This window comes from Hyperoodon ampullatus (genome assembly GCF_949752795.1).
Source record: "Hyperoodon ampullatus genome assembly, chromosome: 11".
In the NCBI taxonomy this organism is placed as follows: domain Eukaryota; kingdom Metazoa; phylum Chordata; class Mammalia; order Artiodactyla; family Ziphiidae; genus Hyperoodon; species Hyperoodon ampullatus.
Window position 1 is genome coordinate 35,110,384 of NC_136924.1, and position 122,177 is coordinate 35,232,560.

Below are 122,177 nucleotides of genomic sequence, written 5' to 3' on the forward strand. Positions count from 1 at the left end.
GGGCAGGGTGGGGGAGGTAACGAAAGAGTTCAAAGGAGCCAGGCTTCTCCCAGCATTAGAATCCCAGCTCTGACACCAGCTGTGCACCCCTCAACAATGATGATGACATCTCCCTGAGCCTCCGTTTCCTCCTCTGTAAAATGGGTATAATAATAGTTCCTTCCCATTGGGACGGAATGAACTACCCCCACAGGTAGAATTCCCAACCTGGCTAGGGAAGGCTTCCTAGAGGGAATTGTGCCATACAGCTCTGAACAGTGGGTCAGAATCAGCCAGCAAAGACAAGGGGGGTGGGTGCTCCACAGGGAGGGCAGGGCTTGAGCAGAGGCTGGAGATGGAAACCGGGAGCTTTAAGCCCAAGGCTGGAAGAGGTGGAGGTGAGACTCGGAGCTCTGGCCTAGGAGGGGCTGGGGCTACCCAGGATCCCACCCCAGCCTCCCCAGCCCACCTCGCCAGCCAGGGCGCTACCCTCATCTTTCCTGCTCTCCCAGCTGGTTCCCTGCTCCGTGCCTTTATTATGCTGGTCCTTCCACCTACAAGCCCTCCGGTGCCTCCTGGCCTATGCAAACCCTACCCATCCCCCATGATACGTACAACTACAACTTGCTTCCTCCAGGAAGCCTCTGGACCCCCTGCCATGGCCATGCCCCCTCCCTCCCCCACTTCCTCTCTCTCCTGCTCCTGTTTTCTCTCACTCCTCTGCAGCCCTGCCTGTTGCACAAATCCACCGTGTTAGACCATCTTGTAAGTGGTGCACAGGCCTGGAAGCCAGCAGGACCCCGTGACCATTAACCACCGTCAATAGTGCCTCCCTGCCAGCTTTACACCCACCCCAGTGCGTGCACAGCTCTCACCTCATCTGATCCTCACCACCACCCTCTGGGGCCAGAAAGGATGAGGTCCATTTGAGAAATGAGGATGCAGAGGCTTGAGAGGCCTGGGCTGCCTACAGCAAGTCAGTGGGGGCAGACAGGATCACAGGGGTCTCTCTCTCACCTGTCCCACGGTGTCTACCACAGCTGGGGTGCTTTCTGTTCAGTTGGAACCCCCAAATCTGTCCTGTTTTTTCCCTCTGGGCCTCACAGCCTCCTTCTCCTACCCACTGGCCCCTCTGCTGTCTGAAGCCCCCTCATACTGTCACTACTTCCTGTAGCAACTGCCCCGCCCCACCTCACAGCTCCAGGCACTTGACAGGGCTGAGCTGGGGCCACAGGTGCATCGGAACAGGCAGAGGTGCAGGGAAGGACCTAGCATTCGGGGTCGGGAGGCACTGCCCCTTCAGCTGGTGACCATGTGCCATCTCTCACGTCTTAGAGCCTATTTCCACCCCCTGAGGATTGATCTGTACCCACCAGACCTGCGAGGCGCAGGTGGTGTTACAGATGAGGAATCTGAGGCTCTGGGAGGCCAGGGACCTGCCTGAGGTGGAAGGCAGGGTGCTGAGCCCCTACTTTTCTGGGCTGTTTGCTGATGTCACAACACAGTGGGGCTGGGGGGAGGGGGCTCCCGAGAGCCCTTTGTGAAGCTCGAAAAACTGCCTGAAGAAGAGGCTTCGTTCTTCGACCAGGGGTCCACAGGCAAGGATCACGCTCCAGTGGGTCCCCTTCAGACGCCTGGGGCCCCAACATCTGTGAACCGCTCCCCACCCCCGGCGGGGGGAGCCTTGCTCTCTTTAGGGCCCTGCCTGGCCCAAGGACCTTGTGCCCCATTCTTAGCACCTGGAGAGTGCTGGGCCAACACTTAATCAGAGAATGGTTGCACCTATGATGACAGGGTGGGAAGCTGGGGAGGAGGAGTGCGAGAGGGGAGCACGCGGGGTTAGGGGCTGCGGCAAAAGTCCTGCTGGGTCTCCAGCTCGTGCCCTTGACCTCTGCCGTTTATCTCGCACACGGCAGCCAGAGAGTCCTTGTTGAAATGGAACTCAGAAGACACGAGCCCTGCTCCAAGCTCCTGTGGGCCCTTCACACCTGGGCCCCTCCAGCCTTCCCGGTCATCTGACCCCCGGCTCACTCTACTCCAGCCACTGTGGTCTCCTAGCTCTTCTGAGACTCACCAGCACAGTCCCTCTCAGGGCCTTTGCATGCACTGTACCAACTGACTGGAATATTCTCCGCCCAGATGTTCCTCCTCTCTCCATTCAGATTTTGTTGAATGGCACACCCTTGCAGGGGCCTTCCCTGACCACCATTTCTTTTTTTTTTTTTTTTGCAGTACGCGGGCCTCTCACTGTTGTGGCTTCTCCCGTTGCGGAGCACAGGCTCCGGACGCGCAGGCTCAGCGGCCATGGCTCACAGGCCCAGCCGCTCCGCGGCATGTGGGATCCTCCCAGACCGGGGCACGAACCCGTGTCCCCTGCATTGGCAGGCGGACTCCCAACCACTGTGCCACCAGGGAAGCCCCCGACCACCATTTCTAATGTAACCCCTCCTGTCACTCTCTCCCTTTGCCCTGCTTTGTCATCATCGAGCTTGTAGCCACCTGCCATTAGCCTGTTTACTTGTTCATCACCTGCTCCCTGAGGGCAGGGTGGTCTGTTTGGTCCACTGCTGAGCCCCAGAGCTGGGTCAGTGCTGGGCACAGGGCTCCATGTGTATTTGTGGAGGAAGGAAGGACCTCTTTCTTCTGCTTATTCATGGGGTGCCTCCCACACGTGGCCCAGTGTCAGGTGCTTTTAGAACGACGGGCATCAGCAGAAGGGACCACAGCTCACCTCAGCCAGACTGGCCCCAAGGTACACGTGAAGAGCCCAGAGCACGGTAATGTCTACCGGTATCCTTTGCCTTCATAACGGATGTGGTCTCTAGAAGCCTGAGAACCAGGGCTCGTGGGTAGAAGTGGGAAGGGGAGAAAGCTGGGTGGGGCTGAAAGAGATTTAATTAAATTTTAGAAAAAACTTACAGCAAAACTATGCAAAGATGGAAGGGACTTCCTCAGGAGGAAATATACCGCCTGTCAGCAGAGGGAGGATGGTGGAGGCTCCGCAGCCCTGGAGCAGGGACCAGCCCTAGGACCTGCGGCCCTACTGCCAGGACTCAGAGTGGAGGGGTGCCCTCGGGGTGGGGTGGGCCAGCCCTGAGGCTGGAAGCAGGCAGGGGGTCACACGTCTGGCCAGGCCCAGGCAGCAGAAGCCATGGCTCCAGTCCCCCGTCTAAAGGTAGCTGGGCCTCGGCCAAGTGGCCATCTTGGGGCTCTGGGCCCTCCGACCGCAGACCAGGCCTGGGAGACAGGAAATTGCGGGCTCAGGGCCGGAAAGGCCCCCCAGTGGGCCCTCGCTCCCTCCCACCTCCCAAAGTGGCCTCGGGCTCCTGCGCCCCGCGCCCATGGGGTTAACTCTCTCCCTGTCTCTCTCTGCTCCAAGTTGTTTTCCAAGCGAGGCAGAGAATGGCTCTCTTGTTACCAACATGGCTTCTGGGCATTGGGTAATGTGCTCCTCTTCTCCCGGCTGCTCCACAAAGGGACCTTTTGTTCCCCTCCCTGCCCCTCTCTCTGGCTCTTCCCCGGCCCCCCACACACCCACCCACTCCGACTCCCTCCTGCCCGCGCCTCCCGCCCTGCACGGCACCCCCGGGCCTCCAGGAGTGACCGTGGCCTGGCCGTGGCGCCCTCCGTCCCCTGACGCCCCGCGAGCGGGCGCAGGGCCTGGTGGCCGAGGCGACCGCGTTGCGGGCGGCCAGGTGGCTTCTGGGAGGCCACGGGGGGCAGGGTACGGGGTGCCTGGGGCGCCATGTGAGTTCTTGTGGTGCACCTCCTGTCCCAGGGACGGGGACCCTCCGCCCTCCGCCCCAGGCCTCTTCCCTGCTCCTAGACAAGCTGCCCCTCCCATCCACCATCCCGCTCCAACGGCACAGCAGACTTGGGGTGGGAGTGACGACCCATCTTCCCCCCAAGGTGGAGGCTGAGGCTCAGAGGGTGAGTGTCCTAACCAGGTGCTACAGCTGGACCCAGCCGTGTGCCCCTCCCCCCAAAACCTCCCTGAGAAAGAGCCCTCAGGATGCACCCCATCCCACGGGAAACACCGAGATGGGTCTGAGCCTCCAGCGAAAACCTAAAACCAAGTTTTCTGGAATTTTTTTGAAAATGAAACAGAATGTGTCCAAGATGGGAGTGTCAGGAAGCCAGTCGGTATTGAAGTGCCTGCTCTCAGGGAAGACAGTCTCTGTCTACTGTCCCCTCCCTTTCCCCTCCTGACAGCCCTGCAAGGCAAGTGAGGATGGGCTGATGACACATTTTTCAGATGAGGAAACTGAGGCACAGAGAGGCTGCCCAGCCAGGACTTGGGGCTCACCCAGGTGACTCCTGCCCTGGTCATCTCTCTCCAGCGCTGCTGCCCACCCACCCCTTGAGAGGTCCGGGGCCTTGGGGAAGGGACTTAGGCAGATCCCAGCAACCCTGGTTCCCTTGTCTGGAATCGCAGAAGCCAGAGGCCTGAGGAGGTTGTTACTCAGATGCTCCAAATACTCACCAATTCCTCCATCTCATGCTGTCCCCAAATTTACAGTGACGTGAAACAAAGCAAAGTGACCGCTCGTGGAGCACCCGCACGGTGCTAGCAGTGTGCAGTCACCTGTAACCTCCGTGCTGGGCTGGGGCCTTCGGTCCATGGCAAGAAGAGGTAAACTCGGTTGACATGGTGACGGATGGGATGGGTGGGGCAAGGGGGCCAGAGGGAGAGGGAAGCCCCCAGTCCTGCCCTCAAGGAGCCACAGTCCAGGAGGAGTGACATATCAGCGGAGAGCCAGCATGGTGCAAGACAGGCAGCCTGGGAGCTCGTCACCAGGCTGGGAGGTGGGGTGGGGGAAGCAGGGCTTCCTGGAGGAGGTGACCGTGCATGGAGCCTCAAAAGATGAGTGAAAGTTCACCAGGCAAAGAAATCGAGAGAGAAGGTGGGGACGGAGCTGGTGTCGGGGCTGAGGCTGGGAAGACAGCGAGCGGTATGTGTTGGTGTGGGGAGGCCCCACTAGGCCCATGTGCTGGAGCAGAGCGGGGGCAGGGAAGGTGGGAGAGCTGGGCAGAGGGAAAGAGCCATGAGGGATGCAGAGGGCAGGGAAGAAGGGCTCCTGAAGACTGCACTGGATCCTGAGGGCAGTGGGGTGGTCACTGAAGGATTTTAAAGGGGTCGGATTTGTGTTCTAGAAAGATCTTATGGTCTGGATCTATGCCAGTCTGGTTTATGACTGTTTTCCCAGCACCCAGCTCAGTAAAGGGCACACAGTAGGGGCTCGATAAACGTTTTCAATCAATACATGAATGCCAACAGTGTACCCTGAGGCTGTGGTTGACTCCAGCACTGGGACCTTGGGCCCTCAGTTTCCTTACTTGTAAAACGAGGGTAACAACACCTGCCTCTTGGGAGGTGAAAGGAAGTAGCACGTGCAAGGCCTCCCTCGGTGTCCTGCACGTGGTCAGCCCGCCATGGCCCGAGCAGCATGTGCTGTGTGCAAGACAGAGGCAGGGACCTGGGTCAGGAGCGGCGGAGTCACCCAGGTGAGAGAATAACATTAACAACAACAATAATGTTTATTAAGGGCTTAAATTCTGGGACTCCCTTAGTGGTCCAGTGGTTAAGATTCTGTGCTTCCATTGCAGGGGCGTGGGTTCGATATCTGGTCGATGAACTAAGATCCTACATGCCGCATTGTGTGGCCAAAAAAAAAAAAAAAAAAAAAAAGAGCTTAAGTTCTTCACGTATTTTATTCATATAATCTTCAAGACAAGTGAATGGAGAAGGCAGTATTTTATAGGTCATCCCAATTTTATCGTCCAGGAAACTGAGGATCAGACAGGTGAGGTGACTGGCCTGAGGCCCCAAAGCCAGTGAGTGGTGGACAGAACTGCACTGGACACCAGAGCCCAGCTTGTGACCACTAAGCTGGTGATGGAGACAGGTCAGGGCAGCCGCCAGGGGCGGGAGAGGTTGGGGGACAGAGTCAGACTGATGGACCAGATGGTGGGGGCAGGCCTGGGAGAGGGAGGCATCAAGGATGCCCCTAGGTTCTGGCCTGGATGACCAGGTGGAAGGTCATTCCATTTCCTGAGTGAGGGACACAGCAGGATAGGCAGGCTTGGGGAGGAAGGACACGCTGAATCTGAGGGGCTGTTAGGGTGTCTGGGTGGGGATGCCCGGGAGGTCTGGAGTCTAGGCGGGGTGGTCTAGATGAGGGCGAAATGAGCTCATAGGGCAAGTGGAAGGCATGTGGGTGGATGGAGAAGCCCCAGCCCTGGAGATGATGTCGACAGCAGACGTTACACAGCGTTGACTCTGGGCCAGACATGATCCTAAGCCCTGGTATTATTTAAATTCTCCCAGCAAACCCTGTGAGGGAACACCATTACCATCCCCATTTTATAGATGGGGAAACTGAGGCAAGAGAAGTTCCATTTGGAATGTCCTGAATAGGTACACCTGTAGAGACAGAGAGTAGAGTGGTGGTTACCTAGGGCTGGGGAGTTAAGGGAGTTGAGGGATGATGTCTAAAGGGTACAGGGTTTATTTTGGGGGGGGCGATGAAAATGTCCTAAAATGATTGTGGTGATGGCTGTACAACTCTATAAATATACTAAAAAACATTGAATTGTGTACTTTAAATGCGTGAATTGTATGGTATGTGAATTACATGTCAATAAAGCTGGGGGAGAGAGAGAGGTGCCCAGCCAGTAGAGAGAAGCAGGGCTTGGGGGGGCAGGGGAACCTCAGGAGCGGAAAGCAGGGCGGAGGTACAGAGGCAGTTTGGGTGAGAAGCTGGGGGAGGATGCTGTCTGCAGCATCAGCTGCTCCCGACTGGTCCAGGGTGTGAGACCTGGACGTTCCTTGGGGTTTGTCCGTCCAGGTTCCCTGGTGACCTGGTCCACACTGGTTGGGGACCCGGCCCTGTGGGTGGACGGGCCCTTCTGGCAGTGGAGATCACAAGAGGAGTGCGTCATCCTTTGGGACCTGGACATCCTTGCCCCTGGATGGAGATTTCTCCACCTCAGGAAGCAGTAAACCCCCAACCAGCAATTTTTGGAGGCTTGTTGAACCCGACTTTGGGTGGAGGCTGGGCAGGAATGAGGGTAGGAAAATGCCTCAGTTGCTCTTCCTGAAAGAGCGAGACCCCCAGTCAACAGCTCACCCAGAAGTTTCGCACCTCAGTTCTCCCACAAGAGGGCCCTGGGGTCTGCTGGGAGTCCAGGAGGATGGGAGGGTGTGAAGTGAAGGTTGGGGTATGGTGGTCCCCCTCCCTCCCGGCACTGATGGTGGTCACCGCCAGGATCACATCCAGGCCTCCTGACTGAGAATGGGAGTCCAAACTGCGCCGGTGCCCAGGGCTGCGACTGACCCATGGTCCCAGACAAGGATGGGGATGCGTGGAGAGGCTCGAGGGGCCCCCTGGGCGTGAGCCAGCCATGGGGCATCTGAAGAGCAGGAGATAAGGCAGCTCTGGGCAGCTCCCCAGGCCTTCTGTGGCCACAGCCGCCATGCCCCTTCTGTTCAGGGTTCATTCAGCACCCCTGCACCCCCGCCCCATGCCTCAGGACTTGTCTCCGTGATGCAGGAGGCTGGCAGGGAGACTGGGCTAGTCCTGCGCTCAGGACCTCCATGGGGCCAGGAGGGGGGCGGAGCACGCGTAATTCTCTCAGGAGGCTGAGGCTCAGAGGAGTCTTGCTGGAGTCCCCACACCCCCATCAGGCACTTCTCCCTGGGGAGCCCCTCACGGCCCCACTCAGAGCCCATTTCTTCTCCTTTTTTTTTTTTTTTTTTTTTGCAGTAAGCAGGCCCCTCACTGTTGTGGCCTCTCCCGTTGCGGAGCACAGGCTCCGGACGCGCAGGCTCAGCGGCCATGGCTCACAGGCCCAGCCGCTCCACGGCATGTGGGATCCTCCCGAACCGGGGCACGAACCCGTGTCCCCTGCATCGGCAGGCGGACTCTCAACCACTGCGCCACCAGGGAAGCCCCCTCTTCTCCTTTTTGATGCAGTTGTGGTGCTTTGATTTCCTAGATCAGAGCAGAATCGAAGAAGATCATTAGAAACATGCATGGAGGGAGGGTCCAGAAAGAGGGAAATAGTTGCTAAAACTCAAACATTTGCCGAGAGGGTCTGTCTTATATTAAGTATTCTTATCATAAAACAAACACGAACCACAGTTGCTGACTTGGCTTTAACAACATTTGTAGCGCACTCTAAGGGAGGACCCAGAGCCACTGTATAACCACAGGCCACCTGTGGGCACTGCCAGGCGGCTGGTCACAGGACCCATGGATGCTGTCCTGGCTGTCACTGCTGAATGCCTTGATACAAGTGGAGGCTGCATTTGTAGGACATTTTGTTAAAGCAAACTAGGTATAAATAAAGACTTATGCCCACAGATGTCTATTGCAACTCACAGAATAGTGAAAAACTGGCCACTGCCTTAGTGTGCAGCACTGGGGGCTTGGGGCTTGGTGAAACGAATCACAGCACCTTCCTATGACAGAATGTGATGCAGCCACTAAAAATGATGCTTATGAAAAATTGTAATAACATAGGAAACGCTTTTGGTATAAAACCAGGATACAAAATGGTATAGGCATATATATTACATCAATAAAAAGAGAAAAGGAAAAACTAGCTGCTGTGAGCTCAACTTCATTTCACAACATATAAGGAAAAAGCAGACAGAAAACACAAAAACGCTCACCTTATTTATTTCTGGGTAGTGGGATTTAGAGCGATTTTTAAATTTTTAGTACTTTGTCTTTTATTGTATTTCCAAATTTCTACAATAAACACCTTCAAGTTTGAAAGTTATTTGAAATAAAGGCAAAGAGTGTATCCTATATTTAAGAAAGAGTCTTTTTTCTCTGGAAAATCTTTTTATGTGGATGTGAAAGATCTTGGACTGTATTTAATACTCTATATTTTTCAGCTGGAGGTAAGGAGCTTGAATCAGTTTAGGAATGCATTTGACTACAAGTAACAGAGAGCAGGTTGGTTTTTCCCCATAACAGGAGGTCCCTGTTAGGCCAGCCAGGGCTGATGTGCTCAGCGATGCCGCTGTGGAAGCAGATCTCCCGTTTTCCACCCAGAAACCACCTCTTTCAAGCTTCTGTCCCCCATGCCATTTCTCAATATTCTGGGACTGAGGACAGCTTATGCACACGCTGCCCCACCCCAGCCCAGTGACATTAGGATGTTAGAGAACCTCAGGTGGACCAGGCAGCCCAGGTCAGGGTATGCTTGTGGGAGGCTGTTCCTGAGGAAGTGACCTGTCCAAGGTCACACTGCTGCTCAGTGAGCTGAATGACCAAAGGATGGATGGTCACACGGAGGCCGGATTAGAACATGGCTCTTCCCCAAACTGCCAAGTCGAACCATTTGACGTGGCACATGAGGACCTGGAAAACCAGGCCCTGTGGGCCTACTTACTCAGCACTGAACTGCTGTGGCTCACAGACACCTCACTGGTTTTACTCTGAGCCTTTGCTTATACTGTTCCTTCTGCCTGGAATACCTTTCCCTGCTTCCCCCACCCTCTTTGGTCTAACTTCTGCTCACCCTTTGAAAATCAGCCCCAGCATCATTTCCTCCTGGAAGCCTTCCTGACTTCCTGGCTGGGCTAGTGGTCCCTTTTCTGGCACTCATAGTACACTGTGCTTGCTGCTTCTACCACACTTGGTTAGACTTTTCTGTTCATGTGCTGACTCCCCTCCCCACCAGCCTCTAGCCCCTTGAGGGAGGACTGCATCTGATTCATCTCAGCATCGGCCTGGCCCCAGTCTGGGCACATTTGAGCAGGAAGTCATAGGACTGGCTCTCCCTCTGCTCCTGCAGGAGCCTTGACAAGTCATAGCCCCGTTTCCCTGCCCCAAATGCGGGGGAGTTGGGCTTCACCAGGTCCCTTCTGAGACCCAGTCATCCTTAAGAAGGCAGGGCTGTTGGTGGTGCCCGAGATCCAGTGGGGCAAGGGGCCCTCGGTCAGGATGGACGTCCCCTGTGGCCACCTGCCCTGCTTAATGGTAGGGACGGGTTGGGGTAGAGGGCTGCATTCTGGGCCTCAGCAGACCAGACTCCACCAAAGAGGCTGGCCCTGTGTCCCCGCATCAGGGAGGGCGGCCCCCAGCACTTATCAAAGGCCAGCAGGGCCCCCTCCCTCGGAGGATGACTGGGAGGGGGAGGGGATGTCCCTGGGGCTGCTAAGGCTGGGCCACTGCCACTGACAAGCCGGCCATCCGTCAGCCAGCAGCACAATGCGGCCATTAACCCCTGCCCCCTGCCCCTTTTTAGCCACTTCCTCTGGAGGGCTTTCCCCCTCCTCACGGAGAAGGGAGAGGAGGATTTCTGTTAAGCCTCCCTCTTCAATGAGGGGCCCAGGAGCTATGGCCCCTTGGCTGGTTTGGGGAGTCGCAGCTCTGTGTCCCTCCCAAAGCTCGAGGTCCCAGGTTTCCAGCTCCATCTTCTGTGGCCACCTTGGGGGTCAGGTGGTGCCTCCTCCCTCTGCCACCCACGGGAGTACCCTCAAGCCAAAGCAGTGTGTATGAGGAGAGACAGAGAGGGACCCTGAGAGAGAGACAGGGATAGGGATGGAGAGATTCTGCGAGACACACTTTAGACTCAGGGATGGCTCCTTTCCATTTACACAGAACATTCAAAGGGACATTACAGATAAGTCCTGCTTGTGAAATTCAATGCGGGAACCCTAAGTAAGATATTAGCGAAACAAATCTGCAATGAATAAAAAGGATATATACCTCATAACAGAATTTTGTTTATCCCGGAAAGGGAACGGTGGCTTTACATTCGAAAGTCTGTAATGCCATTCATCACGTTAATAAATTAAGGGAGAAAACTCATATGATCATCTAGGCACTGGCAATAAATTTCAACATCTACTTCTGATAAAAATGTTTTAGCAAACTTGGGACAGAAAGGAATTCCTTAAACTGATAAAGATTACCTACAGAAACCAGCACAAACATAGTTCTTAAAGGGCCAACAGATACAGTCCTTAAATCAGGGACAAGTTTGCCCTCATCCATGCATCTATTCAACATTGTACCTGAGGTTCTATCTGGAGCAGTAAGACATGAAAAAAATAAACAACAACAACAAAGTATAAGGATTGGAAAAGAAAAAGTAAAACTGGCATTATTTGCAGGTGATACGATTGACTACATAGAGAATCCAAAATAATCTACAGGCAAATTATTAGAACTATGAAGGAAATTTCACAGAGCTAGAGATAAGATATTCCTATACCAAATCAATATCAAAAACCCATTGCAGGGACTTTCCTGGTGGTCCAGTGGGTAAGACTCCCTGCTCCCAATGCAGGGGGCCAAGTTCAAACCCAGGTCGGGGAACTAGATCCCACATGCCACAACTAAACATGTCGCAACAAAGATCCCACGTGCCACAACTAAGACCTGGCACAGCCAAAATAAATAAATTAATGAATTTTAAAAAAATTGCACCTACAACATGTGGATGGATGAACCCTGAAAACACGACGCTAAGTGAAAGAAGCCAGACGCAAAAGGCCACGTATTATGATTCCATTGATATGAAACACCTAGAATAGGCACATCCATAACAACAGAAAGTAGCTTAATAGTTGCCAGGGGCAGGGGAGAGGCGGGAGATGGGGAGTGACCGCTAATGGATATGTTTCTTTTTTGGGGTGATGAAAATATTCTGAAATTAGATAGAGGTGGCGGTTGTACAACCTTGTGAATATAAACTGAATTGTACACTTGGTGAATTTTCTAGTGTGTAAATCATATCAATAAAAAGTAATTGCATTTATAAACAACAGAGCAAACAAAATATAATTTTAAAAAGTCCTCCACTTACGATAATAACAGAAATTAAATATAACAAAATATTTACAGAGAAAAGCATAAAATATTACTGAGGTATAGCCACGCTGGAAAATAGTTTGGTAGTTTCTTAAAAAAGAAAATGTCTGCTAACAATATGACCCATTTCTGGGCATTTATTATAGAGAAACAAAAATTCATATCCACAATGATATATGCACATGATTGTACATGGCAGCTTTATTGGTAATAGTTAAAAATTGGAAGCAAACTAAATGCCTTTCAGTGAGTGAATGATTAAACAAACTGGTACCTCCAGACCACATAATACTACTTGGCAATAAAAAAGAATTCACACTCAATACATGTGAGGATCTGGATGGAGCTCAAGGGAATTACGCTGAGTGAAAGGAACTATCTCAAAAGGTTGCATGCTGTGGGGTGATGTTCTCAAAATGACAACACTGTAGAGATGGAGCCCAGATTAGCGACTAGAGGAGTTGGGGAGGGGAAGGGGGGAGATGGGAGTTGCTACAAATGAGTAGCACGAGGGGTCTTGTGGGACAGAGTTCTGTATCTTGATTTTGGTGGTGATTATATGAATTCACGCGGTTGATGAAATTGCGTGGACCTACACATACACACACACACACGCACAGAGGAATGCATGGAAAACTAGTGAAATCTGAACAAGGTCTGTGGATGGTACCAATGTCAATTTTCTGGTTTTGGTAAAGTGCCATGGTTATGTAAGATGTCACCATTGGGAGAAACTGTACTATTTTTGCAACTTCCTGTCAATCTATAATTCTTTGAAAACAAAAAGTAAGACAAAAAAAATTACTGGCAGACATTAATGAAGACCCCAAAGATTGGCTGGGAAAAAAATGAATGCTGGGATGGGAGTGGGCAAGATTATGGTTGAAGATACAGTGGCTGAGAGGTTTAATTGGTAAAGCTTGGTGCTGGGTAAAAAGAGCTTTGTTATCCTTTTTCTGTCTAATCTTGTGCATTTGAAATTTTCCTTAATAAGAAGTAAAATAAAGAAACTAAAATAAATGCAGAGAGACAGCCACTGACTTGCATAAGGAGATTCAATATCTTAAGGATGTCAGCTCTTCCCAAATTAATGTCTAGATTCAGTTCAGTCCTGATCAAACCCCAACAGGGTTTTGGTAGTGTTTGTCAAGCTGATTCTAAAAGCAGTAAGAAAGGGCGGAGCACTGAGAATAGCTGAGATACTCCTGAAGAATAAGGTAGGGGCACTTGCCAACTAGCCAGGCTTATTATAAAGCTCTAGTAATTTGGCCAGTGTGGTATTTATTGGAGAAAGATGGACAGCTAGACCGATGGGACAGAACAGAGAGCCTGACACAGACCTGACACGTATGGATCCTGAGGGCGGGGTGGGGGGCAAGTCAGAGGGGAAAGAGGGAGAAGACACAGTCACAGCTGTGTCCCATGCCATCCCCACCTCTTCCTGTGGGGCTGGCTTTGCTCTTAGCATCCCAAGATGCCATTTCACACTTGGTGGAACTCAAAGAGGGCCAGGGATGCCCAAGGTCTTCTGGCTCTGGTCCCAGTCTCTTTCCAAAGTGGGGTCCTACCAAACCTCCCAGCCCTGTGTCTGAATCATGGGCCCCCATGCTGAGCCTGATATAATCTCTGGGGGGTGTTCCTGGAACTACATAGGTATTAACTTCCCACTTGAGACTGAGAATCCCTGACCTGGAGAAAGAGAAAGAGAGAGAATGACAGAGAGACGGGGAGAGAGAGGGAGAGAGCAAAAGTCAGTCCCTCAGCAGCCAGCATGGCTGCGCTGCCAGGGGCGGGGAACAATCAGGCACTGTCCGCCTCCCTCTGCCTCCCGGGCTCCCACTGGCTTTCATCACTGACCTAACCCGGGGGGCAGAGCACTAGGCGGGGGTGAGAGGGGAAGGTCAGGGGTCAGCCCATTACATGCCAAGCAGAACTAGGAATAGAGCTGCCTTGGGGGTGGCTGGGGGAACTCGGGGCCCCACAGGGGCCTCTGGCCAGAGGCAGCCGATTGGAGGAGGCAGGTCGAGAAGAAAGGTGAGAGCTGCCCATGGAATGAGGGCCATGGCTCCCTCAAAGCTAGGAACGGGCCTCTGGAAGGATGCAATCTAACCCCCTGCTCACCCACTGCTGCCCTAGTGGGAGAGGTTTCCTTGTCCCTAGGGGGATCTGGCCCCCACCGGACCAGGGCTCCCTTCTGCCTCCCCAGCCCAGCTTCCCAGTCGGGCCACCCCTGCAGTCTGATTCCCCACCTCACTTCAGACTCCGGGAGGGGGAGGCAATGCCCCCGCCTCCACGACAGGCGTCTCTGGCTCCCTCAAGCTGCCGCTAGTGGCCTGTGCACTCCAGCCAATGCACAGATCTGACTGATCTGTCCCTCCTCTGCTCGCCTCCTGTGGCACCTCAGTGCCAGGCTGATAGGGTCTGGGGTTCTGATTCTGAAATTGGAGACCTCCACTACCTCTGACCACTGCCTGGTCTCTGGGATCCTAGTGACAGAGTTTTTCATTCATTCATTCATTCGTCAGGTATGCATTGAATGTACTACTTGTCAGGCGCCATGCTAAGTGTTGGCGACAGAGGTGTGACCGAAACAGGCCAGGTTCCTGCCCTCAGGGAACTTGCAGTTTGGAGAGAAAGACAAGAAGCCAGTTAACAAGCAAATAAATGCGTAACCCAAACTGTGCTCCATGTCAGGTGGGAGATGAACGGATGTTCTGAAAGAGACTGGCCAAGGGCTGTGCTTTAGCTGGTGCTCACCGAGGGCTTCCTGGAGAAAGCGACGAGGTAACACGGAAGTAGAGATGAGGATGAAGTGAGGGAGTAGCACACCCGGGGGAAGAATGTTCCAGGCAGAGGAAGCTACAAGAGTAAAGGCCCTCAGGTGGAAACATTCCAGCATGTTCCACGAACAGCAAGCCGCCTGAGGCCCTGAACAGGATGTGAACAGGGAGAAGCAGCCAGGCCCAGATCTCTAGCTAAGGACCTGAACTTTATTCTGCCTGTGATGGAAAGACATTAGTGGGGTTTGGGCAGGGGGTGTCATGGTCTGACTTAAATTTAAAATCAGCACTCAGGCTCTTATGATACCCATTTTACCCATGGAGACTAAGGCTCAGAGAGGTCAAGGGACATTTCCGGGGTCACACAGCTGCCACGGAGCCAGTGCTCTGTCCAGCCCATCCACCAGCTCCCACGAGTCTAGTTACACCCTTTCCCATTGGGCTCCCCTTTTATTTTGGGGTCTTGCCCAGTGCTCTGAAGTGGGGAATGTTACCTGGGTCAATGCCTGCCACTCCCACTCATGTGACCTCTGGCAGGGCAGGACCTTGCTTTTCTTGCCCCCTGATGTGGAAATGGCCAATATGTGTTAACTTCTAGTATTACTGCTATTATCTGTTTGCTTTAAAAACCCATGCTCTGGGCTTCCCTGGTGGCGCAGTGGTTAAGAATCCGCCTGCCAATGCAGGGCACAGGGTTCAAGTCCTGGTCCGGGAAGTTCCCACATGCCGTGGAGCAACGAAGCCCGTGTGCCACAACTACTGAGCCTGCGCTCTAGAGCCCACGAGCCACAACTACAGAAGCCCGCGTGCCTAGAGCCCATGCTCCGCAACAAGAGAAGCCACCACAATGAGAAGCCCACGCGCCGCAACGAAGAGTAGCCCCTGCTTGCTGCAACTAGAGAAAGCACGCACGCAGCAAGGAAGACCCAACGCAGCCAAAAATAAATAAAGAAAAGAAATAAAGAAATTAAAAAAATAAAAAAACAACCCATGCTCTAAATCTCTATGCTGATGATGAATTGAACTGAATTCCACCCACCCACTCCTGGTTCCTTGACCTTTACAAGGGCCCATGAGGCCAGGGGTGAGTCAGTAAGGAGTCAGGCCTTGTTCTGGGGCCATGGCAGCACTGAGTGGTGGACACGTCAGGCATAGCTCAGCACCCATTGCCCACAGACTCCAAAGACTCCCCAGCGAGCCCTGAGCTAGGCGAGGTAGTGATAGTTACAGGAATGGTGCTGGCGGGGTCGGGGGCGGGGGGTGGACTCCGGTGCCCCAGGAGGTTTTTCTCCCAATGGCCACTGGGTGGCAGCACTTCCCCAGGAATATGGGATTGTGGGGGGCAAGCTTTTCCTGATTGAATCCGAGGCTCAGAACCCTAAGGTTAGAACCTTGGAGGAGACCTAGGCCCAGAGAGGACTTGCCTGGGGTCACACAGCTTTCAGTGGCCGGGCCAGGCCAGGGGTCACCCTCCTGCCTAGGATGGGCTCTGGAGCAGCAGGAGGGGGAGGGGTAGTTCTCCCTGTGCTCTGGCCAGGACTTAGTGGTAGCCTCATCATGCCTGTCACTGCCCCCGCTGTCTGTCTCCCCTGCCACACTGTGATTCTCTGAGGACAGGGGACTGTGCCTTGTACCCACTATCGCCTGCACCAGCTATGTCCTCTGCCTGGGTCACCCTGCCCCTCTTCTCGACCCGGGTCCCACCAGCACCTCCTTCAGGACTCAGCTAAGATGTCAGTTCCTCCAGGAACCCTTCTCTGGCCCTTGTCCTGGGCAGAAGCCCCTCCTATGGGCCTACAAAACATCCTGGGCTCCTCCTAGATGGTGAGGCCCCCAGGGCACGGATCGTTGATGTAGCTGAACAGGCCCACCCTGAGGGTGCACAGGCACTGTACATTCTGAGCCTGTGACACAGTGGTCCTCAAACTGCAGGAGACATTGAAGCCACCCACGGAGCTTTGTGAAAATGCAGCCTCCAAGATTTCCCCTTTCCCTGGAGAATCTGATCCAATAGGTCTGAGATGGAGCCCAGGAGCCTACATGTGAGATACTTCCCAGGTGAGTCTGAAGCAAGGGCCCGAGCATCCTAAGGCCCTCGAAGTGTGCCATCAGCCCTGCCCTCTGAAGTAGTTGGGCAAAATGATTATAATGAGGAATGACAATAAAAACCTCTGATGTCATTAAAAAGTCTACAAATAACAAATGCTGGAGAGGGTGTGGAGTAAAGAGAACCCTCCTGCACTCTTGGTGGGAATGTAAGTGGGTGCAGCCACTATGGAGAACAGTATGGAGGTTCCTCAGAAAACTAAAAATAGAACTACCATATGATCCAGCAATCCCACTCCTGGGCATATATCCAGACAAAACTATAATCCAAAAAGATACATGTACCCCTATGTTCATAGCAGCACTACTTCTGCCTGCGAGAGGTGGATTAGAGCTGAGCCTGGGAGATGGGGAGAGCAAGGAAGAAAAGAGGAGGTTGGGCATCTTGCCCTCACCTGGGGAGAGGGACTGGAGTGGGCTGGGTGCGGGGTGGTCAGGAGGCTTGAGGGACATATGTGTCATGTGAATTGTTTACAAAGCACTCATACCCGTTTCTCTTTTTTATCTTGATCTTTGGGAGAGTCATTGTCCCCAGTCTACAGATATCTGAAGCTCAGAGTCAGGTAGTGACTTGCCCAAGATCCCCTAGCTACAAGATGGCAGCATCTGGGCTTGACCTAGGGCTACTGTGAGGTGGAAGAACCACAGTCCATGTTAAATTATCTGGGTTTGGAGACTGCTGATTTTTTTTTTTTTTTTTGCAGTACGCGGGCCTCTCACTGCCACGGCCCCTCCCATCGTGGAGCACAGGCTCCGGATGCACAGGTCCAGCGGCCATGGCCCACGGGCCCAGCCGCTCCGCGGCATGCGGGATCCTCCCGGACTGGGGCACGAACCCACGTCCCCTGCATCGGCAGGCGGACTCCCAACCACTGCGCCACCAGGGAAGCCCCAGAGACTGCTGATTTTTTAGAGTCGAAATTCTGGCCTGCAAACAGGGCTTGGAGGTCCCAGCCCTAGCTCTGCTGCTGACCACCTGGGAGACAAGGGCAAGTGCATCTCTGAGCCTCAGTTTCCTTACCTGCACAATGTGGCTGACAATACTTGTTCTTCTCTCACAGGGTCAAGGTGAACTTTGAAATCCTGTGAAAGTGATCTGAACAGCGGAGCAGTGGGTACATGGGAAAGTCGTCGCTGTTGTGGCGTTCTGCACAACTGCTGAAACTCAGATAGTTCCCTAAGGAGGGGGTGGGGTGCAGCTCCCATCAGGCCATGGGATATGTGGATAATCATCCTTCTGCATTTCTCCTTCCTCTGCTGCCCCTGGGAGGAAGCTGGACAGGGCTGGGCCCATGCTGCCTGGATGAGGCAGATGCCAGCGCTGGGTCTCTGGGAGTACCAACCCTCTCCAGGGAACTTACTTTACACAATACCAGTGGCAGCAGAGGTTGTTGGGGAGATGAGATTTGGACCCTTCGGCTGGGAAGCACTGATGGCGTTCCCTGAACCTCAGGTACACAGGGGCTGTTACTCTCAAGGGGATCCCAGGGGAGCTGCTCAAGACTAAGGAAGGAGTGGGGGTGTGAGGAGTCTTTCACTAAATATCACAGAAAGCATCTCCCTCAGTGCTCTTAGTTTGCATTTGGAGAAAGGAGGCTCGTAAAGGAAAGGGAAGGGAATCCAATCTGTCAGTAGCAGAGTCACTGACCACAGGTGTGCAGGTGTTAAGACGGGCACTGAAGTAGGTGGTGAAGTAGTCACAGGGTCGAGATCTGGATCTTATATTAACTGTGGGTGGCTCTGGACAAAATCTCTTCCCCTCTGGCGCTTAGTTTCCTGGCCTGCAAAACTCCTATTAGGCTGGCATCTCGAAGTATCCTTCCAGCTCGGACACTCTCATTCTAGTAGAGGAGTGACGGCACCCTAGGACGGGGTGCTGAAAATGTGAAAGGGAGAGTGTCGGGGTTTGTAGTCCACTGAACTTCTCTGGAGGTCTCCCCGCCTAAGGATGCTTCCGTTGCTACGGCAACCAGCCAGGCGGCTTGGTCCCCCGGCGTCCCGCTGAGGAAGCTGGGAAGAACCCTGACCTTACCAAGATGGCGGCGGCCACAGGGCAAGGGGCGGGGTTGAGCGCCGTAGGCCTGTCCGGACGTTTCCTCTGTTTCCGCTTTTTCATGCTAAAGAGGAGCTTCCGTCAATACTTGTTCTCTTTCCTCGTTCTGGGAACCCCGAGAGGCAGGGAGGGAAGGGTTGCCTGTAGGGACCCAGGCAAATACCCAGTGCGTGCGGGAAGACGGGACTTCCGCGTCCCCCCGGAAGTGACGCGACAGTCGCGGCCGCCAACAGGTGAAACGGCAGGTGCGTTCAGGTGCCAGCCTGGCCCGGACCCGGCTGTGGTACTGGCGCTTCCGGTGAGCGACAGAGGCGAGCTCCCAAGGGCCTGGAGACCCGTGGGGCGGGCTCTGGAATCTGAGGCCCCGCCCTGGCCTGGAGTCCCCCCTGTACCTAGTAAGAATCACTTACCCACCCCCCACCCCGGGGACTACCCCCATCGTCCGGAGGGGAGGGGGAGGCCCCGGCTCTCCCAGATCGCCGGGGTTGGGGTTGGCATTTAGGCACTTGTTCCCTAAGCCCTACGCTCTTTTCTTTCCCGGATCCAGTTCCCCATTCCCCTGCCGAGCTGGGCAGTAAGCCAGCCCACTGAAACTCTCGGAACCATGTTTGCAGACTTGGATTATGACATCGAGGAGGATAAACTGTGAGTATGTTGTTACCCCAAGTCCCACTAGTGCAGGAGCCCCAGGTCTCTCAGGTGCCTGGACTTACCAGTTCCACAGACCCTTGCTTCTCAGCAGATTAGGTCTCGTACTGTAGCAGAAATGAATCCTGCCCTTCCAGGAGCTCACCGTCTGTAGGGGGCTGTGGACACATTGATGGATAAATACAGTTCAGGGCCATAAGGGTGCTAATGGAGAATGACCTGGCTACGAGGAGAACCCAGCAGGCCAAGGAGTGCCTCTGCTGGGGTGTTCAGGGAAGGCTTCATAGAGGAGGTGACAGTTGAGCCACATTTTGAAGGATGAATAGGAATATCATAAACATACTTTCCTCCCCAGCGTAGATGATCAGTGGGGCAGATTTTCAAAAATTAAGTTAGTTTCCTTAATAGAATATATCCTCCTGCAGAGCAAGGACTGCGTCCAATGCCTTTCTGTGTCCTCAGCACTTAGTATGGTGCTCAGCATCAATAGGTTGTTAGCAAATGTTTGTCAAGTGAATAAGAGAATAAATGAGAATATTTACCACAAAACATAAATAAGTGCTAATGTATAGTGAAAACTGAGAGGTAATTGAGTACAGCAATTGACAGATGGGTGATGGATAGTTTAACAGGAGAAGGCTTCCTGGAGGAGGTGGCTGTTATGTTCCATATGTGCCTGAGAAGGTGACAAGGATAGAGTCTGACTCAAATGTTAGAGGGAGAATGAAGGAAAGGGAAGGGGGACCTATTTTTACGGAGTGCCTGCTCTGGGCTGGGTTGGTGTTAAGTGCCTTCCATGTACTTTCTTCCAAGAACTTTGATAAAGTGGCCATTTTTTATCCATACCATTTTATGGATGAGGAAACTGAGATGCAGAGAGGGTGACTTACTTACCCAAGTCCCACAGCTGATAAATGGCTGAATTGGGATTTGATCCCCCATCAGCATGACTCCAAGAGCTCTGTGACGTTCCAGCACAAAATGCTGTCTTTTTGGTCAAGTGAGAAAGAGAAAAAGCTGTGCAGCACTTGGAGGCCCTTGGGAGTTTTAGAAGGCCTGTCTGTCCCCGTCCCCTCCAGTCATCCTTTCTCCAGGGGACTCAGCTGCACGTGCTTCTCTCTCCAGCGGAATCCCTACTGTACCTGGGAAGGTGACCTTGCAGAAGGATGCTCAGAACCTGATTGGGATCAGCATTGGAGGAGGAGCCCAGTACTGTCCCTGCCTGTATATTGTCCAGGTATTAAGTGCTTTGGAGGTGGAAGGGAGGTGCTGGAGGCGGCGAGCCACCTCCCTACTTGGGCGTGACAGAGGTTCATTACTCCACTCTGCACAGCTGACTCCTCATTCTCTTCAGAGGGGCTTCACCGAACACCCACTGTCAGTAGGTCCGCCCTTGTTTTTCTCTATCATTTCAGTCTGTTCTTTTCCTTCTCAGCACTTATCACCATCTGTACTCATGGATTTGCTCATTAGTTCTGTATCTAACTTCTTTTCCAGACTCTTTGCACTATGAGGGCAGGATCCCAGTTTGCTTTTTCACTGCAGTCAGTACCTTGTACAATGCCTGGCAAATAGCGGACCTTCAATAAAAATGTCGTCAGTGAATCAATAAAATCATCAGCCTTTGGTACTAACACAAGTGAAGCATAATGGAAAGACTAAAAGACTATGAAATAATAATGGCCTGAGTCCAAGTGCAAGCTTCCCTGCTTATTAACTAGTTACTTAAGCTCTCTGGGCCTCAGTTTCCTCACCTGGAAAATGGGGATATAAAATATGTAGATCTGGGCATCTTTGGGTTGTTGTGAAGATTAAACAAAATGACATCACACAATGTCCGGCCCTTAAGCAGCACTCCCTCGATAGCAGCTGCTATTATTTTTATGACAGTTCACTTTCCCAGATGATCTGCCAGAGATACTGAACAATTCTGTGGTCCTTATAAGAAGGGATGCCCTGGTGATATTCTGTCAGCTGTGACGCAGGAGTGGGGACAGGCCTCGTTTATTATGTGGCTGGTCAGAGTCAGTGATCTTTCTGTAGCCTTGGAAGGGAGCTTGCCCCCCTCAGACATAAACTTGACCTGGATTCCAGCTATGTTTTAACCTTCTCAGCTATGTAGCCATTGGTGGCGGATGGAAAACTGCAGTTTCTCTGAGGATCTTGCAAAAGAGTCACTTCTAAGGCCTAGAAGGTGGAGATTCCCTGGATCTGGTCTTGCCTGCTTAGCGTGTGGCCTTTACGAGCGCTTTGGCCACCTCTGGCCCAGGAGGTGTTAGGGGGGCCTCCCCCAGGCCTGGCCTCCTTGCCATCTCCCTGCTCAGCCTCCCCTGCCACCTCCCCCTCGCCACCTGTGGGGGGCCAGGTCTGTTCTTAATATGAGCTGTGATTATAAAATAATAGAATTGATTTTTTTCAAAAGTCCATTTTATTTTTAATCAAAGGCTATCTGACTTGCTTTGAACAAGTCAAGAGTACTAAAAGGCTAGTGTCAAATAAGCAATCCCCTCTGCTCGACGCCTTCTCACTGCCCTTCCCCCCACCCCCGCCAATCCCAGAAGCAACACCGCTTCCCACCCTTTTAGCTGTTGATTCAAGTGTGAGGTCCCATTTTTCCCAGTAAGATGCTTATCCTGTTACTTTTTGGTCTATTGCTTGTAAACATCTGTCAGCTTTTCTCAGTCTAGGAGATAAAAATTTAGCTTTCTTCCAAAACCTGCTTCTTCTCACTCTGTCTTCCCAACATACTTATCGTGTCAATTTTGGTTAAATCAGTATCAGTACAACAGATATTATGTTCGTAAAATATTTTCTGAGGGCCTGGCCAGGCTCTTTCGTAGCCACTAGAGACAAGAAAGCAAGAAAACAGAGACCCCGCCCTCAGAGAGCTCAGAGCATAGTAACATGCTGTTTTTTTGTCTTTTTTTAAAAATGCCGTAGTGTTTGCATATGACCTCTGCACATCCTCCCGTATAGTTTATTATTATTATTATTTTTAAAATAAATTTATTTATTTACTTATTTATTTTTGGCTCTGTTGGGTCTTCGCTGCTGCGCATGGGCTTTCTCTAGTTGCGGCAAGCGGGGGCTACTCTTCCTTGCGGTGCACGGGCTTCTCACTGTGGTGGCTTCTCTTGTTGAGGAGCACGGGCTCTAGGCGCGCCGGCTTCAGTAGTTGTGGCACGTGGGCTCAGTAGTTGGGGCGCACGGGCTTAGTTGCTCCGCAGCATGTGGGATCTTCCCGGACCAGGGCTTGAACCTGTGTGCCCTGCATTGGCAGGCAGATTCTTAACCGCTGTGCCACGAGGGAAGCCCTTGTGTGGTTTTCTAGGTGAGCAGACCCAGGTCCTGGCCCAGGTCCCTAGCCAGCTAAGTGGTAGAGGCCAAGTTAGAAAGCAGATCTGACAGGCTCCAAAGCATCCACATGTTCTCCTGCTGTACCAGATAGCACTGCCTGAAGACTCTAGAAATGCTGGTCCCTGCCCGCCCCCGCCCCCCGCCTTAATCCCTGCGGCTGCTTCGGGGGCCCAGAGGCTTCAGTGCGGACTGTCTGCCAAAACCCGTGACAGTCTGGGAAAAGTCCGCTGCTGAAGCTCCAGCAGGATGTGGGCAGGGAGCCAGCGGCCGGTGCTGAGGCATTGGCATTCCCGTGTCCTCCGTGTTCCCCAGAGAAGGGGTCGTGGAGGGTTGTGTGGGTGGGGAGGGAGCCTGGAGTTGAGTCTGTCCCCCTACTTTCTACCTTGCCTTCCACCCACCTAAGGATGTTTCCAGAGGTCTGTTTCCTGGCCTGCTGGCAGTTTCCAGCAAAGACTAGCTCTCTTCCATCAACCCCCTCTGCAGGCCCTTGGATCCCCACTGCTCCATCTTCCAGAAACGGCTATATATCTTTTATTGTTGTGATCTCCTTTACCATTCTTTTTCAAATAATTATGATGTTTTTATTGTGATTCTTGGAAGGTAGCAGAAAGAAACGTTTGTCTTATTTCATTTTTTTCTTATAATATTAACGTATATGAAACATCATGAAATATTCTTTCTACGTGCTCTGCATAGAAAACTTGGAAACTAAAGATAAGGTATAGGGGAGACAGCTAATAATTTTGGCATCTCTCCTAGTGGTTTTTGCCTGATGTGACTTTTGTATTCTTGGGTCCGTCTCTGCACACACCTGTGTAGCCTGCTCACCCCTTGCCCCGAGCGTCCCCCATACATCTGTCCTTTAACAGACACATTCAGCTGCACTCAGCCAGTGAGTGCAGACCCTGTGTTAGGGGTCATCTTGGGAGAAGGGGCTCACATGTGTGGCGGGGCCCTTGCTCCTTGGAGACAGAGATGAAGCGCAGGAACTGATAAGTGGTGCCTTGGGGCTCCGAGTCAGCTCAGTGCAGCGTTGTTGGAAAAAATCTCAAGAAATGGCTTGGGAGGAGCACACACTCCTGTGGTCGTGTAAGGTTTGGTGTATTTGATACCAGAAGAGGAAAGTCTCATCAGTCGCATTTACCTCCAGTTCCCCCTTCCCCTCCCCCAAGAATGTGGGTCACTCGTTGTTGGTTGTTAGGGTGTTTTCTCTGCTTGCCCTCCTCCAGCACCACTTAAGGGATAGAGGGTAGAGACCAGGACGGAGCCGGGTGCCGGTTGGGGTGGAGGGAATGACTGTCCCCCACCAGGTTTCTTCCCAGCTTTCCTTTTCTCCCCCCCCCTTATGCACCCACAGGTGTTTGACAACACCCCAGCCGCGCTGGACGGCACCGTGGCAGCTGGTGATGAGATCACCGGGGTCAATGGCAGGTCAATCAAAGGAAAAACTAAGGTGGAGGTGGCCAAGATGATTCAGGAGGTGAAGGTAAGGGCTGCTGCGGGACTGGGGGCACAGAGGCCCTTCTGAGACCTCCAGCCTGCAGGGGGCCTGGAAGGGGAGACTGGCCCTTTCACAGCTCCCTCCTCGGTGCATCAGGGTCTGGGTCGCATCCCGGCTCCCTGGGTTTCTTCCGTGTTCATTCAGTAGATACTATTTATGATCCAGGACTTGTGCTGGGCCTTGGTGAAAGAGTGGGCACCAGGACTGAAAGGTCCCCATCCTCGAGCTCCCAGGGAAGCTGTCAGACTTGGAACCACTCCTCAGGGCGGGCCAGTGTGTCCCCAGTCAGGGCTGGAGCCGAAGCTGGAAGTCTGAGGTGAAGCTACCTGGGTCAGTAGACATCCAGTAAATGTCCACCGGGCCATGCTGGGCCCAGGAAGTTGTAAGAGGGAAAGAGGGACCCCTCCCCCCAACCCCCGTCCCTGTAGGAACTTTCAGTCCCCTGGGCCCTGGGGCAGCCTGGGGCAGCTCCTGGTCCAGCGGATGGTCTCCTGTTCTGCAGACCACACAGCACTCTGCCTGTTCGCAGCTTCCCCCTCCCTGCCCCCGCTGCTCCAGGCCAAGGCCTCTCCCCACAGGGCCCCTCTCTACCTGAATGGCAGGCAGCATTCCGGCCAATCCCGGAAGCATGCAGCCCTTTTGCCATTTCCTAGAGATTTTTGCTGCTAGTAGCTCTTGGGAAACCAAAACAGTGAAGGAGGTGCAAAGCCACAGGATGATTTAAAAATCTGAGAGTCAAGCGTCCCAGCTGTATGTTGAGCTTGGCCGAGTGTTTGAGCTCCCTCACCCCATCCATCCAAACCTCTCCTCACCTCACCTCCCATCCGTCCTCCGTGTCCTCTGTACCGTGTTTCATTCTGGTACAGAAGTGGGGTGCATGTGCCCCCTCTGGATCCCCTCCCTCATCCCCCCATCTCTACTCACCAGAGCCCTTCTCGTCCTCCCAGTACCGTGTCGCGCCAGCCCCTCGCGTTGCCCACGAGAAAGGAGCTTTTGGTGTGTGAGCACAGCCTTGCCATTGCACAGGGACTCCCCAGCTCCCACGTTTGGGTGCCAGGCAGAGATACGGCCCCTATTTTACTGGTGCCCAGAGTGGGTGGAAGGGTTTGCTTGTGGTCACACAGCTGGACCAGAGCCCAGGTCTGACTGCCGCTGCAGCGCTCCGTCCTCTCCCCACGGCGGCCCTGAGCACACTGCGCTGCAGCCCGAGAGCCTTTGGCATCTACCCCTCATTCACTGCATTGGGTCACTTAGGAGGCAATTTTGAAATCCTGTTTTGCATTTGAATGGATTCTGTCCCAAGTTCAAAGGTCTTAGGATTTCAAGAACAGAGAGAGAGTGACCTGGGTGGCCTCACATGGTCAGGGGAGGCTTCTCAGGAGGAGCACCACCTCTCTTCCAGTCAACTAGACTGCAATTCATGTAATTTCCCTGAATTGCATCGGCCTCCCTTGCTGGCCTCAGGCCCTTGGGGGCTGGGGCTGCCCCTGCACCTGCTTCCTCCATCCCAGCACCAGGCACAGAGAACGTGCTGGGACAGTTTGTGGAGTGAATGGAGGGAGGATGGGGATGGTTTAGAGCGCGGGAGAAGATCCTCTGTGTGGCAGGAAAAATGATGTCGCAGAGGTTTGGAGTGTGGCCGTGGCATGGGGGTGGCAGGGGCACAGGACGTCAGAGATCGCCAGGCTGCGAGCTCAGTGTCAACAAGGACCTTGTCTGCCCTTGTCCCTGCTGATTCTCCAGGGCCTGGTGGGTGGTGAGAGAAGGAGGGACCTTTTTCCAGGGCTCAGGATTTTTTCATGACCACAAACTCCAGGGAAAACAGGCCTCTGCCGGGAAGGGGCTTGGGGTCCGGGGGACTCTGTCACAACTCTGCTTGTCCTGCTTTTCCAGGGGGAGGTGACTATCCACTACAACAAGCTGCAGGCGGACCCCAAGCAGGGCATGTCCCTGGACATTGGTAAGCTGGGCTGGGGCAGTGGCATCCAGTGGCCCCGTAAGCCCCTGTTCTGCATTCTTATGACAATGCATCAGTACTCACATGGATGTGGTCTCTGACTCTTCTGACCAAGCCGATCCAAAGGGCCTGGGAGGACCCAGGGGTGCTCCCCCTGCAGCTGGTCCCAGGAACCTGTCCCTGGTTTCTCCCTGCCCTGTGTTTTACCCCCTTCCCCCAGCCACCTCCTCTGGGACCTTGCTACCCTAGGGTTGTCCTTTGTAGGGCAGCCCTCCCGCTCACCAGGCCCAGTCCCTCACCCTTCTGAAAGGGAGGGCAGCCCAGCCCTGGCCTGGTACCTCATGCCCACCTGCATACCCCTCCTCAGCCCTGGCCCCTTCTACGCACCTGCTCCCAGAAAGACTCAGGGTCTGAACTGGACCTCAGCTTTGGGGCAGAAGCCAGCCCTTCTGCCCATAGCGTGCCCTGGGACATGTTGCCTCCTGCTAGGGGGTCTAGGCCTTGGTTCTGAGGAAGCTTCAAAGCTCAAGAGCTGGACAGTAGCTTCAAGGTCCTCTGGGCCAGCCACTTCATTCCAGATCAAGGCCCGAGATCCAGAGAGATGCTGTGTCCCCTGGGTGAAGGCACACCCAGATCTCTTGGCTCTGGGATCCAGCACCCTTTTCCTACACCCTTGGGCCAGAGCCTCCTCCTGGTTTTTAAGGAAAGAGGCTAAGGGCAGATCAAGTCTGTCCTGGAGGTTCTTCCTCTAAAACCCTCTGGTCCCATCCTAGTCCCCTTCCAAGGACCGAGTATGTGACCACATACGCAGTAACCGAGTCTGGAGCCTGAGGCCAGTTGTCACTGATGGTGCCTCTGCTCCCGGAAGTGGAGGAGAGACGGAGGAGAGGTTCTCCGTGGTCGGCCTGTCAGCTGGAATCAAGCCTGGGCAGCTCTGGACTCTCAGTGGTAGCCAGTAGCCACTTTGAGTGCCAGGCCCTTGGTTAAGCGCTTTACATATTTACACTTCCAGACTCCCAGTGCCTCCCTCAGGTAGAGAATGAACAGGGCGGGGGCCCAGAACCCCTCACTGGGACCCTCCCTACTTCACAGTCACCCACACACTAAACCCCAGTTCAGCCCCTTCTGCCCCTAGTGTCGCTCCCAGTGAGTCACGATGGGGCAGGGATGGCCTGGGGGCCCAGACTATCTCACTGAGTTCCTTTCTCACCTGGTCCCAGTGTTGAAGAAGGTGAAGCATCGGCTGGTCGAGAACATGAGTTCGGGGACCGCAGATGCTCTGGGCCTGAGCCGGGCCATCCTGTGCAATGGTGAGTCCCCTCCTTCCACCCCCTGACCCTCGGTTATGGGGGACTCAGGCCCAGGCCTCAGGGGCGGGGGCACCGTGGCTGCCCACCAGGCTGCACCCTTGGAGGCCTCTCCCGCTTCCAGAGCATTCACAGTAGTCAGCGTAGGCATCTTACAGCCAGTGTCCTCTATCCCCTAGCAAGGGTTCACAGGCCCAGGTCACAGATGAGACAAATTCCTGTTGGGGAGGTGCCTCCCTTCAGCTCCCCAAGCTGGTGCCTTCGCCACTGCCCCCAGCTGCTCTCACGCAGCCAAGGCCTCCCCCCCCGCCCCCCCCCCCCCCGCCGGCCCGGTTCCACCCTGTGCCCTCTTGTCACCCCAGCATGCACTGCACTGCTCCCACACTGCCCGCTCTGCCCCACCTCTCTCCAGGAGGTGGCGCTGCTGCCCGCATCCCAGGGCTGGAGGTGACTGCCTGCCTCGGGCTGGGGGAAAACCGCGTACACGCACATTCACGCCCACGCGTGTGCGTGCGCACACACACACATACACACACACACACACACACACACACACACACACACACACACACACGCTGTCTCCCCAGGGGGCCAGTGAAGCACTCGGTCCTGCTCCTGCTGTCACCAGCCTGAGTTTATAAATAGCAGCAGCTCTGCTGTGTACGTGTGGGGACAGATATAAATACCTACATACATTGTAGGCTCAGCTGGGCACACTGGGCTTTATTGGCTGGGATGCGGGGGAGGAGGGGTCTGAGCTTGTTCCAAATGGGGTACAAAAGTGGCGGCTGCTATTTCCAGCTTCTTGGTGTCTATAAATCCCTGTTACTGTAGTTACCATGCGTTGGGATGAAATTAGAACTGGTTGTTGTGTTTTTCCCCCCAGACCTTGCAATTTCCCCAGCCTTAAATAGGGTTTCTAAAATTGAAGCTGTCATGATGTCCCATGACCCAGCTAAAAACAACAGCATGGCGCTTACGTGGCTCCTTCCCTGCCAGTCTGGCCGGGGGCCAAGGCTCTGGGGAGCCAGGGCCTGGAGGCCAGCCCGGTGGCCGAAGCCTCCTGAAGACCTCCGAGGTGCTCCCTTCCAGCCCCCAGAGCCCAGGCCTTCCTCCCTGACAGCCCAACACACAGCCGCCTTCTCTGCCCAGAGAAAGGCCCAGGCCCGGCTTCTGCTACTCCCCTTCTCTCCCGCCACTCTGAAAACCCTGGCCCAGGTCAGCGCAGGAGACTGGGGGACAGAGGGCACCCCAGCCTGCACAGCCCTCGCTGTGTGCCTTTAGGCAAGTTGCTTTACCTCTCTGTCCCTCGATTTTCTCTATAAGATGAGCAAAGTCGTCTCTGCCTCAAAGGCTCATGTGGAAGAAGGACTGAGCTGCATGGAGGTCACTCAGTAAGGCCAGGCCCTGTCTAGGAGGTGCCGGGCAAGGAAGCCACCAACATGGGCCCTGCCCTGCATTTGCTGCCGGTGCTCCCGGTGGGGAGTTGGGGGTGGACCTCAGCCCTGTTGGAGTGGAGGAGGGTGCCACTCGCTGCTAGTGGGAGAACCACCCACCCCAATCTGGAATGCGGCCCCCTCCCTGGCAATCCACTTGCTCTCGTTTTGAGCCCTTGAGGTGAGGCAACTGCCCCTGCCCCTCAGCTTACAGCCCTTACTGTCCCTACCAGTCATGGCCTGGCCACTGTCACTGCTGGACTATGAGCCTTGAGGGCACAACTCAGATTTCATTCACCACGGTCATTCCTGGGCCTAACGGGATCCGGCACACAGTGGGTGCTCAGTAAACTACCTGTGAAGCCAGCGAAGATGATCACCGGGGCCCGCTCCCATGCAGGCTCTTCCTCGAGGCCCTCGCTGAGTTTCTCTCCCCTCCCCGGATTGCTCTCGTCTCTGAGCCAGCGGTGGTGGTAGGGGCTGCCTTTGAGCCTACCTTAGAGTTATTGTCGGGGCGTCCCGTCTCTCCTGCTTGTCTCTGACTGCCTTGCTCCTTGGCTATCAGCAGGGAGTATGTTAGAAGTCCCAGGGCCTTGACCAGGCATGGGCCTGCCTTCTGCTGGCCGTGGGGAGCCACCCGCGGGCTTGGCCTTGGGGACGGCCTAACTGGTTTTCACTCCTGATTTCTGGAAGTACCCGCATCCTCTTCACCTTTCTGCCCCTTTGCTGTGTCCCAGCCTGCTGGGGTGGCGCTTATCTCAGGAGCATCCTGAGGGCTGCCCTGCCTGCCCCCACTTGTCTGGGTGTGCCGGGCTCTCTGCAAAACACCAGTGAGCCAAGCTAACCCTGAGGTGCCAAGTCCCCCTCCCTGGGACCACATCCTGTGCTGCTCCTCTGGGGGCGACCTTGCCCCTCCCAAGCCTGGCTCAGGTGACCTGTGGGGCTCTCCCCTGACCCTGTGGCTCTCTGATCCCCACAGATGGGCTTGTCAAGAGGCTTGAGGAGCTGGAGCGGACCGCCGAGCTGTATAAAGGTGGGTAGGTGCACCCTCCGGCTGGCAGCCCCGTGGTGGTGGGGTATCCCGGTCTGGAAAGTGCCTGGCACTGGCTCTGCCCTGGGGTGGAGCTCTGGAGCCCTGCTCTAAAGATGATGGCAGTGGGGGCAGAGTGCCAGCCTACGCAATTCTAGGAGCATGGCCATTAAATATTCATAAGGAAAAAAAATCTTAAGACATACTTCTTTTTTAAAAAAAAAAACTTATTTATTTTTGGCTGTGTTGGGTCTTCGTTGCTGCTCGCAGGCTTTCTCTAGTTGCAGCGAGTGGGGGCTACTCTTTGTTGCGGTGCGCAGGCTCATCACTGTGGCTTCTCTTGTTGCGGGGCACGGGCTCTAGGCTTGCAGGCTTCAGTAGTTGTAGCATGTGGGCTCAGTAGTTGTAGCACGCGGGCTCAGTAGTTGTGGCTCGCGGGCTCTAGGGCGCAGGCTCAGTAGTTGTGGCGCATGGGCTTAGTTGCTCCGTGGCATGTGGGATCTTCCCGGACCGGGGTTTGAACCCGTGTCATCTGCATTGGCAGGCGGATTTTTAACCACTGCGCCACCAGGGAAGCCCAAGACATACTTTTTCTGATTGTAGAAGTAATACATGCCCATAAAAATCAAATAATGGCACATGTAAACCTAGTGAGAAGAGTCTGAAACCCAGGAGCAGTGAGGACCTCGGGGTGGGGTGGGCATTTGGAGGCCGTGTCCTGGGCCAGTGTGGTCCCCACCATGTGCCCCCAGCCCCCTCGGTTGGGTCTCTCCCACAGGGATGACAGAACACACCAAGAACCTCCTACGGGCCTTTTATGAGCTGTCGCAGACGCACCGGGGTAAGGATGCCCCAAACCTGCTGCGTGACCCTGGAAAAACCCTTGTTACCCTCTGGGCTCAGCACCTCCCCTACACCCATACAGTGAGGGTGCGGCCAAGCTCCTCCCTGGGGCCTTTCTCATGCCCATGCTCAGGCAGACACCACAGCATCTGACCTCAGGCCAGGTTTGGGCTGGGCACTGTCTAGATGCTGGGGTGTAGCAATAATGGGGCCAGCCGGGAGCATGTAGACCAGCTAGTCTTTTTTTTTTTTGGCTGCACCACACGGCTTGTGGGATCTTAGTTCCCCGGCCAGGGATTGAACCTGGGCCCCCTGCAGTGGAAGCGCAGAGCCCCAGCCACTGGACCGCTAGGGAAGTACCCTAGACCAGCTTGTCTTCTGTGGGGCACAGTTACTCCTCCGGGCCCTGTCCCGTCTATCTGTACTGCCGCTTACAATGTACGAGGCCCTTCCTTATTCGTGATCTCATTTCCTACAAGTTTGTTATTAGTTGGGCAGGGCAGCTACAGTTAACCCCGCTTTGCAGTTGGGAAAACAAAGCCCAGATAGAAAAAGTGGTCACGCAGCTCCTTAGGGGCAGAGTTGACCTAAGGCCCAGATTCCCAGACTAGTATTTTGCCCCCAGACAATTTCACCTCCTTCAACCTTGACCCAGCCTTCTCCATGTTCTGGTCGCTGTGGGGAATGAGGGCCAGCTCCCTTGGATGTAGACCCAGCTTCCTCAAGGTGTAGACTCAGGTGTCTACACCGGAGTCTACATTCCTTGGGGATGTAGGTCCAACTCTCTTAGGGGTATAGATTCACCTTTCTTGAGGTGTAGACCCATCTCCCTTGGGACGTAGACCTCGGGCAGACCTTGGCCTCCAGCCTGCCACACCCCCCGCCTTGCTTCTCCCCAACAAATCCCTGGCTTCTCCGTTAAGGGGTCAAGTAGGGGTAGCCTTCAGGACAAACTTGTCACGCAGCCTTTGGGGACGTGTTCTCCGTGATTGGGGTGCGGGAGCCCCAGCCAGCTGCGAGTGAGGCTTTCGTGAAGTTCGCTGACGCCCACCGCAGCATTGAGAAGTTTGGCATCCGGCTGCTGAAGACCATCAAGCCAGTAGGTCCCGTGGAACGTGTGTATGTCAGCACGTGATGGGGGAGGGGGCAGTGTGGTGAGCAGAAAGGGTCCTGTTCTGGACTCGGAGCACCGGGGGGCCGGTCCTGGCTTGGTGTCCTACACAGCTGACCATGGGTGAGGCACTCCTCCTCCGTGGCCTCAGCATTGACCTCCAGGCTCTTTTCTGGCCCTGGCCCCACCAGAGTTACAGCTTGCCCTTGACCTAGTCTGTCTTCTCGTCCTTGAAATGGACAAGGCTGTCTAGGAGTGCCCTTTGGCTCTGACACCTGAGTCCACTAGAAGGATTGACACATCAATGCCATTCCTTGCCACCGTGGCCAGCCTGACCCCTCTGCCCATGGGGACTTAAGCGTCCGCCCCATCCTCCCCTTCCAGATGCTGACGGACCTGAACACGTACCTCAACAAAGCCATCCCAGACACTCGCCTCACCATCAAGAAGTACCTGGACGTGAAGTTTGAGTACCTGGTAAGTGGTCTCCAGCCTCTGCGTGGGTGTGGGCCTGGCCTGCTGGAGTCAGAGCCCACCTGGAGATTTGCCCCTCCTCAGTCGGCCACACAATGGCTAGCAGGGCAGGTCCAGAACCTCGGTCACATCTGATTGAGGAGGTGGGACCAGGGGCCTAGGGAGGTGCTGGAGAATCAGGCAGCAGCCTAGGCCGTGCTTCAGCTGTTCAGAGGAGCCCCTGGGAGCCTGGGTGGGTAGAGCCCTCACTCTGGAGCACTCTGACCCCATGGGAATTCTTTTGGTCACTTTTAACAATGGATTAGACTAGGTCAGTGGTTATAAAGTGGGTACCAAGGGATGTTAATGAGTTTTACGTTCAAATAATAATTCTGTGGTGAAAGGAGATGAGGAAAAATACTCCATCAAAGAGGTCAAGGTCCTTTGCTTGAGGACTTGTCAGAGCCTTTGATAGACCCATACGTAACATGGGCCTTCAGGGGCCTTCCCAAGTTCTTTGGACCATGGAACCTTTTTTCCCAGAGCATCTGTTGGGACTTGAGTGTGGTAAATGCTGGGCTGTCTCTCAGGCCCTTTCCACCCTCCTAGATGAGTGCCCTGGCTGTCCTGAGTCTCCCGAGCAAAGACCAGTCTGACTGAGGGGCCAGCCTCTCCCTGACACGTCTCGGCTCATCCCAGCAGAGGGTGCGCAGGGCCCATGAGGCCTGGCACACCGGCTCCTCTGGGTGGCCGAGGGGTACAGCGTGGCATGGGAGGAACTGGGGACATCAGGGTGGGCACCCAGGTGGTGCAGCCCCTCTGACAACCTGGCCTCACCTGTCCCACAGTCTTACTGCTTGAAGGTGAAGGAGATGGATGACGAGGAATACAGCTGCATTGTGAGTGCCACGGGGGGAGGGGGCATGGCTGTGGTATTGGAAAGGCTTGGGGTGCACAAATCTTCCCCTGCCTACCTCTCAGAGCCCCAAGAATGGGCTGCGTCTGCCAGGGACACCAGGTGGGCCAGGCCAATCCAGGAGAGGCCTGGGGGTTTGGCCAGGCTCTTGTTTCTGGAGATTTGGGGCGATCCCCCCACCCCTGGCCCCTCCGGGCCTCGGAGTGCTGGCCAGCTTGCTGTGGGACACTCCCAGTGCCTGCTCCCAGACCAGCTGCCCCCCAGACTTTGTGGGGCTCTTGCAGGGAAAAACTGACTTTCCTCACTCCTGAGAAGTGGTTTTTTACTTCTTTTTAATTTTTTTTATAGATTTTTAAAATTAAAAAATTTTTTTTTAAATGTATTAATTTTTGGCCATGTTGGGTCTTCGTTGCTACGCGTGGGCTTTCTCTAGTTGCAGTGAGCGGGGGTACTCTTCATTGCTTCTCATGACAGTAGTTTCTCTTGTTGCAGAGCACAGGCTCTAGGCGCATGGGCTTCAGTAGTTGTGGCGTGTGGGCTCAGTAGTTGTGGCTCGTGGGCTCTAGAGCGCAGGCTCAGTAGTTGTGGCTTGCGGGCTTATTTGCTCCATGGCGTGTGGGATCCTCCTGGACCAGGTCTCAAACCCTGCATTGTGTCCCCTGCATTGGCAGGCAGATTCTTAACCACTGTGCCTTCAGGGAAGCCCGTTTTTAATATTTTTAATATCAGGGTTCATCTGTGACTAAATATTCATTTATTTAATGTGGCAAGGGTTTGGTTTTTTGGTTGTTTTTTTTTACAAAGCTATCACTAAGCGCTTCTAGGAGTCCTGGCGCCTCAGAAATGGGGAGCCATGGTAGCTTTGAAGAGTGCCGTGCTGTGCAGGGGTGTGAGTCGGCTCTGCAGCCTCCCTGCCCCCACCCCCCTCCGCCCCAGAGCAGGCTCCCCACCCTGCCCAGGGTCCCTGACATGCTTCCCCTGCCCCAGGCTCTAGGGGAGCCCCTGTACCGCGTGAGCACAGGCAACTACGAGTACCGCCTGATCCTGCGCTGCCGCCAGGAGGCCCGCGCTCGCTTCTCCCAGATGCGCAAGGACGTGCTGGAGAAGATGGAGCTGCTGGACCAGAAGCATGGTGAGGGGTGTGGGCTGTGGGCGGGCGTCTGGCCCGCGGGCCACACCCTGCCTCGGGCAACCCCTACACCATCCTCTCCCCATTTCACAGCTGGGAAAACTGTGGCCCAGAGAGGTACAGTACTTACCTGAGCTCCCAGGGCCAGCGCATGGCAGAGCTCTGAGTCAGACCCAAGATGGGAGCTTCCTGGAGCCTGGCCTGGGTGGGACTGGCCGTGTCCCGTGGGCTCCTTGGGGTGTAGTCCACCATCCCCCGACCCTGGCAGGGCTCCTCCACTGCCTGACTGGGAGCTGGGAGGCGGCCTGCGTTCTGTGCAGGGCTGGGCAGCCCTGGCCTGGCCCCGTCCCGGGGCACGAGGGGTCAGTGAGGTGCATGATGGGGTGCCCAGGCGGGCAGGGAGGGTCTTCTCCACGCGCAGGCAGCCCCGGCCCACTGGCGCCCATCTGCCCGCCCTCCTGCCCCAGTCCAGGACATCGTGTTCCAGCTGCAGCGCTTCGTGTCCACCATGTCCAAGTACTACAACGACTGCTACTCAGTGCTGCGTGACGCCGACGTCTTCCCCATCGAGGTGGACCTGGCCCACACCACGCTGGCCTACGGCCTCAGCCAGGATGAGTTCACTGACGGCGAGGACGAGGGGGAGGAAGACGAGGAGGACACGGCAGCCGGGGAGCCGTCCAGGGATGCGCGAGGGGCTGCCGGGCCCCTGGACAAGGGCGGAAGCTGGTGTGACTCCTGAGTGCCCCCTTGGGGTGCAGATCTGGGGGGTAGGGCGAGTGGGAGGACGGCAGCACGGGAGTGGGGGCAGGGCTGCCGCACAACAGGGTGGTGCATAAAGGCCTGCTGGCTCGGGGCGCCTGCCTCCCTGCTCCTCTGTCCCAGCACAGCGAACCCGGGCGCCCGCCCAGGAAAGGCACCAGGCTGTGGCCTGGGACCTGGACGCTGGCCCCTCCACCTTCCCTCCCCACCTCCCCAGCCAGCTGGAGAGCTTGGTCTCTGGACCTGCCTTAGGAAGGAGAAAGAGGGCAGAAAGGAAGAGGGGCTGGAGGTGGCAGGGAGTCCAGGAGCCGTTCCTTGCGGGCACCTCCACTGGCCCCCCAGAGACCTGCCGGGAGGGGGCCGCGGGTGGACCGCCGAGCTTGGGACCAGGGTTTCACGCGCACCCTCACCTTGCCCTAGGCCGGCCCCACCCCAGTCCACACTCACCTCGGCGGCCTTTATTTGTTTTATTCCCTCGCTCAGCCACTTCCCTGGGGAGGGGCTGGGCGCTGGGCCTGTACTGAATAAACACAAACCCAGATGGAGCCGGGCTCTTTGCAGTGGCCTCAGACCCTCTCTCCCCTCGACGCCCCCCTCTTCTGCCCCCTGATCACCAAGGCAGGGCAACAAGGTTTACTGACATTCCCTTTATAGCACTGACTCCTCACAGCACTTCTGTGGATTAGCACTGCTGTCCCCATTTACAGATGGGAAACTGAGGCTCAGAAGAGGCTTGCTCAGGGCCACATGGTGTACAGGGACAGAGTGGGATCTGGACTCAGATCCATCAAATTCAGAAGACTCCACTTTTCCCCCTGCCTCCCAGGCTTTCTGCTCTGTGGAGCCTCTTACATCCTCCCTCATCTTTGATCCTTCAGTGCTTCTGGCCATTAACTCAACCTTTATCTGGGGAAGGGCAGGGCAGATACTGGGTCAGGAGGACCCGAGGCCCCAAACTGGGGAGAGTGTTAAGGGTGCCCCGGCCATTCCAGGTCGCCTGTTCTGCCAGGGCCACGGGGAGAAGCCCAGTGGGCAGTACCACGCTAGTACCCCATGTGTCCAGCTTCACCTGGACAGTCCCAGTCCATACCTGTGGTCCTAGTGTAATTATTAATAGTGGCCCTTTTCACTCTCAAAGTGTCCCTGTTTGGACAATGAAATATGTGCTCATCCTGAGAATGGGAGGGGTGCAAGAGGGTGTGAGAGGTGGGCAGGGTTCACAATGGCCGGGGCGGAGGGTAGTTTCCTGCTTATTAGGTTTGCGTGTGTGGGTCCTGGGCAGAGACCTGAATGGGATCCTCAGGCAGGATTGGGAGTGTGGAGAGAGGGATGGGCTGTCACCACGTAGATCCCCTAGAACTGTCAGACTATACCACCTCCCTGAAGGGGCAGCCAGTGTGGAGGCCAAGGGCACAGGCTGGAACCGACAGCCTAGGTTCCAGTCATAGCTTCTGTGACCCTGAGCTACCTCCTCACTTCCTGTGCCTCAGTTTCCCTATCTGAGTGTGGCTAAAGAGGGTACCTACCTTCTTGGGTCCTTATTGAGGATTAGATGAGTTAACATTTGTGAAGGGCTTAGCACGGTGCCTGGCACAGTCAGTGCTCTGTGAGGATTTGCTAAACAAAATAAGATGTAGTCACTGTTGTAGTGGCTTAGGGGAAAGCACAGACACAATGTATGTTGGCCAGGCATCTGCAGGGGCTCCCCACACCTTCCTGGGACGTGGATGGAAAATGAGCCCAGTGGGGAGGGGGTCACCAGTGGAATAGGCTCCCCTGAGGAGTACGGATGAATGGAGTCAGGGTCGGCGGTGGGAAGGCTGCTTCCTCCACTGGGCCTGGGTCACCAAGCTGGTGATTTGGAGGCAGGGAGGCCAGGAAAGGGGTGTCTGGTTTGTGGGAAGAGAATGAATACTTAAATAGATCCCTAAACCTTCCTAGCCAGGGTGAGACCTGGAGCTCCCTGCACTTGACTCAAAGTGCCATTGAGGAGCTATCCCTGGGACTCCACTGGCGTTGGGGGGAGCAGATGCCAGGGTCCGCAGTGGCGTCCCTAGGGACACGTCCAGAGCAAAGGTCCCAGGACACCCAAGTTTATCCCCTAGAGAGGAGACCCAGAGCCGGGCTGGAAGAGGGTCCCTCTTAGGAAGGTGAGGGGGCAGGGCAGGTGCCGTTCCCCCCTCCCCCACCACCCTGCTGTCCACAGGATGGAGTCATAGCGTCAGGTACTCCACCTCCAGGGCCAGGATCCAGCCCCAGCCCTCCACTCGGACCTGCGCTCTCTCTGCTCTGGGCTGCTCCAGTGGCAGGTGCTGCCAGCAGGGGCTTCAGTACAGCTCCGAGCAGCGGGGGCTGGAGCTGGGACACTTTCCCCTGCCGTCCTGCACCTCTGCCACTTCCACCCCAACACCCACGGGGTGGGCGTCGGAGGGCCCCAGGGAGAGCCTCTCAGACTCCCTGCTAACCCATCCCCCAGGTAGCAGCCAGAGGCGCAGGAACAGAACCTCTTTCAGCTCAGCTTTATGGACTTAAGATTCACATAGGCCCAGACCCTGCCGTGCACAGCAGCTTCACTGCGGGGGCCAGGGCCAGTGGGCAGATGAGGGAGGCAGCTCCCGGCATGGACCCTGGGGGTGACCACCAGAGCAGCCTCCCGTGTGCCAGGCCCTGTTGGGGCAGCCGGGGCTCTGAGAGGGGAAGCCCCATTCCTGAAGTCCCTGGCCACCCCACCTAGTGCCCCCGCGCTACACAGACTCGGGGTCTAGCCCCGGCTCTGCCTCCAACTCGGGTTCCGAGGGCCCAGTCCCTGGGCTCGGCACCTCCAGGGCTTCGAGGCCACTGGGCTCCTCGGCGCTGGTAGGCAAGGGCTCAGAGTCCACTTCGGCCTCAGCATCCTCCGTGTCGCTGGCCCCGCCCTTGGTGCCTGGGCTGGGCGTGGCGTCCTGAGAGCGGCGCAGGCAACACTTGGTGGCGACAGCCATGAAGATCCCGGCCAGGGCCACCTCAGAGCCTGCCAGGTAGAAGATGATCTCGTAGTTCTTCAGCGCGTCCACCAGGCGGCCTGCGGGGAGGGCGGATGGGGAGGTGAGGGCCTGCGGGGGAGCCCACTCTTCACACATACACCCACACCCTCAGGTAAGGGCAGTGCTCTTGGTGGGGCCCACGGGTAACACACACACATACCCCAGTCTTTGTTCCCATTTCACAGATGCAAAAATCCATGAGGGTTCTGCCATTTGAGACCTTAACACTGTCACTTCACCTCCCTGGACCTCAATTTCTTAAGTGATATGGGGCCTTTGGTGAGGCAGCACTTCACAGTTTACAAGGGACCTCCTGTCCTCAGGATTCCAACCCCACATGTACCCTGGGACTTGCCCAGCTGGGGATATTTGACCTGTGAGTGGGGAGTGCACTGGTCTTAGCCCTGCTCTCCTGGGGGCCCCCAACTCTTGTTCTTTCCATTCCACTTAACCTCCTTGGTCTTCAGGAGCCTGGCTCAGCTCTCCCCACAACCCCCAGGCCTCCCCCCTCCCAGGAGGCCCCGTGTACCCAGGACTGAACTATCATTAGCATGGGGGCTGGGGACAGGGCTTGTAGAACTCTTGTTGCCTTCTGTGTATTTTCCAAGTTTTCTATCACAGGTACATGTTACTTTCATACTCGGCAAAATCTTTTCATTGCAAATATTTCCCCTAAAGTGTGGTTCCTCAGTGGGCTCCCCCCTCTCTCGGAGGCATCCTTGTGGCTGTCCACACCAGGCTGTGACCCCTCAGTCTGTATCTCTGAGGTCTTGGGGAGGTTCCCTGGAGTCCCCCAAGCCAGCTGCCCGCCTGAGCCCCTCTGAGCAGTACCCCAGACTTGCCTTCCTGACCCCTGCCCAGCCAGCCAGCCCCGCCCCTTCCACACACAGCCCCGTGGTGTCCCTCACCTTCTTCTCACCCCACGTGCCTTCTCTGCCTATTAGATCCACCCCAGGGTCACCCAAGAAAATGGAAGATGTGTCCCTGAGCCTCTGGCTGGTTTTATAGCTTTTGGTGGTTGGGCTTGGGGGCTGCTCACATAGGGGTTCAGGTTCAGTGCAATTCCCACTGCACTGAAGTGGAAATTCAGGGTCAGGTGAGGTGACAAAGCTTGGTGACGGCACTCAGCTAGCCCAGCCCTGGAAGAATGGGCAGCTCACCTCATCTCGGGTGCAGCCTGGGCCCTAGCAAAGGCGGCCCCCGTCATTGCTCCATCCTACACCCTGACCTCAGCTCTCTCCTGCTCACAGGCAGGCTTCCTGCTGTTTCAGGGATGACCTGACAACCCAGCAAGACCCTAATGTCCCCCACCCCCACCTTTCTGATCCTAGCTCCTGCCTTACTTGTATAGGAACAGTGTCCCCCAAACACTCCCTGTGCCCTCTCCTGGGGGGTCCTGCCCCGCCCCGTGAGACTGCCTTCATGCCAGCCCCTGCAGGAAGCCTTCCCCTACCACCTCGTCATGAGGATTTCCTATGATGTGTAGAGCAGCCAGCAGGCAGTGTGCACAGCGGAGACTCCCGTGCCCCGCCTCTCTGTGAGCGGAATGAGCCCTCCCACTCTGCTCCTGGTGCCCCAAGGACTCTCCCTATTCCAGTCACCCTTAGAGGCTGGGGAGACTAGAGCACTCAGATACAGTGTTTCAAAGGTATGGGCACTGAGCACTGGGCAGGGCTCCACTCTGATTCTGGGACTGCAACCTGTACTGGGCCTCTGGGCCTCAGTTCCCCCACCTGCAAAAGGAGAATACGCATCTGCACTTCACAAGGCCTTTGTGCCATCTGCTGGAGATGAGCCAGTGGGCCAGCTACTATCCGTGTTGGGTTCTTCCTGGCTTTTCCATCCCCACCCTGAGCTGGTAGTACCGCCTGGAGGGGAGGCTAACTGGCCATGGTAAGGGGAGTCTACCCCACCGGGCTGTCTCTCCCCCCTCGCCACCCCCCATGGGTCCTTTCCCCTCTCTCATCCCTGGACGTTCCATCTGGGATAGGGAGGGGGCTTCCCTTGGGCTTAGGGGCACTAGGCCGCGTCACCCTCTCCTCCTGCGGCGCGCACCGGCAGAGGGCGGTCCGATGAGCACAGCCACAGCCTCGAGGAGTAGCACCAGGCCCAGCGCACTGGGGAATCGGGCCGCACCCACAGCCGCCATGAGCACCTCGAACTGCAGGGCGCCCACCATGCCGTAGGAGAGGCCGAAGGCGACACAGAAGGCGACAAGGGCGCCGTAGGTGCGCGCGCGCGCGCTGCTCAGGTCCGTGAGCCCGTTGGCCATCAGGGCCAGGCTGAAGAGGTAGGCGACATGCGGCCGCAGGCGCGCCAGGCCGGCCAGGGCGCCGCATGCAGGCCTTGCCACGATGTCTACGAAGCCCACGATGGAGAGCAGGAAGGCAGCCTCGGAGTCAGGCACGCCCGCGTCCTTGGCGTAGTTCACCAAAAGGATGGCGGGCACGAAGAGCCCGAGCGCCATCAGGAACTTGGTGACGGCGTACACCGCGAAGGCGCGGTCGGTGCACACGGTCACGTCCAGCAGGCGCTGGCGGGTCCGGCCACCAGAGGGCGCCTCGCGCAAGCGCAGTCCCGCACTGTCCGCCTCCGCCTCCCCGGGAGCGTCGCCCGCGCTGTTCCTGCGCGGCCGCGGCCCGGGTGGCGGCCGCATGACGGCGCCGCACGCGCAGCAATGCAGCAAGAGGCCGCCGAGCAGCAGGAAGCCGCCGCGCCAGCCGAAGTGCTCGAGCAGCTGCTGGCCGAGCGGCGACAGCGCCGACAGGAACACGGGGCTGCCGGCCGCCGCCAGCCCGTTGGCCAGAGGCCGCCGCCGCTCGAAATACAACCCCAGCATGATGAGCGACGGCTGGAAGTTGAGGGCCAGGCCCAGGCCTGTGGGCAAGGCGGTGCTGTGACGGGCTCCCCGAGGGCGCCCCCACCCCAGGCCCCGGCGGGAGGGAGAGGCGAGGTCCCGACAGGGTGGGCAGACCCCGGGGTGGGGGGTGGGAACGGGGCCGAAGGATGAGGACCGCCCCTCGTGGGGAAACTGAGGACAGGAGGTCTTGCAGCAAGGGCTGCTGACCCCCACTGCACCCCGACCCCCACGGGGAGGAGAGCAGTGGGCGCCCTCACCTGTGAGCACCCCAGCTGTCAGGTATAGCTCCAGGAGGCGCGTGGCGAAGGATGCTAGGACCATGCCAGCCGAGGCCAACAGTCCACCCACCAGCATCACCGGGCGACAGCCAAAGCGGGTCACGAGGATGCTGGACACCGGGCCTGTGGGCAGGGCAGGATCACCAATCAGGCTGGACCCCTCTCTGGTAGACACTCCAGGCTTTGTACCTCCCAGCCCTGAAAGACGGCTTGAAGGAATGAGGGCACCCCCGGTTCAGAGAGGGCAGTGTTGTGGCCAAGGTCACTATCTTGGCTGGGACAGACCAAAGAGAGCCATATGGGGGGATGCAGGGGAAGAGCCTCTATACTGGTCCCCAGCCCTCCTGAGAACACGGAACATAAAGCAGAAGGGGTGGACCCCATTCTCTTTATTATCTTCACAGCTGGAATCACAGCTTGAGCTGCCTTCCTCCCCAGGCTTCGCCCATCCCTCACCTCCACCCCTCCACGCTTCCTGGCCAGGATAACTCCAGCATCTCCCCCACCCCACAGGTGGTTAGAGCTTTGGGACTGGGAATCTTATTTAGATCTTAGTTTTCCCACCTGTAACACAGGCGGGTGTGGGTCTTTTGACAGAAACGGAGGGGCCCTTCCAGCTGGCCAAGCTTGACAGGTCAGCCACCTGGGTGTGGGCTCCACCTCTGGCCGCTGCCACCCTCCTGCCCTCTGCTCCCCTCTCTGGTGCTAATGTTTCCACAGGAAGGAAGGGGTTTCCATGCCCGCCCCGAGGGGCCTGGGGGAAGATGCTCAAGGGGTCGGGTGTCTCCTGGTCCCTGATCCCGATCCTCAATCCTGGGCCGGGGGGAGGGGGGAGGGATCCGCGAGGGGCGCTGACCTGTCCCGTAGAGCATGGCGAGCATGATGGAGGATACCCAGGCCGTGTCGCTGTAGCCCGCGCCGAAGTCACGCATAAGCGCGCGGAAGAAGACGCTCACGGCCTTGGGGAAGCCATAGGCGAAACCGGTGACCACGAAGCAGGCGCCCAGCACGGCCCAGCCCCAGCCGCCGTCTGGGGGGCCAGGGCCCCGCCGGGGGCCTCTAGTGCCCATTGTCACCGCCTCTGCTGGAGGAGAGGGGACAAGAGGGAGCAGCGAGGGTCTGTAGCCCAGACAAGAAAGGGGGATGGAGACCCCGGTGTGGGGAAACTGAGGCACAGGGCTACCCGCGGGAGCCCTGCTCAGGGAATGGAGCCAGGAGGGGAAACCGAGGTAGGACCTCACCCCGAATCTCCCCTCCTCCAAGGGGCGTGAAGGATGAGGGGTGGGTAATAGAGTCGTTCCCACCTGAGTCTTAACTTCAGGAAGACTCCCTCTGGAGGATACTCCTTGCCCCTCAGGACCTAGTAGTGTCAGGAGAAGGGGTTCGGATGAGTGGGAAAGCCGACAGCCAGTGTGTGACTGGAGGCATGCGTGGGGACCGGCAATGTCCCCAGGGTGTACATGTGGGGGTCTCAGGGCAACGGAACAAACAAGGTGTGGGGTGGAGGGGGAGACAAGTGCCAGCGGCAAAATGGGTGGAGTTCATTTTCCTCCTTGGCCTTGGGGTATGTACCTAATTTTTCTCAGTGATCAGGAATGTCTGTTGTCATTTAGAAAATTATGAAAGAAAAACAAAAACATGTTGTACCAATATTAGCCTTGTCTCAGAAGCCAAGGGAGCTGAGTTCCAATTCATCCCAGCTTAGCCATGGATTTGCTCCGTGACTTGGGCAGCTCCCCTCCCCTTGCTGAGCCTCAGTTTTCCCACCTGTAAGGTGGGTGACTGAACACCCCAGACCAGCTGGGGATCTTGGTGTGGGGAGGGTCAGATCTCTGGCTCCACTGGACAGATGCAGACCTTTGAGGGGGCACTGGGAGAGAGACCCTCTGCCCTCCAAACCCTTAGCAGCCCCCAACCCCTCCACATTTCCAGAGCTCCACCCAGGGGTTCACACAGCACCCCCATTGCCCCCATAACAGACCAGGAGGGGGGCCTCACAGGCAGGATGGACCAGCCCACAGCTGGAGCCTCCCTCCCTCCTGCAACCCCTCTGCGCTGGGGTCTCCCGCCTGGCCTTGGGCGATGCCAAGGGCCCCGTGGGACTCTGCCCCTGCCCCACCAGGACCAAGTTCTGGCTTGGTCACCACAGCTGCAGCCACCTGAGGACCAGGACAAGAGGTGGTCCCTGACAGCCGTCGCTGCACACTTACCTGAGCCGTCCCGTGGGTTTGGGTGTCCAGCCTCGCATCTCCTGAGGCCTGCAGGGAGGGGCCGCCCCACTGGCTCCCCTGTGAAAGCCTAGCCCGATGGGGGCTGCAGCTGAAGACTCCCAGGCTTCCTGCAGATCAGCCACTCAACAGCTCGTTCCCCCAAGCCTGGGGCTTAGTGTTCCCCACCCCCATCTCCTCTAAGAGGCTTTCCACGGGGAGGGGAGAAGGGCCAGGCAGCCACCGCAGCACAGGGCCAGGCTGGGCGGCATGGTGGGGCTCCCTGTCCCAGGCCCATCCAGGGAGAGCTAGAGATAGGGGGGCCCCTTCACCTCCTGGAGCTTCGGGCAGAGAACACAGAGAGCCCTGCCCTGGGGGGTCCGAGTGGTACCAAGGGCACAGCCCTGCCCTGGAGAGACCCCACCAGCCCTAATCACCTCAACTCCTCGCCTGCCCTCCGCCCCCAGGCCACATTCCAGGAGGGGCCTCCATGGCTTTCCCCTGGATAAGGCTAATCCAAGCCAGAGCCTGGGACTGAGGGGGTGGGGATGGGCCAGAACAAAGGGTGCTGTGTCCCAGGGCACCGGAGGGTGACTTGCTGATGGTCCCAGGCCTCAGCCACTGCCATCCCTCTGGCTCTAGGGAACCCACAGCAGAAATGAGCCTGGGCCAGAGATGCGGGGGTACAGCTTGCAGGAGTTAGGCCAGACCTAAAGACTTAACTTAAAATGAGGGATGTGAGGGGCTGGGAGTGAGTGAGGCCTCCCAGGGAACTGCCAGTGACATTTAGGACCTTCCGGACTCCCTTCTCCAGTGGGAGGTCTCCATCCCCACCCTGTCCCACCCTGTCCCCCAAGTCAGACTCCACCAGTCCCGCTGCCGTGTCTCACTTGCTTTATTTCTCACCGTTTACAAAAGTTAAACAGGGGAGGTGTGTGGGGCAGGGGAGGGGGTGTGCAAGGGGCTCCTCCTCACTGGGACAGAGAAGGGGGAAAGAGGTTGGGGGGCATGAGGCAGGCCCCCAGGGAGAGTCTGGGGCCCCTGGAGGGGAAGAACTGGTTCTGTCCCCCACTTCCGGCTGCTTTATTTTGAAGTCCCCAGACCCCAGGCCAGTGCCTTTGGAACGGCTCAGGCTGGGGCGTGGTCTGGGGAAGGGCAGCTGCCCCCGGTACCAGGGCCCCGGCTCCTTGGATCCACTGCTGCTGCTTCTGCTGCCGCCAGCTCTGGGCAGCCTCCAGGCAGGTGTTGGGGGGACGACCTCAGACCCCTGGTGGTGGAAGGCACCTCAGTGGATGAGGGGCGCTGAGCGGTCATTGGTGACGGTGGGACGCAGCTTTACGGTGGCAAAGGGGTTTGTGCCCCTGTTGGGGGAGAGGAGGGGGTGAGAGGGGCCCAGGTCCCCAGCTGGCTCTGGATCCAGGGAAGGCAGCTGGGCATCTGCGACAGGTGTCCCCCTACCTCCTGTCCCCGTCGGTTCACCTCCACCCACACCCACCTCTGTCTCCCCTCCACAGCCCTCTGCTGAGCCCGGCCCCCGCTGACCCTCACTCAAGGACTCACCGAGGGAAGAGCTCTGGGGGTTGCTGCTCCCAGGACATGAGTTTCTGCAGGGAGCGGGGAGGGAGGGCCAGGTTTGGGAGGGAAGGAGCAAGTGAGCCCCTGCCCCCCGCAACTCCCCAATCCAGCAGGGCAGAGGACTGGACCAGAGGCCCCTGCAGTGCCAGGCTTCTGGGAAATGAGGTCCAGCCTTCCGAAACCCAAAATGCTGTGGGTTTCAGACTTGAGGAGCCTCTGGGCCAAAGTGCCATCTCCTAGGGCTAACACCACCCCCAGGGGGGGCCTTTTCCAGTGCTCCCAGCAGGAGCCCGGGGCTCCCATCCACTAGAGGAATGCATTCCCCCCACCCTCCACCCCAGACTCAGAAGCCCATCCCACCCCTCCCGGCACAGATGGGCAGACTGAGGCTGGAGTGAGAGGATCCCCTGCCAGACAGCCAATGGCAGGGCAGGGAGGGTTACCTGGTCTCCAGGCTTCCTGCCCACTGGACCACCCCAGGGCTGAGGGCAGACTGGGGGAGGGGGCTCACCTTGATGTCACTGGCCACCCCCATGCTGCCCATGCTACTTCGGCGGCTGCCAGGCAAGGGTGTAGGTGTGGGGCTGGGGGTGCGGCTCGGGACCCGGCTCGGGGTTCGGGAGCGGGACTGGCCATCCCAGTAGTCTGAGGATGCTGTGGAGTTGCCTGGCCGGTCCAGGAGGTCATCAAGGCTGTGGCTGCCCCGGAGTGGGTAGGACCTGAGCCCAGAGAAAGGAGGGACGGGAAGGGGGTCAGGGGTCAGGCCCTGCTGCAACCCCCACCACCCACCCCATCTGCTGGGCTCCTGAGCATCCTACATCCTCCTCCCTTGCCCCTGGGTGAGAGGAGACTGTTGGCTTGAAGGCAGTCCTGAGGGGAGGCAGAGGGATGGACACATGACCTTCACATGTAGAGAGATGGGGGTGCCCTTTCTCCAGGAACTGAAGGAGGTTGGGCTAACTCCGGACTGCAGCTCAGAGATGCCCTTCCTGGTGGGTGGGGCCACCCCCCACTGGAGTCCCCGCCCCTGCCCCGTCTCTGACCACAGCGGTACCTGGAAGGCAGCTCATTCATAGGGCTCATGGGGTTCATGGACGTCACTGGGTTCAAGGGGTTCGTGGGATTCATGGAGGTCACGGGGTTCAAGGCGTTCATGGGATTCATGGGCAGCTCCTCCAGAGGCTTCACATAGGCCTCGGGGAACCAGCCGCTCCTGTGGGGTGGAAGCAAAAGGCCCGACAATGGTGGTCAAAATACCATTTCTAAGAGGAGTAGATGTGTGCCAGGCCTGGCTCTAAGAGTAACTCGTTTCATCCTTTGAAGGAGGTCTTTCCCGACATTCAAAGCCATTCATCCAGCCTCATGTCCCACCAGGGGCTGGGGCGCCTTAGAGAGGAGGGACTGGAGATCCGAGAAGGAAAGCATTGTATCCAAGGACATGTGGTGACCAGCTTCATTCCCTACTTGCTGAGTACCCACCCCACGAGGGCCCACCGAGAGCCAGATGCAGTCCCTGCTCCCCAGGGGCTCCCAGCCAGCCTGCGAGGGAGACAGACCCACAAACAAATGATTACAAGGGTGAGGCACAGGGGACCGGTGGGGGGGACCAAAGGCAGCTGTAGGAGCCCAGAGGAAGGGGAACCTGGCTACCAACCCTCCACCATAGGCCCTCTGGTCCCGGTGACCCCAGCCACCCTGCTCTTGGAGTCTTTGTCTGGCTGGAGGCTCATTACTGCATCTCCAGGGCAGCCAGGGTTGAGGGAGAGGCACTATGATCGATGTTCCTTAGCCTTTTCAGACTCCACGGAACCCATCAGATTCTTGCAGAACATCTGGGAAAGTGTTCTCCAAACAGCCACCTTAGATCCCCAAACCCGATCACTAACATTCTCACCTATAGGTAACTAGAAGCTATTTCAAGTCAAACTGACAGAATAAAACCATTTCAGAACGTTTTACTTCTGTTTTCACCATAAAGTGCCTACTGATGAAACTTGCCATTGTTTTCCCTAACCTGAATCACAGAAAGAATAACCATGTCCCGGAAACGCGGTTTGAGAGCTCAGATCTAGGTGGTTTTATAATCAGGTCCCCAGGAGGTTTGCTACACACCTGTTTTGGGGACTTTCAGGGCGGCACCCTGCTGCCCTCTGACGCGGGTCTGCAAAGCAGGTGTTTTTTCCACTACTCGTGCTCTTAGTCGCGTCTCTACCCACCGGCTCCTCTTTCCATTCCTGATCCATGCGGTCACCTGCCATCCACCCATCTATCTACACGTCATCCCATCCATGCATCACCCATCCATGATCCATGTGGGCAACCACCCAAGGACCACCAATCCACTAACCCATCCATCAGCACTTGCCCACCTGCCCGCCTATCAACCCACTCACACACCTCTCCAATCACCCATTAGTCGATACACGCACCCCACATCCGTGCATCCTCCCATGCCCCCTTCCATCTACCCATCTGCTCACAGGAGCATGCATCCACTTGCCATTATGCCCTCATCCATCCTCCACCTGTCCATCTACTAATCACATGACCATCCCAGCAGGCACCCTCACATGCACCTGCTGACTCCCCTGTCGACGCTCCATTCATTCATCCCCTCTTCTTGTCCTCATTCATTCCTCTCTCCTTAGCATGAGTGGGCGTGGGCACCACACAGTCTCTTGCCCATAAAGCCCTGTGGGGGGCATTGCCTGGCTCCAGCAAGCTCCCACCTTCCCCTTTTTCTCTGGTAGAAAGAGTGATCCCTGCTTTCCTCCAGGCTTACCGAGACTGCAGTGTACTCCCTCGCCTCCCCCTTCTATTCATGGTGTCAAAAGCAGCCCCAGTTTATGTTCTTTAAGGATTTCCACTGCGCCTGGCTGCAAGGAGGTGAGCACACTCAGCTTGCAAGGTCCCAGCACCGCCCCTGCACCTGGCCCCCCTCCCTCTCCATTCCCTCCGTCAGAGCTTGGCGGACTCCCTCAGGGTAGAAGGCAAGCTGCCCCCTCTCTTAGTGTAAAGCGCACAGCAGGTGCTCAAGCAATAGGGTTTCTGTATTGTTCCCACTTGTGAGAGAACCTTCCCATTCCCCATCCTCTACCACCCTCGCAAGGGCCACCACCCTGAACTTGATAAAGGGACTCTTCCTACCCTCGTTGAATGGATGAGGAAACTGGTGTGGGACGAGGAGGGGATGGGGGATGGGTTGTTCGAAGGCCCAGGGACAGCCTCCATCCTGGAAGACTCAGTTGCAGCTGGAGCCCAGGCTTTCCGGTCCTCCTTCCAACCCACCCTGCGCCCCGAGGCTCCTACTCACGTGGATGAGCCCTCCAGCTTGCCATAGAGCCAGCCGTTCTGGGCCTCCGGCACCAGCACCTCCACAACGTCTCCGGCCGAAAAACGCAGCAGCGTGTGGTTGGCGCCCTCCGAGTGGGAGACCAGGGCGCGGACTCGCCGGGCGCCGCCGCCACCCCTGCAGCCCGGGCGCTCGCCGAAAGAGTTGGAGCGCGAGCGCTCGTTGCTGCTGCTGTAGAGCGAGGCTGCCGAGGGGCAGGAGAGCGCCGCGGCACGTGGGTGGGAAGTTCTCCCTGGCGTCTACCCTCGATCCCTCCTGCTGCAGCGCAATCTCGGTTCCTCTTCCCGGCCCCGGGTCCCCAACCTGGGTACCTGGCCCTCCCTCTGCGTTTCGGGGGCCGGGGGTACTCACAGGCGGACGGCGTCCGGGGCAGGGACCGGCGGTCTGGCTCCAGCTGGGACGCGTATCTCGCCTCAGTGGGCTCGGGGCCGTGGGAGCCGGAGCCGTGCCGGCTGCGGGGGGAGCCGAACTCTCCCAGAGGCCTCTGGGGCTGCGAGGGGAGACGGGCAGGGGAGGGTGGGGCGGGGAGGGGCGGGGCCGCGGTGCCCTAGTCCAGCCCCCACCCCCAGTCCCAGGCGTCGGCGTAGGGGTTCTCTGGCCTGCGGCCGAGCAACCACGGGGGCGTCGCGCCGGGGCGGAAGGGCCGGCCGAGGGGCGCTTCGTAGAACGGAACCCTCGGGGGGAAGAGGCTCCAGGCGGAGGGCCTCAGGCCCCAGGGCCCCGCAGAGGGTGCCGGGGGCGGCGGGGGCGCGAACGGCGGCGGGGGCGCGAACGGCGGCGGCGGGGGCGGGGGCGCCCAGGGCCTCACCATGTCCAGGCGGGTGGGCGTCAGGCGGCCCGAGGGGTAGGGCGGCCCCAGCACGGGGCCCAGCAGGCCCGGGGAGTGGGCGCGCGACGGACTGCGGCTGGCCTCCGACTGCTCCTTCCACAGCAGCACGCGGTTCTGGAGCATCCCCCGGGCCTGGCCGGGTGGGGACACGGGGGTCAGCGAGATCCAAGCAGACCCCAGAACCCCGGGGACTCAAAACTGGCATCCTAGACCCGGGAACTCGGACCCTGCAATCTGAGGATGACCGGACTTTCCAGCTGGAAGGAACCAAAGATCGCTGTGGTCACTTTGGGTTTACCCACTGGCCAGCCCTCCCGGTCTTTTGTCAAAGGCCCCTCACTTTTCCTGGAGGAGTTTCCCCTGACCCGTCTCTCAGTCTTTGCTTTGACGGGGGCTCTCCTACTGTCTGATGCAGGGGTAGGGGTGCAGTCCAGGCTTGGCTACAGAGATGGAGTCAGGTATGTGCACCTACCCAAAAACTGTTACCAAAGAACCCAGTCCCAGAACTTACCCTGGAATAATCTGGAAAAATATATTCTCTCACCTCACGGGGTTTGCTAAATGGATAGAGCGAAGCCGGCATAGGACACTTCAACTAAGCAACAGACAGTGGCAAATTTCTGATGACATCTTGTGTGCTCCTGGATCCAACTGTACCTGAAGCCCTTGAACTTCCCAGTGACTAGAATAATAAACACCTTTTCTGTTTAAGCCAGTTTGAGTAGTTTTCTAAAAGAAGCCTTCCAAATACTTTTTCCAGTCTATCCCTTTAGTCTACGTAAGCATCCCTTTTCTAGTATCCCCAATACACGGGCATCTAACTCTGCCTGAATACCTTCAAGGACAGGAAACTCAGCCGCTGACCACATAGTCCATAACAACTTAGGGTGGGAAGGTTTTAAATGTTAGACCTGCTGTTTGTATTAATCATGTTTTTAATTTTCTGTACTTTATGATGCTTTGACATCGTGGGGCCTTGTTAATCTGAAAAGACTGCACCTCACAGGGCTAGATAATTCCTAGAGATAGTAAACAGTTTGCTTGGAGCACACCTTTCATATGCAAACCAACCAACCCAAAACCCATATCCCCAATCACCTTCTAATTCACACACCAAACCAAAGTTTCCCCTGCCCTGAATCACCCAAGCCAGGTACCAGACAATTAGAATAACCCCTATAGCCCAGAGCCCACTGAAATTATTCAAACCATCCAATCCTAAACTTACTTAAACTTGCTTACCCTTCTTTGCCCATCCCTTCCCATGGAAACCATAACAAAGGTTCTGGGCCATGCTTTCCCCTAGCTCCTTCTGCCTCTTGACCAACCCCCAGTGCTACTCCCATGTGGCCCTGCGTAGTGTGTCATGACCCTTTCTCTTGGGAAGTGTGGTATGTAATAAAACTTCTTTCAGTGGGATTGACCTCTCTGTGTTGTCACTCAGGTCATCCTAGGTACAATCAAAACACTCTGCTCTCCAGTTATCAGTGTCTCTCCATTTTCTACTCCAATACTCGCTCCCTCAAGGCCAAGTTCAGGATTGTCACCTTAGGAATAATAAAAGCTTCCCTTTGCTGAGCATTTACTCTGTGCCAGGCCCAGTGTTAAAGACTTTACCTTCATTATCCTATTCGATTCTCCCAGTAGCCCTGCTAGGTAGGTGCCAGTAGCCCTGCGAGGTAGGTGCCATTATTATCTCCATTTTATAGAAGAAGATGCTGAGGGTCAGAGCAGTTAATGACTGGCTCGAGGTCTCTCATCCAGTAAGCAATGGAGTGGCCTGTACTCGTCTGTCTTGAGGAAGCTTCCTGTGACTACATTTCCATGATTTTTCCCTTCATTCTGGCCCAGCTGCTGAAAATTTGATCTCAGGCAGCAAAACAGAAAGGCTCAGCGCCTCAAGTCACAGAAGCAACTAGTTCAGTTGGTGGCTAGGTGGCCGCCCCCTCTGTTGCCTTGCATAGTTAATTAGCAAAACAGCCCAAAGACAAAACTCCAAAGGCCTTTGTGCGCTTGTTTCAGAGGCAGTAAGCAAAGTGAGACCATTAAGTTTTGCTTATCGTATTTAAAAAAGGGTTTTTGTCCAATTTGAAAGTGCCTGCCAGGGTGCTAGGGGATTCTCGGAGTAACGGCCTCAGCACCGAGTCCTGGCCTGGATGGCACTCAACTTCACTGGCTCCCCTCAGCCCTGCCTTTAGGCAGTTTAGCCAGTGGTTGGGAAGAAACATAGAGGAGACCATGGGAAAATGTTAAAAATATTTACAGAGTGGAAAAGCCATTCTGGGACTTCCCTGGTGGTGCAGTGGTTAAAAATCCGCCTGCCAATGCAGGGGACACGGGTTTGATCCCTGGTCCAGGAAGATCCCACGTGCTGTGGAGCAACTAAGCCAGTGCACCACAACTACTGAGCCTGCGCTCTAGAGCCCGTGAGCCACAACTACTGAGCCTGCGTGCCGCAACTACTGAAGCCTGTGTGCCTAGAGCCCGTGCTCCGCAACAAGAGAAGCCACCGCAATGAGAAGCCCGCGCACCGCAACGAAGAGTAGCCCCCCACTCGCCGCAACTAGAGAAAGCCTGCATGCAGCAATGAAGATCCAACGCAGCCAAAAATAAAATAAAAATTAAAAAATTAAATTAATCATGTAAGAAAAATATTAAAAAAAGAAAAGCCATTCTAAGTATGATACAAACCCCCTAAACTATAAAAGACTGATAAATTTGACTAAATAAAAATAATTTTTTTACCATGGCAAAACTCACAATAAGCAAAATCAAATGATAAAGGACAAACTGGGAAAATAATTTGCAACTCATCACTGTGAAAGGGCTAATTTCAGTAACATATAAAGAGCTCCTACAAATTCATAAGAAAAATGGAGGAAAAGATACTGACGTGTCACAGTAAAGAAAATCAAATGGCTCTGAAACATGAAAAGATGTCAATCTCACTTATAAGACAAGCGTAACAAGTGTAAAACTACACTGAGATACCATTTTTATCTTTTTGATTACCAAAAATCAAGGTTTGCTCACATACTGTTGTCAAGGAAACAGGGAATCTCCGTCATTGCTGGTGGAAGTGTAAATTGGTACAGCCAATGCTTATATCCCTGGACTCACCAATCCCATTTCTAGGCATTTATCCTAGAGATATACTTACACAACTGCGATAGATCCAGAGAAGCTGACGGTGAGGTAGAAAGGCATGTTATTGACTAGACTTGGACTAAGCAAGGACTGATTATTGGAGACAGATGAGAAAGACACCTTACTGTGCTCAGGCACTTAAGAGTTCTTTAAATCTTGTGCATTCTGCGTACAGACATGCTTAACAGGTACATATTTATGCTTCACTGTCTTAGGAGTTAGATCGTGTATGTCCTAAAGCCCAGCTGGGTCAGACAACATGCTACCTATTCCCCTGCACCTAGGGGAAGTCTGGTTCATTCAATCCACAGCTCCCTCCTGAGGGGGCGATCATTCAGCAGGAGGCAGCCAGTGGAGGAGTGAGCTCTCCTCTTAATGTTGGAGGTTAACTGTTCAAGACACAGGCGGAAAGGAGTTTTCTTCCAAAGAAGATGTACACGTGGCCAGTGAGTACGGGAAAAGATACTCAGCATCATCAGCCATCAGGGAAATGCAAATCAAAACCATAATGAGGTACCACCCCACACTCACTAGGATGGCTATAATCAAAAAGACAGACAGGGCTTCCCTGGTGGCGCAGTGGTTGAGAGTCCGCCTGCCGATACAGGGGACATGGGTTCGTGACCTGGTCCAGGAAGATCCCACATGCCGCGGAATGGCTGGGCCCGTGAGCCATGGCCACTGAGCCTGCGCATCCGGAGCCTGTGCTTCGCAACGGGAGAAGCCACAACAGTGAGAGGCCCGCGTACCGCAAAAAAAAAAAAAAAAAAAAAGACAGTCACAAGTATTGGCAAGGGTGTGGAGAAACTGGAAACCTCATAAACTGGTAGCGGGAATGTAAAATGGTGAAAGAGTGTGGAAGTTCCTCAAACAGTTAAACATAGAGTTACCTTACAATCCAGCAATTCCACTCCTATATACCCATGAGAAATGAAAACACACGTCCACGGAAAAACTTTTACGTGGATATCCAGAGCAGCACCATTCATAATAGCCAAACAGTAGAAACAAGCCAGATGTCCATCAATTGATGAATGGGTAAGTAAACGTGGCATATCCCGATGATGGAATCCTATTTGGCAATAAAAAGGAATGGTGTATGGATACATGCTCCAACACTGATGAACTTGAAAAACATGATGTTCAGTGAAAGAAACCAGTCACAAAGGACTATATATTGTACAATTCCTTTCATATGAAATTGCCAGAAAAGGCAAATCTATAGAGACAGAAAGTGGATCAGTGGCAGCTTAGGGCAAGGGGGAATGGGAAGATCAAGGAATGGCCGCAAAGGAGCACTGATTTTTTTTTTTTTTAGCAGTAATGAAATGTTCTAAACTTGACTTGAGGCAATGGATGCACAACTCTGTGAATATACTACACCACTTGTTAAAAAATATTTATTTATTTTGGCTGTGCCGGGTCTTAGTTGCAGCATGTGGGATCTTTTAGTTGCAGCATGTGGGATCTAGTTCCCTGACCAGGAATTGAACACGGGCCCCCTGCATTGGGAGAATGGAGTCTTACCCACCGGACCACCACGGAAGTTCCTATACTACACCGCTGAATTGCACACTTTAAATGGGTGAATTTCATGGTGTGTGAATTATATCTCAATATAACCGTTTAAAGGAAGAAGCAGCAGCTCCTCCCTGAAGGATCACTCAGTGCGGGGTGGTTAGGGTGGGAGAAGGCCGAGCCCTGAGCCCGGGGCTGGGTGCGGTGGTGAGAGTGGGAGAATGTCAGCCGGGGCTGGGATCAGTCACTGGATCCAGCCACATCTCACACCTCTGCTCAGCACCAGATTTCTGATCCCTGGGATCAGAAACAGAGACTCAGGGAGGACCTGGCAAGGTAAGGACCCCGAGGTGGGGAGGCGGGAGTTGGCTGCTGGCTGTTGGGGGCAGCTGACTGCAAGCACTCGGGTCTCCTGAATGGGAGCCTTTGTTTTCATCTTTGGAGGGGAGAGAGCAGGGGCAGGAGGACCTAATCCCACTGGGCTCCTGCATATGCCAGGCTCCACCACCGCACCCACCTTCTGCAGGGGTGATTATTTCCCTCCTTTTCCAGATAAGAAAATGAGACTCAGAAATGAAATCACTTGCCAGAATTTGCAGCCAGGGCACAGTATTTGGGAAACTGAATAAGAATACAAAGAAATGGATATAGAAACTAAATAAGACTACAGAGAAATAGGAAGTAGTAGAAAGAGCAATGAGGCCGGGGGAGGGGCAGAGGAGCCCGTGTTTGTGGCCAGGAAAGAGAGGCTGGCTGGCTGGGTGGGTCTCTCTCAGATACCAAATAGAACCAGAGCCTGATATGTCATCTGGGCTCAAAGACTATGTGTTGAATAAATGAATGAATGAACAAATGACATTGGAAAAATGCAAGGATTTTTAGGGAATGATGGAAGGATGGTTTCCCAACAGCCCTGGCCCCTCCCCTCCTGTAGATTCCATCATCCCCCTCCCCAGAGGGGTCAACAGCTGGGCCAGGCCAGGGAGGTAGGCAAGTCTACATGCAAGAAGGGTGATTGGGAGGCTTTGGCCCCTGTTGGACTTTCACAGAAGGCAGAACAGAACTTTGACCACCAGTGGGCTGGCAGGGGCCTGAGGATCTGCAAGTGAGAGGCCAGGCAACAGGGCTCAGGGGCCTGAGCAGTGCAGTCACAGAGACACGTGGGTAGGGCAACATCAAGTGTCCCTCCTGAGTGTGCTCTGAGAGGGGCTGCTGGCTTTCCTGAGTTCCAGGCATCCATAGACTTGGGCAGCTGCTAGCCCATAAGGTACTTCTTTGTAATTTAGAAACAGATGTTCTGTCTGGATGGACAGAGCCTGGTGGGTACACATTTGGTGAGAGAATGGCCTCTTTTTCTTTTAAATTTTCTTGATAATTTTTTTTTTTTTTTTTTGTGGTACGCGGGCCTCTCACTGTTGTGGCCTCTCCCGTTGCGGAGCACAGGCTCTGGACGCGCAGGCTCAGCGGCCATGGCTCACGGGCCCAGCCGCTCCGCGGCATGTGGGATCTTCCCGGACTGGGGCACGAACCCGTGTCCCCTGCATCGGCAGGCAGACTGTCAACCACTGCGCCACCAGGGAAGCCCTTCTTGATAAATTTTTAAAAATTGAAGTATAGTTAATTTACAATGTTGTGCTAGCAAAGTGATTCACACACACACACACACACACACACACACACACACATATACATTCTTTTTCAGATTCTTTTCCATTATAGGTTATTACAAGATATTGAGTATAGTTCCCTGTGCTATACATTAGGTCCTTGTTGTTTACCTTTTTTATACATAATAGTGTGCATATGTTAATCCCAAAATCCTAATTTAACTCTCCCCCCACCCTTTGCTATCACCTTTGGTAACCATAAGTTTGTTTCTATGTCTGTGAGTCTATTTCTCTTTTGTAAATAAGTTCATTTGTATCATTTTTTAGATTCCACATATATGATATGACATATATCATATCATATCATATATCATATGACATATATATGTGGAATCTAAAAAATGATAGAAACGAACATATGATATTTGTCTTTGACTTACTTCACTTAATATAATAATCTCTAGGTCCATCCATGTTGCTGCAAATGGCATTATTTCATTTTTTATGGCTGAGTAATATTCCATTGTGTGTGTGTGTGTGTGTGTGTGTGTGTGTGTGTGTATATATCACATCTTCTTTAGAGGATGGCTTCTTTAGAGGATGGCAAAGGTAATGATGCTCCTTTCTTCAGGCAAACACAGTCTGCAGCCAGTATGTTCAGCTTGGAGAGCAGAGCACAGCTCTACTCTCAGCCAGGCTTCCTTGTGCAGTACACAACCTGTACAACCTTCCCTAGAAGCCCTGTCTGCTGTGGTTCTCCACATGAGAGGCTGAGTGACAGCTGATGCTTGCAAAAGGAAGACCTGGGGCAGAGTGGGGTCCCACTGGGTAGAGATTGCTCCATTCTCCTGTCCCCCCCCCCCCCCCCCGTTTGCCAGCACCACTGCCTGAGCCCTTGCAGTTCAACTCAACCCAGAGTGGGAACAGGACCATGAGCAGGCAAAGGAAAGAAACAAGGCACCTAAGAGGACCCAGTGGTCAGCGAGGAGAACACAGCAAACCACCCCGGCAGCTGAGAGGAGGGAGTGACAAGCTTAACAAGGACTTGATAAGGGTACTTACTGCCAAACAAAGACCTTCTTACCCAGACAAAGCATGATGTTAAGATTTAAAATTGAACAGATGAACTAAAGAGAGGACAGTCCGGGGTGGGATAGGGAAGGTGAGAGGGAGACGCAAGAGGGAGGAGATATGGGGATATAGGTATATGTACAGCTGATTCACTTTGTTATAAAGCAGAACCTAACACACCATTGTAAAGCAATTATACTCCAATAAAGATGTTAAAAAAAAAAAAAGAGAGAGAGAGAGAGAGAGGACAGTCCTGTTGAGAACAGAATCAGTCGCCTGCAGGTCAAGGAGGAGAAATATCTCAAAATACTGAGCAAGAAGAAATGAAATAGACATAGTGGGGGGAGAAGATGGTCACAGATGTGGAGGCTCAAATGATTGGAGTTCCAGAAAGAGAAAAGGTAATGACGGCAGAGAGATAATAATTAAAGAAACAGAAGAGGAAATAGCTCCCCAGACCTGAAGAAAGACTTGAGCCTGCAGGCTGAAGGGCCACCGACAGGCACTCATCTAGGTGGTACCGGGACAAGTTCCCGAGTCGCAAGGACACAAAGAAAATCTCCAAGCATCCATAGAGAAAGAGCCTGTGACTTAAAAGGGAAAGGAGACAGACCAGCACTTGACTTAGCATCTACAACACCGAGCACTAGAAAACAGGGGCAAATCATCTTGGACCATGAGAAAAAAAAGGCTGCAGCTCCTTCAACCAGCCAATATGCCCTCACCAGCAGGGTAAAAGTGAGACATTTGCAGAGATGCAAGGATTCCAACAGTGTATATGCAGAAAATACTCATGCAATTTCTCCAGCCATGCCAATTAATCAAAACAGAAACCTCAAGACAGTGGGAGGTGAAAAGGATTGAAAACAGTGGTAAGCATTGTGTCTGATCCTATGTGTGGTGAAATGTTAGTGGACGATGGTGGTGCACTGGCCATGGTAATACATGTAATCTAAGTACAGATTCTTGAAATAGAAGGGCCATGCTGCAAAGAAATGACTAGTGAGGGTCTGGAACTAAAAGTCCTGAAGTTTCTTGGCAAAACCAAGAGGTGGTGGTTTGGAAGGATGAGAAGAGGAGTACAGACTTTACAAGCCTCATCTTAGAGCACCAGGGAGGGCAGGAAAATCCTTCTCAAGGTCTCCTCTTATGGGGTGAGGGGCGCAAAGGACCAAGTAGTGTGTGTTTCGGGGGGGGCATTATTTTTTGAAAAACATAATAGACAAATATATATGATTATGAGGTTCACAGAGTGAGGTCATCATGAGCAGAGATGAAAAGAACAATAGGCTTTCCAAAATAATAAAGGGGAGAGGGATGTGGAATTAAATAAATTAAATGAATCTCAGCTAAAATTGGGGTAGGGGCAGGCCTGTAGGGGGAGCTCACATACCCTGCTATGTAGCCTCAATTATTCCAAGCAGGAAGAGGAGCAAGCCTACATCTCCCACAGGAAGTTGCTGCCCACTTTGTTATCCAGCAGCAGAAGAAAACTTCTCCCCCAACCCCGACCCCTGTGACAGCCCAGCCAATCAGACTGTAGAAGCCCAACCAATGAGAAACCTCCATACTTTGGACTCCCGGCTTCCTCCAATGGACTCTTTGGTTATTACAGCCCCTCCCAACTCCTCTCTTTCCCCCATAAAACAAGCTGTCAGTCCCTGTTCTCTGGATTTGCGCGTGGTCTGCCATTCTTCACATAGTGTGAATTGCAGTTCCTCTGACTATTCCTGAATAAACTTGCTTTTGCTGGTAAAATAACTGGCTATTATATTATTAAAGTTGACAGAGGAATGTATATTTTATCAAACTGACAAGAACAAGAATGGGAGAAAAAGAGGAAACGACAAAGTAAATACAGTTAACTCAAGTTATCCAGAAAGAATAGAGCAGGTATATCAGTTGTTAGGTTAAACGGGAATGAACTGAATTCTCCTATTGGAAGACATAGATTGTCAGACTGGTCAAAAGTCAAAACTGAGCTATATCTTTGTAACATAAAACACTTAAAGATAAGAAAAGAGAAAGTAGGAAGGGCAATAGTAATGTCAAAGCGGAATTAAAAGTATCAGACTGGATTATGAGATATATTATATACATAAATGGCAATATTTACAGAGAAGGTATAGTAGTCAAGTCATAATCCCCACCACACTAAACAACATGGCAGCTAAATGCAGAAAGCAAAATCCACTAGAAATACAATGGTCTAGCAGATTAGACAAAGCAAGACCATAGAAGATTTAAATACCATGATAAAATTAATAGACAGTAATTGAATAAACCTATGAGTTAATGATTTTGTGAATAGTGAGTGTATGTAAACAGGAATGAAAAAAAATGGTCCATACATGAATGAATAAATGCAGGAATTATTAGTGAATGTGAGAATTTTAAAAAATCATGACAATAAATGAATGAATATGTGATGATACGAATAAAGAAATAGATGGGGAGAGTAAATAAGTAAAATAAATATCTCCAGGGTGGAAGGAAAGAAGGGAATGGGGAGGAAGGGAGGGGAATTCCCACGCACAGCCAGCTCACAGAGAGCACAGCCCCCAGAAGGCTTCATTTAGCTGTCCCCCAGCCCCAGCTCACCCGGCCAAAAAACTGCAGGAAGGTGTTGGAAAGCAGCAGGTGCTTCTCAGCCAGGAAGCGGTAACGCCGCTTCTCTTCCAGTTCAGCTGCCCGCTGACTCTCAGACACGAAGGCCTGCATCTGCGCGTGCAGCCGGTTCACACTCTCCTGGGGGAAAAGGGGATTCTGGCTGGAGGCAGGTGGTGTGTCCCTCATCCCACTCCCACGGGTGCCAGCTGTCTGAAGCCTCTCTCTCCTTCCTGAACCAGCCACCTCCTCCTGGAAGCCTCCCCTGAGCACCCAGCCTGCCCTCGCTTCTGGGCCTGCCCTCTCATGTGTATCCTCATCCTCATGAGCCTGGGTTCTGCCTGCCCTCTGGCCCGGGCACTTCTCCCAGGTAGGACTGGTGTCTGAGCCATCCTTCTGTCCCCAGTGCCAGGCACAGGGCCAAGCACAGAAGTGAGGCCTAAGAGAGTTGGTTTAATGAAAATGCAAATTAATTGATTAATAACCACCTACTTGGGAGCGAAGATTTCAAAGAGGAGAGATATGAGCTTATTAAAGGAGCCAGAAGAGGAGGCAGGAAAGGAGATAGAGGTCTTGGAGACAGAGGCCAAGAATGGGGCCCTGAGCTTGGGAGGAGGGGCTGGCCTTAGTCAGGGGGCAGGAGGGAGGGGGAGGCTGGTGGGGCTGCTGGTGGATTCTGCCTTTGCTGCCTTGATCAGGAGCAGCGTGACTGAGGGCCTCAGGTTTTCTCAATGAAGTAGGAGAAGGCAAGGAGGCCAGGGGAGTGCGGGGAGGGCCAGGCGGTGACAGGACAAGGAGTGGCGCTGAGGGTGTCCCTGAGACAGTGATGCCCACCCGCCAGGGGCTGGCTGACCTCTCCAGCTATGCTTGCCACACAGGGTGGGGCAAGACACGCTCCTGGGGTTGGGCTGGTGCTGGGTGGGAGAGCGCCAACGGGTGTTGGGGGTCCCCTCGGAGCCCGGTGTTGCCCCCCAGCCCCTGCACCTTCATCTCCCGTGCATTCTTGTCCCTCTTGCGCTCCATACGCCACAGCTGGGACATGCACTTCTCCAGGTTGGCGGCTCGGTGGCGGTACTCCATCTCGTAGTGCTGGCGGCTGTCCTTGGATGGGGTGGAGAGAGGAGGGAGACCCCCGTGTCAAAGAGCTCAAGGCACCTGGCTTATGGGCCAGAGTACTGGACAGGGGCAGGGGCTCAGCTGGGAGCATGTATAACCTGGGGCCAGTCAATGCCCAGCGCTGGCCTCAGTGTGCCCATCCCTCAAAAGGGGAGAGACGGTCCTGCTGGTGATGGGCTGTGGGGCCAGGATGCGTGGCCAGACTCACTTTGATGAACTGCATGTCCAGCTTGGTGTTCTTCTCCATGTGCTGCAGCAGGTCTCCATGGAATGTCTGCACCTGTGTGGAGTGCAGGGTGAGGGTGATCAGGGCGGCCCTATCATCCCCAGGCCCCAGAGTTCCTTGCACTGCTCACTCCAGTACATTGCCCACTACGTTCCTAACACACCAGGCACCTCGCCAATCATCAGAGAAATGGGTAAAAGAAGAGCACCTATTTGGAGGGAGGATTAAATGGTTAAACATACAAAACATTTAGTGCAGTCCCTGGCTTGAAACACATCCTCCATAAATGTGTCGACATCTTCCGGTTCTTAGTCTCAGTCTGTGCCTTGATTATGCCTGGAATTTCCTACCAGTCTTCAAATACCAGCTTCACTTCCCCCTCTGCTGGGAGGCCCTCCTGACTCCTCAGGCAGAATTCATCACTCTCTCATTTTGTTTCTGGCATGTGTACAACTTGTTTGTTCATTGTTCGCTCCTCCAGCCATAAGATGGAATTTCTTGCCGGGCCCCTGGTCACAGCCCGTTTGTATGGGCAGCATGAACCAGGTCTGTCCCATCTCTGAGTCCCCGGCACGGTGGGCTGGGCCTGGCCCAGCAAAAGAGCTCACAACTGTTGAGGGCTTCACTGGGGTGGCAGGTTCCCGTGACAGGTGAGAAGGAGGTGGCTGACCACCTGGGTGACCAGGAGGACCAGGAAGGCTATTGGGCTCAGGCTCAGAAAAGCTTTGTTCTAGCCGTTTTGGTTCTGCCTCCAATTTGCCCTGTAACTTTGGATGAGTTGCTGCCCCTCCCTGGGCCTCAGTTTCCCCATCTGTAATGGGAAAGTTTTGCCCAGATGGTCCCTAAGGTCCAGCCCTAGAACCCAATGAGCTTGATTCTGTGGGCCTTGGTGGTCAGCTGGCACGTTCCCCTGTGTCCCCCATCAGTGCTCCCTGGGTCACTCCGTGTTGTTAGGACATCAGACCTAAATCCTTTCATCTGTACTCTTTGCAAAGAGGAGCATCTCCCATCCTGCTGCCGCCTCTGGGGACACTTCCAACTCTGCTCAGCCTTCTCTGTCTGCCTGACCTTTCCCCTCAGGAGTCCCTGCTCAAGAACCCTCGGTGGGGGACTTCCTTGGCGGTCCAGTCGTTAAGACTTCGCCTTCCAATGCAGGGCGTGCAGGTCCGATCCCTGGTCGGGGAGCTAAGATCCCACATGCCTCGCGGCCAAAAAACCAAAACATAAAACAGAAGCAGTATTGTAACAAATTCAATAAAGACTTTAAAAACAAAAAAAAGAACTCTGGGTGGATCCTGCCTCCTGCCACGGGGGTCCCCAAGCTGTGCTGTGGCAGCTCTGTCCCTCAGGAAAAGGAATGCCGGGCGTCAGGAAAGACCAGTAAATTATAAAAGTTCTCAGTTTTTCTTCCACAGATGTTTCTGAAACCTTGCTAACTACTGGTCTATAAGGGAGCTTTGGTGTGGCCCCCTCAGGACTAGCCGGGCCTTAAACCCCTGAGTGTGGCTGCCAGTGTGTGTTTTGGGGGGGTGGCACGGGATCAGTGTTACAAACCTCTCTGAGTCCCTATTTCTGCCCCATGGGGGCCCTTTTCTGCTGGATCCAGGCAGTAAGGAAGTGAGCCTTCCTGACCTATACCTCCCAGTTGAAGGTTCTGCTCCAACACAAGACATATGTTCCTGAAAACTGCCACGTCCTGCCAAATCGCCCGATATAAACAACAGGGCTTATGGAAGATGCAGGATTGGGGCTGATGCTCAAAACCCAGGCAACTTGGCAACCAGAGCACTAAGAGAGATGGTGAATGGTACCTGGAGAGATGAACTTGAACCACGCCTAAGGCCGTGGAAAATATTAAAAATGCACAAAACCAATAGAATGGACACACTGGCAACACCTGAATTACCGCAGAGCTGGCATGCTGAGGTGATGCAGGAGGAGGTGGGGCTGTCATGACGGTGGAAATGGGAGGTTGCGACACCCACCCCCAGCTGAGAGACCCGGGAGGCTGGGAGTGCTTGTCCTCCCCAGGGAGGCCTGGGTTCAGGAGCTCTTTTAAAATGTTCTTAGGGCTTCCCTGGTGGCACAGTGGTTGAGAGTCCGCCTGCCGATGCAGGAGACACGGGTTCGTGCCCCGGTCTGGGAAGATCCCACATGCCGCAGAGCGGCTGGGCCCGTGAGCCATGGCCGCTGAGCCTGCGCGTCCGGAGCCTGTGCTCCGCAACGAGAGAGGCCACAACAGTGAGAGGCCCGCGTACCGCAAAAAAAAAAAAAATGTTCTTAAAATGCAGCCTGAAGGGCTATTGCTGTCAGTGCAGCAGACAAGTTGGGGGCTTTACCTTTCTTCCTAATTCCTAACTTTCCCCTCCCCTTGCCTAGGAAATGTCACTTATGAACAAGCCACCTTCCATGTCATAGGATACGGCTCCGGCTTCTAGTCGCGTAGGGACTAAGTCACACCACGGAAACATGCATTAGAGCAGGACAGGTGGGTTGTAATTCCTCTCATTACCAGGGCTTGGCTGTGATCACCAACACCATAGAGGACACAGACCCAGGATGCCCCAATCAGACGGGGCCCAGGCATCAGTGGGTTAATGGAAAGTCGTCAAGCTCCCGAAGAAATGGATCTAATAAGATGTTGATACTTGAAGAGAACTTTGAACTCTTGCTGTGGGGGAACCACAGGACTGCCTATAATTAGCAGGTGGCTTCTGAAACAAGGAAGACACCAAACCCAGGGCAGGCTGAAGAATTCCCAGCAAGTCGGAACAGAGGCTGCTGTGCCCTCCTCCCCTCCCCCTGGGACACACTCCATTAGTGGGGTCCTGTGAGCCCCTCAGTACAGAAGCTGAGAGCAGACCTACTGCTGAGAACATGCACTGTAAGTTCTAGGTATGGAGTTATTCCAGTAACTTGAGAAATCCTTTTGCTTTTGATACAGGAAAATCCCTTTGAAAGAATTGTCTCTGGGGGCTGACCCCAGCTCCTTTCTTCCCATTTGCTCTTGAACACCCTCCATCAGGCTCCTGCCCCACCACGCCAGCAAAAGTGTTGTTCTCAAAATCACCAAGACGGCACCTCGCTAAGCCCCATGATCAATTCTCAGGACTCACCCAACTCGCCCTTTCATTATCATTGGACACAGTTGGCCACTCGCTCCTCCTGAGACAAGTTCCTCCTTCATCTTCCAGCCCACCACCCTCTCCTTGTTTTCCTCACACGCCCCGGCTGCCTCTTCTCTGTCCTTTGCTCAGTCCCCCTCATCTCCCCGGTCCACGAAGGTTGAGTTGCCCCGGGGCTCAGCCATGGGCCTCTTCCCTTCTCTATCTACACCACTCCCTTGGTGAGCTCATGCAGTCCACTGGCTGATGCCTCCCAGATGTATGTCCCAGCCCAGATCCTCCCCTAAACTCCAGTCTCATCCATATGACAATATGGGCTCCATTCAGCCAAGAGGAAGAGACAAATATTGAAGATAGGCTATGAAGGTCTAACACACAGATAATAAGAGTCCCTGAAGAAGAAACGCAGAGAAAGAGAACAAAAAAAAAGTCTAAAACTTGTAATTCAAGACAAGTTTCCTGAAATTAAAAAAAAAGAAAGATTTCAAACTACATATTGAAAGAGTACACCACATAGCTAAGAATATTGTCCCAGACTGACCAATATCAAGACATAGTCTGGAAAAGTTACTAGATGTAAGAAAAAGAAAAAAATTGGGCATCTAAGGCAAAAAAAGCAAGTGATTTACAATGGAAGAAATAGATTATCAGACTTTTCAACAGCAACATTCAAGATGAAAGAAAAAGAAAGAAAAGAAAGGAAGAAAGAAAGAAAGAAGGAAGGAAGGAAGGAAGGGAGGGAGGAAGGAATGAAATGTGAGCCAAGAATTTTATATCCAGCAAATCTGACTTTCAAGTATAAGGAGAACAAGCTGTTATCTTGGTGTCAGAACTCAGAGAACATTGTTCACAGGAGCCCTTCCTGTGGGGACAATCAGAACAAGGCCAAAATGACGAGAAAGACATGGACATGCGGTTTGAGGTGAACATTAAATATGTAGTTACTTGTAAACAAAGATCAATGAGGGTGAAAGGGGAGCAAGCAAGGTGCAGCAGCTCTGGGTCCTGACAGTGTAGACAAAGCGCAGCTGCAGATACCGCGTTTTTCACACATTGAAGATTTGTGGCAACTTTACGTCGAGCAAGTCTATCGGTGCCATTTTTCCAACAGCATTTGCTTACTTTGTGTCTGTGTCACATTTTAGTAATTCTCACAGTAGCTCAGACTTTTTTTTTTATTATTGTCATAATCTGTTATGGTGATCTGTGATCAGTGATCTTTGATGTTACTATTGCAAAACATTACGACTTGCTGAAGGCTTATATGATGGTTAGCATTTTTTGGCAATAAAGTACTTTTAAATTAAGGTATGAACATTGTGTTTTTTTTGACATAATGTTATTGTACACTTAATAGACTACAGTATAGTGTAAACATAGCTTATATGCACAGAGAAACCAAAAAATTTGTGTGACTCTCTTTATTGTGATATTTGCTTTTTTGTGGTGGTCTGGAACAGAACCCACAGTATCTTCAAAGCACGCCTGTATTTTGAAAATGGGGAGAGGCTGGGGAGAGCAAATGTAAAACAGATTTTAACAGCTTTCAGAAACCATATTGGTGGTGGTAGAATTACTATCATTATTCAGAGACTGTTGTGTATATGTAACATGAGATAAAGCAAACAGTAACTATGGGATATTCTTTTTTTTTTTTTTTTTTTTTTGGTGGTACGCGGGCCTCTCACCGTTGTGGCCTCTCCCGTTGAGGAACACAGGCTCCAGACACGCAGGCTCAGCGGCCATGGCTCACGGGCCCAGCCGCTCCGTGGCATGTGGGATCTTCCCGGACCAGGGCACAAACCCATGTCCCCTGCATCAGCAGGCGGACTCTCAACCATTGCGCCACCAGGGAAGCCCAGGACTTTTTTGGGGGGGCGGGTGGGCTTCACCGCACGGCTTGCACGATCTTAGTTCCCTGACCAGGGATTGAACCCGCACCCTTGTCAGTGAAAGCATGGAGTCTTAACTATTGGACCACCAGGGAATTCCCAAGAATGAGGATTCTTGATGTGGAACAAAAGAGATACTGGTGGAATAGGGAAGAGGCTAAGTAAAAATCTAGTGCTGAATCTGAATTGGAAGATTAGTATGAATTTATGAAGTGTTCTATCTTTAACTATATGTACTGTCACGTATGTATGTGTATATATATGTTTGTACAAATGTATGTATGTATCCATGTGTGTATGTATCTACGTATATATGTATGTATCTAGGCATATATCTATGTATCTAGGCATATGTAGCATATCTATTATATGCACATATGTATGTACGTATGTCTGTATAGCACTGGCCACTGAAAAAGGCTAGGAGCAACGATCAACCCAATGGACACCCCTAGTGCCCAGATTATGGTCTTGAAATACCACTTTCCACCAAAAGCAAAAAGTAAAAACAGGGCTTCATGGGGAGATGGCTGATTCTATGTGTAGAGCAGCAAAGTACTAGATGTGGGCAGAACATCTTGTCAGGCTGGATAGCAAGGAGACTGTCCGAACCATGAGAGTTACGCCAAAGGACTCGTGTGCCAGACTGAAGAGGCTTCTGCTGGTCAGAACGGGGACATTTTCAACTTCAGTGAAATAATGATTGCAAAGGAGTAAAACACAACAAATATGTTTAGATCTATGATACTGACTAGATACTAAAAAATATTATAATGATGGTACTAGTAAAAAAATAAAGCTAACCGGTCACCTTCAGAGGATGACAGGGAGCAAATTCATGATCTTTTTTTTTTTGGCGGTATGCGGGCCTCTCACTGTTGTGGCCTCTCCCGCTGTGGAGCACAGGCTCCGGACACGCAGGCTCAGCGGCCATGGCTCACGGGCCCAGCCGCTCCACGGCATGTGGGATCTTCCCAGACCGGGGCGCGAACCCATGTCCCCTGCGGCAGGCGGACTCTCAACCACTACGCCACCAGGGAAGCCCCAAATACATGACCTTGAAAGCTGACAAGGCGGGAATAAGCCTTTATCCTGTCTTTCCCATAAGAAGCATGCCACTGGGTAAAAAATAGCACATAAGAAGAAACGTCTCTTTAGAGAAATATTCCAGTTCATAAGTGAAAGAGCAGCAGAATAGCAGCATCTTATAACTCCCACGTATGAGTGGGTGTGGACACACAGCCTCCATTGTTGTTATTGTCACAAGGTGGCAGGAGCCACATGCCTCCTGATGGAAGAAGCCAGCACCCACTCTAGTCTTGCCAAACAGATGGAACCTGAGTCTGATCAAGCTTCTGGGTCCAGAGGACAGAGGAACAAGCTGAGCTGCATGAGGAGTGTTTGGAAAACCAACAGGTCAAAAGGTCCCAGGCCCTTCAACAGGTAAATGGTAAGGAAAAGAAAGGGATGGAGGGGGAGCCAGTAGATTAAAAGAGACTCAAAGACATATTTTAAAAAAGAGAGAGCAAGACAAATTCTAGCATCCAGGGACATACAATTGGGTGATCAATTACAGAGAAACACAAGGCAGTGTCGGACCAGTGGTCACATTTGGAGGAAGAGGGGGTCTGTGATTTGACGGGGGCATGTAGAAGGGCTCCAGGAAAGGCTTGCAAAGTTCCTGACCCGGGTGGGAGTTTCAAAGGTGGTTTGCCTTATTATGATTCATTAAGTTCGAATTTGTTCAGTGACACTTTCTGTGCCTGTATTTTAGTTTACAGTAAAAAAGATTTGGTTTTTGAAAACCAAACTTGAGTCAGATCCTGTCATTCCTTTGCTCTATACACTCAGAGGCATGGCCGGAGTTCCGACAATGCCCTCAAGGCCCGGCCCCTTTAGCGGCTGGTCATCTCCACACTGGCCTTCGCTGCCTCCACTCCGGCCACGTGGGCCTCCTCAAGCCTTCCCATGTGCTGATCCCTCTGCCCAGAACACTCTTCCTGCAGGTGTCTCCCACTCACTCCCCACCTCCATCAGGCCTCTTCTCAATGCCACCTTTCTAGTGCTGTTCATCTTGAGCATCGGTTAAAAATTGCATCCCTCCAATACTTTCTACCCCCCTTCCCTGGTCTATTTTTCTCCATAGCTTATTTTGCACCTAACCCATCACATCTATACTCACTTACTTGTCCTGGGTTTTGTCTGGTTCCCCCTTGGGGAGAGCAGGGGGTTTTGTCTGCTGTATCCCCAGTGCCCATAGCAGTACCTGGCACAGGGCAGTAAATAGTTGTCGAATGAATGAGCCCAAAGGGGAGGTGGCCTCTGGTGTGTTCAGCCCAGTATGGCTCTGGCCAAGGGCCCTGCCCTGTTGTCACAGCCAAGACACTGGTACCCAAAGAGGGCAGCTCTCCTTACACAGCAGGCCTGGGTGACACTTGTCCGCGTCCAGCCCAGGTGTGCCACAGGTGACATGGAGAGCCATCAAACACAAGGACAGGAAGTTGCAGGCTGCCAGCATGACCCGTGCTCTGTAACTCCCTGCCCAAGCCCCAGGAGGTGGCACGGGCTTAGCGCTAAGCCTCAAAGTGCCTAGGAGAGGGACCCAGGGTCCTGGTTTTATCGAGTGTAGTGGATGCACGTTTTCTGCTGGTGAATTTGTTCCCCATTTCAACATGGTTACCAAACTGATGAGTGTTTTATGGTGTCCCCAAAGATTATCCAGACCTCCAGTGGTTTCCCACACACACGTTTGAGAACCGTGCACTTCCACGATTAGTTGAAATTTCCTTCCGAACTTTCCAAGGTTCCTCACGCCCAGCCCCGCCCACCTTTCCCTCTCTGCCTGCCTCCCATCCCCGGCTCTCTTCTGCCCGATGCCACGCTCTGCACATGCTCAGCCCACGGCAACCTCTGGAAGGCCCTCTCTTCTCCTCTCCCTCTGGCCCAGCCCCGCTCCCTTTTCAAAGCTTATTCTTTCCTTCCCAGTCAGTGAAGCCCTGCTTGGTGCCAGGTCCCTGTCCCAGGCCCTGGAGTTACAGAGAAGACCGCGTCCCAGCCCTGGCACAGCTTTCAGTCTTGGCAGGGATAGAGACGGGGGTAAATTCTGCTTCTAATGATCATAGCTAAGGTACATAGAAGGCTACAGGTGCCAAGGTCAATAGTTGATACTTATTAACACAATTAACGCTCACAAGAACCCTGCAAGGCAGTTATTATGATTATCTCCATTTCACAGATAAACTGAGGCATAGAGGTTAAGTAGCTTGTCCAAAGTCACAAGGCCAGTAACTGGTGGAGCTGGGCTTTGAACCCAGGTGCTCTGGCTGCAGAGCTGGTTTTCTTCACCACTACTTGCTAAGAATGGATAGAAGCATCTGTTGAAATCCAGAGGGAGGAGAGACTGAACTTGCCCAGGAGTCAGGGGAGGCTTCCTGGAGGAGGGGGTGACTGTGCTGGCCATCAGGGGTGGGGGTGGGTGGGTCCTAGGCTGAGAGAACAGCGTGACAGCAGCCCATGGTGGGGACGCCAGGCGTGTCTGCAGAGGGCAGCTCTTCCGGCTGGCTGGGCTGTGACTGGGGGTGCCAGGGAGGCTGCTGGCTCAGCAGGACCTGGAACCCCTTAAACCGAGGGGCTGGGCTTAGTTCTGCAGGTGGCAGGGCCGTGGAAGGGTTTTCTCCTAGGTGTGTAAGGTCAGATCACTGGCTGCTCCCTGGGGAGGCAGGTAGGGGCAGGGCCTGCTGCACGTGGGTGACGGTCCTTTCGCTTCCTGGCTCCTCCACTCACTCTGGAATCTTGGGCAAGTGGCTAGATCCCTGAGACTCAGTTTCCTCCTCTGTCAAATGGAGATAGAAACGGCACCTGCCTCCCAGGTTGCTGGAGCTTGAATAAGATGTGCAGGTAAATGTGCCCAGCAGAGCCGGGCCCTGGCAGGTGCCCAAAAGGGCAGCCGTTGTTGTCATGTCACCAAAGTCCTCTCTGAGGAAGGGTGTGGAGGCCCTCGTCCCCCATAGAACACAGCCCACTCTCCCAAGTGACCCCTCCAGGCTGTGGGGTCTGGGACTCACCACCACCTCCAGGTCAGAGTTCAAGTGCCGCTGGGTGTCGGACATCTGCACCAAGATCTCACCTGGAGGCACGGAGAGCAGCAGCTTCAGTGCGGGGACCTACCCTGCCCGCCCTCCTCCCACCAGAAGCTGTCAGAAGGGCCTGCCCAAGGCTGGATTTGGGGACCAAAGTCCAGGGATTCCCCATATGACTCAGGGCCTCTGGCAGCACCTGTCCTAGCCCTGGCAAAGTCCTACAGGGAGGGGAGAGGAGGGGCCCTGGCTCCAGAACAAGAGCCTGGGCTCTGGGCCTTGGGCTGCAAGACCTGTGTCTTTGGGGGGGACTTCCTGGAAGGGCCAGACTGTAAAAGGAACCCTCTCTGGGACCTGAGAATGGAGGCAAGGCCGGTCCTGGGCCTGAGGGGAGGCACCAGGGAGGCAGGCAGAGGGGGGCCCGGAGCCTGGAACACAGGAGGAGGCCAGGGGAGGGGGAGGGGGCTAGGAGGATTGTCCCCCAGGCCTAAGAAGACGAGTGGGGGAGATGGGGGGACGAGGCGTGCCTCACCCAGAATCTGCGAGGTGGAACTCTGCAGGGCCCGCTCTCCGATCTTCTGGATGGCGTTGAAGTACACTTCTGCCGCCTCAGACAGAGCTGCGTGGAGAGAGGGATGCGTCCAGCCCCAGACCCCTCCTCCATGTGCCCCTCCCCACTTCTGGAGGCCTCTCCTTGTGGCAGGAGAGAGTGTGGAGGGGATGCCTCGGGCTCTGGCGTAGGTGTGTGTGAGAGGGGAGGGGTGCCCCGGGCAGCGTGTGTGGAGAGGTGGCATTGGCCAGAGGAGGGGCGGTGGAGGAGGGGGGGTGAAAAAGCGGGGGATGGGCTCTCCCTGCGCGGCAGGGCACAGGGCAGCTGCCCCCAGCGCAGGGCCTCGGCCTGTGTCTGTCTGGGAGGGGGCGGGGTCCGGGCATCTGTGTGTTGTGAGGCACGAAGTGGGGCTGGGGGTGGCACGGGCTCAGGTCACTGCTGTGAGGACTCTGAAGTCCTAAAGGGCGGGGAGGGATTGGGTGACACTCAGCTCTGGGTGTGTCCCTGGCTTGTCCAGCCGGCAGGTGGCTCACAACCCTCTGCTGATTAGCTCTGGGGGTGGGGCAGTTGCTGGGAAATGGGGGAGATGGGAGCTGTTTGCACAGGCGCTGAGCGAGTGGTGAGGTCTGGCTGTAGGTGGCTGGAAGGGGGGCTGGTCGGGGTGCCAGGCTGGGGGTGCAGAGGTGGCCTGGGTATGGGAGTGGGCTCAGTGGCAGCATCAGGGTGACATAGAGAAGTGTGTGTCGTTGGGGTTTTGAGAGCCTGCAGGGCCGGGCACTCACCGTGCAAGGCCCGGAGGTAGTTGTTCCCCAGGTACACCAGGTTCTCCAGGGCGGGGTTGAACTGCTCCATGATGCTCTGGAGTCCAAGGGTGATGGGAGGGAGGGTGGAGATGGGGAGACGAAGACTGAATGATGGGCCTCAGGATCAGGGCACCCCCAACCCCAGTGAGAAGCCTGACTCGGGGGAGCCCACCTAGAAACTTGGAGTCACCCAGAGTTCTGGGTCTCGGCTGCAAGGACCTCAGAGGCCAGGATCCAGACCGGGGTCCCCTTGGCCGGCTCCAGATCACCACCTGCCCAGAGGGAACTTGCACCTGGAAGGTTCTCCTCCCACTGGCTGAAGCCTGTGGTCTGTCACAGCGCCCAGCTGGGTGTGGCTCAACGCTGCCTTGAGTTCCACCTCAGGGGCAAGGGCAGACCTTGCTCTGCTCAAAGAAGAGCCCCTGGGGAGCAAGACTGTGGCCGGGTCCCTTGGGCTGCTGCAGGCCATGGCCAGCTGGAGAGCACTCTGGGTAGAGGACTTAGACTTGGGTCTTGATTCAAATCTCAGCAGCCCCTCTTCTTCCCTTGGTGACTTTGAACCAGCTGTTTGGCCTCTCTGGCCTCAGTTTTCTTATCTATCAAATGGGGCGATTATTTTCTACCCCAAAGATAGGGTGTTGTGAGGTGTACATGTTGAAAGGGTCCTGCACACAGGAGGTGCTCAGTAAATGTCTATGGAGACTGCAGCAACCCCCCGGAGTCGAGTAGAAAGTTTGAGTGAGCGGCTCAGAAACCAGACAGAGACAGGGAGACACAGAGAGAAAGAGACAAAGAGAGACTCCCCTACCCTGGGGTGGCCAGGTGGCTCTTCGGGCAGGCCCCCTGCTCCCAGCTAAGGCCACCCTGGGCCCTGTCCTGCTTCATCCAGTGTTTGGGAGTCTGTCTCAGCAGTCCTGTCACTCACTGGATGAACCTGTGCTCTGGGAGCCTCAGGTTGGGGCTGGAGTGGCCGACTGCCCCCAGGGACGCCTACCCCCATGCCCACTGCTCAGCTCAGCCTGGTTCTGGGCCTTCTTTCCTGGAACAAACTGCTGCTATGCTCACTCTCTGTCCTCCAGAGCTGGCCGACCTTCGAGCCCTGGGAGCGGGGGCGGCAGCTGGGGCCTGGGCCACGCACACACTCACCTTGTAGATGGCCATGGTGGACCTGTAGAACTGGTCCATCTCGGGGGCCATGGAGTGGGTGCACCCGGGCACTGAGTAGAAGGCTGGTGGCACTAGCAAGGCTGGGAGCACTGGGGGTCGGTACCCTCCAATGCCCACTGCTCAGCGGGCTGTGAAGGAGGCTGCAGAGTGGGACCTGGAGATGGAGGGCTGGCCAAGGAGCAGGTGGCAGCTTAATTATTCACCAGCCAGGGATGTCAGAATGCGATCTGGGGCGTAACCAGACCCGGCGGGGAAGGCATTCTGTGACGTGGGCGGGTTCGTGTGACCTGCGCTTCAATTATTTACCCCTCTGAGCCGCGGACTGGTGGGCACGCGTGGATGGCCACTCTCCCGGGTCACCTCCTCTTCAAGGAAGAGCCTTTCCCAGGCCAGCAGGGACCCCTAGCTCTGGGGGACCCCCGCCCTCCCACCTGCCTACACTGGGCAGTGCCCACCCTATTGGGCTCGATCTGTGCAGTGACCACCCCCGGACCCTCCCTGGAAGTCCGTCCCTGCAGGCGGAAGGCACCCATGGCTCGTCACTGTTCTCAGGCCCCCTCTCTACCCTGAGCCCCTCAGACCTGCAGCCCAGGGGCTGAGGCTCCTACGCCCGCTGCCACCCGCCCAGAGACGTGACAGCACAAACCATGGAGTCGCACAGACCTGCGGGCACGCTTTGGCCCTGGTCACTTGCTGTGTTACGGTGCCCGAGCACCCTGCCCTCTCTGGGTCTCATCCCCTCCTCTGGCAAGTGGGGCTCTCCCTCGCCCTCCACCGTGGGGCAGGCAGGCCTGGCGGCCGCCACTGCACACCCTCAGGCCCTGATTTGGAGAGGCCTAAAGAGAAGAGGTGTCCCTGGCTCGCGGAGCCTGGTAACCAGAGCTTCCATCCGTCTGCGTGGGCACAGGCAGGTGACAGCCAAGGCTAAAGGTCAAGGCTGAGGGGGGCTGGCGGGTGGGGGGCACTCATGCCACAGTGCACACAACACAGGCAAACCAGAATTGAACCATTTATTTCACAGTTTGGGGCAGTCCCTGGAGCCCCTCTCCAGTCATAAACCACTTTCTGTCGGGAAGAATAACTGAAGTCCCAGGAGTGACTTTGAGAGCTGAGGAGGGCTCGTGGGTGGGAGGCTGGGGTGTGTGGAGGGGCAAAGTCGAATGGGACACCCCACTCCTAGGTTTCCCCTCCCAATGGGGTGGTGATGGCCCGTTTCTCTGGCTCCACCCCCAGCGGAGAGGGCAGAGGGTAGAAGGGGTCTCTGTAGCTCCAGGGGCCCGGGAAGAACCTGGGGCCCTCTGGGAGGCCTTAGTGTTTGAGCTACCCTGGGGGTCAGGGAGCAGCCTGAGTGAGGCTTGAGGCTTTCTAAGCTGGAAGGACACAAAGTGCCAGCAGGCGGGGATAGAGGGGGAGAGAGGCCTGAGGACCAGCCCTAGGCAGGAAGCCCGGTGCCCCGCTAGGCCGGGTCTGTGGACACAGAGCCGCCTGGGCCTGGCTCTGCCCAGCCTCCCAGCTGGGCCTGGGTGGGAGGGGTGGGGTGGGGATGGTTGGGGGCCTGGCGGCCTCACGGTGAGAGCAGCAGCTGGATGAGCTTCTGGAACTGCTCCCGGTGCTCGTAGATGTAGACCTCAGTCTCCCAGAGGGCGTTGACCAGCACCGAGTCATTGACCTCGTCCAGCATGATGTCTGTCCCCAGCTGGGGATTCAGTCTGTCCGGGTCAAGGAGGAGGGGTCACCCCCAGGACACTTGGCCTGGGTAGGGGATGAGAGCTAGGACTGGGGCGGACTCGGGACACAGAGCAGCTCCTTGGGGAAAGGGAAAGTTCAGGCTGGGGACTGGGGCCAGCAGAGCCCTCACCTGAAGTACTGGATGCCAACCATCTCGCACCAGGCCCGGGCCCGGTCCACGGGCCGCCCATCTGGATCCGTGCACTGGTAAGAAGCAGCCTCTGTGAGCATCCAGCACACACCACACGCACAGTCCCTGCCTGGGGTCCCCAGGTTCCAGGTTGGCTTAGCCCCCTAACAGCAGAGTGACTTGGGGCAAATCCCCCTTTCTGGGCTGCAGTGACTGTCCCAGCTATGCAGAGGGGCACGGTCTGTGGCCTTGACAGGTGGCTCGGCAGCGTTCAGGGTCAGTGAGCATGGAGGGGCTGAGTGGACAGGCCTCCACCTCCCTGCCCCCTTAGCTTTTGTCCATCTGACACTCTGGGCTTCCACATGGGCTGTGTTTAAAGGAAGAAATCCACAGCTAAAAAATGCTTGAAAATCCCACTGGAGGTGGTCACCGAAGGTCCCTGCCAGCATTGAGACACTGTATAGGGGAAGGGGAACCCACCCTGCCCTGAGCTGGCTGAGGAGGATCAACAGAGCCCTGCCATCCCCATGACACCCAGGGTCCCACGGGAAGCCTCATCCTGGGGCTGAGATCCCGAGGGAAGTGGGCCTGGGGAGGGGTCCATACTCACACAGTCCACCACCATCTTGCTCAGTTCCTTGGCCCCAAAAACAGTCTTGGCCAGTTCCCAGGGGTTGCTGGGACGGAAGACGTCCACACAGGTCACAGGCACCTGCGGGGACCTCCCTGTCCCCAAGGAGACGACAACGGAGAGTTTCTTCACCTTGTTGCCCTGACCCTGTTGGGACAGGGCAGGTCAGAGGCGGCCTGCCCCACAGATCGGGGGCACCCAGGGGTAAGAGAGAGGCTCCCTGGGGGATTGTGAGGAGGAATACAGGCCTGTGGCAGAAGCACAGCCTGTGCTGCCTCTCCTTTGCTTCGGAACACGTTCTCCTGCCAATCTTCTGGGCGACCTCGGCAACCCACCTACCCAGGCTCCCCATGCACTCAGACGGGTGATGTTTGAGAACCCTTCCCCAACCCACAGTCTCTCACTCATTCCCTCTTCCTCCAGGAAGCCTGCCCTTCCACATCTGGCCCCTAGAGGGCGCCCACCTCCCTGCCGCCTGCAGCTTCATCAGGGGCTTGGTGATGACCGCAGTGACAACTACAGCCAACAAGGATGGGGCACACTCAAGGTCAGGCACTGTTCTAAAGGCTTCACAGATAAGAGGCCACGGAAGCCTCACTGACAGTCCCCAGGCAGGTACTATCAATAGCCCTGGGCAGTGGTTGAAGTGAAGCATGGGCAGAGACAGGCCCCAGACCCAGAGGCCCCTGCACCACACTCCTTCTCCTAACCTGAGTGGGCCTTGCCCACCTCTGCACTAAGCTCCTCGGGCTGAGGGCCGCTTCTCTTCCTCTGGATCACTGACTCTGCACTGCCCCATCCCCAAAGGCCTCAGCATGGGCTCCCCTTCTCTGTGAGCCCTTTCTGAGCCCTCATGTCTCTCAGCAGGGGTAAATGCTCCTAGGCCCCTGCACAGTTCTCTGTCACAGCACCTAAAACACTCGGATGGATGTGTCCGACTATGGACTGTCTCCCCTAAATGTGAGCTCCCCAAGGGCAAGCATGTGTCTCCAGGCCGGGCAGCGTGGCTAGGCCTGTAAACTGGCACATACTGGTATGCATGCTGTCCTCCCCACAAACAGCAGATGCTGTTAATTGACCATAACACCCTTCACCACCTAGTCCGGATTGGGCCTCAGAATCCCTCTTAGCACAGTGCTTTGGGCAGACACCACCAATCAGGCACGTTCGAGTGTGACATAAAATTGCTGTTAAGTGCACAAATGAATGAACGCATGAAGAAAAGCCATTTGCTCTCCCAGGAGTCAGCCCAGAGTACAGTCAAGGTTTGCAGAAACAGGAGAGGCCGCTGTGGGCGGTCACGTCCAGCCCCTCCAACCCGAGGTGGCTCTCACCTTGCGGATCAAGTCCTGGTTGTACTCATGGATCTCCGTCATGGCGTCCAGCGTGGGGTTGTTGGCCAGCAGCCCGCCATCCAGGAAGCGCCCGTTGGGCCGGAAGTAGGTGGGGGCTGCCCCACTGCTCCGGGCTGCCCGCCACACCAGCTGCTCTGGGGGTGGGGGAGGAGGGGGTCCAGTGGCACAAGAGATGTGCGTTTCAGATCTAAGGGTGTGTGTGTGTGTGTGTGTGCACGTGGCACTGTGGGAAGAGGGTGAGGCTGGGGACTCTTCAGAAGCAGGACCGACAGGCCATGCTGTCTGGCCCCGCCATCCTGGTGGAAGGCAGGGTGCAGCCTGCCTGATGGCTCCCTGGCTCTGCCAGCCCTCAGCTGATACCCTTGGGAGGGAAGACCAGGGCAGTGGGTGGGATGGTGGTGGGCTGGGGGTGCCTGGCAGCAAGCTTGCGACTCCCATCCACCAACCTGCAGCCTCTCGGGCCAATCACTTCCCACAGATGCATCAAACATGGTTTTAACCTGAGGGTTGAGTTGGAGGCTTTAGGTTAACGTTCTGGCCGACATGAGGCTCCCGTACACACTCTGGAGCCTCGTAATTCCGGAAGAGGTGGAGTTCAGCCGGCTGCCGGTCGGACAGTGTCCCTGTCAGCATCACCCTGGAGAGAAACAAGGTGCAGGACACTGAAGCCACTGACCCATCCACCCTTGACAATCCACCTTTGGCAATTTTTGTCCAAACTGCCGATGCACTAATTCTTAAACTCAGCATTCCTACTTCTGGGAACCCATCCTAAGACACTCCCACATGTGCGGGGAGATGGGCACACACCAGGCTATTAATGGCATTAAAGCAAACGACTGGAAACTAAATGTCCACCAGTGGGACGGTTCATGCTCCACGGCTCCTCTGAGCAGTGGGGTCTGAGTCGCTGGAGAATGGCTGAGGTATTGCTTCGGGTACTGATGGATGGTGAGCGCCAAGATTTATATTTAAGTGGAAAAAACAAGGTTCAGGACAGTGTGTGTAATATGCCACCATTTATTTAAAAACAAAACCCAAAAGACTCTATATATCTATCTGCTTGGTCAGAGGGTAACTCTGGAAGGACTCATGTGCAGTGAGCTGCCTCTGGGACAGGGGACTGCTTGGGGGCTACAGATCCAGGACAGGAGTCGGGGGAGACTTTTCAGCATGTCATCTCTGGTACCTAATCAGTGTTCTACCATGTGAGTCTACAACCTATTAAAGAAGACTCCTAACTGTCTCAAGAGACTCAGACATCCTTAAATACTGAGGGGAGTGTAGACTGACACAGCCCCCTTGGAAACCAATATGTGTTCAGACCCTTACAAATGTCCTGGCTCTTTTTTTTTTTTTAATTTATTTTTTTAATTTATTTTTGGCTGTGTTGGATCTTCATTGCTGCATGAGGGCTTTCTCTAGTTGCGGCAAGCGGGGGCTACTCTTCCTTGCGGTGTGCACGCTTCTCATGGCGGTGGCTTCTCTTGTTGCGGAGCATGGGCTCTAGACGCACGCGGGCTTCAGCAGTTGTGGCACATGGGTTCAGTAGTTGTGGCTTGCAGGCTCTAGAGCGCAGGCTCAGTAGTTGTGGTGCACAGGCCCAGCTGCTCTGCAGCATGTGCGATCTTCCTGGACCAGGGCTCGAACCCGTGTCCCCTGCACTGGCAGGCAGATTCTTAACCACTCTGCTACCAGGGAAGACCTGTCCTGGCTCTTTGATCTGGGAATTCTGTTTTGGAAAATCCAGCCTAAAGTAATAATCTTGGTTACAATGAAAGCTTTTTGTTTAAGGCTATTCATGCAGTGTAATTTATTACAGTGAAAAGTGAATGCTCTACATGGAAATAATAGGAGGGAGTGCCTAAACAATGGAATGTTTTGCAGCCACTTCAAATTACACTAGCAAGGAGTTGAGACTAACACAGAAAGGTGTTTGTTACAATGAAAAATATAAAGAAAAGGGAACAAAAACTATGCATGGGAAAAAAAGATTAGTTTTCCACCTCTAAGAATCTTGTGGAAAGGTTATTTGAACATACCTCTCAATGAACAAAAAGCTAAATGCTGGAAAAAAAATGTTTTTTGATCTTAAAAGCACAGAAGATTGGGCGATTGGGATTGACATGTATACACTGATGTGTATAAAATTGATGACTAGGGCTTCCCTGGTGGAGCAGTGGTTGAGAGTCCGCCTGCTGATGCAGGAGACACGGGTTCGTGCCCCGGTCCGGGAAGATCCCACATGCCGCGGAGCGGCTGGGCCCGTGAGCCATGGCCACTGAGCCTGCACATCCGGAGCCTGTGCTCCACAATGGGAGAGACCACAACAGTGAGAGGCCCGCATACCGCAAAAAAAAAAAAAAAAAAAAAAATTGATGACTAATAAGAACCTGCTGTATAAAAAAATAAATTAAATAAAATTCAAAAATTCAAAAAAAAAAAAGCACAGAAGATCTGATAAGATAGAAAGGAAAGATGAGGGTAAACTCTGAGGATAAGCAAGAACTCACAGAGGTAAATGGAGCACAGACCCATCTCTGACCTGAAGGCAGACACCAAACTATCAATTTGAACTTCCATGCTGATGGCCTCATGGGGCCAGAGGGACAGAAGTCAAAGCCCAGGGTTCACTAAAGTTTAGGGATCTAATGGGAGACCCTCCCCACATTAGGTTGTAATCCCAAAGGGCTACCCCCTTGGATAAGGGTAAACCAGAAATAAACCTGCCCCTTTCCCACCCCTGGAGGCTGTGAGTAAAGTTGGCTGGCATTAAACAAAGAAAGGAGAAAAAAAAGAAAATCCCTGAAAATGTATAACCACAAACTAAACCTCCTACAGATCTGTAGTCTAAATTCACATCACCTGGGGGGAAGTTCCAAAACCTTCATGCCAAGAATTTAGTTACAGTGACCCTAGATGCTACTGTACGTGGGTACCTGGAAGATACAGCATAAGACACTCTGGAGAAGATACCCTCATTCTAGGCTTCACAGAATCTGCACATATTTCTCAACACTAAGGAATACCACACAGTTCCAAAAAGGGTGGGGAGGGGGACATCAAGAAATAAAACACCATGAATAAGAATAAGCATAAACAACACAAACAGAAAAACACACCTACATAGACAGCAGTTATTTGAATCCTCAAACAAAGACTGTAAAACAGCTATGCTTGGGACTTCCCTGGTGGCACAGTGGTTAAGAATCTGCCTGCCAATGCAGGGGACATGGGTTTGAGCCCTGGTCTGGGAAGATCCCACATGCTGTGGAGTAATTAAGCCCATGCACCACAACTACTGAGCCTGCACTCTAGAGCCCGTGAACCACAGCTACTGAGCCCGTGTGCCACAACTACTGAAGCCCGTGTGCCTAGAGCCCATGCTCCACAACAAGAGAAGCCACCGCAATGAGAAGCCCATGCACTGCAATGAAGAGTAGCCCGCATGCCACAACTACTGAAGCCCGTGTGCCTAGAGCCCATGCTCCACAACAAGAGAAGCCACCGCAATGAGAAGCCCATGCACTGCAATGAAGAGTAGCCCCTGCTCGCAGCAACTAGAGAAGGCCCATGTGCAGCAATGAAGACCCAATGCAGCCAAAAATAAATAAATAAAATAAAATTATTAAAAAAAAACCCAAACAGCTATGCTTACAATGTTGAAAGACATCAAACACAAGCTTGATAATATTTTCAGGGAATAGAAAACTATAAGTAATGACCTAGAAAATCTGAAGAAAAAACAAAGAGTACTTCCAGAAATTTAAATAAATAAATAAATAAAAACTCAATGAATAGGTTAAATGAAAAATCAGATAAAGTTAAAGAGAGAATTAGTGAATTGGAAAATAGGTAAGAAGAAATTATCCAGAATGCAACGCAGAGAGATAAAATGAAAGAATATACAGGAGAAGTTAAAAGACATGAAAGACAGAAAAGCTCTAACATTTTCAACTGGAGTTCCAGAAGGAGAGAAAATTAGGCAGAGGCAAGGTTGAACCAATAATGACTCAGGCTTCCAGAACTGAAGAAAGACATGAATCCAAAGATTTAAGAAGGCCAACAAATCCCATGCAGGATAAATTAGAAGGAATTCATAACTAGATATATCATAGTACAACTGTAGAACACCAAAAACAAATAAACAAACACATAAATAAAAGCATCCAGAGGAAAAAAGACTACTTACTTTCAAAGGAGTAAGAGTTAAATTGAAATTGACTGCAAGTGTAATAATGGATGCTAAAAGATATAGAATGATATCTTTCTTGTTCTACAAGAAAATCACCAGCCTAGAATTCTATACTCAACAAGAATAAGAGAGAAATAAAAAGAATGTTCAACTGATAAGGGTGAAATACAACTAGTTTCAAATGATGAGAGTGAAATAAACCTATTTTCAAACAACTCTGCTAGTGGAGAATTCACTACCAGCAGACCATCTCTACGGGAAAGGCAAAAGAAGGTACTTTAGGCAGGAGGAAGGTGGTCACAGGAAGATTGTAAAGCAAAGAAGTGATACACATGTATACATACACACACACATATGCATACTCATATACATACACACATACATGAGCTGGAGCCAGCTCATACTGGCTTGTGAGAACCTATTGCTAAATCTCATGAGCTGGTTGTTAAACTGTTGGTAGCTTGAAATCAGCCATGGTGGAGGTATTTATGCCATGGGAATTGGCCAACACTACAAACCAGGGTTTTATCCCCCTAGAGATCTGGTTTCCCAGCTCACCGCTAGATAAATATAAATAAACCTCAACTTCAAAAAACAATATCTTGTGAGGTTTAAGAAAACAAGATAGATTTAAAATTCAGAAAAGTAATTAGTGGGTTGGCCAAAAAGTTCGTTTGGGTTTTCCCATAAGATGGCATGGACCTAGAGACTGTCATACGAGTGAAGTAAGTCAGAAAGAGGAAAACAAATAATGTATATTAACGCATATATGTGGAATCTAGAAAAATGGTACAGATGAACTGGTTTGCAAGGCAGAAATATAGACACAGATGTAGAGAACAAATGTATGGACACCAAGGGGGAAAAGTGGGGGGGTGGGTGGTGGTGGTGGGATGAACTGGGAGATTGGGATTGACATGTATACACTGATATATAGAAAATGGATAACTAATAAGAACCTGCAGTATAAAAAATAAATAAAATAAAATTCAAAGAAAAAAGAATAATTTGTGCCGTCCAAATTCTTCTGCAATTTTCTTAAAAAAATATCCTTGATTATCTGAGGGGGGATAATGGTATCAATTAAATTTAGACTTCTATAATACGCACTAAAAAAAAAGACAACAGAAATGAGTGCATAAATTTCAAACTATTGGGTTGGGGGTGGAATGTAAAGATTAAAACTATTCAGTAAATCCAAAAGAAGACAAGAAACATGGAACAAAATAGGATAGCATATGTCATCCCCCAAATATAAGTAATTATGTAAGTATAAATGGATCAGCCATATAAACTATTAGATTCACTATATGAAGGTTCTGATAGCCAAATCAATCAGCTAAAACAAATTTAACTAATTAAATAACTTAAATAAATATATTACTATGCAATAAAAATCTATAAATAGGCTAAATGCACAGATTAGATAAAGAACAAATCCAACTACAGGCTATTCACAAGAGAGACATGTAAAACATAAGGATCAAGAAGGCTGAATTAAAGCATGAGAACAGACATACCATGCAAATATAACCAATGAAAGCTAGTATAACTATATTAATATCAGGTAAAATTAAGGTAAAAAGTATTCTTAGAGGGCTTCCCTGGTGGCACAGTGGTTGAGAGTCCGCTTGCAGATGCAGGGGACACGGGTTCGTGCCCCAGTCTGGGAGGATCTCACATGCCGTGGAGCAGCTAGGCCCGTGAGCCATGGCCGCTGAGCCTACGCGTACCGCAAAAAAAAAAAAAAGTATTCTTAGAGATAAAGAGAGCTCCTTCCAGTCACCAGAAAGATTCATAAAAACTTAAATTTACATGTACTTAATCTCATAGTGTCAAAATATTAATGTAAAAATTGACAGAAGTAAAGGGTCAAAAGGCAAATCCCCAGAGTGGAAGATTTCAATGTATCTCTCTCAGTAATTGACAGAAGAAGTGGACAAAAAAATTAGTATACATACAGAAGATCTGGAAATTTTAACAATGTTTCTAGCCAATATGACTCAATCCACATGTACATATATTGGCATTCAACGAAGAATCCACATTCTTTTTTTTTTGCGGTACACGGGCCTCTCAGTGTTGTGGCCTCTCCCGTTGCGGAGCACAGGCTCCGGACTCGCAAGCTCAGCGGCCATGGCTCACGGGCCCAGCCGCTCTGCGGCACGTGGGATCTTCCCGGACCAGGGCATGAATCCATGTCCCCTGCATCGGCAGGCGGACTCCCAACCACTGCACCACCAGGGAAGCCCCCACATTCTTTTAAATTACACATGGGACATCTACAAAAACTGACTGAGGAAGGCCACAAATCAAGTCTCAATAATTTTAAAGGACCAGAATCAAACAGAGCATGTCCCCTGGCTACAAAGCAATTAATAGCAAAAAGATAACTCGAAAAATCCCTAAGTTTAGAAACGCCATTTTTAATAACCTATGGTTAAAAAATAATGATACATATTAGAAAATATTTTTGAACTGAAAAATCATAATTGTGCTTATAGGCTGTAATTAAAGCAGTACCTGAAGGAAAATGTTTAGATTTACATACGCACACACACACACACACACATAATATATATACATATATTATATAGTAGAAGAGAAAAAAACGCCAAAAAATCAATGAGCAAAACATTTATTTCAAGAAGTTAAAAAAAGAACAGCCAAATAAGCCCAAAGAACGTACAAGAAGGACTAAGTATATAAGAGCAGAAATTAATGAAACGGAAAACGTACATACAATAGAGCCAATAAATAGCCCAAAGTTGGTTTTTTGAAAGACTAATCCAATTAAAAAACTTGTAGTAGCAAGACTATAATTTGAAAAGAGGAGGTGTAAATAATCAGGAATGAAGAGGGCCATCACAGCAGATGCTGCAGACACTGAAGATAATAAGAGAATTTTGGAACAACTCTATGTCAGTAAATTTGAAGACTTATTATGAAATGGACATATTCCTAGAAAAACATAATTTAACCAAAACTAACTCAAAAAGACATTTAGAAACCCTGTATAGTGTTATAGCCATTAAAGAAATTAATTCCGGGGCTTCCCTGGTGGCGCAGTGGTCGAGAGTCCGCCTGCCGATGCAGGGGACACGGGTTCGTGCCCCGGTCTGGGAAGATCCCACATGCCGCGGAGCGGCTGGGCCCGTGAACCATGGCCGCTGAGCCTGCGCGTCTGGAGCCTGTGCTCCGCAACGGGAGAGGCCACAACAGTGAGAGGCCCGCGTACCGCAAAAAAAAAAAAAAAAAAAAAAAGAAATTAATTCCGTCATTAAAATTTTTCCTACCAAGCAAACTCCAGGCCTAGATGACTTCACTGGCAAGTTCTACCAAATATTCATGGAAGAAATAAAATCACTATTATATTAACTCTTCTGGAAAACAGAAAAAGAAGAGACACTTCCTCAAAACCAAAACCCTGCAACCTAAAAATGGGAAAGAACAGGTCAATCTCACTCATGAACACGGATACAAAAATCCTAAACAAAATATTAGCAAATTGAACCCATCAGAATCCTCTCTGTAAAAGGCACCAGGAATTGAAAGCAGAGATTCAAACAGTTTTGTGTATACCTGGGGGGCATAGCAGCATTATTCACAATAGCTAATAGGTGGAATGAATCAGATGTCCATCAACAGATGAATGGATAAACATATGGTCTACACATGCAATAAAATATTATTCAGTCTTAAAAAGGAAGGAAATTCTGTCACATGCTACAACATGGATGAACCTTGGGGACATTATGCTAAGTGAAATAAGCCAGTCACAAAAAGACAAATACCGTATGATCCTACTTACAAGAGGTACTTTGAGGAGTCCACTTATGGAGACTGAAAGTAGAACAGTGGTTGCCAGGGGCTGGGGGGAGGGGAGGAATGGGGACTTTTTGTTTAATGGGTACAGAGTTTCAGTTTTACAAGATGAAAGAGTTCAGGAGATTAGCTGCACAGCAATGTGAATATACTTAACATTACTGAACTGTACATTTAAAAATGGTTAAGATGGGGCTTCCCTGGTGGCGCAGTGGTTGAGAGTCTGCCTGCCGATGCAGGGGACACAGGTTTGTGCCCCGGTCTGGGAAGATCCCACATGCCGCGGAGCGGCTGGGCCCGTGAGCCATGGCCACTGAGCCTGCGCGTCCAGAGCCTGTGCTCCGCAACGGGAGAGGCCACAACAGTGAGAGGCCCGTGTACCGCAAAAAAAAAAAAAAAAAAAAGGTTAAGATGAAAAAAAATGATTAAGATAGTAAATTTTATGTTATTGTACCACAATTAAAATTTTAAAAATAAACAAATGGGGCTTCCCTGGTGGCGCAGTGGTTGAGAGTCCGCCTGCCGATGCAGGGGACACGGGTTCGTGCCCTGGTATGGGAGGATCCCACATGCCGTGGAGCGGCTAGGCCCGTGAGCCATGGCCGCTGAGCCTGCGCGTCTGGAGCCTGTGCTCCGCAACGGGAGAGGCCACAACAGTGAGAGGCCCACGTACCGAAAAAACAAAAAACAAAGAACAAAAAACAAACAAAAAAACAAACAAATGGTATTTCTAAATACCAACCACAATTAGAAAATGAAATGTTTAAAAATGTATAATTTACAGTAGCACAAAATATATGCAGTACTTAAGAATAAAAATAACAGGTGTGTAAGACTGCTATAGATAAAATTATAAAACTGTACTGACATACTTTAAACAAATGGACTGTTTTGCTATGTTCCCTAATTGGAAGACTTGGTGTTTTAAGATGTCAATTCTCCCCTAAATAAGCTCACAAAAAACTCTTATATATATAATAGATAAACAACAAGGTCCTACTGTATAGCACAAGGAACTACATTCAATATCCTATAATAAACCATAATGGAAAAGAATATGAAAAAGAATACATGTGTGTGTGTATAACTGAATCACTTTGCTGTACACCAGAAAGTAACACAACATTGTAAATCAAGTATACTTCAATATGAAAAAAATAAAGCATACAGATTCAATGTAATCACAATCAAAATCCCAACAGGATTTGCTTTTCTATAGAATCTGACAGTCTGGTTCTACAATTTCTATGGAAGCGCAAATAGCAACAAGTAACCTACATCTCATATAGCACTTCTACGTGCTAGGTGCTTTTTACATGCTTTATAAACACAACTTTTTTACTTCTCATGTAAGCCCCAGGAAGCAGGTAGTATATTATTCCCATTTTCAAGAAAAGGAAACTTCAGGGTACATGCTCTTAACGACTTCTCTAAAGGTCCTCCAACAATAGTCCTGAAGAAGGACAAGGTGGGAAGCCCTGCTATAAACTTGCTATAAACACTGCAGAATAAGGGCTCCGTGGTCAAAAACAGACCCAAGAAGGACCCTGGACCCACTGCAGAGGAAGCAAGGCCTGCGATGTGGAGGGAAAGACACACTTTTCACAGATGAGGCTGGGGAAACTGGTTATTCACGGGGAAAAGAGGAAATTGGATTTCTCCTGATACAAAAATCAACTCCAGGTTGATAAAAGACCTAAAGGTCATAGGCAGATCGAGGGAGCTTCCCAACCTGAGACCCAGGAAAGCAGCTTCATGCCTCCAGTTAAGGAAGGGTTATTGAATGGATATAAAAAGCACAAATCATGATAAGGAAAACATTTCTAAATTCTGCTGCATTAAGAACATCTGCTCATCAACAAAACACCATAAGGAGAGTGAAAAGACAAGCCTAGAGCGGGAGAAGAGATCCATCAAAGGACTAGTTTTCAAAATATAAAAAAGAGAATTAAGGGCTTCCCTGCTGGCGCAGTGGTAGAGAGTCCGCCTGCCGATGCAGGGGATACGGGTTCGTGCCCTGGTCCGGGAAGATCCCACATGCCACGGAGCGGCTGGGCCCGTGAGCCATGGCCGCTGAGCCTACACATCCGGAGCCTGTGCTCCGCAACGGGAGAGGCCACAACAGTGAGAGGCCCGCGTACCGCAAAAAAAAAAAAAAAAAAAAAAAAAAAAGACAGTTAAGAAGCCTCATAACCCCCAACACACAACCCAATTTTGCCAAAAATGGGTAAAACACTTGAATAGGAACTTTATAAAAGAGGAAATCCAGATGGCCTCTAAACATATGAAAAGGTGTTCAACCTCACTGGTAATCAGGAAAATGAAAATTCCAATCAACAGAGCCAGTATCTTTCACCCCAGATTTATAAAGACAAAAACGTTATAAAGCTAAATTGGTTTGACAATAACCAATGTTAGCAAGAATGCAGAGTGCCAGGAACTCTCAAACATGGCTAATGGGAGTGGAAATAGAAACCACCACTTTGGAAAACAGCTGGGCAGAATCTAAGGGTTGAGGCCAAGCAGACTTGGCAGCTCTACTCCTAGGCATGTGCCCCACGGGGTCTTCTGATAAGTCCCAAGATGTCCACTGCAGACTCAAGAGGCCCAAACGGAACAACCCAAGTGCCCGTCGAAGGTATCTGGAGAAATAAATCGTGGGGGCATAGTCATATGAGCCCTGAGAATGAATGAAGCACAGCTTCACCCAACAGTAGGGACCATGCTGACAAATGCAGCATTGACAGAAGGAAGGATAACACACAAAAGGATTCCGTCCAAGCCCAGAGACAGGCGGGACCGGAACTGTGCTCAGGGCTGCATTCAGGTGCCGAAACTAGACAGAAAGTCCAGGAAATCCGGGTCACAGGAGAATGGTTACCTCCGTGGGAGGTGGAGGGAAGCAGGAGCTATGATGGGGGCCGGCACACACTCAAGGGGCTTTTGGACTTGGCTGGTGGTCATATGTGGGTGTCTGCTTTAGAATTATTCAAGGAACTGTTTAATGTCCTTTTCTAAATGTATGTTCTATTTCACTATAAAAAAGAAAAAAAATGTCTAGGATAAAATATACAAAAAATGTTTTTCAAAACATTAACTTTTGGTTAATAAATCATGGATATTTTCCTCTTCTTTTTACTTTCCAAAACTTCCAAAATTTCTTAAAAGATTATGTGTTATTCTTAAATGGAAAAAAAAAAAAAAAAGCTTTACTATGAAAAGAAATCCTCCCAACTCTCCAGGGCTCGCTCACACCTCACTTCCTCCAGGAAGCCTTCCCTGATCACCTTGTTCTCAGTCCTTTCTCCCCCTTGCTTCCACGGATAGTCAGTTGCTGAACACTTTTCAGGGGTCTGCTCTGGGGCAGGCACTGTGCTAGACGCCGGGGCAACAGAAAAACAAGGCAGCCACGTTCCTGCTTCATGGAGCTCACAGTCTGGCAGGCGAGCCAGGCATTAGGTAGACAATAATGTAATTCCAGGATGGGAAATAAATACTACAAAGAAGTGGTGGTGCTGAAGGTTCTTCTGGAACCTCTTAATAAGCACATGCTGCCTTGCGTGGCTGCCATTTTTTTAGGTCACTTATCTCCTAACCAGATCGTAAGCCTTCCCACCTGATTGGTTGCATCACCCCATCACACACACACACACAGGCAGTGCTGGGGGCAGAGCTGTGCTCAGCAAGTGTGTGCGTGAGGGATGAGAATCGACCCCCTTCGACCCAGGGATGTGCTGTTTGGGTGGAAAAACATCAGACATGGGTCAAGGGTGTTCTGCACCTGTGTTCCCCAGCCGCCCCGCACCTCCCCCCCCAATTCAGCTTTAATCAGACCAGGGCAGGGAGCCCTCTGCTCTGCTCCCAGGAAGAGCCGACGGGGTGCACGGCTGGGGCCAAAGCCGCTGTGCTCCCGAAAAGGGGGAGGAGGAGGCTTACTTGGGTTTCTTGACATCCGTCATCTTGGTGTGCTCTCCGAACTCCCGCTTCAGGAACTCCTCCAGGGGCCCTGACTCGTAGGGCCGAGAGCCCCGGAACACCTCATCCTTCATGCGGAAGTACACCCCACGCATGTAGGCCATGGACTTGCCTAGAACAAGGGGGTCGGAGGTGGGGAGAGATGCGAGGGCTGCCCTGACAGGGGGTCTGAGCACAGGAACCAGTGGGGGGCGGGGGGCGGATTTACCAAAGCACCAACCAAGCTGGGGCTCCTGGGACCATCCTCTGCAACTTCCCCCACAGGCAGAAACCCCCTTCAGCAGCCCCAAGGCTCGGCACTTAACCTTGTACTCGTAATTTGTATTTTTTCTTTAAAGAAGGGGTCCTGAACGTGTAAAAGCTTATAAATCTAGATCCACCCCGTTTGCCATGGAATAGAAAGACCAGCCCTGTCCCGCGAGAACAGACAGCTTCCAAGGGGCAGGGTGCACCTCACAGCACGTAGAAGCTGCCCGGCGCGCCTCAGCCGGCCCAGGGGTGTGCAAGCGGGGGGCTGCGTAGGGGAGGGCTTCTGCCCGCAGGAGAGGTTGAACTAGGCATCTTCTCAGATCCCTTCCATAGCCCCCAGGCGCCTGAAGACCCTGGATGGGGGATAAATGCCCCCTGAAGAAGGAAGTGACCCTTTCTGGAGGAGAAACTAGAACCTCAGCCCACTCTGCTCCACGCCCAGATCTCATGCCCAGCCGGGCGGAAGCCAGCCCTGAGCTGGCCCTTCTCTCAGGGAAGACCAGAGAGGGGACATGGGGCCCCCGAAGCGAGGGGACACGGGGCCCCAGAGGCCAGGGGACAGAAGTCCCAGCAGCTTGCCGACTGATAATCCTCCTCCTTCTCCCAGAGCCCCATGGGACGCTGCTCTAGGTCACCTCCTGGGCTGGCTGTGCCCCACGTCCGTCCCACGCACACCCTGGGCTGCCAGGCCATGGCCTCCTCACACTGGGAACACTATGCCTCCCCCATGGGACCCGGGGCTCCTTGAGGTGGGGCATGCACCTGACTCAGCCCTGCACGCCTAAGCACCCAGCACAGGCCTGGCCCGAAGGCCTTGATGTCCTAGAGGGGGCGGGTCCTCTCCTGGTGACTTCAGATCTGCAGGACGAGTTGGAGGGCATGGAACCCAACCCAGACAGGGATCCCCCGTCAGGGATGCTGAGACAATTCCCGGCGGGCGGTAGCTCATTCGGAGGGGGCCCCCCACATGCAGCATCATGCAGCCCAGACAGCTCCGTAAAGGAGACATCGCTCGAGCCGAGACAAGGCCTACCCGGAAATCCGTCCAGTAAGCAAAATGCCCCATCACCTCTGGGACGCTGTAGTGACAGCAAACTGCATGGGTTGTCTGTGTCGCTGGGAAGTGCTGGGATGGGCGCCCTTGGGACTCCTAGCCCCAGCAAGCCCCCCAGTGGGCCATGTGACTTTGGGTCACCTCTCCCCCCAGGGCCTCCATTACCCTGTGTGGGTAAAATGAAGTGTGCAGACTAGGGCTCTGGCATTTGTGACCCCACTGAGTCACATTCCTCATTCCTGAGGCCACCAACTCCACCCGCCCTCAGAATGCTTCTCCTCATTTCCAGCAGTTCTGAGGCCCTTCTGTGTCTGCCTTGCAGGGAGGGGCATGGCAACCAGTACAAAAATGTTCCCAGTGCTAAGAGTGAAAACAGGTCTGTCCTCTGTGGCTGGGTGGGCATCACCCTAGCCCACCCCCCAGCCCTTCCTCCTTCCAGCCTCGGACCCCAACACCCCAGCTACCCACTGAAGGGCCTATGGGTCCTCCCCTCCCCCATGACGTTCTCCGCAAAGCTCGGAGAACAAACTCAGCCCCATTTGAGGGCAGGTCTCAGCCCCAACCCGTCCTGCCTCAGCAGCCCAGGGGCTGCCCTCACTGTGCAGGATGGCCAGGGCCAGGATGCCCCCCGTGCTGGTCCCTGCCACCCAGTCAAAGAGGTCTTTGGTGGCGATGCCCGAGGCCTTCTCAATGGCGATGAGGAGCTGGATGATGACGAGGCCTTTCACGCCCCCTCCGTCCAGGCAAAGCAGGTGGTCGCGGCTGTGGTGGGAACAGCAGTGGGAGAGAAGAGGGTCCCATTACAGCCGGCACTTTGCATGCCGTGTCCCTGAGCACCTGCCCCGTGGTAGCCGCTTGAGCGCGTGGAGACCAAGCCCTGCGGAGCTCGTGTGCTACCGGGGCTTTGGGGAGGCGGCAGCGAAGTCAGTACAGGAATAAACACAGTACTTCAGGAGGCGAAAGGTGCAACAGAGAGACGGACACAGGAAGGTGAGGGCAGCAGGGGGCAGGGAAGACTTCCCTGGCCATGTGCCCCCTCAGCAGATGCCTGGGTCTGTCTCCCCCACTTTGAACAGGGGCTCCCTAAGGCCACTCGGTTTTGGTCAGATCCAGATCCCAAGTCCCAGACCTGACCCGAAGCAGGTGCCTGATAAAAGTCTGTTTGAATTAAACAAGGCTGGGGGAAGGGCTGCTCTCCCGCGGCCACAAGGAATGGGTGTCCAAGAAGGTCAGGCCCCTCCAGCCAGGTGGGAGCAGCACGGGGGAAGGACCGTCTGTGCGCCAGGAGCCATAGGAGCTTCCACCAGCGTGAACTCACTTAAATGCTCCAAACCCCTTCCAGGTGGACACTCCCTGTCACCCTGTGCATATCTGTGAGGACACGAAGCTCGGAGTCACACAGGTGGATCTGGACCGGGGTCTGTGGACTCCCGGGTCACACACTCTCCAACACATCCTGATCCGTCTCCCTACGGCCCGCCATGCCCAGCCCCTGCCCTGGGGAAGAAGGCCTCTATCGTCTGTGCTCAGACCTGGAACCTTCCTTCCAGTCTCCTCCTCTTCTTTCTATCCCAGCTTAAATGTCACCGCTGAGAGAAGCCTGCCCGATGCCATTGGGACACTCCCGCTCAGCCCGCCCCTGCCCCACCCACTTCTGTGGTGCAGAGCCCTTCTCGATTCCATCAGCAATTGCTTTTGGTCACTTGTTTGCTGCCTTTCTTCCCCCGCTGAGGGCAAGGCCCGGCTCTGCGGGCGGGAGGCATCCCACGGACACACAGCTGGTAGATGAAGGACCTCCGGGGTCCCTCGTCTTTTCCTGGACAAGCTGCCCAGCCCTGCAGCAAGCCCAGAGCGTGGCAGAGGAGGCGGTGCTGTCGCCGGAGGCCTGCAGGGCCCCTGGCCAGGGAGGCTCGAGCAAAGAGGCAAGAGACCTTTCTGAAGATGTGGGGCTGGCAATGCAGGGAGCAGGGCTGAGCTGTGTGGCTCACGGACCTGCGTGGGGAGGTCCTCACAGGGGTATCCTGACTCTTGTCTCAGCCCCACCTCTAGGGAGGGCGCTCAGGCTTGTGCAGACTCCCCAGTCCTGCTGGAGAATCTGCCGCCTCCTTCCTCTTACTGGCAGGGACCTGTCAGTCCTCCCTCTGGTACCCTGCTTGGCACCTGCGCAGGGGTGTGTGTGGGAGGGGGGGCGCAGTGGGAGGGAAGGGGGAGACAGCCGATAGGGCAGGTGCACCCTCAGGACACATGGCACAGGGTGGCCGAGGAAACGAGTGGGCTACAGCAAGGGCAAGCCGAGCCTCCTGACGAGGAGAGGCCCAGCCACCGATGTGGCTGCCTGGTCCTGGGAGCTGCTTCTGGGAGAAGAGAGCTTTCCCTGCAGGGGAGGGCACTAGGGGTGCAGCCAGGAGAGAGCCTGCAGGAGCAGAAAGGGCATGGACTCAGAAGCTCTGGGCTGAGTCTGCTCTGACCTTAAACAAGTCACTTAACCTCAAGTTCTGCATTTGCAAATCAAGGTTACTAATGCCTCCCTAGGAAGGCTGTTAGGAAAACAGGATAGTAAAAAACAGAGAACAAATAAACCACCTCCAGCATTACAGGGAAGGGTGGAGAGAGCACAGCTGATAGGAAACACGTTTGTCCTGGTAACTCGCCAAGCTGGTGGGCACTGATTCTGACAACCACTATCACCAGGGACTGTCCTCAGGGACAGGGCTTGGGTTTCTTCTCTTTATGCCCATCTCCCCAGCCTGCCTCCTAGAATGGGCCTGGGTATACGGCAGATACTTGGGGAACCAACCCACCACTAGCTCTTGGAGGGAGGCAGGGTAAGGAGTGGGTAGAATCAGAGGGAAGCAGGCTCAGCATCAAGGCAGCTGAGGGCTCTCTCCAGAGGAGAGCTGGGCCATCTCCCCCGACAATCCATGACAGGGTCAGAGAGAGAAGGGACAGGGCCGCAGCCAGCTCCACCATGTGGCCCGGAGCCGGCATGGTGATTGACGGAGAAGCAGGCCCAGCCTCCCTAAAGACTCAGTCTCTTTGCTGTGAACTACAGAGAGTGCGAGCTACCTTGCAGAGCCAGATACAGAGTAGAAAAAGTCCCACACCAGCTGCATGGCACCCAGCAGAGGCCCTGCCCACGAGCCTGCCCCCGACACTTACGTCCGCTTCTCGTCCCTCATGGAGCTCAGGATGAAGGCCGACTTCCGGGCCCGGGAGATGTGCATGAGGTCCTGCAGTTCTGTGAGGCACAGGGCGGAGCGGGCTGGGGCCAGGCACGTGCCGCTCCCCGCCACCCCGTGGGTCCTGATGGCAAATCTGGAGCTGTGCCCTTACCCCACTGTCCCTAGCAGGAGCATCTGCCTCCCACCCCCTGGAAGGGCTCTTCATCCCAGGATACAGCAGGGCCAGAGGCCACAGGCCCCTCAGGGAGCGATGGGCTGGAATGCAGAGGGGAGCTCACTGCTCTGGGAATGGCGCCCCACCCTGCCCGGCCAGCTCCCGATTTTTCCTCGCAAAGCCCAGAAGCACAAGCACCCCCGACGTGCCCTGTGTGTGCAGTTCACAAAGCGTTTCTTCATGCACAGGAGCCGGTGCTGCTGACAGCCACCGTCACAGAATCACTACCCCCATTTTACAGATGAGACTCAAAGAGGTTATACCAAGGTCATTTAGCCAAAAGGGCAGAGTTAGGACATTCCTCGGGGTTTAACTCCATGAAGGAATGGAGATATCCCGACCACTTTCCAGATGCCTCTTGCCCTGATCCCAGGTCTGGAAACTTCCTCAGCGGCCTCAGATCGGATGCACCCACCCATAGCATCCATGTTTTCCCCTGTGCCTAAGGCCCATCCCACGCCCACCAAATGGATTAGCTGCCCTCCTGACAAGCAGCCCGGCCCCAGGTTGCCTGGCCCAGCAGTGTCACGTCATCCCGATTCTGACGGGCCCTTCCCACAGCTGTGCACGGAGTCTAGAAGCAGCAAAGCAGGACGGCAGGCTGGCAGGCAGTGTGTCTCCCCCTCACCAGGGCAAGTGGCCAGAGTGGACAAGATAAGTGGGAGACTGGCCAGGAGAGGCGTAGACAGAGCACCAGGGAGAGGGACGTGCAGCTGAGAAAAAGGAGCAGCGGGGACTAGAGCTGCAGCTAACTTGGGGCACAGCGGGCTCTGCGGCCCCTCTAGGCCCAGGGCATTACCCATCTGACGCCGCGCCCCAGGCCCACCATCCAGCCTGGCTTGGGTGGCTGATTGCCTGTAAAATTGAGAGATAACGATGGGGGGGCAGGTCCTGGGTGGGGAGGGGCAGGGGGAGGAGAGAGGCGGAGCCAGAAGGACTAACTGTGGCTGCCAGCTCCGCCTGTCCTGAGCTCCAGGGCTGGACAGGCTATCCTGGCTGAAGATGCTGGTGTCTGATTCGCCAAGAGTTAAAAAAAAAAAAAAAAAAAAAAAAAAAATTGGGGCTTCCCTGGTGGCGCAGTGGTTGAGAGTCCGCCTGGGCCCGTGAGCCATGGCCGCTGAGCCTGCACGTCCGGAGCCTGTGCTCCGCAACAGGAGAGGCCACAACGATGAGAGGCCCGTGTACCGCAAAAAAAAAAAAAGCGCCATCTTGCCAAGGATCGGTCTCTGACTGCCCTGTTCAGGGAACCCCACTCCCAAACAATTCAGGGCCCTGGGTGGGCCAGCCCACAGGAAGCCCAGAGAAGGTCTCCGCCTCCTCAGAGGCTGTCTCCTCGGACACCAAGGATGCACCGGGCAGATGCTGGTTGCCTGGTCAGTAGGTCACAAAGGGGCCGGAAGAGGAGCACACAGGCCCCAGGCCTGACAGAGATTCAGCAGCGTGGCCGAAATGCTCCTGGTCATAGCCAGAGGGCCAAGGGCTCTGAGCCACCACCAGCACTCCTCACTGCCCACCCAAGCTCGCAGGGCACAGAGAGGCCAAGGGAGTACCCACCTCATGGGTGTCCAGGGCACCCTCTGGGGGGAAATGGACCGCGAGCCATTAGCCAGGGACCCCAGCAGCCTCTGGGCGCTATGGGTTGCTGGCTGCACCCGAGGCTGACAAATGCTGCCCACCCTCCTTTGCTTCCTTCAACAACTTCTCCCCTGGGGCCCCGTTTCTTTCCCACAGAGACTGCTCTGACCCGAGGGCCTGGGAGCCAGGTAGAGAGGAGGGGAGCTGCCTACCTAGGTTGTTGAAGCTGATCGGTGGGGGCTGAGATCTTTCCAGGGAGGAGGAGTGCGTTGCTGCGGAGCACTGCTCCGCCGAGACCCCCTGGACGAGTGGGGAGTGGCAGTCGGCGCCCACGGTTCTCAGCAGAGTTAGGAGCGCCTTCCTGGTGATGACTTGTCATGTTTGGGGAGCGGGAGATCGCACAGGATCAGAAACTGTCGACGTGCAAGTGAGAGGTCCCTCCCTTCCACACATCGTCCCCTCTCCCAGGCCACCTGGGTATGTGGGGGGTCGGGGGTGCCCCAGAGCCCTGATCCCACCCTGACAGGGCGTGCTGACTCTAGTCTGTTATATCCAAAGCAGCTGCCTGGGGCTGGGGCGGGTCCTGGGAGTCGGACTTGGAACATGGAAGGAGGAGGTCGGTGTTGCCTGGCCCGAGTATTTGAGGAAACCCCGCTTTCCCTTCTACACCAGTCAAGAAACCAGGACTCCCACCTCCACATTCAGCAATTCTTGAGGCTTTCAGAGCTCAACAGGAACGAACCAGACAGTGGGCATTTACTCCCATCTAACGGATGGGGTAACTGAAAACGCGCATGCACGCACATGCACACACGCTTGCTTGCAAACGCTATCAGGTACACACCCACAGCAACCTCCACAGTTCCGCGAACCTTCCAGAGGGCACCAGCCTTCTGGTGAGGAGGATCTGCTCTTTCCAGCCCTGAAGCCAAGGCTCACTGAGCCAGCACGCAGCACATGCATGGTGCCTGTGTGCACGAGGGGTGCACACATGTCATACAGCACATGCCTGTGTGCACTGGGGGTAACATGTGTCATGCAGCACATGCATCAGCTAGTGGCTGTTCTTGTAAGCGGTTCCGTCAGTGAATTCCCCAAGAGTGGGGAAGAGGGCTGCTGCTGCTGCTGCCGCTGCCTACCCCGCCCCCCGCCCCCCAGAGTCCTGGCACCCTGAGGCAGGATGGTGGCCGCACAGAAGAGGACACTGCCTTGGCAAGCCCCCTGGGGCCCTGATCTAGTGGTCAGGGGCCCTGTTCTTGGGAAAAGGAAACTTCCCCTCTGGGCCTCCCACTGCTCCTAGCCACTCTGTGCAGGGAGCAACTGGGGGCGGGTATGGACAGGATGTGGGCAGCTGATGGCTGGGACTTCCCTGCTCCCCAGTCCCTGCACCCCGCACCCACCCCTGCCCAACTCTGGTCCCAGAGTGTAGAGCACATACGTTTGCTATTCTTGGAGGCTATGAACGCAGGAGTTTCTCCAAAGTCATTCGGGATGTCCACCTCTGCCCCAAACACAATGAGGGCCTTGATCATCTCCATGTTGTCTTTCTGTTGGTGATGGAGTAAGGGGGGAATATGCAACAGCTCAGGGAAATGAAGACAGAAAGGACCCCAGCCTCTTCCCCTCCAATCCATCAACTTGGCGGACCTCTCACCAGCATGGGGAGAGATACTGGAACACTTCTGACCCCCACCCACAGTCAATCTCATATTGCACAGTCTACGGTTTGAAGGCCACTGCCCTGACAAACAGGCTTACAAGTATCCCCAGGTGAGAATTTAATAACCCAGGAAGAAAATGGAAGTGATTCACCCAGCCCCCAGCCCCGCCAGCTCCTTCTCTAAAGAAGCAAAACATCTATGACACCGACCCAGGAGCCGTAGGGCCACTGAAGGGTCAGCTGCTGGTCCCTTGCAGGACCAGCAGGAGAGGGTAAGTGAGGAAAGGCCCCCATCGAGTCCAGGGCCCCGGTTCTGAGGGGGAAACCGAGCACACATCCACCCTGACGGCAGCCCCCTCCCCAGAGAATGCGCAGTGAACGTCTGGAGGCTGGGCAGCGGGGCCGGGCTGGGCGTGGTTTCCCAGCACAAACCAACAGACTGGATGCCAGGAGACCTGAGCGCTGGGCTTATCACCTCCCTCTCTCGGGGCCTGACTTCCTTGCCTAGAGAATGAAGAGGTGTGTCTAGAAAGCCATTTTCCAAACTGCTGTTCATGCACCATTAGGATGTATACGGGCACAGGTAAACGTGTGTTTCAACCATTAGTTATGTATTTCTTCTTTGGTTACCTTTTATTTGTGGCACTGGTTTACCACCTATGGTGGTAATATAACAGTTCCTTCAAAATAAATTTAAGTAAGCTTAAAAGCAAGCCAAATTAAAGCAATGATTAAGTACATAATTGTAAAAGTGGTTCGTGAATCCGCCAAAAACTGCACACATGGTATGCAGGTGACTGGAGTATGGAAGCAATGGCCTATGTCAGCAGTTCTCAAAGTAAGAACTGTGGACCCCTATGAATACGGAGACCCTTTAGAGGGTTCAAGAGGTTAGAACCATATTCATGAAAACATCAAGGTGTTGTTTGCATTTGCACTGTGTTAACTTTTGCACCGATGGTGTAAAAACAACTGTGGATAAAACTGCTGGTGCCTTAGCACGAAGCAAGGCAGTGGCACCAAACTAACAGTCATCATGCTTTTCTCCTCGGCCACGCACTCATCGTAAAAAGTAAATTCATTCATTAAAAAGCCAGCTTCACTTAAGAAGGCCCTTGATGAAGCAGTAAGAAATGTTAATCTTATTGAGTTTCGACACTGGTGTATTCGGTGTCATAAAATGCACAGTATGCACAAGGCATTTCTGTGGCATAACCACGTATGATGGTTGTCTCGGGAAAAGCACTGTGTGACTGTTTCAGCTGCAAGCAGAATGAGCTGCTTTTTTTGCAAGAGAAACTGTTTTTAGTCGAGAAACAACTGGCAGACAAACTACAGTTGTTCAGCGCTGGGTATCTAGGAGGTTATTTTCTCAAAAATGAATGCGGTGAGCCTATCACTTCAAGAAAAACAGCTGGCAGTACTTTGTGCCAGTGACAGAACTCAAGCTTTCAAACAAGAACTGGAATTCTAGAACACTGTTCTATGCGATGATGGGCTTGACAGCTTCCCCCAATTTAAAGACTTTTCTGATGAAATTGTGGTGATATTTACAACTGTGGGGTTTTGAGACTGTGTAACAAAATGGGTCAACATTTGGTAGCTAGGCATACTCAGCAAACCAGTATTTTCCAAGGATGACACGAAGTCGTGCAGGGGTAAAAGATCCAGGCAAAGTGCAAAAGATGCCAATGGTTTTCACTGTAACAGAGAGTGAAAAGTCTGAGGAGATGATTTCAGAGTGTCTACTGCAACCAACTTGTCAGAAACAACCACTTGTCAAGTTTTGGTGCAATATGAAAGAATATCCAGGGGGAATTCCCTGGTGGTCCGGTGGTTAGGACTCCACGCTTTCACTGCCGAGGCCCAGATTCAATCCCTGGTTGGGGAACTAAGATTCAATCCCTGGTTGGGGAATTAAGATCTCGAGAGCCATGGAGCGTGGCCAAAAAAAAAAAAAAAAAAAAGAAAAAGAAAAAAGAAAGAAAGAAAGAATATCCACAATTATCTGCAAAGGTACAACTACATATCTTTTCCAACTATGTACATATCTATGTGAGGCCAGAGTTTCTTCATATTTTTAACATATGCAACAACATACTGAATAAATGTAGCAGAAGATAGGAAAATCCATGCCTTCTCTGAAGCCAGGCATTAAAAAGATTCACAAAAATGTAAAACGATGCCAACTCTTTTCAATTATTTTTTGTTTTGGAAAATAAAGTCGATCTTCCATAAAAATGTTACTTATGTTAGCATGGGCTTGGTAAATTATTGTTATTTTAAAATGAATTAATAAGTATCTTGAAAATCCCTCACTTCTAATTTCTAATGTGGTAAATATGGATAGATAACATTCAAATAAACAGTCTTTGAGATTCTCAATACTTTTGAAAAGCATAAAAGGATCAAACAGACCAAAAAGTTTAAGAACTGCTCAACTACGTAATTCAAAGGGCCCATTCAGTGCTAAAAATGTCCACAGTTTTATTTATAGTTTCAGTCTCTTGGGCAACATCCCCTCTACAATTATGACCTTTGGTATAAAACAGGATGTCTCTGACTTTGTCCTAAATCTCCTTCTTTTAGAGTTCCAGGGGAATCTCCTATTCTATCACTCCGAGACATGTCGAACAGAATTATGGGTACATATGGTTTGCTACAGTTATACACACACACACATACACATACACATACACATACACACACGTCTGTAACAAATAACACTCCCTCCCCTGCATTTAGTATGTTCATGCTGTAGTTGTCTAACCAGACTGTGGGGGCTTTAAGGGCAGGAACTGTGCTAATAAACCAGCAAAGGTGACCAGCACCTACCACGGGCCACCAAGATGTGTAAGCAGGCCTGGCCTTCCAGGAGCTTGGCATCTACCAGGGAGATAAGGGCAACGTGCAGATGAATAGTTTTCCCTGATGATGCAGGGAAGGAGAACGAACGTCTCAGGGATGCTTACTCCATGCCGGGTCTTACATGTGCTGCTTAGACATCCCTCACAGAGTTACCGGGTGTCTATCACTGAACCCACTCAACCACTCTGTCAGGTGGGTACCAACACCTCCATTCTCCAGATAAGGAAGTCAAGGCTGGCAGGGGTGATGTGAGTTGCCCAAGGCCACGGTCAGTAGCCAGAGCTGTATCTTCCCCTCTCACAGCATCCAGATGTCACATGGGGGCATGGGAATGAGAGGTCCTGGAGCGCAGAGGAAGGGGCTCTTATTCTGGGCTCAGAGCGGGGCATGCCCCAGCCCTGCTGGTCGCCTGCACCCCTGCCGAGTAGGCAGTAAGCCCGGGGCTCACCGACATGGCCAAGTGCAGCGGCGTGTTGCCGTGCTCGCCCCGGGCTTCGGCGTTGGCCCCGTGGGTCAGCAGCACCATGACGCAGTCGAAGCGGTTGCGCATGACGGCCACGTGCAGGGCTGTGTTCCCCACGGAGCTGGTGCTGTTCACGTCGCAGCCCCGTTTCAGCAGCAGGCGGGCCATCTGCAGAGACAGGGTCCCGGCCCGAGTCAGCAGGGTGCTCAGAGCAGCTGCGGCCTGTGGCAGCTGGTGGCACCTGGGCAGGGCCACTTCCTTCAGGTCTCGGCCTCTGGAAAGCTCCAGCAATGGGAGGAGCCAAGGTGGCAGGCCCCAGTTCTGGGGGTGGCCCCAGATCTTGCCTCCCACACTGGCCGCACCCCAGGAACTAGGGGACAAAAAGCTGAAGCTGTGGTGACTTTTTCAAAGGGCTTCAGGGTCCTTTCCTGGAGCTCACAGGACCCCATCCCTCCCTGCAAAGGTTCCTCTGGGCCCTGCCCCAGAAATGCCCCACTCCCTGCCACCCTGCCCAGGACCCTGAAAAGGTATGACCCCATCTGGGCCTTGGCAACACACACCCCTGCTCACCCAACAGCCCCGGAGAGCCTGGACTTTGGACCCTGACAGACCTGAGCCCAAAGCTCAGCCCCACTTCATCCCCATTGTCTGAACTTGGAAGGGTCACTGCACCCCTGTGCACCTCAGTTTTCTCTGCTGTGAAAATGGGACTGCAAGTTCCCACCTCAAAGAGTGTGCTGACAAGGAACATGAAAACATACAGGAGGGCCTGACTTGGTGTTTAGCTCCTGGTGTGAAGGTATCCACAGTGGTCGTCAGTCTCTTCCCTCCTGGCCTGTCACACTTACGAGTATCCTATCATCTCTGAGGGCATCCAGTGCACTGATAGCTGTGCTTCCTGGAGATAAGTGATCAGAGACCTCCATCCTCCCAGGGGTCAGAGCTTAGCTCGGGGAGAGGCCTCAGAGGAGATGCCGGCTAGGCTCTCTATAGACGAAGCTAGAGCCACCATCATCATCACCATCAGCATCATCACCATCTATCACCTTCTATTTGCGAGGCGCTTGACAATTTATGAAGAATTTTCTCACGCACTGCTTTGCTGACTTCACGATACCTCCACAGGTAGGCCATAGATCCCCAATCATACATGAGGAAACCGCAGAGGGGACACTCACCTGCAATGCCAGGACGTCATCCCTCCTTGGGCTTATCTCCTGGGCCCTCAAGTGCCACCCTCAGAGACCTCTCAGGAACCTCCTTCCTATAGGTAGCTAAGGGACAAAAGGGCTCTGGGACTCTCCCCCTGCCCCGGCTCACCCTCAGACCTGCTTACCTCTGCGTTCTTGGCCCAGTGGAGGGGGCTGGCTCCATAGCGAGGGTCTTTGCTGTGGATCTGGCTGCTGTCCATGCTGACAATCATTTCAGCACACCTGGGGAGAGAGAAGCCACGTGGGAGTGAGGAAGGCCAGCGGGGGCAGCCTGACACTGGAAGAGGCCACGACTCAAGGCTTCATCTACTGGTGAGGGAGAGCTCCTGCAAATACAGTTGCAACAAAACCGACCAGCATGCATATGGTGATACGGCAACGGTATCCTGAGCCCCTCAAGGCACATCTCAAGCCCCCTCCTCCAGGAAGCCTTCCTTGATGACTTCAGTCAGCAGTGATCACTCTCACTGGTGCTGGCTGCAGAGTCAGACAGGCTTGAGGTTAAGCCCCAGCTTCCCACTGGTGACCTCTGGAAAGTGGCTGGTCCTGTCTGCAACATGGGTGCCTGTGACTGGCACACGGCCGCCCTCTATCCTCCCCTGCCTCCCAAACGGCTGGTGTTGCAAGTAGTGACTGCGTCCTGTAGGAGGCAGTAGGCGGGGTGGTTACAAGTGCAGTTGCTTTCCACTCCTAGATTGATAACCAAAAGAACTGAAAGCAGGGGCTCAAGAAGATATTTGTATGCCAGTGTTTACTGCAGCATTACCCACAATAGCCAGAAGATGGAAACAACCTAAGTCTCCATGGATATATGAATGGATAAGCAGAATGTGGTACATACAATGGAGTAATTCTGCCTTAAAAGGGAAGGACGTTTTGATACAGGCTACGACACAAACGAACCTTGAAGACATTATGCCAAGTCAAAGTGGGGTCCCGGGCCCAACCCAGCTCTCTGTGAAGCTCGGCTGAGCCAATACCAACAGCAGAGGGGCCCCCAGATTGGGGCTGGGATGGAACCAGTCCCAGTAACCCTAACACTTGTGATTCTTGGAGTATGAATGCACGGGCTGCCACGTGGTGACAGAGAGATGTGCCCCCTTGGAGCCCTGAGAGGAGCGTGGCCGTGTGCAGGGCACACCCGAGGTATGAGACGACTCGTGCTGTCTCATCTGCAACAATCCACACGGGAGGCCTGGGATGTGGTTGCAGGTGTCTGATGAGGGAGCAACCTGGGCCACATCGGGACCTTGGAAGTAACCTGGACCGAGAAGGTGACTGAAGCCAGTAGGGTGGCTGGAGCCGAGCTGGAACGGGGCCACCGTGCCAGCCCTTGGGTATGGGAGAGCATCACTCATCACGTGTGTCCATTCAGGTTGCAACCTGCAACTCAGTAACGGGGTGACTGGGAGTGGGAGCGCTGGGATTGTCTCCAACCATTTGGTCAAGTCTTCCCGAAAGTTCTAGTTCATCTTGGCTGTACGAGGAAGAATCAAGGAAAGGAGGGTTTGTCCAGGCTTCGACCAGACCTTCAAGGGGACATCAATGCCCTCCAGGGGCCAAAAGGTGGGTGCAGACCCCAGAGGAAGGAAGACCCTGAGGGAGGGTGAGCGTGCCTGCCCCCCACCCGAGGGCAGCCCCTCTGAGCTTTTTTCTTGCTGCCCGTCTATCACATGGCTCTGGAAAGTACTGGGCGCCTTCTGTATCCCCTGTCCTGGGCTTTCTCTCAACCACCTCTGTAAGGCACAGTGCCCGGGACTGAGGGACCACCTGACTCATTCACTCATTCATTCATTCTAGTTACTGTATCTGCTGGGTAGAATTTTGGGATAGTCATCTCTTTTATCCCTCCTACATCCACACACACACACACACACAGACACACACAGACACACACGTGCACACACTGCACATGGAGATCCTGAGACCAGGTTTCCCAGGGCTGGGGAGAAAGGAAGAAATGAGTGGTCTAGATCTCCCCAAGACATGGGCCTGGCACCTGAGTCCCAGCAGTGCCACCCCCCAGGAAGGAGGGATGCATCAGGCGGATGGGGCCCTGGGCCACCTTGCTAATCATTCCTAGGTTTCGAGTTGGGCACAGAAGCTGCACCAGCACAGCAGCCACAAAGGGGCTGTTCAGATCAGATGTGGTGGGATAGGACGGAAGAGGATCCAGGTCACATGGACCCTTCCAAGCCTTAGGGTTGCGTGAGATTCTAGCACTGGGGCATCACCTGGGGGAGCGGGAAAGGGGGAACCCCAGGGAAGTTTAAGATCGTTTTTCTCCAGTTTGGTAGAGGGAGGCTCACGGTCAGAAATTAAGGTGCATGACTGAGCAACTTTCAAAGTTCTATTCTCTGCACAGCAGAGTTCATGGACCGAGATTCACACTCCCACACATTTATCAAATATTTTCTTTGTACCCGGGCAGCCCTTGGCACCAGGATCTGACATGCACCTAATGAGCCTGTGGAGGCCACTACTCGCCTGGGCAGGGTGACTGGCAGCGCAGATTGGAGGCCCCTCGGATCACGTGGGGCAGGGCAGGGTCTTACCCCTTCTGGGAGAACTTCATGGCCATGTGGATGGGGTAGCCATTGGGCCCCATGATGTTGCAGCGAGCGTTGCACAGCAGCAGCACACGGACCATCTCCTGCTTCCCCAGCTGGCAGGCCAGGTGCAGTGGGGTCAGCCCTTGGTTATTCACCTGGTTCAGGCCAGCCGATGCGTTCTTCCCTAGGAACTGACAGCAAGACCTCGGGGTGGGCAGGAGGCAAACACAGCGAGGCCCCTGGCCTGTCCCTCTGCTAACATCCACCACTGTGGCCGTCCCTCTCTGGGGCCTCAGGGGTAGGGAAGCTGGACTCCATGAGAACACTGACAAGAACTTCAAGAGAAGCCACCAAGAAAGGAGGCTTTGGGGAGAGAAAGAAGCTGACTGTGCCAGTATTGCCTGGGGCGCTGGTCTGGCATGACTGTGGCGTGTATGAAAAATTTCTCAATCAGGAAATGTAAAAGAGGTTGTATCTAGGATGGGCACTGGGGGTCTGAGTGGGAATGAGACTTGCTTTCCATTGCATACCCTTCTGTCCTGCCTGAATTTTTCAGCTACGTGTAGGTATTATTTTTTCATTAAACAAAACACCAGTATTAATAAAACAGCCATGAGGATTTTATCTCCTCGACTGTGGTTGAAAGCTGTTTCCCTGAGGTTAATTATGACCCCTGTGTACCCCTGTGACCGGCTGGGTCTGTGGACAGGCCAGGGACACAGCAGGTGCTGGCCGAGGTGCTGGCATCCAGGCCCGATTCCAGGGCCAGCTCCACTGCTCACAGCTCTGTGGCACCCTTCCCCAGGCACATACCTTCGCTGAACCTCAGTCTCTTTGGCGAAGAGAAGAAGATGATGGCCCCCACACACAGAGGGTGTCTTGAGAATTAACTAGAACACATATAACACTAAGTACAGGGTCAGGCATGGGACCAGTGGTAAAGGACAGCTATTGATAAGAGTGTGTGCCCGCCCTCTGAATCGAGGCAGGTTCTACGTGGTGCTGTGCTGAGCACACAGTGGGGTCTCAGTAAGGGCAGAGTTCAACAGTGGGTATAGAATTCCCTTCCCTGAGAGCACTAATCCTAAGACAGGAATCCATATTTTCTGGAATAATGTGGTCCCATTCTGATGCCAAGGCACAGAGAAGGATATAACCTTTAGAAGAATCTTCTAATTCTAGGCAATAAAATACTGCCCAGTATTTTGTCTTTTCTATTTGATATATAAGGTAGCCTTTTCATCATTTGATCTACTTGCCTACAATTTTTATTTTTTATTTTTCTGCCCAGCTAATCAAAAATTTAATGGAAGGAGTGCCTTTGGTGCAAATGCCTACAGGAGCCAGATGGAGTTTTGTTTGTTTTGAGTTACTGTAAAAAGTTAAGCTCAGGTCCTGCTGGACCATGGGCGCCTCCAGGCAGGGGCTGAAATTCACCCGGCCCAGGGGCCCAGCCTACCGTGAGTGCTCAGGAGAAGCTGAATTAAACTGACTGACGGGACTAGACCTTGAGCTCAGTTTGCTGGGTTGGAGGACTTTCCCAGGGTTGTAGGAGGAAAGTGGCCGAGGATGTGTCTCCTTGACAAGCATGGGGAGGCAAGTGCCAGGTGGGGCTACACCCTCCATGAAGGGGCTCAGGCCTCAAGGATCAAAGTGGGGACAGTGAGAGGCCCGGAGGGACACCTGAGCCCAGAGGCCCAAAGACAGCTGCAGCCGTGGTAAGGTGTGGCCAGAATCAGTCACCCTGTCTCCACCCCTGCTCACCTGTAGCACTTGGGAATTGTCACTCTGGACAGCGTAATGGAAGGCGGTCTCTCCGTTGTGGTCGGTGACGTCCATCTGGGCGTGGCAGTACTGCACCAGCTCCACCAGGATCTCCCAGTCGCCCTTGCGGCAGGCCAGGTGCAGGGGAGTGCAACCCTCCTCATTCTCCCTGTTGTTGGCGCAGCTGCAGGGGAGGACCAGGGAGGTGAGGGGTATGGCACGAGGTGGGCGGGGCACTGAGAAAGCCAAGTGCAGACGCAGGGGAGGTGGGGGAGGAGCCCAAGAGCATTCGTGCCCTGCTCAAGCTGGCTGGTTCAAACTCAGGGCTGAGTCACAATTTACCTGTAACTGACGTGATCTGTATCAGTTTTTAGTTCAGTTTGCACACCTGTATGAGGGATGTGCCCTAGGGCCACACCAGCCTGAAGTGGGCAGTGGGGTGGCATAGAAAGAATCGCAGAAGGCAGAAATCTCACCAACCTCGGGCAATTCACTTAACTTTTCTAGGGTTCAATATCCTTATCTACAAAAAAATAAAAATAATACCTGCCACGCCTGCCCTAGGAAATCGATAGAACTATTGTGAGATCAAACACCATGATGTCCAAGATCATGCCGGTAAACTGTAAAAGGCAGTGAAGATTTTTGAGCTTTGGGCCCGGCAGCTGAACCAAGCTGTCTGAAGCAGAGAACTGGAGGTGTGGCTACCGCAGGGCAGGATGGTGAGCTCGAGTCCTCTGGCTGGCACGGGGCCCTCCCCAGGGGCATGTTGGCCGAATAGACATACGAGACTAAGTGTTCCAGCTTCCAGAAGGGCAACCAGACCTTTGGAAAGAGACACGAAGGATCTGAAGCCTCTTCAGCCCTCTTCAGCCCTCTGCAGCTGAGTGACCTTGCACAAGTCACATAACGTCTCACTGGGATGACACTACTTCATGGGCATGTTGAGAAGATTCAAGTTCATGGTGGGTATAAAACAGCTACCAGGGGCCTGGCACCTGGCAGGCACTCCAGAAATGTTACATTGTGCCTTCTGGCTTTAGTCAGCATTCCCCTGCTCTAACCCAGAGGCAATGCTGCCCCTTTTGAAATCAAACGTTCTGGGCAACCTTTGAGTTTATGTAGGGGAATTGAGGCTGGACTGAGACTCCCCATCCACACCCAGTATCCCCAGGGTCCTGCCCTCCTGTCCCACCTGGCCAAGCCCCCCGCCCACCTGATGATGCCGCTGTGATGGAAGCACTCTCGGATTCCCAACTCCACCGCCAGGTGGGCCACCGACCAGCTGGGGTGGTTGCGGATGAGGTCGGTCAGCTGCTGCAGGACCTCAACATGCAGGATGAGGTTGGAGCTCTCGTAGAAGGGCGGCAACTGGGAAGAAAACTGCTGGAAGTTCACCAGGGCATCAGCCTCTGTCTCCAGCTGGAAGAGCCTGAGGAGCCAGGGCAGAGGAGGAAGACACAGAAGTGAGCCGGGAGGGACCCTTGGGCCGCGCCCTTGATGGAATCTGAAGACTTGGGTCCCTGCAAACAGGTGCTTGCCTGCTTCCTGCTGTGGACTGACCTGCTCCAGCTGGACTTCCTTCCCCCATCACACACACCTAAATGGAGTTGGGGCTTTCTTTTTATTTGAAAAGATTTCCTTTCCTTTCTTTCTTTTTTAAAAAATATCATCACGTATATTTCCACAAGCATTGTTGCAAATCCATGGTCCAGCATGAAAGCAAAACTCCCCAGGCACATGAAGAGATAAGAAAACATGAAAGATGGGACTTCCTTGGTGGTCCAGTGGTTAAGAATCTACCTTCCAATGCAGGGGACACAGGTTCTATCACTGCTCAAGGAACTAAGATCCCACATGCCGCAGGGCAACTAAGCCCACGTACTGCAACTACTGAGCCTGCACGCCACAACTAGACAGCTTGTGTGCTGGAACTACTGAGACCCCGCACTCTGGAGACTGCACACCACAACTAGAGAGGAGCCAGCGTGCCACAACTAGAGAGAAGCCTGCACACCACAACGAAGAGCCCGTGAGCTGCGACAGAAGATCACACATGCCGCAACTAAGACCCAGTGCAGCCAAAAATAAATAAATAAATGTTTAAAAAAAAGAAAATATGAAAGAAAACCAACAGAGACAATATACAAGAGAAACAGATCTATAACTGGGGGTCTACGAATACTGAAGTTACCTGACACAGACTTTAAAATAACTATGACAATATTAGGATAAAATAGAAGATTTACAATTTTGGCAAAACATTTTAAACTATTAAAAAAAAAGAACCAAGTGGATATTGCAGAATTTAAAGATACAACTGCCAAAATTAAGAGCTCAGTGTTTAGGTATAATGGCAGATTGGACAACGCTGAATAGAAAATTAGTGAAAAGGAAGACGGGTAAGAAAAAAGTAAACAGAATAAAGCATGGAGAGACAAAAGCTTGGAAAATACAGGAAACTAAATAAAAGACATAGAATACATAATGAAAAGATGTAACATACATATAAGTGGAGATACAAAAACAGAATAGAAAAAGAATTGTACAGAAGCCATATTTGAAGAGTTAATGACTATGAACTTTCCAAAATTGATGGAAAACATTATTCCATTAACTTAAAATATTCTATAAATATAAATATTCTATAAATTTATTCTATAAATGCTCCACCAAATCCACACTTACTTTCCTCCCACTGAGCCACCGAGAAGTGGGAATTTATGTGTCTTTACCCTTTAACCTGGCTTTGTAACTGCTTTACCAAAAGAATATGGCAGGAGTGATGCCATCCTAGTTTCTAGAGCAAGGATTTAAGAGACTGGAAGCCTCTATCTCTTTTTTCTTGGGACCCGGCCATCATACCACAGGGAAGCTGAAGCACCATGGAGATGACTCCTGGCCCTGGACCCTTAACCCTGGATGAACTCCCAACCAACAGCCAGCATCAACTTGCCAGTTGTGAGTCATCTTAGAAGTGGATCGTGCAGTCAAGCCACCCCAGCTAATACTATGTAGAATCAAACTGAGCCTTTCCCACTAAGCTCTGCTCAAATTGCAGATTTGTGGGCTAAATAATTGATATTGTTTTAAGCCACTAAATTTTGGGAGAGTTTGTTGCATAGCAATAACTGAGAATGACACATATTGGTCAACATATTGTAACGTAGCAATAACTAACACCACATGTACCATGTAACAACCGCTGAAAACAAAATGCAAAGAGAAAACATTAAAAATAGCAAGAGAGGGCTTCCCTGGTGGCGCAGTGGTTGAGAGTCCGCCTGCCGATGCAGGGGACACGGGTTCGTGCCCCAGTCTGGGAAGATCCCACATGCCGCAGATTGGCTAGGCCCGTGAGCCACGGCCGCTGAGCCTGTGCATCCGGAGCCTGTGCTCAGCAATGGGAGAGGCCACAACAGTGAGAGGCCTGCGTACTGCAAAAAAAAAAAAAAAAAAAAATAGCAAAGAGAAAAAAGTTTTCAGAGGGCAACCATCAGACTCAACAATGAAGCTCAACAATGGAAGCCAGAGATAATGAGATGACATCCTTAAAGGGCTAAAAGAAAATAAATGTCACTGAGAAATCTACACCCAGAAAAAAAAAAAAAAAAAAAAAAAACTTCAAGTATGGCGTTGAAATTAAAATATTTCACTAGTCAAACAAACAAATGCACCAGAGACAGACTGACTGACTGTGACATTAGCAGACCCAAATAAAAGGAAATACAAAAGGATTTTCTTCTGGTAGAAGAAATTTGATCCTAGATGGATGGTCAAAGATGCAGGAAAAAAATTAAGCACCATGAAAATGGTAAATATGTGAGTGAATCTAAATAAATATTGACAGTATAATGTCTTGTTGGGTTTAAAATTAAAATATTAATAAAAAAGAATACATGGCATAGAAGTCTGGAGTGGGATAAATGGAGTTAAAGGGTTCTAAGACCCTTGTATTGTTCTGGAAGAGGCCAAAGTACCAATTATACTTCAGTAAGGCCAAGAATGTGTGTTACAATCTCTAGGGTTCTATCAAGAACTGTGAAGGGTACCATACGACCCAGCAATCCCACTACTGGGCATATACCCTGAGAAAACCATAATTCAAAAAGAGTCATGTACCAAAATGTTCATTGCAGCTCTATTTACAATAGCCAGGACATGGAAGCAACCGAAGTGTCCATCAACAGATGAATGGATAAAGAAGATGTGGCACATATATACAATGGAATATTACTCGCCATAAAAAGAAACGAAATTGAGTTATTTGTAGTAAGGTGGATGGACCTAGAGTCTGTCATACAGAGTGAAGTAAGTCAGAAAAAGAAAAACAAATACCGTATGCTAACACATACATATGGAATCTAAGAAAAAAAAAATGGTCGTGAAGAACCTAGGGGCAAAACGGGAATAAAGACACAGACCTACTAGAGAATGGACTCGAGGATATGGGGAGGGGGAAGGGTAAGCTGGGATGAAGTGAGAGAGTGGCATGGACATATATACACTACCAAACGTAAAATAGATAGCTAGTGGGAAGCAGCCACATAGCACAGGGAGATCAGCTCGGTGCTTTGTGACCACCTAGAGGGGTGGGATAGGGAGGGTGGGAGGGAGGGAGACGCAAGAGGGAAGAGATATGGGCACATATGTGTATGTATAACTATGTTATAGATATGGGAACATAGCTCCCATATGGGAACATATGTATATGTATAACTGATTCACTTTGTTATTCACCATTGAAAAGCAATTATACTCCAATAAAGATGTTAAATAAATAAATAAATAAAAGAACTGTGAAGGGTTTCAGATTTTACCCTACTTGCAAACTAACAAGTTAGCCTGACACAGTTTCATGGATGCTGGCAGAAGACACAAGGTTCCTGGATGAAAGACAAAGGGCAATTTATTACTCACAGCAATAGCATTTGTGCCAGAGTATCAGCATTTGTGCCTATTCCCTGGGATCCATTTCCCAGAGGGTGACATGAAGAGGGTCAGGTGACACCTGCTCATGTTGCATTAGAAGACAGAAACCCTGAGTGTAGGGAACTTGAATCTGTTATAATCATCAGTGAGAAAATCTGTCTAAGCTTTGCTCTGGAGGAAAATATTATCTTTATTATATAGAAGAGTAAGCAAACCTACCCTTTGCTCGAGAGAAAGACCCTACCTCTATCTTCCAAGGCTGTTCACAATACAAACATCCTTGTAAAGACAGTATGGAACAAAAGTAGTCAGAGTCTCTGCTTGTAAGATGTACAGAAACACAAGAGACCCAAGGAGAACTACCTCTCAAAAGCTATCATTAAAAGATAATAATAGAGTATACATTTCCAAGCTAATAGAGATGGAAAAATGGAATAATAAGAAAACATTCAATTCATGAATTGCAAAAGCATTATGCCAAGGGAAAAAACTCTGATTCATAAGACTACATGCTGTATGATTAAAAGATAAAACTATAGGGATAGAAAGTAGGTCAGTATTGGGGCTTCCTTGGTGGCAAAGTGGTTGGGAATCCACCTGCCAATGCAGGGGACACGGGTTCAAGCCCTGGTCTGGGAAGATCCCACATGTCGTGAAGCAATTAAGCCCGTGCGCCACAACTACTGAGCCTGTGCTGTGGAGCCCATGAGCCACAACTACTGAGGCCCACGTGCCTAGAGCCTGTGCTCCACAAGAAGAGAAGCCACCACAATGAGAAACCCACGCATCGCAACTAAGAGTAGCACCCACTCGCCACAACTAGAGAAGGCCTGCACGCAGCAATGAAGACACAACAGAGCCAAAAATAAAAATAAATAAAATAAATAAATTTATTTTTTAAAAAAAGTAGATCAGTGTTTTCTAAGGGCTGTGGTGGGTGCAGAGGCATTACTACAAAGGAGCATGGAGGAAATTTAAGGGATAACAAAAAAGTTGTGCATCTGGATTGTGGTGATGGTTACATGAGTGTGTACCTTTATCAAAATCCATTGAATGATACACTTAAAATTGGTAAATTTTATTTTTTGTAAATTGCATCTCAATAAAGCTAAAACAAAACAAAACAAAAACCAAAAAATAAAAAGAAGACAAGAAAGAAAGGAATAAAGAAAAGAAAATAGGTGGAAGAATAACAAAAAAAAAGCAAACAGTAAGACGGCAGATTTAAACCCAAATATATCAGAATTACATTAAGTATAAATAGACTAAATGTTCCAAATAAATATAAGAAATAACAGACTGGATAACAGGGAAAAGAAAAGACAACTACATATTCTTTACAAGATTAAAATTATAAGGAAATATATAAATACTAACCAAGAGAAACCTGGTGAAGCTGTATTAATTTTAGAAAAAGTAAAGCTTAAGGTAAAAAGCATTGCTGGACACAAAGAGGGACAATTCATAATGATAACAGTTTCAATTCACTAGGAAAATATGATAATTATGTATCTAATAATAAAGCTCCAAAATAAAGTCAAACTTGACAGAATTAAGAGAACTAGACAAATCCACAGTCACACTGATAGATTTTAACATACTCTACTAGTTTCTTACACAACAAGCAGACCAAAAAAAAAAAAACCAAAAATCCCTATTGGATATAGAACAATTAATAAACTTGACCTAACAGACATATATAAAGCACTATTCCCATCAAGTACAGAATACACATTCTTCTGAAACACACACACAAAATTATAAATATTGGACCCATGCTGGGCCATAAAGCAAATCTAAACAAATTTCAAAGACCTGAAAATATTTAGACTATGTTCTCCAACCATGATGCAATTAAGCTAGAAATTGATAACAAAAAGATAACGAAAAATTTCCCGTATGTTTACAAATTAACCAAGATACATACAAATTATCTATGGTTCAAACAAGAAGTCATGGTAAAATTTAGGAACTATCTTGACTCGATGACAATGCAAATATTACATATCAAATTTGTGAGACGAACTTCCACTTCTGGCTATGACAGAGGAGTTTGTACCAGACCAGCCTTCCTGGTGAAAACAAATATAAAGGCAGGATTAAATTCAAACAAATATTTGAAGGTTCTGGAGAGAACCAAACGCAGGCAAGGCATAGTGGGCCCGGATTTTAGAGAAAAGGGAAGCACACTGAGGTATGCCCCACGTTTTTACTCAGGGAACTGAGGTAAGCCCCACGTTTTTATTCAGTTTAAAAAAAAAAGAATAAAGGTAAAATATAGTCATTTTTAGAGATAGAAAAACAGAGAATTCACTGTCAGCAGACTTGCACTAAGAGAATTAAGCAGAAAGAAAACTATCTCAGATGGAAGCAACATAATGCAGGAAAGAATAAAGAACACTGGAAAAGGTATTATGTGGGCAAATCTAAATTGACTGTGTTTTGGGATTGTTTTTTTGGCCGTGCCACACGGCTTGTGGGATCTTAGTTCCCTGACCAGGGATTGAACCTGGGCCCTCAGCAGTGAAAGCATGGAGTCCTATCCAGTGGATGGCCAGGGAATTCCCAGAATTGACTGTTTCTAAGAACAATAAAAATGTTTGGGGGTATATAGATAGAAATATTTACATATATATTTAATTAAAATGAAAATACATCACAAAAAGTTGATGAGATGGATAAATGGAATTGAAATATTCAAAGGTTTCTGCATTGCCAGGGAAGTGTCAAAGTACCAATTTAAGGTAGACTATGGGACTTCCTTGGTGGTCCAGGGCTAAGACTCTGCGTTCCCAATGCAGGGGGCCTGGGTTCCATCCCTGGTCAGGGAACTAGATCCCACATGCTGCAACTAAGAGTTCACATGCTGCAGCTAAAGATCCCTCGTGCCGCAACTAAAAAAAAAAAAAAAAAAAGATCCCACACGTGGCAACGAAGATCCCACATGCTGCAACCAAGACCCAAAGCAGTCAAATAAATAAATAGATAAAATAAATATATTTTTTTAAAAGGTAGACTGTAATAAGTCAAGGATGCATTTTGCAATTTTTAACTACTTAAACATTAGTAAAACAGCTAATGGACAGGGGAAATGACATTAGCATACATACAGCAGCATTTGGCTTAAACGCAGTCAAAAGTTGGTTCTTTGAAAAGACTTTAAAAAATCAATAAACCCCTAACAAAGCTCAATGAGAAATACAGAAAACCCGAAGTACCGTCTTTTCAGATTCTTCAGATGTTAAAAAGGAAAAAAGAGGACATTATGAACAACTTTATGCCAACGAATTTGACATTTCTTGAAAACACAACATACCAAAACTGATACAAGAAGGAGAAAATCTGGTAGTCCTGTATCTGTTAAAGAATTGAATACATATTGAAAAGCTTCACACAAAGGAAACTCCAGGCTCAGATGGCTTCACCCATGAATTCTTCCAGACATTTAAGAAAGTAGTAATATCAATCTTAAACAATTTTCAGAAAATAGGAGAAGGATTACTTCTCAACATTTTTTATGCAGCCAGCTAAAGCTGACACCAAAACCTGCTAAGAATGTTTTCTAAAAAGAAAATTACAGGATAATATCTCTCATAAACATAGTGCTGAAAATCCTAAACAAATATTTGATTTAATCTAGCAATGTACAAAAGGGATGCTACATCATGACAAGGAGAGATTTATTCCCAGAATATATGGCTGCATTAACGTTTCAAAACCAACCAATCACCCAAATCAATGTATAATTCACCACACTGACAAAATAAAGGAGAAACTAACGAGCTAATAAATGCAAATCTCAATTGTTTCAGTATGAGCATCTGATAATATACAACACCCATTCATGAATTTTTAAAAAAGAAAGCTCTTAGAAAACTGAGAATAAAAAGGAATATCCTTAATGCAACAGAGGGTATCTGCAAAAAACTTAGAACAAACATCATGCTTAATGGTATGATGTTGAAGCTTTCCCTTTTGAGACAGGAATGAGATAAGGATGCTTGCTTCACCATTTTACTCGTCATTCTTACCAGTGTAGTACGGCAAGAAAAATAAATTAAAAGTATAAGGGTTGGAAAGGAAGAAGCAAAAACTGTCATTATGCTCATGATGATATGATTATGTTCTCAGAAGATCCAAAAAGTCCTATAGATAAATTATTAGAACTAATAAATGAGTTTAGCAAGGTTGCTGAACACAAGGTGAATATACAAAAGATCAACTGCCTGGCTATATACAACAACAAACAGGTAGAAAATTAAATTTTAATAAATATCATTTATTATAACATCAAAACATGTCAAATACTAGGAATAAATCTAACAAAATATGTCCAAAACGAATGTGCAGAAAACTACAAAGAACTATTGTGAGAAATTAAAGAAAACCTAAATAAATGGGAGGGTATTTCAGGTTTATAGTCTGGAAGACTAGACAATATTAAGTTGTCATTTCTTACTGAACTGATCCATAGAGTCAGTGCAATACCAATCTTAAATCTCAAGAGCAGAGGCTTTGTTTCTTTCTTTCTTTGCTTGTTTGTTTTGTGGGTGGAACTTCTTTGTCCCATAAAAATGCAAAGAGTTGAGAATAGCCAAAATAATCTTGAAGACAAGGAAGTGAGAACTTGTTCTACCAGATATCAAGATTCATTATGAAGTTACAAGACAGCATTGTATTGGTGCAAGAAAAGAAAAATAGAACAGTGACTAGAAACGAATCCATTCCTACAGGGAGGGACGCCTGGATTTATGTCCAATGGCATTATAGAGCAGTGGAAAAGAACAGTTTGTGACAAAAGGTCCTGGGAGGGCTTCCCTGGTGGCGCAGTGGTTGAGAGTCCGCCTGCCGATGTAGGGGACACGGGTTTGTACCCCGGTCTGGTAAGATACCACATGCCGCGGAGCGGCTGGGCCCGTGAGCCATGGCCATTGAGCCTGTGCGTCCGGGGCCTGTGCTCCGCAACGGGAGAGGCCGCAACAGTGAGAGGCCCACATACCGCAAAAAAATAAAATAAAATAAAAGGTCCTGGGAAAACTGAATCTCCAGCTGAAAAACAAGAAAAAGAAATTTGAGTCCTATTTCACACCATACATTTAAAAAAAAAAAAATTCCAGGTAGATTATCAACCTAGTTGTAAAAGCAAAACAATAAAGCTTCTAGAAGATAATATAGAAAAATATCCGACTTCCCTGGTGGCACAGTGGTTAAGAATCCGCCTGCTAATGCAGGGGACACGGATTCGAGCCCTGGTCCGGGAAGATCCCACATGCTGCATGCAACTAAGCCTGTGTGCCACAACTACTGAGCCTGCACTCTAGAGTCCGTGAGCCACAACTACTGAGCCCGTGCGCCTAGAGCCTGTGCTCCACAACAAGAGAAGCCACCGCAACAAGAAGCCTGCGCACCGCAAGGAAGAGTAGCCCCCGCTCGCTGCAACTAGAGAAAGCCCACGCACAGCAACAAAGACCCAACGCAGCCAAATAAATAAATAAGTAAGTAAGTAAATAAAAAGATACATGCACCCCAATGTTCATGGCAACATTATTTACAATTGCTAAGATATGGAAGCAACCTAAGCGTCCATCAACAGATGAATGGATGAAGAAGATGTGGTACATTCCATACAATGGAATACTGACTCAGATCCAGGCCCTGTCCTTCCAGAGCTCTATGGTCTGGTGGGGGAGACAGATGTGCAAACAGACATGTGGCAATCTGTGGCAAGAGGGGCGGACAAAGGTACAGACACTGCTGAGGGAGAACAGAGGGGTGAGCACAGGCTCACAGAGCAGGGACACATGAGTCACAGGCCAAGGTTGCGGGAAGAGCATTCTTAGCAGACGGAAAAACAAGGGCAAACAAAACGTGTAAAGAGTGAAGGTCTGTCCGGGGAACATGAGTCTGACACAAGCCCATGTACCCCACATTTACCCCACTGAATGCTGGGTCCTGATCCACCTTTTCTGGCTACTGCCTGAGCCCTTGGAGGGCAGAGACCTGCCGCTGGTGGAGATGGGCTGTGGGCTGGATAAACAGTGAACGGGCAAACCTTAGGGTGTGTGTCCAGGCAAAGTCCCAGCACAGAGGGCCTCAAAAGTCAGTCCCCTGGGCTTCCCTGGTGGCGCAGAGGTTGAGAGTCCGCCTGCCGATGCAGGGTACACGGGTTCGTGCCCCGGTCTGGGAGGATCCAACATGCCGCGGAGCGGCTGGGCCCGTGAGCCATGGCCGCTGAGCCTGCACGTCCGGAGCCTGTGCTCCACAACAGGAGAGGCCACAACAGTGAGAGGCCCGCGTACCGCAAAAAAAAAAAAGTCCCCTTTCGAGAAGCAAAGATCACGTGTCACACACGCTTTGATCATTCCTCCCAGGATTTCTGGGACGTGCAGCCCTGCTTCTGCTGAGATACCAGCGAGGGGCTGGCGGGGTTCGTCAAACAGCATATGTCACAAATCAATGTCAGCAGTAAATGGTTAACTCGTACCAGGAAGAGAGGTATGGACGTTATCACAATGTACACGGCGGTGCTACAAGTGACCACCATGGGGCTCACCCCAGAAGAGCCAGGCGCCTGGACCATATGTCAGGCTGGGGGCCCAGGATGGGCCCAGCTCATCACACTGCAAAGCGGCCTGCCTGGAGGAAAAGGAAGAGGTGGGTTCTGGAGCCGGGATGTCTGTACCCCAGCTCTGCTATGAGTGGCTTTGTGACCTCAGGCAAGTTACTTAACTTCTTTGAGCTTTGTTTCCTCCTCTGTAAGAAGGGGTCAATAATAGCCCTACCTCTGGGGACTGTGGTGAGGACAGAGGGAGCTAACAGTTAGACCAGCGCCTCACATGCACTAATATAACGTGATACTAGCATTGCTGCCGTCTGTATCAGCCAGCATCCAACTCTCCACCCATAGGGGTGTCGTGGGACTCCCAGGCCTTAGGGAATAAAACCTGAGGATTCGGAAGACCCTGATCCCCTCCCCCAACCTGAAGCTCTGCAGTTACAGAACAATAGGAGCACCTCTACCTGGAGGCTGGAAGCAGGACCCTGACACCTCCGTCCAACACACTTAAGTACTTTGGGGACAAAGCCCTCCAGGCAAGCAAAGGAGGAGACTTAAAAGACAGAAGCTCGGCCCCCTGAAGAGGAAGTCCAATACACCAAGCCTTCTCTCCACAAAGCTCAGGGTATTCGGAGCAGTGGGGGACCCCCCACGATGACTACCCCCAGTGAAAAGCCCAGGGCTCTGGCACAGTGCCCCCATCCCCCCAACAGCCCTCACTGCCAGCGACTCCCAGGTCTTGGCATCACCATTTCTGCAGCTCTTCGGAACCTCCGCTCCAGCCTCCCACCCTCCAACCTCCATCCCTGCCTCCCAGCTCACTCCCTGGACGACAGGACAGCCAGGTGGGTGAACGAATGAAGCAGGACCATCAGCACTAGCCCAACTCAGCCCCAGTCTGTCAAGCTCCCCTGGACCCTGCATTTGGGGCCCTTGGTCACTCCTCTCCCCTTTTTCCAACCGGCCCTGCAGCTACTCAGTTCCCTCAGCCCTGTCCTGGATTCCTACACGTTCCTCTAGCCCACAGAGGGGGGCCCAGCATGCCCTGAGAAGAGCAGCTGTCCACCCCTTCCAGGCTCCCCTGAACAAACCTCGGCCAACCAGCCCCTACAAGGACAGTCACGCCTTAAGGACCCAGGGCTACAGGTGATCCCTGGGCCTTCCCCGATTTGACCTTCTCGGATTCCCCATCCTTCCTCCCTCCCTCCCTCCATCTGTATGGGTCAAGCCTCGAGGCAGGCAACAGTCCTCCAGCCCCAGCCCCTGCTGCCGGGACCCTGATGGGCCGGAAGGTGTCGAGTCCAGGAAGCCCCTCCCTCCGTTTTAACAGCAGCCCCACCCACAACAGACCCCTCAGATGTCAACCTGAAGAAGCTGCTCTCGGCCAAGGGACCTCCAGGCTGAGACCTGGGAGGAGTCAAAGGAGAGAAGTGTGTGTGGGGCACTGGACCATCACCCACCGGAATCCACTCTGGGGGTTCCTGGGGTTGACCAGGATGCAGTCCCACGTGCGACTGGGAGCGTTCTGGAACAGAATCAGCTGCCTTTCTTCCTGGACCCGGCTGCTCGAGCTGTAGTCCGCCACGGCCACCTCCTTCACCCGGAATGGGTTGGAGAACAAGTTGGTGACGCTGCTGAGGGTGCTGACCAGGCGGCCAAAGAACTGCATCCTCCGTGGGGCTGGCGGGGAGGGCCCGCCACCTTCCCCCTCAGTCTGGAAGAAAACGGGGTCTCTGGTCAGCTGGGCTCGGTCTCCCATGCCCACCTCACCACGCATGGGGGTTTCCTGCATGGGCACCCAGGTGGCTCCCCATCAGCGCTGCTCCCCGGATTCTGGGCCCGGAGGGACCTGGAAAGGAGGGGAAAGAAAGAGAAACAGCACTGAGTGGGAGGGAAGAAGGGTTGACGAGAAGTTCCAGGGCTGCCACTGTGCACAGGTGACCAGCACTGTCCTGCCCCCTGACCCAGTTTCCCCAAAAGAGACTCAGTTTTCTCATCTGCAGCGTGGGGCTGTTGTGATCAAAGGAGATGGCAGACATGAACGCACGTGATGGGTGACACTGCCCTGTGCAAACGGGGTGTTCTCACCCTGTAAAGTATGGCGTCGACTTTTGGGAACTCAAAGAGCTTAGCACTGGTCATTTGAATTCCACAAACAAAACCAGTGTCCCCTCTCTACTGGATGCCACAAAGGGACCAGTGTCATCTCACACTCCATCGGGGGCATTTGTCCAAAACCTCTGGTGCCTGCTACCACGGGCTTCCCAAAGAGCTCTGAGAGAACGCAAAAGCAGGCTCCTCGGAAATGAGCATGAACGTAAAGACTTAGAAACAGTGACATAGGTTTGGGTGGAAATTTTGTTTCCTACCCACAGGGTCACAGGTTCTGCTATGGAAACTGTCCCCAGTTTGGATAACAGAATCAGATGTCTTGTTATTTCCTGGATTCCCAGAAAGCACACTACCTTCCTCAGGCAGTGCCACCAAAGCTGCATGACAACTGGCTGGAGGCCACCCCTGCCTCTGTGCCAGGATGTCACCTGCCAAAAGAGCAGGTCAGTTGCAGGACAGAGCATGCGAGTGTGGGCACCGTGGGAGAGAGTGGACATGTGAGTGGATACTAGTCATACCTTGGCCTATGGGTGGAGGGAGGATCAACGTTAGGGATGAAAGGAAAAGCAAGAGGCCTACGAAGAATCATCTAAAAAGGCAGTAAGGGTCATCAATAATCATCACATCAGGAGACGCTTACTAAGCACTTACTAGGTAGTAGGCCCTGAGATAAGCACTGCACGTAATTGTCTCATTTAATTCTCACAAATTGTACGAGGCAGACGGCCAAAGCACACAGTGCAGCTTGGGAGCAAAACTGCATTCAAATCCCAGCCTCACCACTGACCAGCTGTGTGACCTTGGACAAGTTACTTAACCTCTCTGAGTCAGTTTCTTCAACTGTAACATGGGGATCACAACAGTGCCTAATAACAGTACCTGGCAGATAGTAACTTTCAACAAACATTAGCCCTCTTTAGTTGCATCACCCCCTTTTACAGATAAGGAAACAGGCTTAGAGACCACGATTGAAGAGCTTTGAAAACGCTGTGAAGCTTTGTAACGTCTTTCCTTTTTTGATGTGGTGCGAGCAGATCGTGAGAGTCAGTTTCTCCTCCTTTAAAACGAGGACAACGCTCGCCTCTCACGTGCGGTGAGGATTAAATGAGAACGTTCGTGAGGATGCTTAGACCTACGTCAAGGTCCTTCTTTCTTCCACACTTGGGAGCTGAAAGGACAGAGGAGCCGGGTACCTGTGCCTTTCCCCACAGCCAGGGGAGAGGGGCTGGGACCCCAAGAGAAGGCATGGGACTTGGTATCCAGAAAAGAATTCCCCCAAAACAGAACACATGGCATGCACAGCAATATGCTTTATAACAATTTCTGTTTTGACACAGAAATGGAAGCAACTTCAATACCCAGCATTAGGGGAATTGTAAGTTATGACACGTTACCCCCAAGACGCCGTGTGGTCACTAAAGGCTGCTACTGAGAAGGTGGTAACAACTCAGGGAAAGCACGTGGTGTCGTTATAGGCTCGGTGGCAATGAGTCCATGATGCTCCCTGTGCTGTTCTGGGCTACGAGCTCGGCCTGCGAAGCCACTGCCTGCCCGTCCTGTCTCTCCCCATCAGTCCCACCCTGTCAGCTCCAAACCACATGCGATTCCAGAAAGCAACGATATTTCGCACCTCCTTGCCTGTCTGCATTGCTTTGTCTATTGAGAATGTCTCCTTTTCTAGCTGGAAAAGCCCTGATCCTCCTGCCAGACTGTACACTTCACAGCACGAACCACACCAGGCACTCATGTGGCTCTTTCTGTACTCTGGCCCCGTTGCAAGATCTTTACATATATTAATCATTTCGTCTGCACCACCACCCTATGAAATCGTTACCATGCTTATCCTCATTCAACATATGAGACAATCAAGGAACAGAGAGGTAAAGTAACAGGCCCAAGGTCGCACGGCTAGTACGTAGAGGAGTGAGGACTGGAGCCCAGATGGGCTAGCTCTGGAGTCTGAGCTTCGTATGGGCAGGTACTGGGTCTTTTTACTTCTATCAACTCTAACACCAGACTTGGCCCAAAGAAAGTTTGTTAAAACATAATTTAACTGAGTAAAAATTATGCACAGCAAAAAACAAAACAAAACAAACGAACAAAAAAAACTGATAGAAAACATACCAAAATACTAAGGGTAGATGAGAGTATTAGGTTTATGGGCAAATTATTTTTCTTTCCCCTATTTTCCAAATGGTATAGAAAATTATTATATTTTTTAAAGAAAGTGGGAGTGTAGGCTGAGCCTCTGGGGCCTGCATCTGGGGAGTCGGGGGGCGTGGGCGGGTCAGGCCTGGCTTAGAAAAGCAGCACAGAGGCTTCCCAGAAGGCAGGCTGCAGCACCCGGAGAGGGGCTCACAGGGAGCTAGGGAGTCAGGAGCATCCAGCGCCCGCGGCCGTGAGGGTCCAGCTGGATGGAAGGCAGATGCCCCGCCCCAGAGGAGAGCCTCCCTCCTCAAGGTCCCCAGGGCTGGTGGCGAGGGTGCCCCCCCGCACACTGACAGCAGCCTGGCCCCAGAAAGGACAGGCCTGGCCCTCCTCCAGCCTTCCAGGGTAGGCGTGAGGATGAAATGACACAGTGGAGGGAAAGTGAGACGCTGGCCACTTTGGGCACACAAACAGTGGCCACTGTCATCACGAGGTGGAAGAAAGGAAATGAAAACCCTGGGCCACATCCTGGACCGATTGTAGCAGGCTGGCCTCGTTTCTGTCCCCTTCCTCCTGTCCCCACCACCTCTGACCCTGGAGCCCAGGTTCTTTCCGGCATAGCTGCAGGGATGGGCACTGGGCTGGGGAGCAGCTGCTGCCACTCGGAGCGTGGAGGGTCCCTGTGCACACGACCCCACCCGCACCCCTCACCCCACCCCCTACCCATCCCTGACCACTGCCTGGCCTGTCCTCCCTGCCGTCTTCACCTGCCCCAGAGCCTGCTTTCAAGAAAGCGCTGTCAGACAGATAAAGAACCCCCTTCTCACCCTTCAGGACTCCGTTCACGTGCCACCTCCTCCAAGAATCACACCCTGTGCCTCCCCTCCTCCCAGCCCCAGGCGCATGTGTGCCTTCCTCCGTGCCCCACCCCGCCCAGTGCACGCCCACTGACCACTTAGGCTGGGATGGTGATGCCTATCTGCTGGCTGGGGGGAGGGGGGCCCATCCCCCCTTTATGGATTTATCCAAGCACCTGGCATGCTGTTCTCGTCTCACAGCGGGCATAACATAAATGTTTGGTGAATGAATGAGAACAAATGAATGAACCAACTGGAGGCCCCAGGGGGCCAGCACCTCTGAGGCACCCCTCCCTCCTCTCTTCACCCTGTGCGGTGGTAACACACCACATGTCCCATTCCTCACCCACTCTGTCCACAACAGAAATGCCCAGGAGCTCACCCCAGCACAGGGCAACCTTTATGGGGCACCTGCTGGGCTTTGATCTGGAAAATTCAGTGCTTGAAGCTGAGCTCATTCATACTGCAGACAGGGAAACTCGTCAAGCTCGCTGCTGGACCAGAGGGGCAGGATGGCTGCTCAGGAGGTGCGTGACAGGACAGCCGGGCCAGGTGGCTGACCTCACGGGACGGGCCACATGGGGATTCTGGAAGCACACACAGAACTGCTTGAGTTGGAAATCAGGCTTTGTGAGCCCCAGCTGCTTATGACAGGATGTCCCATGATTGGAACGACTGGCACAGCACAGCCTCCGGCGCAGCCGACGTCA

At 52.6% G+C, this 122,177-nt stretch overlaps 4 protein-coding genes across 6 annotated transcripts; 1 reads left to right on the forward strand and 3 right to left on the reverse strand.

The window, feature by feature from the left end:
- Window positions 1-19,356: 19,356 nt before the first annotated feature.
- Window positions 19,357-35,575, forward strand: PICK1 (protein interacting with PRKCA 1; the record flags this gene model as incomplete). The annotated part of the gene is made up of 12 exons (XM_079714419.1): window positions 19,357-19,397; window positions 20,526-20,637; window positions 24,115-24,243; window positions 26,152-26,218; window positions 27,436-27,525; window positions 29,938-29,991; window positions 30,767-30,829; window positions 31,797-31,930; window positions 32,327-32,419; window positions 33,244-33,294; window positions 34,299-34,443; window positions 34,908-35,575. 12 exons carry the CDS (start codon window positions 19,357-19,359, stop codon window positions 35,180-35,182), a joined length of 1,254 nt encoding a protein of 417 aa, XP_079570545.1. The 3' UTR covers window positions 35,183-35,575.
- A 2,371-nt stretch (window positions 35,576-37,946) lies between these two features.
- Window positions 37,947-42,433, reverse strand: SLC16A8 (solute carrier family 16 member 8; the record flags this gene model as incomplete). Its single annotated transcript, XM_079714586.1, has 4 exons — window positions 37,947-38,263; window positions 40,281-41,102; window positions 41,343-41,486; window positions 42,220-42,433. 4 exons carry the CDS (start codon window positions 42,431-42,433, stop codon window positions 37,947-37,949), a joined length of 1,497 nt encoding a protein of 498 aa, XP_079570712.1.
- A 2,422-nt stretch (window positions 42,434-44,855) lies between these two features.
- On the reverse strand, window positions 44,856-72,261 carry BAIAP2L2 (BAR/IMD domain containing adaptor protein 2 like 2; the record flags this gene model as incomplete). The annotated part of the gene is made up of 14 exons (XM_079714902.1): window positions 44,856-44,931; window positions 45,131-45,174; window positions 45,657-45,864; window positions 46,200-46,358; window positions 48,459-48,681; window positions 48,849-48,987; window positions 49,306-49,458; window positions 59,271-59,417; window positions 60,261-60,377; window positions 60,601-60,672; window positions 69,700-69,761; window positions 70,244-70,330; window positions 71,044-71,119; window positions 72,211-72,261. The coding sequence occupies 14 exons, from the start codon at window positions 72,259-72,261 to the stop codon at window positions 44,856-44,858; spliced, it is 1,614 nt and encodes a 537-aa protein (XP_079571028.1).
- Window positions 72,262-73,227: 966 nt separating this feature from the next.
- Window positions 73,228-118,034, reverse strand: PLA2G6 (phospholipase A2 group VI; the record flags this gene model as incomplete). Of its 3 annotated transcripts, XM_079715156.1 has the most annotated exons (16): window positions 73,228-73,940; window positions 74,090-74,163; window positions 74,700-74,867; window positions 76,055-76,209; window positions 76,576-76,712; window positions 88,032-88,182; window positions 89,972-90,135; window positions 92,533-92,611; window positions 94,557-94,715; window positions 95,783-95,891; window positions 99,321-99,503; window positions 100,672-100,768; window positions 103,102-103,289; window positions 104,863-105,046; window positions 106,079-106,294; window positions 117,811-118,034. In XM_079715156.1, the coding sequence occupies 16 exons, from the start codon at window positions 118,017-118,019 to the stop codon at window positions 73,796-73,798; spliced, it is 2,418 nt and encodes an 805-aa protein (XP_079571282.1). In that variant the 3' UTR covers window positions 73,228-73,795. The 3 variants fall into 3 exon arrangements, with proteins under 3 accessions (XP_079571282.1, XP_079571283.1, XP_079571284.1); XM_079715157.1 differs by lacking the exon at window positions 94,557-94,715 and having other exon boundaries at window positions 117,811-118,019; XM_079715158.1 differs by lacking the exons at window positions 94,557-94,715; window positions 99,321-99,503 and having other exon boundaries at window positions 117,811-118,019.
- Window positions 118,035-122,177: the final 4,143 nt, after the last annotated feature.